This window comes from Gossypium arboreum, chromosome 11, assembly GCF_025698485.1.
Source record: "Gossypium arboreum isolate Shixiya-1 chromosome 11, ASM2569848v2, whole genome shotgun sequence".
Lineage (NCBI taxonomy): Eukaryota > Viridiplantae > Streptophyta > Magnoliopsida > Malvales > Malvaceae > Gossypium > Gossypium arboreum.
In genome coordinates, this window is record NC_069080.1 from 131,517,048 (window position 1) to 131,661,226 (window position 144,179).

General features: G+C 32.2%; 12 protein-coding genes and 2 long non-coding RNA genes across 17 annotated transcripts in view; 3 read left to right on the plus strand and 11 right to left on the minus strand.

Moving 5' to 3' along the window:
* Window positions 1-10,904: 10,904 nt before the first annotated feature.
* Window positions 10,905-12,856, plus strand: LOC108453159 (hypothetical protein At1g04090-like). The gene is made up of 2 exons (XM_017751103.2): window positions 10,905-11,063; window positions 11,184-12,856. The coding sequence occupies exons 1-2, from the start codon at window positions 10,928-10,930 to the stop codon at window positions 12,734-12,736; spliced, it is 1,689 nt and encodes a 562-aa protein (XP_017606592.2). The 5' UTR covers window positions 10,905-10,927; the 3' UTR covers window positions 12,737-12,856.
* Window positions 12,857-12,934: 78 nt separating this feature from the next.
* On the minus strand, window positions 12,935-15,415 carry LOC108453160 (nuclear transcription factor Y subunit C-2-like). 2 transcript variants are annotated; one of them, XM_017751106.2, is made up of 2 exons: window positions 15,239-15,415; window positions 12,935-14,077 (listed from the first exon to the last, which is right to left on the minus strand). In XM_017751106.2, exon 2 carries the CDS (start codon window positions 14,037-14,039, stop codon window positions 13,227-13,229), a length of 813 nt encoding a protein of 270 aa, XP_017606595.1. In that variant the 5' UTR covers window positions 14,040-14,077; window positions 15,239-15,415; the 3' UTR covers window positions 12,935-13,226. The 2 variants fall into 2 exon arrangements, with proteins under 2 accessions (XP_017606595.1, XP_017606593.1); XM_017751104.2 differs by having other exon boundaries at window positions 12,935-14,092.
* Window positions 15,416-28,678: 13,263 nt separating this feature from the next.
* LOC108453754 (glyceraldehyde-3-phosphate dehydrogenase GAPCP1, chloroplastic-like) lies at window positions 28,679-33,443 on the plus strand. Its single transcript, XM_017752041.2, has 14 exons — window positions 28,679-28,998; window positions 29,512-29,588; window positions 29,687-29,754; window positions 29,892-29,930; window positions 30,571-30,671; window positions 30,799-30,911; window positions 31,097-31,196; window positions 31,301-31,447; window positions 31,743-31,803; window positions 31,889-31,986; window positions 32,089-32,231; window positions 32,325-32,408; window positions 32,760-32,849; window positions 33,057-33,443. The coding sequence occupies exons 1-14, from the start codon at window positions 28,891-28,893 to the stop codon at window positions 33,112-33,114; spliced, it is 1,287 nt and encodes a 428-aa protein (XP_017607530.1). The 5' UTR covers window positions 28,679-28,890; the 3' UTR covers window positions 33,115-33,443.
* A 2,792-nt stretch (window positions 33,444-36,235) lies between these two features.
* LOC108451406 (dirigent protein 15-like) lies at window positions 36,236-36,808 on the minus strand. Its single transcript, XM_017749101.1, has one exon. It carries the CDS (start codon window positions 36,806-36,808, stop codon window positions 36,236-36,238), a length of 573 nt encoding a protein of 190 aa, XP_017604590.1.
* A 6,919-nt stretch (window positions 36,809-43,727) lies between these two features.
* Window positions 43,728-46,998, minus strand: LOC108451407 (receptor-like protein EIX2). The gene is made up of 2 exons (XM_053021492.1): window positions 44,318-46,998; window positions 43,728-44,245 (listed from the first exon to the last, which is right to left on the minus strand). The coding sequence occupies exons 1-2, from the start codon at window positions 46,872-46,874 to the stop codon at window positions 43,932-43,934; spliced, it is 2,871 nt and encodes a 956-aa protein (XP_052877452.1). The 5' UTR covers window positions 46,875-46,998; the 3' UTR covers window positions 43,728-43,931.
* Window positions 46,999-55,226: 8,228 nt separating this feature from the next.
* LOC108451408 (receptor-like protein EIX2) lies at window positions 55,227-60,762 on the minus strand. The gene is made up of 5 exons (XM_017749103.1): window positions 60,112-60,762; window positions 57,441-57,651; window positions 57,056-57,132; window positions 56,630-56,885; window positions 55,227-56,479 (listed from the first exon to the last, which is right to left on the minus strand). Exons 1-5 carry the CDS (start codon window positions 60,760-60,762, stop codon window positions 55,227-55,229), a joined length of 2,448 nt encoding a protein of 815 aa, XP_017604592.1.
* A 5,899-nt stretch (window positions 60,763-66,661) lies between these two features.
* On the minus strand, window positions 66,662-66,967 carry LOC128283977 (dirigent protein 15-like). The gene has a single exon (XM_053021413.1). It carries the CDS (start codon window positions 66,965-66,967, stop codon window positions 66,662-66,664), a length of 306 nt encoding a protein of 101 aa, XP_052877373.1.
* Window positions 66,968-82,657: 15,690 nt separating this feature from the next.
* LOC128284019 (uncharacterized) lies at window positions 82,658-84,229 on the plus strand. 2 transcript variants are annotated; one of them, XR_008274307.1, is made up of 3 exons: window positions 82,658-82,869; window positions 83,789-83,830; window positions 83,986-84,229. It is a non-coding gene; the product is annotated as an uncharacterized LOC128284019 (long non-coding RNA). The 2 variants fall into 2 exon arrangements; XR_008274308.1 differs by lacking the exon at window positions 82,658-82,869 and having other exon boundaries at window positions 83,712-83,830.
* A 7,891-nt stretch (window positions 84,230-92,120) lies between these two features.
* Window positions 92,121-95,591, minus strand: LOC108474867 (receptor-like protein EIX2). 2 transcript variants are annotated; one of them, XM_053021026.1, is made up of 3 exons: window positions 94,986-95,221; window positions 94,839-94,896; window positions 92,121-94,731 (listed from the first exon to the last, which is right to left on the minus strand). In XM_053021026.1, the coding sequence occupies exons 1-3, from the start codon at window positions 95,072-95,074 to the stop codon at window positions 92,509-92,511; spliced, it is 2,370 nt and encodes a 789-aa protein (XP_052876986.1). In that variant the 5' UTR covers window positions 95,075-95,221; the 3' UTR covers window positions 92,121-92,508. The 2 variants fall into 2 exon arrangements, with proteins under 2 accessions (XP_052876986.1, XP_052876985.1); XM_053021025.1 differs by having other exon boundaries at window positions 92,121-95,591.
* Window positions 95,592-105,300: 9,709 nt separating this feature from the next.
* On the minus strand, window positions 105,301-106,438 carry LOC128283519 (uncharacterized). Its single transcript, XR_008273880.1, has 2 exons — window positions 106,389-106,438; window positions 105,301-105,493 (listed from the first exon to the last, which is right to left on the minus strand). It is a non-coding gene; the product is annotated as an uncharacterized LOC128283519 (long non-coding RNA).
* A 14,180-nt stretch (window positions 106,439-120,618) lies between these two features.
* Window positions 120,619-125,275, minus strand: LOC108474858 (receptor-like protein EIX2). Its single transcript, XM_053021414.1, has 3 exons — window positions 124,516-125,275; window positions 124,230-124,404; window positions 120,619-121,165 (listed from the first exon to the last, which is right to left on the minus strand). Exons 1-3 carry the CDS (start codon window positions 125,273-125,275, stop codon window positions 120,619-120,621), a joined length of 1,482 nt encoding a protein of 493 aa, XP_052877374.1.
* A 6,030-nt stretch (window positions 125,276-131,305) lies between these two features.
* LOC128284333 (receptor-like protein EIX2) lies at window positions 131,306-132,352 on the minus strand. Its single transcript, XM_053022326.1, has one exon. The coding sequence runs from the start codon at window positions 132,343-132,345 to the stop codon at window positions 131,602-131,604; it is 744 nt and encodes a 247-aa protein (XP_052878286.1). The 5' UTR covers window positions 132,346-132,352; the 3' UTR covers window positions 131,306-131,601.
* Window positions 132,353-137,627: 5,275 nt separating this feature from the next.
* LOC128283978 (receptor-like protein EIX1) lies at window positions 137,628-140,196 on the minus strand. The gene is made up of 4 exons (XM_053021415.1): window positions 139,750-140,196; window positions 139,067-139,599; window positions 138,741-139,000; window positions 137,628-137,880 (listed from the first exon to the last, which is right to left on the minus strand). Exons 1-4 carry the CDS (start codon window positions 140,096-140,098, stop codon window positions 137,628-137,630), a joined length of 1,395 nt encoding a protein of 464 aa, XP_052877375.1. The 5' UTR covers window positions 140,099-140,196.
* A 3,267-nt stretch (window positions 140,197-143,463) lies between these two features.
* LOC108474840 (receptor-like protein EIX2) overlaps window positions 143,464-144,179 on the minus strand; it is a 2,942-nt gene continuing 2,226 nt past the window's right edge. Inside the window, exon 1 of the mRNA XM_017776868.2 lies at window positions 143,464-144,179. This exon is cut by the window's right edge and continues 2,226 nt beyond it. Within this exon, the coding sequence (XP_017632357.2) occupies window positions 143,539-144,179 (641 nt within the window). The 3' untranslated portion in view covers window positions 143,464-143,538.

The window sequence follows — 144,179 nt, forward strand, 5'->3', positions numbered from 1 at the left end:
AATTAAATTTTATAAATAATTAATATTTATTGCTTAAGAATATTTAAAATTGATATTTCATATATTAAAATATTAACAACAAGTTATATAATAAATTTTTCTATATTCTTACTAAAATATAATAATATTAACTAATTTACATATTATTTAAATGCATATTTGTTACTTGATAGTAACATGTCTAAAATGGACATTTTATTTCTCAAAAGTACCTTTTGACAGTAATGCTAAACACTTAAATTTTAAACCAAACTTTTCAAAAGCACTTCTCAAGAGTATTTTTCCACAACACTTTCCAAAAATAATTTTCAAAAGCATTGCAAAACTAGTCCTAACAACAAAGAAACTTCAATGTATCCATTATTTAAAAACAACGTCTCCCCTATAGCCCTGTAGCGACAAAAAAAAAATTCCTGGTTTCGATAATTGAGGTAACTTATTAGCAATTCAAAAACCGACTTTCGGTTTTATTAAAAAAAGGGAGTCGCCACAGATCTTTTTTCTAGGTGTGATCGGACACCTAATAAATCATCTTTTTTTAAAAGAAAATTTATTCTTGAACAAAAATGAAGGCCAAATTTGGGTCTACGTGAAAATCAGAGTAAAGTAGGGTTCGGGAGTCGGTTACACGCGAGGAAGGTATTAGCACCCTCGGGACGCCCAAAATTGGTATATTGTAAAATACACGTTGTCTTAATCCTCAAAAATACGAGTTCGATTTAAATTTTAACCGTAATCCGACTAAAACACGAGAATTTTTTATAATTTCGATCTCTTTTGAGAAGGACGTTCCTATTTAACACGAGCTGATGATATTCACCCAACATAGCGATGAATTCAATGACTTAATGTTAAATCGGCACGTTGCCTTATTTATTGAAATTAATAAAATGAATCAAATATTTTTAAAATAAATAAATAAAAAAATCATAAGAAAATAAATGGTACAAACGATGATATGATGAGTGACAAATGTTAACATATAATATAAGAATACTAGGATAAAGATAACAATAAAAAAATATTTACAATAAAAAATAAAAATAAAAATATAAATAATGATATGCTAATAATATAATAAGATAAGCAAACTAATATAGAATGGGTGTGACAGCCCTAATTTGGCCCTAGTCGGAAAGTGGTTTCGGGATCACAAAACCGAGTCCCAAAAATAATCAATGTTATATTATGTGTTTATTTCATGTGAAAGTGCATGTGTGAAAATCTCGTGCTTTGATTCTACCATTTGTGAGTGAAATTATGAAATAGGACCTATTTGAAAATTTTTGAAAATGATATAGGCTAATATGTAGTGGCCTAATAAATAGTAGTGCAAAATAGGAGGATTTGCATGTCAAACTCCCCATTTTATGTGTAGTGGCGGCCATGGTGTTAATGGTAGACAACATGTGCAAATTTTTTATTGAAGTTATGGCATAAGTATGGCACAAATAATATATGTTATTTTGTGTCATAAAATGTTTAATAATAGAATAACAAAAAGGAAGAAAAGGAAGATTTTTGTCCATTCTTGTTCATGAAAGCTGAAAATAGAAGAGAAAGGAGAGGAAAAGAGCTCTTGAATGTTAGGTCACTTGGGAAGAAAAATCCAAGGTAAGTTCATGGTAGTTTGCTTCTATCTTGATGTTCATGAGTTCTTCTTGATTCTACCCTAACTCATGAAGCATATTTTGATTTTTGGTTGTGTTGTGAGCATTCGGTCATGAATTAAAATGAAGGAAATGGTTGTTGTTTCATGTCCTTTTGATGAAAAATGGAAGATAGGTGAAGTTGAGCCAAGCAAATGAGCATGCATGTGCCTTAGATGCTAAGGGAAAAATCGGCTAACATGTTGTGCTTTAAAATGATGAAATGAAGATTATGCTTAAGTAAAATTATAGATATGTGATGATTGATTGGTGATATGCATGTTTAAATAACATGCATGCAAGGTATGTGTGAAAGAGTGATTTGGTAATAAATCTGTTTGGGACAGCAGCAGTAACGTGATTTTAGAAAATCACCATAAATTGTGGGAGATGATTTAGAAGCTGAATAAATTATATAATTAAATATTAATGAGTCTAGTTTCTTATAAAACAAACCGTGTAAGCAAAAGAATTTTCGATAATGAGATATTTGAAGTGATGTGGGATAGGGTCAGAATGACTTCTATATCCTCTGTTCTATCTTTATAAAATCATTATAAATTGTACAAAAATGTTCATAAGATGAAATTTATATTCTTAGACTCCTTAATGAGTCTAGTTTCAAATGAAATAAACGAGAAAATATTTTGAATTCTGTACAATGAGAAATTTGATTCGTAGTGAGGAGTGGTCAGATTAGTCAAACAGTGAAACAGGGGAAACTTTAAGAAAAATCTGGTATTGATTGCCCAAACCAAAAATTCTGAAAATTTTATGGGCGAAAGATATATGAGCCTATCTTCAGAGAAAATTAACTTCACTTGATTTGGAGTTTCGTAGCTCCAGTTATAAATGATTTAGTGACTGTTGCTCAGGAAGACAGCTTGCAGTGAAATTATGATTATGTGGTAAACATTGACAAAAATTTGTTAATGAGTTGCTTATTGATTTCTTATAAGCTTACTATGATCAGTAGGTGTGAAAGTCGAATATATATATGTATATATTATATTTTGAAAGTGATGCTCGAATAGTCGAATAATAACTAGTTTAAAATCTTTGAATTTAAGCTCAAGAGCTTAGAAGGGCAAAATTCGGATAAGGGAAAAGAGAAAGTAATCGAATAGCCGTTGTAATCGTTCGGCAACATTCAAGGTAAGTTCTTAAGTGTTTAAGCTTGATTCCTTTTTATATGCCCAAGAGTTAAATTAATATGGAAAAGGAATGCAAATTTTATTTAGTTAATGTGCGAATATGTAATGATTTAAGGCTATAAGCGATTATGGCTATTATGCTTAAGTTGAATTGGATTTGGAAATTTGATGCACTAAATGAGTGTTACAATGAATAAACATGCCGTATATGTGCTGGTGGAGATATCACGATTTGTGATTATTAAATACCTAAAGGAAACCATGATGTGTATAAAATTATTATTATTACTCCTTTGTGGTAGCCGAATATGGCTTGGCACTAAAGTGATTAAATGTGAACTTCGATGAGGTAAACTATTAAAAGTGTGGTGCTATAAGACTATGGGCTAATACGATATGTGGATTCGTTCCGTAAAGTAAATTATTAAGGTATGTGATATGTACTTATGCATGTTAAATCGATTGGAATTGAATCATGAATGTGAATTGTGAAGCATAGGTAAAAATGCCTATGACATATATGTGAGTAAGGGTAAAACCATCGTAAATTATCGATAATGATGGACTATGTGCGGAACCATCTTATAATTGCTAATTTGAAAGGTTATGTGTGAATCAGTGAGCAATATGTATATATTAGATGAATTGTGACCTTTTGGTTCTACTTGAATTAAGTTGTGCGATAAATAATTTATGTATATGACTTATAGTCGAATGGTCACTATGGGTTAAGTTTAAACGGTGAAATGGATATGTGATATTTATGAATGACTTTTGAACTGAAATGTAAACGATGGTGTTCATATGGAGCTTATACCCGAATGTTGCAAATGACTACGAATGTGATATGTTGAATGAGATGCATTAATATATGATTAAATATGCATGATATTTGATGTGTATTCGGGTTAAATCCCGCAGGCTTCGTGCTGGTATTATATCCGGGATAAATCCTGCGAGCCTAGTCTTGGTATTATATTAAGCCTTCGTGCCTAGCGAGCTTCGTGCGGTGATGTGTATTCGACCTTCGTGTCTAGCAGGCGTAATGCCGGTGAAATGATATGTTATGTGAATTCGGTGTTCCTTGTAAGATAAGGGTTTAGCCGAATGTTAAAGATGAAATGATAGTGTATTGTATCATGCTTATATGGCCTAATGGCAAGTATAACATGTTGGTAAAAATGCAATATGCTTTTATAATCGAATGATAAGTTTGAAATGAACGTGAGTGAAATGTTATGCATAAGCTATCAAATGCTAAGTGTGAAAATGAGATGAAAGAAAAGTGTTTGAGATGTATAATTATATACGTTCGAATGATGTTAGTACTTAATTGATATGAATATGTTATATGGAACTTCTTGACTTGATTATTCGGGCCTTTGAGCTTAGCAAACTATAATGCCGGTGAGATACTATTTGGGCCTTCGAGCCTAGCAGGCTATAATGCCGGTAAACTGATATCGGGCCTCGAGCCTAACAGGCAAAATGCCGGTGATTTGAGAAAAGTCCATGACTAAGGTACCTCGTGTTAGGTTGACAAATGAATACATTCAGTACGTTAAGTAGGCCAGGTACGCATTATGTACTCATATGTGAGTTTTATCTGCAATGAATCATAAGCGTGCATTGTGATACATATGTGAATAAATGTTATAACTATATCTATGATCATGATACACCGGGTCAGAGTGTGAAAGTATGTGAAAGTATTCGATTTAATTATGTTATACGAATTCAAATTAAGTGTGATAAGAATGCTGAACGTGCATTATGTGTTTGTGTGTATTCGGCCAGAGGGCAATATACCTAGAATATGGCCACTTAAGAAATTGAATAATCGAAGTATAATTGCGTTTATTTGTTTGCATTGCTTAAGACTTACTAAGCTTATGAAAGCTTACTCCGTTGTTACATTCCTCTGTTTTATAGATTGTTGACTTCGGTTACCTACTCGGGTTAGAGTTCGCCGGAGATATTATCACACTGTCGAGCTCACGCTATTGGTGTAAGTAAATCCTAGTATTTCTAGTCTATGGCATGTATAAGGTTTTAATGTTGAGTATGTGATATTATAATTTAGCCAAAGGTGTTGGCTAGTGATGTTTTGGGCCTCGTAAGCCCATATATGGGACAGATTGCATGTGAAAAGAAAAGTTTTAAATTGATTGAAATTTTTCGGTACTGTTTTTGTGTGATTGACTGAGTTTAAGTCGGGCAACACCTCGAACCCTGTTCCGGCGAGGGATACGGGCGAGGGGTGTTACAATGGGTAAGAACCGCATTGGAAATACATCGAAGCAAATATTAAACATGATAATAAAAATGACCATAATATAAAAAACAATAATAATGCATGCGATATCTTAAACGTAATAATAGCATCAAACACGAAATAAAAACAATGAATATCTATACATAATAATGATATTAAGAGTATATACGTAAAAAAAATATATATATATATATATATATATATAATAGTAATGGTGTTAGAAATATACTATATATAGTGTTTGAAGTATATACATAAAATAGTAAAAATATATAACTAGTAATGTTAAAATATATACATAATATTAATATATATATAAAAATAATATTGAAAAATGTGTGTATATAACATATATGAAAAATAAGTACTTAATAATATTAAAATAAAATAATAAGTGATAATAGTGAAAATAATAGGTATAATAATAAATATAATGATGTATGAAAATAATACTATATATAAAAGTATATGTATACTCATATAATAAAATGTATGTACTAGTATTAACAATAAATATAACAGGATAAAAATAGATATAATAATAATACGTACATAATATGGTATTAAAATTTATATTATATATATACATAACATAGTACTTGTATACGTACATAAGATGATATAAAAAAACATACATGGAATAGTATAAGAAGTATATGTAACTAATAACATTAAAACACATACATAATATATAAAATATATATAATATACATATTAGAAATGATAATAATATAAAAAAAATTATTCATAGGCTATATAAATACATACATAGATATAAAAATAATAACGATGTTAGAAATATACATAAAATAGTATAAAAGATGTATAACTAATAATATTAAAATATATACATTAATAATATATATAAAATACAATATTGAAAACATATATATATAATAAATACGAAAAATATATAGATATATATATAATATATTATTAAAATCTTTACATAATACATAAATATTAGGAATAAAAACAACTAGCAATAATGCTACATAAGTATATACATAAATATATTAAAACATATACATAAAAAATTTATATCTTGATATATAGCAGTCATGATAATAATGATATTAAAATATAAGAAGCAAGTATAATAAAGATGTTAAAATAACATAATAAAGTAACACCATATATAAACATGTATATACATATACGTACATAAAAAGTATACATTATTACATCATCATAATAATAATAATAACAACAATAATAGGAAATAGTAATATAAATAATAGCAAAAATAATAAAATTAACTACTTTAATAGCAAAATAGCTAAACAATTAAAAAAGGATTAAATCGAAATTGAAAAAGAAAGTATGGGGCGAATTTGAAAGAAATAAAAGGAAAAAGTACTAAATTGCACGCGCAAACAAATAAGAGGGACCAGATCGGACAATTAACCACTCCTCTAAAACGCGCAGCATCACGAGGGACTTGATTGGAATCCAAGCATAATCTTCGGGACAAAATTAAAACTAAAAAAGACTTAATTGTAAAATAACGAAAAAGAGGAAGGGCCAAAGGCGCAAATAGCCCTTCCGCACAAAAACACGCGGATCCTAGGCGGTTTCGGGTCGGATCTCGGGTAGGCCCTGATAAGAAACGGCGTCGTTTTATGTTAAAATGGGAAGGAACCAAAACGCACCGTTTTGGTCCCTATAAAAGTTAAAATTTTTTTAAAAAATTCATTTGAAATTGGGGAAAGAAAAAAAAAAGAGAGGGGGGAGAGAAAAGAGATTTCCGGCCATGGGCCGGTCACCGGTCCGACCATCGGACTGCCATCTGTCGCCGGCACTGGCCACCGTGCACGATGGCCGGAAAAGGTAAAAAAAATTTCTTCTTTTTTTATTTATTTATTTTTTTAGTTCTTTTTTTATTTTATATATTCTTTATTTTTTTTAAATATATATACGCGTATAATCAAAAATAAAAAATGAAATCTTTATGTATATACGTATGTATGGATGCGCATATGAAAAAGAAAAGATGTTGGCTACCTTAGATTGAATCTGCTCACTGCTTACTATTTTTCTCTATATTAGATCTGATCTGGTATTGATTTTTCTCTATATTAGATCTGATCTGGTATTGCTGGAGAAATTGCTAGTTTCTATAGTTTTTTGTATTAAAAATGCCGAACCCTTTACAAAGCTTTTTAAATCAGCTTTTATAGCCATTGTACAAGTCCTTGTCTATCATTACTTTCGCCATTTCTTTTTTCTGTTTTGCTTGTTTGCTTTGTTTTTGCAGGGTATGGCCGGTGGAGGTGACTGGTGGAGCAGGTGATGCCAGGGGTGGTTGCGGCTGTCAGTGCAAGTGGGGAGGCTAGGCAGAGGCTGAGTGGGGACTAGGGTTTCGGGATTGGGATTGGGCTTGGGTAGGTTTAGTTTGGGCTTGAAGATGGGTTAAATGGGTAATTGGGTCTTGTTTTGGGTTGGTGTGTTTAGGTGAAAGTGGGTTTTGTAAAATGGGGTTTGGGCTTCTGTTGGGTTAATTGAGTGTTGGTTATTTGGGTTATATTTTGGGGTATGGAAATGGGTTTAAACCCGGGCAAATTTTGGGCTATACAGCCCCATAAAATACTTCTTTCTTATAGCGCACCTAATAACCCAAATAATCGAATCCAAACTATCACTTGCAAAGTATTGAATAAAGACGTCCATGATTGAATTGTGAGATAATTTTCAAAAAACAGTTTGGTTCAATTATGATAAAAGGAAAATTTTGCCCAAATGCTATCCATGAACGTGAATGCATAAAATTTTCATTAGTTGTTGTTTGGTAATTGTCCCTTTCGCCCACATTTTGCTTATAAATCAAGAAAATTAATTTTAGGGATAAACTATTAAAATAGTCACTTTTATTTATCTCAGGTTATATTTTAGTCACTTATGTTTGAAATGTTACGTTTTAGTCACTTACATTACCGTAGTGTAACATTTTTGTCACTGAGCCGTTAGTTCTCATTAACAGTATAGCGGTAAACTGACGTGGCATGTTAAATCATCATTTCAAACAAAAAAATTAGGTTAAATTCTACAATTGGTCCCTTTATTTTTTCATTTTGAGCAATTTAATTTTTTTCTTTTGTGTTCTTTTAACTTTCTTTTTTTTTTTCCATTTTCTTCTGCTTCTCCATGGTTTCCTCCCTTCTCCATTTATTTTAATGTAGTTTTTCTATGTTTTCCATTTGTTAAAACTAGTCCACAAACTCGCCTCACTCGAAAAAATTAAATTGTTCAAAAATATAAAAGTATAGGGACTAGTTTTAACAAATAAAAAATATAAAAAGACAACATTAAAAGAAATAGAGAATGGAGGAAAACAGAGGGAAAAGTAGAAGAGAATGAAAAATAAAGGAAAGCTAAAAGAAAATAAAATAAAAAATAAATTGCACAAAACGAAAAAAATATGGAGACCGATTGTATAAATTAATCTAAAATTTTTATTTGAAATGATGATTTAACGTGCCATATCAGTTTACCGTTACACCGTTAACAGAAATTAACGACCCAGTGACTAAAATATTACAACGCAATAACGTAAGTGACTAAAACATAACATTTTCAAAATAAGTTACTAAAATGTAACATGAGGTAAACAAAAGTGACTATTCTTATACTTTGTCCTAATTTTATTTTGAGAGTTTTGCATTTCTATTTGGGTTAAACAAGAAAAAGGAAAGTATATTTTGGTATAATGTTTGAGCTAAACTTTCAAATACAAGCAAAATCTACCAAAGCAATCAAAATCAATAATTTAAACACCCATTTTACATTTTGTTAATTAAGTTTATTGTAATTATGTACTTAATAATTGTTATATGTAGTCGGTGGCGAAGCCGTTAAGAGACCCAAGGTGATGGCTCTTCTTAAAATGGTAAATTTTCAATTTAAGCATTTTATAATTTATAAAATTTTAATTTAGTAATGGTAAAATTATATTTAGACCTTAAAATGATTAAAAATTGATTTAACCATTTAAAAATTATAAAGACATAAACAATTAAAATGATTAAATTACATTTTACTATCATAAAATATTCAATTTAATTCCACCCAAAAATCACTTTTGTGGTATTTACAATTGTAAAAAGAACAACTTTTAGAATAGTTTGTTATTTTTATTTATGTCAAACATTATTCACGAAAATAAAATAAATATTTAATTAATAAAAATTGCAGTGAAAAAGAGCAAAATTATAAGGGAGGGGTTATCTAGGAATTCAATCTTAAGTTAGGGTTGGGAAAAAAATCGAGAAATTAAAAATAGGCTCAAATTAGGGTTTTAGACTGTTAATAAAACAAATTCAATCAAATTCTTCTTTTTATTGAATTTATAATTAAATTATTTTATAATGTAAAAATAAATATTTTATATTTAAAATAATAATAATAACTTAAAAATTGAATATAAAAATATTTTTCAGAAAATACAATATATGAGTTATTGCTTATTTTTAGAAACACGAAAAACAATTGAAACTTTATCAAATGAACCAAATTATAATAGATGGTTTTAAAAAATCTGATCAAACCGAACTGAACTCACCCTAATCCTAGATTGTTGTTTACTGAAAACTTGCATTAAATCCTTTTATCACTTCACTTGTGGTTTAGTCAGTCGCATTACAAACTAAATTTAAATTCAAAGAAAAAAAAAGGGATAAATCTCAAAATTACACATGAACTTTGGTCAAACGTGCAATGTTATACATATATTTTGATTTTGTGAAATTTAATATATAAATTTCTGATTTGATTCAATTTTCACAAATTACTAACACAATTACCAATTTAGCACCATTTTACATTTACATATTGCATAGACAAATTATATTATATTTATCAAATATAAAATAAATTGAAGAATTTATTTCTTCAATGCCTCGTTTGGTTACTAGTGTAATAATAACACAAGGAAAAAACTTATTTATTACATATGTATTACAATATATAGTTAGACATAATATAAAGAATAATTAGTACAAACTTAAGCTTGAAACTAGAAAGATGAGGAAAAACTCTTAGAAGAAATAAGACTTCTTCAAAATAAGTATAAAAAAAAACATTCTCTTTTCCCAAAACAAGTCACGTGAAATGACTAAAAATTACCAATTGAAATTAGTTTATTGCTACTCATATACTAAAACACGATGAATAAATAATACTCCTACCAAATGTAGCATAAATGTGTACAATTGAACTAAATCAAAGTTTCGTGTATATTATTTAATCATAATCAGAATTTCATGTGTATAATTGCTCCAAATCAAAGTTTATGATCAAATTGGACATTGAAAAGAAGTTCATATATAGTTTTGATATTTATCCCGAAAAACAAAAAGGGTAAATTACAGTAGAGGTCACCCATCTATGATTTTTTTCTTTTTTGGTCACCTAATTATGAAAAGTTACAAAATAGTCATTTGTCTATTCAATTTATTCTTTTGATCACCAGCTAGCTAACATAGAATTGGAAACACACAAAAATCTTAGATAGTTGAGTGATAAAAAAAAAGAAATTTATTAATCGTTAAGTGACCGTTTTGTGACTTTTCTTAATTGAGTGACTTTAAAAAAAAAACTATAATGGGGTGATTACTAATATAATTTACCCAAACAAAAAGTGGGGAAGTTGGCGTAGAAGAGAGGTTGAACAACATCTAAAAGCTTGTCAATTACAAATAGGGTTCCTTGCACGTCACATGCATTGGCTGCCCTATCCCTAAGTGTTATCATATATTCCTATAGTTTTTAATTTTTTCCCATAGATCATCAATATACTTAATTATATGTATATATAAATACCTTTATATATATATATATATATATATATATGTATGTATGTATGTGACCTTTTGATATTAAACATGGTAAGTATGGGGAATTGTCTTACTCTTCACCGCAAAAGAAAGAAAGCTTTGCCAATCGAAACAGTCTTCAAGCTTCCATCTCCATTACCAACATGGCCACCAGGTACGTACCTCTCTATTTTCATCTTTAACAACAACGTTACTAACCCGAAGATTTAAATCACGAGTTGCGTATTCTTATATAACTGTAGCATTGCATGGTAATTGCTATTTAAATTTGTAGGTGAAGGGTTTGCAAAGGGAATTATTGATCTTGGTGGACTACAAGTATGTCAAATATCGACTTTTACAAAAGTGTGGGTGACCTACCAAGGCGGACCAGATGATCTCGGTGCTACTTTTTTCGAACCGTCATTGATACCAGATGGATTTCACATGCTAGCTAGCTATGGGCAGTCGAACAACCGGTTGCTTTCAGGGTCAGTTCTTGTTGCAAAAGATGACACCGACAATCAAGATTTGCTAATACGACCAGTCGATTACAGCCTAATCTGGACCAGTGAATCGTTAGGTATGAAGCAAGACACCAATGGGTACATTTGGTTACCAATTGCTCCTGAAGGATATCATGCATTAGGTCACGTTGTTACCAACACTGAACACAAGCCACCTATTGATAAAATCCGTTGTGCTCGATCTGATTTCACCGACGAAATTGAGAATCAAACATGGATTTGGGGACTTGGGAAGGAAAGCAATGCAAATGAGCTTAACTATTTCACTATAATGCCGATGAATCGAGGACCTCAACAAATGGCTGTCTGTGTAGGCTCATTTATAGCTCAAAATCCTAATAATCCATCCCTTTCACATACCCCTTTAGCTTGCTTGAGAAACAAGAAACCTAATTATCTTTCTTCAATGCCTAACATACAACAAATTGAAACATTGTTTCAAGCTTATTCGCCATTGATTTACTTCCACCCTAAGGAAACCTATCTTCCATCATCAGTCAACTGGTTTTTCATCAATGGCGGATTACTATACACAAAAGGGGATGAGTCAAATCCAGTCCCGATCGAACCAACCGGTTCGAACCTTCCCCTAGGTGGTTCAAACGATGGAAACTATTGGCTAGATCTCCCCATCGACAAACCATCAAAAGAGAAAGTGAAAAAAGGAGATTTAAAGGAAACCCAAGTTTATTTACACGTAAAACCCATGTTGGGTGCAACATATACAGATATTCAGATATGGGTTTTTTACCCTTTCAACGGCGGAGCCAAAGCCAAAGCGGTATTCATCAACATACCGTTAGGAAAGATCGGAGAACATGTCGGCGATTGGGAACACCTAACTTTGAGAATCAGCAACTTCACCGGCGAATTACAAAGTGTGTATTTCTCAGCTCACAGTGGAGGCTCATGGGTGACCGTGTCAGAGCTGGAATTCAACGGCGTAAACAAGCCGTGCACGTATTCATCATTGCACGGGCATGCTATGTATTCGAAACCGGGGCTGGTTTTGCAAGGAAAAGGAACAATTGGGATCCGTAACGATACTGCTAAGAGCAAGATTTTAATGGATACCGGGGTGGGATTTGAGTTAGTTGCCGGGGAGTATTTGGGGAACAGTGTTGTTGAACCACCATGGTTGAATTATTGCAGGGAATGGGGGCCAAAGGTGAGCTATGATTTGGGTGATGAGATTAAGAAAGTGGGGAAATTGTTGCCTGGAATTGAGAAATTTATGAAAAGCTTGCCAAAGGAAGTTTTAGGGGAAGAAGGGCCCACTGGACCTAAGATGAAAAGGAGTTGGGATGGGGTTGAGGTTTAAGATAAAAAGTAAAGGGACTGAATTATTAAAAATAAAAGTACAGAAACTTATGTATTAGGAGTATGATATACATTTTCAATTTGCTTGCAAATGAAGATATTAACCTTTGATTTTCTATTATCCAAGTCAGTATTACTTCTACAACAAATTCAAGTATCTAACCCGTAATGTTATTTAATTCGAATTTAGATACTAATATTTAATACGAACAATAAACATATTTGAATTTAACAGAGAAATGTATTCAGCTTTAGTTGCAGAATCCACGATTAGCTCGGAATGAAGCTTTTCCAACTAATCGCTCCTCCATTAAAAACATAAACATAGCTACTTCGAGATCTCCTATCATTCATAAAAAGCCTAAACTCGGAGTCCAGATCCTCCATAAACCTACAACGTCAACCTAACTACAAACAAACCAGTGCTAAATTCAATTTCCAACCATTAGAAGTGTCAACATTACCATGTCTTGGGGCTCATCCCTTCTCAATCAAGAATCACTTTGCTGCTGCTCAGATTGCTGCGGCTGCGGTGGCTGTGGCTGACCATGGGGCCATGGAACGAAAGCCACAGGCGGTCGAGGCTGTTGGCCGGGATACAATGCAGCTTGATCAACTGGCTTTCCCATTGTCATCCCTGCGTGCCCCACCGGATGTTGTGGGACATAATAGTATGGCATATCGGTCGGCGAACCAACGAAAGGAATGGTGGCCTTGGTGACCCCGAGTCCCTCTTCTTTTAACTCGTCCCTCGGGATAATATCAACTAAGAAATCAAAGACATCTGTCCGTGAAATGGCAGCTGCGATGTCGTTCTTTTGTAACGTCCTCCTTTTGTTCTCTTCTGTATGGATCCAAGATCGTAAGGTCAGTTCCAAGACAAAGATTTCACAAGCTTTCGCGAAAATAACAGGAGCTTCCGCCGATATCATTCGCACATCTTCGTCTGCTTTCATTATCTTTTTGATCCGTGCGAGCGGGAGACTGTGGTTCTTGAAGTCCGATGCATGCTCAATTTCTTGCATTTGGTTGGCCCAAAACATTTGAAGCTGTTGGTGTTGTTGCTGTTGCTGTTGGTGGTGGAATTGTTGAGCTTGTTGGTAGGCAAGTTGGTGCGGAGAACCAGAGAAAGTAGCCGGAGGCTGAGTTGGTGAAGGGACTGCCGTTGCTGGAGTGCCGGAAGCAGCCACAGGAGCAGCTTGATAAGGACCAGTAGAATAACCCATTGGTCCAGTACCGGCTACAACTCCCATCACAGACTGTTGCTGCTGCTGCTGTTGTTCAGTTTGCTCAGATCGGTCCATGGTAATTTCCCAAAAGATCCCTTTGCCCTCGTTTTATCCTGAAATACCCCACGCTGTCACAAATCGAGAGAACAAAGTACACATCAAGCAGATACCATATAAGTGTAGCATTGCTAACATAAATATTCTTCAAACCACCATTTTCAAGATTCTATAACATACAACTCTGGTGAAAAACACCATAATTGCATCTCTTTTCCAGTTTCGCCACCATGACAAAGAAGTATTGCTTCTCAATGATACCAAAAGGTAAGCATCCCAAAGTCCAAAGATAAATCTTTACGTTAATAGATCCTAAAATACTCAGATTTATGACACATATTCGGACATGGGTATGGGTATAAAGTTATGATTATATATCTATGTGTGTACATAGTTATAAGAAATGAATTTACTCATATATGATACTCATCTGATTCTGTATAATGCAAAGGTTCATGCTTGAGCTTATGCAAGTATATCAAAAATGCCAAATTCAAAAGCAATTTCAATTTGAGAAACCAAAGAAAAACAGCAATTAAGATACAATTTTCAATTCAATGTAAAAAAAAAAAAATCATTTTCAGAAATGATTAAAATTGAAATTTAAAATAAATCATGTAACCAACTACTTGAAATTCACTAGTTTATTCCAACTTGCAGGCATAAATGATAATTAAATTAAATTAACAACAAATTATCCATCCAAACTCTTAAAATAACCCATGCAATGGACATGCATGAAGTAACCTAATTAAAACAAAGCAATTGCAAATTTAATTTATAAAAAGAAAAGGAAAGAAATTAAACTAACAAGAAAAACCCATTACTTTAATCCTTTTTTTAATGCTAAATAAGACATGATTTTAAGTAAAATTATGATCCATTTTAGCCAAATAATAAGCCTAATTACTCTGCTTGCTTCCTGATAATAACTAAGAACTGAATAAAAACACACACACACACACACACAGAATTTCCAGAATATTACTAATTACTGAAGTTCTCAATTTTTTTCTTTTATTTTTTTTAGCTTAAGTTAAGATTAGAGATCACAAACCCAAACCCAAAGCAAAACAAAAGAGAAAAATCCAATAGAGGGAAAAAAAAATTTCTTTTTCTATTTGATACTTTCCCACCAACCAAACAAGAAAGTACTAAGCCCAAAAACAGAAACATAAATTTTAAGGGGAAAAAACCCAAAAATATATATAATTTACCTGTAATTTATTTTCTATTTTTTTGCAGCTGAATCTTCTAAGAAACCAAAATTACAAACAAAGAGAGAAGAAGCAAGGAGGGAGGGTTTTTTTTTTTCTTTTAATGTGAAAAAATAAAGAAAAAAGAAAAGAAAGACTTTGAAATTTTGACAGGGGGAAGGACTAATCAAGGCATCTGGGGTATCTAAAGGGAAGACACGTGTTGAACAGTGAGAGTATTGAGTTGGGTCAAAAGTTTTTCTTTCCACGTGGCTGATATTTAGTGGACGAAAATGTTAGAGTAGCGCGCTCGGTTTGGTTGATATCGGTTTTGAAACTGAACTGGAATTAAATTAAATACTAAAAATAATTTAACTAATCTAAATCCAATTTTAAAACGGTTGAATTCATGAATTTTAAATTTTTTAAGACTTTTAATATTTTAAATTAAAAAATTTGTCGATATAAGTGGTCAATAATGAGGTGAGAATAGTGAAAAGAAGTATTGGTTTATCGGTCATAACCGGAGAGCTAAAAGTAAAAAAAGGGAGAAGAAAGCTAGGATTGTTGTGTAGGTTTTCAAGGTAGAAGGAGATGATCATTAGTCTCTCGTGCACTCATGTTTATATAAAGGGTTATCATTTGTCCTATAATGTCATGTAGTTGACAATACAGTATCTTATAATATTGTGTGTTGGTCATATGATAGGGTCATTACAGGTCAATTGTAACTATAGAGTGTATTGTGTGGTTTTACTCTGATATTCTCATCATTGGGGTTGTATGATGTTGTTATGCCTTAATGGTCCCAACGGGGTATGAAGTGGACTATTTTTAGGTTAACTAAATGGGGATTAATAGAGGGCCGCTTGCAGACCGCCTCATATGAATGGTTGATGCAGATGATTCTTTGCGACGGTTTATATGTAGACCACTCCTAACGAAGGGCCATTTGCAAGCTATCCAACAACTTGCCATGTGTCATGTTAGGGTGGGGGTATAACAATATAAAAACTTGTTGTATATTATGTAAAATTTACATTTAATTTAAAGGTTGGGATGGACATGGATAGTTCTATGTATTTTTATAATAAAAAAAAGATATTTAATTTAGTTTTTGTTGATACCAGATTAAGATTACGATGTTCATTATGGTTCATTCCATAGGTAGAGAGTCGTAGGTGATTAGAATTGGAGGGAGGAAGAAGGGCTTTTGTAAGTGAAGGTATGAATGAAGAAGATAGAGAGAAAAAATCCTTATTCATTGGTCTTGGAGGGTCTTGTAAAGAGCATACTCTATTCCTCACAAGGTGTCATGTATCGTTCCTTCGTTAGTTTCGTATTCCTTAAAGCTTAATTGACCTATTAACATTTATTCTTATTATGTATAGATTGTCACGTCAAAATAATGGATAAATGCAATATATAAATATTAGTTGATATTTTGTCTTTGTCATGAGTGCGGTGCCCACAGTATGAGTTTGCCTTACCAAAAATGTCTTGATTGACAAGGTATTGGTCTCATATGTCCTTAGCTCGCAAAGCATCATGTGAGGTTGGAGAATCATGAAGTGAACTGTAACAAATTTAATAATTATATCCTTTTATAAATTAATTTTTTATACAATATTGAGGTAAAGACGGGATAACTTAGTTTGAACTCGTATCAAATGGGTGTTTGACAAAAAAATTAATCATCACTCTGCATAAATCAAATCAAATACATTCAAATAATATTCAAAATTAGTTCATTCTATTTTCAATTCTCTCAGTTTTCTTTTTCTCAATCGCTACAAATGTAATGTTAGGGAGGGAGACTCTTCTGCGGAAAAGAGTAAAGTGAAAGGGTAATTTAAGATTTTATCAGAAAGCTACAGAGCACGTGAAAAGCCCATGGGCGATGGGCCTTTCATAAATATACGATACCCAGTCACGTGACGAAAAAGATAGTGAAAAGTGTCTTAGAAAATTCAAGATTGAGAAGCTGAGAACCAATCCAAGTATAATTTTTGAAGAATTGAATTTATTTAACTTACAATATAAATGTTATCTTAGTTTGTAATTATATATAAAATATTAATTATTTTAAAATTTGATTACTTAAAACAATAAAACATATAAAATTAAATATGCAATTGATGAATTTTATCTCTCGAAAATTGATAAGTTAATTTCTCAAATTTTAATTATCATATTTTACGAAAATTAATAAATTAATTTATTTTTATAATATTATTAAACATCGTCATTAGCTTGAGAATTAATAATTTAACAATTTATATATAAAAAGTAGTAAAAATGATAATTATATTTCCCGATAACAACATTAATCATTTTTTGTAAGTACAATTATATTAATTGATAATTACAAAATTCATATATATCTAATTTACTTCGTTCAAAAATCCAATTAAAACATTATAAAGCCCGCACAAAACTTACATAGGATTGGCCTACTAGCTGATCAAGATTAGGGAAGTTAGAATTTTTTGAATTAAATTTTATATTTTTATGATAATAAAAATATTTTTTATTATTTTAATAGTTTATATTTTATTATTTTGAAATGATTAAATAAATTATTTTATCATTTTTAGAGTAAAGTGTAATTTTATTATTATTAATTTAAAATTTTATAAATTATAAATAAATTTAAATAAAAAATTTCATTTTAAACTGGTCAAGCATCATTGTTATAACCACACTTACTTTTCAATTTTCATAAAATAAAAATACCAAATTATAACATATTGAAACAGATGAATTAATTTTAAATTTTAACAAAATTTAAAATTTGAAGTCAATAATATTAAAGAGTTTTATTTGAATATCATCTAGACTAAAGTAGGATTATACTTAAATTATAAAAGGGAAGAGGGTTTATATATATATATATATATATATATATTATATAAGGAGATCAATTTATTATTATTTTATAGTTAGGTTTGTATTGATTTTGTAAGAAAGCACTCACCCTTCATTTGGTGAAATTTCAAAGGTTGATTGGCAGGGGTAGGTACAAGCAAAGATGAAGTAGGGCAATCTAACCTCACCTACCCACCACTACATTATATATTGATTTTAAATTTTTATATGTTAATATTTTATATTATATAAAGTTTGTTGTTTTATATTATTAATTTTTTATTCAACGTATTGTTGTGATATTTTAAAATAAATAACATCTGATTTGACAGTTATATAATTGAAAAAATATTTGTAATTAATTTAAATTTAATAAAAATAATAATATTAATAATTTAATTTAAATTTTGAAATCTATAAAGTAAATGAACTAAATGTCTAGAAATACAAGTACAAAGACTAAATTACTATTTTTGAAAAGTTTGGGGATTATAGGCATATTTTAACCTTTTATACAGCATAAATATTTTGATGGTTAAAATATGCTCTAGGTCTCTTTATTCTTCGTACATTTGAAATTTAATCATTCTATTTTTATTTTTAAGAGTTCAATCTCTTAACTTTTCAAGTTTCAAAATTTAAGTCGAATTGTTAATACGCTTATTATCTTTTTGTTGCCAAAGACTAGTTTGGAGTACTGGATAAAGCTCATGCTCGACACATAGATGACACGAGTTAAAATCCCATCTTTCCTTTCTCTCTTTCCCAATATTGTAATCATCCAAAAGAAATTTTGCTATTAAATTCATCAGTGTTACATTTTGAACCAACGAAAAAAACTTAAAACCCTTGTAACAAAATAAATAATATTATAATAAATCAGAATTTAATAGAAAATTATTAACTGAGTTAAAAACCGAACTTATATTTTTTAATTAAAAATTAAAAGATTAAATTCTAAATGTAAGAAAAATACAGGGACATATAGTAGAATTTAACCTATTTTGATTAGTATTGAACGTTAACCTTTTAAAAATGAATAAAATAACAAAAATAATATAAAAGGGCAAAAGGCCAATGAGGAGGGGACGGTGTAGGACCGGTGAAATCTAAAAAGAGAAAAAAGCCGAGAGTCGGGGGGTCACATCGGTCCACCTCCCTCGGCATTTTCGAGAACTCCGCCTAGTTTAGTTTGTTGCTCTCCGCTACGCGACAACGTCACCAACGTGATTCACACAGTTCCCCACTTGTCTTCATCAATTACTGCTTCTTGGGAACAATACCTCGCCATTGCCACCTCTTCCATGCAACGCCGGATCCGACCCGACTTCATCTCTCCTCAACCTGTCTGGTTACTTATAAATGATTAAATTATCAAACAAAGCCCTTTTCTTTCAAAATTTCGTCAATAGGCCAATTTTTTAAAAATGACCAAAATGAATCGTTTTTGTTAAAACGCATCCACCAGCTGTTGTTATAAATAATAAAAAATTGATTTATTTCCATAATTTTGAAAAAATGGATTTATTTAATAATTTGGTTGTTATAAATAAATAAAAAATAAGAATTTAATTTTTTATTTTTATATCTTTCAATGTTTTAATGTGTTTTAGAGTATGAGATTAGTCTTGTTCGAGTCAAAGTGATATTCAAAGTAAAGTTCTCTTAACAAGAATCACTTGATTCGAACTTAATTCAAATGTTTGGGAAAAAATTTCACTTTAACTCTTTCTAAGTTCTAACCACTTGTTGGTGTTATTAACATTTTTGAAAAAAATCGAATTTAATTATCAACCTTTTAAAAATAGTCGAACTGCTTATACTAAATAAAACGTTAAAATTTTTAAACACGACATTCATGTACACTTCATGCTATTTTTAAAAAATTTTAAATTATTTATTGATGTGACAATAAGATCATATTGTCATGTTAGCACAGAGTATATACGGTGACATCTCCTTTAAAAAAATTATTCGACTTTCTTTGAAAATTTAATGGTCAATTTTAACTAAAAAAATATGGATCAAATTGACAAAAAATTGTAAACATTAAGAGCTAAACTTATCATTATGGCTATTACACATAGTATAACTTGAATTTGGATATTTAAGGACATACTATATTCGACTCAACCACTATTTTTAGGACTAAGTTATCTAATCAAATTAAGAATTAGTTACCGATTAATCTGCATATTAATTGAATAATTTTTAATAATATATTTAATTAAATTGATCAAATTAAAATTAATAATTTGACTAATTCGATAATAGTGCTCATTAGAATAATAAATAGTTTATTAATTATTCTAATAGTATATAGATTTTGTAATTTAGTACAAATAAAATATTTTTTACAAGCTACCTTATTTTGTAATTTTCATTGAAAGCCCCCAAATAATTTGTACGGTTAAGATTTGTCTTTGAGACTCACGTGTTCACGTAAAAGTCACGTGATACACGCACACGCTAGAAATTAGTAGTGAATTCCCTTCTTTTTCTTTTTTTTTTAAGATAATTAAAGAAAAAGTCAAATCTGTCAGAAGGGCGAGCGAAAGAGCTGCTATTTGGATTGTGGCTTTTCAGGTTCCTTAAGAAGCTTTGCTCTTTTAATATTTTTTTTCCATTTTAAATACTCCTACTGATCACCGTACAAACACCAAACAATAGGATATTAAAGTATAACATAAATAATTAATGTATTATTAAAGTTTAAAAGCAACATTTAATGTTACAAGATATATTAAAAAAAATAATTATATAAATAAATGTGACACTTGCTACATCCTTAATTTACTTATAAAATTTAAAATTAATATTTAGTACACTAATAATATATATTTTTATTTTACAAACCGTCTTAAAAATTACTTCATATATATATATATATATATTAAATTTATATAATTTGAAAGATTTTATTGTAATAATTAAATTTATATAACACAAATCATTAATATAGTGTATGTACGCTTTTTAATGAAAGGATAAATTATACCTAAGTCAACTAAATTATTATCGAGTTTATATTTTGATCATTTATTTTTAAAAATTACAAAATAATTCTTAAATTATTTGAATGTTATAACAAATCATAAAATTTGAATTAAATGTTTTAAAATGATCAAATAAATGTTAAATGAAGTTTAAACTTTTTCAGGAGTGTTTAAAGGATTCTCAAACATCGTAAATCAAGTTCATTCATATAATTTTGTGCTAAAATTTAGACGAAATGCATAAAACCCTTATTTAAGTATTTTTGTAATAATTTAACCCTTAAACTATTTTGAATGAAATGATGTGAACAACTCTTTAAATGTTTAGTCCCAATTTCAACATTTAGCCAATATCTTATTATTTCTTATAGTTGAATTTCCTCAATGAAGGATGAAATTATATAAATTCAAAAGATTTAAACCCATGATCTTAACAAATATCAGACTCTTTTCTTCTTGATTAAATTGGTTTAAAACACTATATTGCACTAAAAATAAATTTTAATAAGGGTAAAAACATCTATCCAATTCCTCTCGATTTTGAAATTAAGCAAATTTATCCCTCTAAATAAATTGGAGCAATTTAATCTCTACCAATTTCAGAAGTGAGCAATCAAAGATAATTAATCACGGCATTAATATCTTTATACATAATTTTAATTGGTATAACAACAAATTTAGCTCTTAATGTTTACATGTTTTGTCAATTTGGTCTAAATTCTAAAATAATCAACAAATTTAGCCTCAACATTTACACTAATGTTACAGCCTAAATTTGTTAAATCATTACCAAATTGATAGAAGATTTTAAACTTTGATAGTTAAATTTGTTACTATACCAATCAAAATTATGTGCAATTGACAGAAAGCATTAACATCGTGATTAATTGTCCTTAATTGCTCACTTTTAAAATTGATAGGAGTAAATTGCTCCAATTTTTTGGGAGGGACCGATTTGCCCAATTTTAAAATTAAGAGGGACTGAAGAGGTCTTTTTACCTTTAATAAGATACCAAAAAATATAGGCATAATTGTAAAAAAAGCCCTCAACCTTTGGGGGCTTTTGGATATATGCCCCTAACCTTTTTTTTTTTGAAATCAGCCCTTAACGTAACGGATTTTTCAGACATCAACCCAGTTGAAACGGTAAACGTCAACTGACCGTTAGTCAACAGCCAGTCAAAAAATTTGGTCTACGTGGTGTTGCTGTTGACCGATGACGTAGCTCACATTAAAATAAATAAGTTGATGTGGCAAAAAATTAAACAAATTTAATAATCATAAAATTTAAAAAAACCCTAAATCCCCAAACCCTCAAAATCATTTTCCCAAATTCTAAAATCCCCAAATCATGAAATTCCCTAAATCCCTAACCTCCGAAATATTTCATTGAATCCCTAACAATCTTCAAGTCCCTAAATCTTCAAATACCTAAATCGATAACATTCCGAAATCTTCTTGAAATCCCTAAAATTTTTACGAATCAAATCGTTGAATCCTTAAAACTATTAGGAACGAAATCGTGAAATCCCTTAGAACCAAATCGTAAAATCTTTAATTTTTCCAGAGATTTTTATTTTTCTTCCTTGTCGTCTGAAATCACGGATTCACATAGTTCGAATAGTCAGCTAAAGGTTGGGTAACGCATGGTTCGAAGAAAAAAATCCTCATATGCAAATGTTGTTACTTCATTGTGGAAGGAGTATGCCTACGATAGACCAGCAGTAAAATGTCACTGCAATAAGTTAGCTCCAAGAGACACTTCATGGAGCGATTTAAATCCGGGGAGGAGGTTTTATGGTTGTTCAGATTTTAGGGTAAGTAAAGAATTTTTATTTGCAAATTGAGTTTGAGCTCAATTTTGATGATTTCATAAATCTCAGTATTTGTTTTGTTTTCATTTTGGATTATTTCAATTTGGCTGAATTGGGATTTGTTTGTAGGACGGTGGTTGTGATTTCTTCAAGTGGTACGATGGGAAAATGTGTAACCGTGCGACTGAGTTATTGCGTCAATTGCGTGATAGTGAACGAAATATTTTGAAGGATAATTTAGCACTTAGAAAGAATGCTATGGATTTGGTTGCATTTGATGGTAACTATAATGGTGGCAGTAGTGCCGTTGACATTGAGGTTGAAGGAGGTAGATCAATTTGTGGTGTTGAAGGAGAAGTAGCATTAAGGAAGAAAGTGTTGACCATGAAGCAAAAAATTAAAGTTATCAAGAAAGAGAAGTCAATGTATAAGATGTTATTTTCTTGCTCTATGTTATGTATTGTATGCATCGCCATAGGTTTCTTTTTTGGCAGTACTTGTAAGAGGCATGTGCAACTAGCAGTTGCAAATGTTGATTGAAAAATATTGGTTGTTTTTTATGTAATTTAACATTATGCTTGGAAGTAATGAGCAATATTTGTTGTTTATGCCTAATTTAATTTAGCTTAATAAATAATGTAGTGACAATAAACATAAGACTAAAAGGATAAATTTGATCATTTAAGCATATGATTTGGATAAATGTACTTTACAATTTCGATAAATGTTCTTTATAAAAGTATATGATTAGTCTATACAACATTCACCCTATACACCATCAACGTTATCTATACATAAACCAAAATGAAAACCAACATATTGGTTTTTAATACAACAAAATAATATTCAACAATGGGAAATTCCAAAACCAGAATGTTGTAGGCTCAAAATGTAACTACCATATTCTGTTCCAAAGCCAAAATGTTGTAGGCAAAATACCTTACACAGTATTTTTTAGATCAAAAGCTATCACGAGATGGTCCTGTTAAATAGAAAACATATACAACACAATATCAAAAGCAAGTTATTATAGTGAATCACAAGACAAACAACAGAAGTCATTCAAAACAAAATAACGATGATTTACTCGTGTTTCCTACAACTGATTCTTGTGTTCCCAGGTGGTCGAGAGGAGCCTTTGGCTTGTTATTTCGCGACTTGGGTGTTGAAGAAGTTTGTCCAGTACCATCTTGGCATGAAGCTGTCATCATGCTCCTTGTGGTTCTATTAGACTACAAGAGCATTTTATATTAATATTAACATTGTATAAAATAACTCATATCAATAGTAAAAGGAAGAAACTTACTGCAAAAATGGAAGATTTTCCTTAGATTTATCTAAGGTAGTTGACCTTTTAATGGAAGATTTCCCTTCTTGTTTAGGTGGTTGGGCATCTTGCTGCAAAAAATTAAACATAATCATTGGTTAAACAAAATAAAAAAAAATTTAAAATAAAAAATGTACTCAATATTTATAACTAAAGAACAACACTGTACCTGTTTCGAATTTGTGCAAGACCGCTTGTTATGGCCATGTTGGCCACATTGAGTATATGTCATGAGTAGACCTTTCCTACTCAAATGACCACGCTTTAATTTTTTGGGTTCATCTTTGGCCATCCTCTTATTCTTTTTGGGCCTCCCAAGCATCTTCCTTTCAATAGGAGGTAGCACAGACTGAATACCAGTTTTTTCCCAATCATGTGGCCCATTTATGGGCTGCATTGGAAAAGAGTAAGCTTTCTTGTAGGTATCAATGTGATAATATTCATCCAGATATTCATCTGGTTGAAGCCCTAGGTGATACATGACAGCACATGCATGGGAACATGGAATCCCACTTATTTGCCAACTTCTACAACTACATATCCTTTGACTTAGGTCCACTGTATACTGATAACTTCCTTTTCTCAACTCACATCCATTTTCACCATTCCATATCAGTTGCTACTCTACACAGTCCTTCTTGTTGGCATCAAACTTAGCTTTCACCAATGGACCATAATTTTGCTTCCATCTATTACATAACTTCATTTTTTGTACTATCCTAGTCATCATCTTGGTCCTAATATCCTCAAGCATTCTGATAATGCTTTTGAACCTAGCTTCAACAATACTTGAATTGAATGCTTCACACAAATTGTTGTCAACTATATCTGATTTACAAGTAGTCCCCAAAAATGCCCTAGTCCACATATTTGGAGACTTTTTCATCAAATTATCGTAAACATCCTTATCCTTCTTCTCTAGTGCTGAACATAGATCCTCCCACTCCCTCTCAGTCGTGCACTTTGCAATTTGCCAGAAATCACACTCATAAGATTTCCTTAACTTCCTCCCTGACCAATTTGCAAACACGTGCCTCGCACAATTCCTATGCTCCACCATTGGTAGTATGTCATAAATTGCAATCTCAAGGCCCTAAGTCAAATTGATGAACGAGATAGATTGTTAGAAAATTTTAGTTAAATACAAATAACAGATTAAAAAAAATAATATCAAGCTTAAAATTGCATATTTACTAACCTTTTGTTAGTCAGTGATAATTGTGTACCCATACCCATCTTCCAAGCCCAAATCAGTTGATAGGAGACTGAGAAACCAACCTCATGAATCAGTGCACTCCACTTCAACCACAGCCCATGCAATAGGAAACATTTGGTTGTTTGCATCTCTTCCAACAGCTGTGAGAAATTCACTCTTAAATGGGCCTTTTAGGAAGCAACCATCTAATCCAATGAGTGGCCTACACCCTGCTTTCCAGCTTCTCTTTAGTGCATCAAAGCACACATAATACCTCTTAAAATGTGGAAGGGAGTCTGCTGTCACCCTTTGAACAGCCATTTTTATTGTGCTTTCTGGCATCTTTGACCTTAACTCATGAGCATAGTCCCAAAGCAAACCAAATTCATCCTTATGATTCCCAGCCATTTTCTCATTCACTATTTTCTTCGCTCTATAACAACAGTCAATGGTCACATTTACATGCATCTCAGAAGCACATCTTCTTTGAATTTCCTTCAGCTTTATCTTAGGATGATCATTGATAGTTGCTTCAAAATGTTGGGCAATCATAGCAGCAGTCACCATTTTGTTCTTAAAACTAACCGAACAATGATGCTTATCTTGAAACGTCTTTATTTGCAAGCATTTTGCAACAGGATTGTAGCTAGCCCTAATTCTCCATGGGCAGTTAGGGGAAGCAATGCACCTCACAACAACCCTTTTCGGTTCATTCTTAATAAACTTTAGTTATCTTCTACATTCTTTGGAGTACTTTAGAATTGCATTTTTAAACTATTTACCATCCTTAAATAACATTCCCAGACTAATCTTTAACTTATCATTGTATAAGGGAAACTTGCTCCTCTTTCTCTTACTATCTTCATGTTCTTCATCTTCATCCGACTCAACCAAGCTTCCATGTTCATCTGAGTCCCATACCTCAGTCTCATTTCCATCTTCCTCTTCTCCATTATGTGTAGCAGCAACATTATCCAGTCCATCTGATGTTGCAAAGTCACCAGCATATTCATCAGCAACATTATCCACTCTATCTGATGTTGCAAAATCACCAACATATTCATCAGCAACATTATCCACTCCATCTGATGTTGTAAAATCACTAGCATATTTATTACCAGCAACTTCACTATCATTATCCTTTCCAACAGTAGACCCTAAACTAATATGTCCACCACTTTTCATACTAATATCCTCATCTACCTCAATACCAATAGCAGGCACACCCTCCCCATCAGCTTGTACCTCTCATACATCACCCTCCTCACCAGGTTCTACCTTTTCTAGGTCACCTTCATCATCAGATTCTACCCCTTTATCATCACCCTCCCTATCAACTTCCACTTCTTCAATATCACCCTCCCCAGTAGTCAACAAAAAAATTTCATCTACAATTATTGGGTTATCAACCTCATGTTCAACATATAGCTCAATCTCCTTAAACTTGACCCAAAAGTCTAACATAGCTATGGTTGAAGTGTCATCATAAATCACCCTTAGATTATTTTGTAACCCTACTTTACCAGGCTCATGAAAATAGATTAACATGACAGTGTTAAACCCTAACCCAATTTTGAATATTTTACATAATTCAAAATAAGATATTTTGTCTGGGTCTTCTTTAAGCCTAATCACTTCTCCACTTACATATCTAACATATGGATCCTTTACAAAGTGCCTACCCACATGCAAAATAATATAATATTCATCATCTGATGACATCTACAAAAAACAGTAACATATTGTAAGCAAAAAACATTTTAAAAACAAACAAAGCAGTAACAGAAGTCTACCAGTTTAACATATTTTCTGAGCAAAAGCAATTTGCTTTGAATAAAAAAACATTTTTCTAAGCAGAAAACATTAAAAAATAATAAAACAGAACTCATTACCTACATCGGGACCACTTCTTTGAATACTATACAAAACAGTAACACATGTCTACAATTTTAACTTCTTTTGCTTGGGTAATAGAAATCAACATCATCGGGACCACTGTCACATCACAAATCGACAAAATAAACCCCACATTCTAGCACTGAAATTGCAATAATAAATCACAATTAACCATCTACAATTTTTACAACAGTTTTATCAACAACATTAGGACCACCATCGCATAAAAAATCGATAAAACAAACCCTACATTTTTGCACTCAAATTGCAATAGTAAATCACAAATAACCAACTAATCAAACCAAAAATGGAATTTATTTTCCCAACAAACCAAATAAGAAAGCACCTACCTTTCGATTTTGGGTTGCGGAAACTCTCACGATTGTTTATGTTTTTTCGTTCTCAACGATTTAATTCGTAAAAATTTTAGGGATTTCAAGAAGATTTCGGAATGCTATCGATTTAGGTATTTGAAGATTTAGGGACTTGAAGATTGTTAGGGATTCAATGAAAGATTTCGGAGGTTAGGGATTTAGGAAATTTCACGATTTGGGGATTTTAGAATTTGGGAAAACGGTTTCGGGGGTTTGGGGATTTAGGGTTTTTTTTTGGTTTTATGATTATTAAATTTGTTTAATTTTTTGCCACGTCAGCTTATTTATTTTAATGTGAGCCATGTCATCGGTCAACAGCAACGCCACGTAGACCAAATTTTTTGACCGGCTATTGACTAATGGTCAGCTGACGTTTACCGTTTCAACTGGGTTGATGTCTGAAAAATCCGTTACGTTAAGGGCTGATTTCAAAAAAAAAAGGTTAGGGGCATATATCCAAAAGCCCCCAAAGGTTGAGGGCTTTTTTTACAATTATGCCAAAAATATAATATAAAAAATTTTATTTAATAGAAGAAAACTAGTCCCTATACTTTTATTTTTTTAAACAATTTAATTTTTCGAGTAAGGCAAGTTTGTGGACTAGTTTTAACAAATAGAAAATATAAAAAAAAACTACGTTAAAAGAAATGGTGAGGGAGGAAAACAGAGAGAGAGAGAAACAGAAGTCAATGAAAAATAAAGAAAAAAAAGAAAGTTAAAAAAATATAAAAGAAAAAAATTAAATTGCTCAAAATGAAAAAAATATAGGGACCAATTGTAGAATTTAACTTAAAATTTTCGTTTGAAATGATGATTTAACATGCCATGTGAGCTTACCGTTACACTGTTAACGGTAGTTAACAGCTCAGTGATTACAATTTTACAACATGATAACGTAAGTGACTAAAATGTAATATTTTAAATATAAATGGCCAAAATGTAAACCGAGGTAAATAAATATGAGTATTTTGGTAGTTTATCCAAAACAAATATAAATATAAAAATTGTCGTGACTGTTTTGATTTGCCTTCGAAAAGCATAAACAATTTCATTTTCATATTTTCCATATTATATATTTCACAATTGTTCTCGTGCTTTGCTCTCTACAGCAAAAGCCAAAAGCTTCTCTTCTTCTTTTTTTTCCTTAAACAGTTTCCTTTAGGGTTTTTATTCATTTTTTATTCGTCTCTGAAGCTTTTAGCAATGGCTTTTTCTTCTCTCTTCAGATCCACCGCCGCCGCCTCCGCCTCTCTCATCGAGGCCGCCTCCGATCGGTCTGACCTATATCTCTCACCCTCTGATCGCCTCAAGGTCGCCTTCACTTTCCTCTGATCAACACCGTATTTAGCTTTTAAAAATAAGTGAAAACGATTGTTCTTTTTCCTTTTTCGTCTTTTTAAAGCAAACAAATATTTAGAGCTGAGCTGAGCTTCCACTTCAGCTGAACGACTGAAATTTGTGCAACATCAAATCATTCTATTTTGTCTTTATTATTGTTTTTCTAGGACGTTTTCTCTGCAACCAAACGGAGTCTTAAGGATTATAATACTTTTTTCATCCTTTTTTTATTATTTAGTTTTCGGGTGTAGATTGACTTAGTTACGTTTCGATTGTTTGATTGGTGAGTGAGCCTTACCTGTTAAGTGTTAAGTCGGTTTTTCGTTATTTTGATGAATTTATGAAATTTAAAAAACTTACATAAAATATATGTTTAAAATTTTAATTTTAATTATTTTTTAGTTTATATTTCATTGCTATTTTATTGTTAGTTGGCGATCTCAATGTACTTATTGACAATATCAATGTAAATGCTATATTGTTCAGGTTTCCAGCCTTGGTTTTGGTGGAAATTTCAACTCCTTTTTTGGTGCCTCTGTTTCAACTAGATCTTCTTCATTACAGTTGAGTTACACATATTGATTGTTCATTTTTCTTTTCTTTATTGTGCAAATATTTGTTTTTTTTTTCCTTTGATACTGAAGGTTTTTTTTAAATTTAGGAAATGCAACTCAAGGAGCATCCAGCCCATCAAAGCTACAGCTACTGAAATTCCTCCTACAGTTCCAAGTAAGAATTTGTTACCTTCTTTTTTATGCTTGGGAAGGGTGACAAGGACAGAAAAAAGGCTTATCTAATTCTTTTAACTTAGTTAACAAGTTGTATGCATTGATGTTCTGCTTTTTGCTTGTTTCCTATTTTTTTAGAGTCACGGAGCAGTGGCAAGACAAAGATTGGAATCAATGGTATGTTTTCTTAATTTGATTTAATGTTTTTCTCTGCTTTATTTGATGGTTATATGTATCTTTACCATGTTATTTCTTTAATCTCCGTAGAAATTGTTTCTATCCAGTTATCTTGCGTATTTAAGTCGTTGTGAGTATGCTTGCAAAATAGAAATTGACTAGCATCCCATGTTTAGCTCATGTGGTTACTGTGCATTGGGGTGTTGGTAGGGTAACGTAGGCATGTGCCATTTGGTACCCAACCTTTCCTGGGGGAGGAAAAGTTGTGAAGAACTGCCGTTCATACTTCATATATACTATTAGAGTTTATATGATTGAAAAGTTTCAGAAGCTATATGCGCTAAAATAGAACTTGGATTGATGCTTACACTGTCATTAGTGTTAAGTTAGCTTTTGACCTTTAGTTCAGTTGTTTGTCTATTCTGTATTTTGAGGTAGGTGGAGCTAAAAACATTTTTTAGATCTTGCTGGATGGGCCCGGTAAGCATGTGGGCTAACATGTGAGAGAATTAGAATCCTGTTAATGTCATTGTTTTAGGTCCTAAAGTGCTAAACCAAGTTGATTTACCTTAATTCAGTGTTGCTTTATGTAGCTTTATGTATCCTGCATCAACTCATTTTTTATAATGAACCTTTGCAGGTTTTGGTCGGATTGGAAGGTTGGTTTTACGAATAGCAACCTCAAGGGATGATATTGATGTAGTAGCTGTCAATGATCCTTTTATTGATGCCAAGTACATGGTAAGTCTGCCCATTTGCTCTTTAGATTTGGTCTATAGCCTTGTGTCACTATTAAAAATTTCCCTGCTTTATCAAAATTGTCAACAATTCTGAAGTATCTTTTTCTTTTACTTTAAATTTTGTCCAGGCTTATATGTTCAAATATGATTCAACTCATGGACCCTTTAAGGGAACTATCAGAGTTGTGGATGAGTCCACATTGGAAATTAACGGCAAGCAAATACAGGTTGTAAGCAAAAGGTATTGTTCTGGAGAGGTTTTTCATGAATATCGATTGGAATTTGAACTATATAGCTTCAGTGGGATATTTTATTCCCATGGCTTTAAATTTGCAAATTACAACACAAAATTCTGTTATTTGATTTCATTAAAAGTTGCTATTAAACTATCTTAGCTTGGGATAACATAGAAATAATATCCACCAGGGACCCTGCAGAGATCCCTTGGGGTGATTATGGGGCTGAGTTTGTTGTTGAGTCATCTGGTGTTTTCACCACATTAGCTAAGGCTTCAGCACATATGAAGGTTAGTTATCGTACTTTCCTGTCATCTCATAGCACAAGCACACCTGTGAGTGCATGCACTTCGGAGAATTCTCCAAAATGAACTTCCATGAACATGTTTTGTAGGGTGGTGCCAAAAAAGTTGTAATTTCAGCTCCTTCAGCAGATGCACCTATGTTTGTGGTGGGAGTAAATGAGAATACCTACAATCCGAGCATGGACATAGTTTCTAATGCTAGTTGCACTACCAATTGTCTAGCTCCACTTGCCAAGGTTTGACTGCATTTTCTGATTTTAAGCATATCAATCTCATCACCAAGAAGGGCATTTAAACTAAAATCTGTTCTTCCATTGTTTTTTATTGAGGTGTACTGGTCTCTTTGTAGGACTTTCACTTCTCAAAGATTTTGCTTTTGTATGTTTTGAGTTTGTAGCAGATGAAAATTTTATCTGCCTATTTTTACAGCATTATTTAATTTAACCTGGCCATTTTCCCTGTGAAGCATCTGGTTTGCTTTCCTTCTTCTTTGGCAGTTTTCCTCAGTTTTTGTGATATAAAATATCGCAGGTGGTCCATGAGGAATTCGGTATCATAGAGGGTTTAATGACAACTGTCCACGCAACTACAGGTATCCTGTCATTATCTGCCTGTAATTCTTTTTTGCTGCACATGATATTGCATTTTATGTTAATGCGGTAGTTTTTAACATACAGCAACTCAGAAGACTGTTGATGGCCCTTCAATGAAGGACTGGAGAGGAGGTAGAGGAGCTGGCCAAAATATTATCCCTAGTTCAACTGGTGCTGCAAAGGTATTAGAGAGAAATAGCCAAATATATTCCATCCCGGTTTTTCATTTTCGTAACTATTGTTGTAACTAAAATTAAATTATGATCTCTCTGCTTTCCTTATAGGCTGTTGGAAAAGTTCTTCCTGAACTTAATGGAAAGCTTACTGGAATGGCATTCCGTGTTCCTACACCCAACGTCTCTGTTGTGGATTTAACTTGTCGACTTCAGAAGAGTGCCTCCTATGAGGATGTCAAAGCAGTCATGAAGTGAGTTTTCTAACTTTTGGTTGTTTTTTTTCCTTATCATTACGTGAGTGTATTTAACATTCACTGTAATTCTACCTTAATTTTCAAATGAAGGTATGCTGCAGAGGGGCCACTTAAAGGCATTCTTGGATACACAGATGAAGATGTTGTCTCTAATGATTTTGTTGGTGATTCGAGGTATCCTCTCTCTCTCTATCTTTAATGACACATCCATTGGACATGCCTTCACTGTGATGCGGTCTGTTGTATACTTCATGTGTTTGTTGACCCTGTCCTACCTATAATGTCCATTTTTCAAGATTAGGTCATTTGGTTTTGAATCTTTAACCTGATGATTAAGTAATACTTGCTGGTATACTGTAATTTCCAGTTGGTTTTTTCTATTATTGCTGTATTTTTTATGGCATCCAAGTTTGCTTCATTTAGATTTGGCTATTCAGTGAACTATACATTTGAATTTTTGTTTCTCCCTCCAATTTATTGATTGATGGCATTTAAGTTTCTAAAGGACTTGTTCTTTCATCCCAGGTCAAGCATTTTTGATGCGAAAGCCGGAATAGGGTTAAGTAAATCTTTCATGAAGCTTGTTTCATGGTATGACAATGAATGGGGTTACAGGTGTGTTTTAAGCTCTCTCACTCTCTTTCTTGCTCGCGACACATCCACTCACACACAGGCACACACTGCGTGCATGCCCTGCTTCACGTCCAGACACAAAAGCAAACACCACAGTGAAGTACTTAATCAAGTACTTGACCGAGACACTGACTCCTTTGAAATACATAATATCTAATCTGATGGTTTTTTCTTGAAATTCCTTTACAGTAACCGAGTACTTGACCTAATCGAGCACATTGCACTAGTAGGAGCAACTCGCGACTGAATATTTTAGAGCTATGCTGTTCCAATTGAGTGACACCACAATTTTATCGTAGATGTTTGTTTCAATTAGGCATAAATTCGATTGTACCCCGAAGTGGTTTTTTCTTTCTTGTCGATTGCATATCCAGGGAAGAATCAGGTACCTGAGAATGCAATTCTAGAAATAATGATAATTGAAGCTTTGTATGAGCACATCGAGACTGCTTTTTTTCTTTTTTTCTTATTTATGGCCAAGAGTAGGGGAATTGTCTTTTGTGAGAAAACATTGTTGGGCAATATCTTGTATTTTAAAATCTATGTATCGTCTGGGTTTATGTTCATTTGTTATAATGATGTCTTGGGCAATATCCTATTATCCTATATATAAGCACGTCAATAAATTTTGATCTGAAATTTTTTATGTAGAGGGCTGATGGTGCTAATAGTTGGATTTAGAAATTTTAAAACAATAAAGTAAATTTTAGTTTTTTAGATATAAAAATTAAATTTCAAATTGAAGACGTTTGTAGACTTATTGCAAACTTATTTAGGGGTCAGGTCTGTTTGAAATTTAAGTATAAATATTAGGCACGAAAAATGAGTTTGAAAAAAAGATTTAGATGGATTTAAAATATAGGTTGAGTTTGAGTTTGAACATTTAAGGTTTAAGTCTAGTCTGATTTATTTTAAATTTATAATATTTTATTATGTTATTTTCATCTATTATATAATTTAGAATACATTAAGAAAAATAAATCTATATTAGATATATAATATTATTTTGATATAAATATTAAAATAATGGTAAGATTATGTAAAAATTTTAATAAATTTTTTAAATATTAAAATAAAATACTATCAATATTAAAAAAAAAATAAGGGCAGGGGTTTGGGTTAGATTTTTATAAATATAGATAGTTTGAATAAAATTTTAAAAATATAATTCGAGTAGGATTAAATTTCAGCAAGCATCAAATATGTTCATATTATATTTATGATCTAATCGGACTCATAAACATCTTTAAACACTAGTTTAGAATATTCTATATATAATGCATAATATCAATATCGTAAAGCATATGCTTATTGAGATAAACGAGGAGATGGCTCAAAATGGGTACTTTTGAACATTTCAAGCTAACATACTTTAGAAGGAAAATGATTTTTACTCAAAATGTTCATAATTAATTGAGCTTTGGATATTTAAAAGTCTCAAATTTACTCTATAAATATTTGAAATAAAAATTGAAAATATTTCTTGATAATTCTCTCTCATGTAAATATATTTATTATTAAATATAATAATTTATTTAATCTTTTAATTTTAAAAATATTTTAATTTTCCATTTAATTTATTTGGTCTCTCATGTAAATAATGTATTTCTAACCATAAGTTTTAATAATATATGAGTTAATATATCACATCATCAACCCATACTATGCTGATGTTAGTTGCATAAATGTTATAATAATAATAATAATAATAATAATAATTTATAATAAGGAAATACGCAGAATAAAAATAAAAGCAAATTAAATTGCACGCAATTGCAGGTGAATAAGTGTTTAGTTCAACATGTTTAATTTTAATATATGTTTAATATATTTGGACGGCAATATTTTTAATATTTCATTAATAAGAAGTAATTATATGTTTAGTTCAACATGTTTAAGTTGTTTTTAAATATATATTTACATACATGTTTAAGTTGTTTTTAAAAATATATTTATATATATATTTGTTAAACATGTTTATGTTGTGTTGTATATAAAAGGAAATTTATAAGATTAAAATAATAATTTATTCATACTAGTGAATTATTTTATTCTTTTACTTGTGTAAAAATAATATGATTTTATTATAAAAATTAAATTAAAAATGAAACAAAGTTGACGTGGCACTTTATGATTAATAGTATGATGACACGTGATAAAAATTTAAATAAAATTTCAACTTTTTATTCTTAGTTTTGCCATATTGTAAAAAGTGAGGCCGTTATGTGATATCATGTTATTCAAATGCTACGTCAATATATTTTAAAGGTGTAAGTTAAGTACCTAAAAAAAATACTAATTTAACTTATGGTTACCAAGTTAGTTCAGGTTTATTTAATGCTGAGAAATTTGGCATAGGTCTGATGTTAGAAATTTTATTATTTATATTTGAATAACATATTCTCATAAACTTAAAATATTAATTTTAAATATAAAATTAAAACTACACTATCACAAAGAAGTTACATAATGCGAATCCAAACAAATTTAGTGTTGGGCCCGATTTTTTAAGATTTCAAAAGGAAGGTGAGAAGGTTTGATTATATTACTTTTGCCTATGTCGGAAGATTGGCAAATAACTTAGCTAACAGGGGTGAAGCTAGAATAGTCTTTTAGGGGTAAAGCTAGAATAAAATTTTAAATTTTTATAGTTTATATTTTTATAATTTTAAAGAATTAAATTAAATTTTATAATTTTAGAGGGTTAAAGTATAATTTTAATTTTATTAATTTAATTTTTTTAAAATTTAAATATTTAAATAATAATTTTATATTTTAAGAGACAGCCCCTCTAGATTCGTCACTGACAGCTAATATTTTAGCAAGACGAGGGCTTTGGCCCTCGGAACCTAGATTTTGGATTGAGGAAGCTCCTGGGGAGGTTGAACTTGTAGCGAACCAAGATTGGCAGAAATGGGTTCCAGCGAATGCATTCTTTGAGTTTTGGAGAATATTCTTTGATGGGTTTGTGGTTGCAGGAGACGGTTTAGCTTCTGGTTTTCATCGTTAGGCTTCAGTTTGGGGACGAGGTCTCTACAGATTAGATGGGTGGTTACTTTTAATTTCTTTTGTTTTCTCATTTACTTTTTGTTGTGTTTTGGTTTGTTGTTTTGTTGGTCTATGTGCTCATTTATGACTGGAGAAAACGATTTAGTCCCGTTGCAGAGTGGTTGTCCCCCATTATATTTTCTAATGAATATCAACTATTATTCAAATAAAAAAAAATTACACTGTAAAGTGAAGGATAACACATGACCAAAATGATACCCATTTTTTAACAAATATTGTGGCATTCCTAATTGGTTTGGGAATTAGGAATATACTCTCTTATTGATCTTAATATGAAATTAAATATTCTGCAATTGAGTTTAGTAATGGTACAAGGTAACATTGACCTCGAGACTAGCATCTCCAGTCTTGGCGTTGGAAGAAGTGGCCCGTAATAGGGCAAACCCTTTGGCCATCTTAAACGCACCTCTTCCTCCCACTATCGCCATTTCACAAATTGTGTCGGGGCTAGGAACAAAATCAGTGGGGGGATATCGTGAGAACAAACTGAAGGAGCTTCCATTGAACCTGCCGGTGGTAAAAGCAAAATCCGCGTATAAAACTGCAGTGAACTTGTTAGGATCTCGACTTAATGCTATGTAGAGCCCTTGGGCATTTCCGATGGTGGTGGATGTTCGTTCAGGCCCTATAGTGAGGGGATCATCCATTGCATACAAGCTGCTGTATGGGGATGGGGAAAAGAAATCCTGGGTGATGTTGGCCTGAGCTAACAGGACTGTAGTAGGATTTTTGCCACTGGGAATATCGTGGTAGAAGAAGCGGAGTCGCGTCTTCTTTTCCACCCGACCACCTACCTTAATAGTTTTGGAGTAGTATTGGCCATAGACTGGTGGTATGGCGAGGCAAAATATCATTGCCCATGCAAGTACCATCTGTTTTTCCATCTATAAAATTGGGTTTTGGCACTTCAAAATAAAGGAAAAACAGTCGGTTTTGTGCTTTGTTGCACACCGTAAGGCTTTAAATAGAATTGTGCTGAATTTTAAAACTAGCTTCTTCTTTTTTTAATAAAATAGTTCAGTGAAAGCATGAATTTTCTGTCTTATTTTATTTTTATAAATCATATGTACCAGGAGGAACCGGAGTCAGAATTTTATTTTGGGAGGTTGAAATTAAATTATATGTTTTTACGATAATAGATGTACAATTCACTATTTTAATAGCTTATATGTTTATAATTTTAAAAAGATTAAATTAAATTATTATTATTTTTAAGAGGGCCAAAATATAATTTTACTATTATCAATGCAAGCCCCTCACTGATATAGATGAAAATGTAGACAAGGGTTTAATTGTGAATGGAGGACTGAAGTTTCTTTTTAATGACTTGGAAGTTAATTGGCCGGCACTACTCTTTAAATATTCATAAATATCTCAACACGAGGTTCTTATTTTTTTTGATTACTACTTAAGGTTCTTAAGACATTGGAGAATTTTGGCTTAGCTCTAAGGTTTGAAATTTTCTAATTTTTATATGTGAATAAAATATTTTTAAAATTAACATATTACTTTTAAAATTTCAACCTAAATATGTTTTTCTCAATCTCAAAAATTATTTTTCTTGTTGTAATCAGGGTATTCATCATTGATAGCAGTGATTAATTTTCTAACCGTGGATACTTACCAAAAAGTTAAATGAGTGACAATAAAATGTGTTCCATTTTTGTGAGCGGGATTAAAAATTATTTTTTTCGGTATCCATCATCAGTAATAGTGATTAATCTTCAAACTGTGGATGCTTTCCGAAAAGATAAATGATTGACAATAAAATGTATTCTATTTCCGTGAGGGGAGATTAAAAATTATTTTTTAATTACTTGAAAAGGTTGTTTTAGTTAGGGGAGAGGATTATTATTACCATCGGATTTAAAAACTAAATCATAAAGTGTCAATATAGAACTTCAATCTATAGTACTTGATGTTGTTTTGGTACCATGTACCGTTCTGATAGTAAATTGAAACAGCAAATTGTTTCATGTAGAGTTTTCTCAAGAAAGTTTAGTTACCAAAAGTTGTAAAATTATTTGTGTTTTAAAATAAAATCTGAAAAATTTTCTCTCATGTAAAGAAATATTTATGGCATAATGTCAAATTGAGCCCTTAACGTTTACATCTAGTATCAATTTGATTTCTATTCTTTTTTTGAGTTAAATTTGACCGTTAATTTTTCAAAAAGAATCAAAATACTTTAAAAAAAATTGTTGACTAAAAAAACAAATGTTTTAGCAATGTTGGCATGCTAGGACGTGTGACAGTCTACATACACTTCATGCTGACATGACACTATTTGTCTTATATGCCACGTTAATATAAATACATGTGGAATGTTTTACAACTTGAATGCTTTAGTCAATATTTCCGTTAAAAAAAATAATTAGACTCTTTTTAAAATGTTGTACGTCAAATTTAGCTCAAAAAAAGAATAAGGGCTAAATTGACAAAAATATAAATATTGAAAGTTAAATTTGATATTATACCAATATTTATTATGTCTTGCTTCCCAATGAACCTAACTCAACATCCATTCTCTATCTAAACTCACTTTATTAATTTTCACAAATTTCAATATAAATTTTAGACTTAATTCACAAATTGATACTTAAATTATATCATTTTTTCCTATTTTGGTACTTAAACTACATTTTTTTTCCAAGTTGGTACCTGTGTTTGTCTAACTGATAAATATATTTTTAAACAAGGCTTAGCTAATAAGTTCGTACACAAACTATGCATTTTATTTATTTTGGTACTTAAATATTTTTACACCAAAATGTTATACCCATTTAAAAAATTCCAGCTAATAATAATCTGTCATGTCATATAACTTAATTTTTTTAAAAATTTTTCCTTTTTCCTTTTATAATTTTCTCTCTCTTTTTATTTTTGACATTTTTTTATTTTTCTTCTTCTTTTATAATGTATGACAATACTAGTGATACTTGAAATTCGCTCTCTCAAAGTTGAGATGTTGACAATTGATTATATTTTCGAATTTCACCGCTTGCTTGTTCGACTTGACGAGATTGAAAAAGTTATTTCATTGACCAAATCCAATGTTTTCAAAATTGGACTGGATTGACCGGTTAGACTTGGAATTGATTGGGGTACTGGTTTAGAGATAGGGGTTGATCGATTGACTTGCAAAATTTTGATACCACTTGTGACAAAACAAAATTTTAAATACCAAGTTAATTTTTTTTTTAATTTAGATACCTATTTTTGAGTTAAGCCTAAATTTTATAATCGAATATCCTCTTGCTCTATCCTTTTCTTTTCCTTTCTATATAAATTCAAATTTATTTTTCTTTGTGAAAACATGTCATGAGATTTATAAAATCATTTGATATATTTGAAATTATTTTTCATTCAATAATTCCAAAAATATTTTTCCTAAACAAACATTAACATTTTAAAATGATGCAATTTGATTTTTTTTTTACTTTAAAAGTTTTCCATCTAAAACAACATAAAAGTCCAACATTTTCAATGAAAATAATTGAAAAATGTCATTTAATCTTAAATTATCACTATAAAATATTTGATTAATAGTAAAATGTATTTTAACAAAAACCTTTAAAATCAGCGATAAAAATTTTAAAATAAAATAATGTTGTTTTACATTGGCTTTATGAATATTGATTACATTCATTATTGCTCTACGTTACTCGACGTTCCTACGTTATAATTTTTACTAAAAATTTAATTTAATATTATATAGTATATCAATTTATTTATTAACATCATTTTAGTATGATATATAATATATATGATATTTATTTCTACATGATTTAGTTGAATCCAATCAAATGATTATAGAATTTTCAAAACATCAACATAATAACTAGTCAAAAGATTCTGTTGTATAAATTTGTCAACTTAAATATGACAAGTATGAGTGTCACTCATCTCAGAAGCACGCAACTTGCCTTGGCAAATAGTTTTAATTGAGAAAAATAATTTTTTAAGCAGTTGGTTTAAGAGAACTAATTAAATAAATTTAATTTGTTTTATAAAAATTTAAATGATATAATTAACTCTATATTAAAAATAAATAACTTTAACTTTTCTGCGCTTTTACCAATTGAGTGGTGTTACTTAACTTATGACACTAAACCTAATCAGACATGTTATTATAGTATAAATCATTATCTTGTGGCCATATACATATCTATATATGAAATAGTGATAATATACATACATATATACACACATGTAGAACTTAGTTTTAAATCTATCATTCATCCTTTCATTCTTTCTCTCTTATAATTATCTTTTTACATCATGTTTTAATAATATATAATGTGAAAATAAATTAAATACTTAATTGTAGGCTAAATTAGTCATATATGCCAAAATTTTTTATTAATTGACTAAATAGGCCATTTTTTTAAAATCAGAGAAATAAACCGTTTTTGGAGAGAGCATGTGAAAGCTCGTCAGCTAAGCGAGGTTTCTTACCACCTGTGTAGAAAGCGTGCCCAGCTGGTCGCACTTTCACACACTCTTTCCAAAAACAACCTATTTCCCTAAAATTTTAAAAATCGACCTATATGACCAATTAAATCAAATTTTTATCATTTTTTGAAGCACCAAAGTGCAAATTTACCATTACTAATTTAAAATATTATAAACTATAAACAGACCTAAATAAAAAAAAATTCATTTTAGGGAGGTGGGGCCATTGCCAACCCCTGGCACCGCTTGTAACACCCCATACCCGTACTCGAGACCGGTATAGGATATGAGGCATTATCGAAATTTTCAAAATAATTTCAATTAATTTATATCGTTTAGCATTCATTTTCGTGTTTCATGTAACATCCTTTTTATATTATAATTCTTGTATCATACCAAATATTCTATCCGTTGAATCATTGGAGTTCCGATGGATTTTTCAACAGTACACTCAAAGCATACATTTCCATATTCCATCAATTCATATTCAGAAATAACTTTAGGACGTTTAATCATCAAGCACTCTCTCGAGTCACATCTCATGTAACTGTAGTGAATCAGGATTACCTTTTCAGGTCAAATCCTATCCACCTTAGGTTACCCTAATGAATCATATATCATGTAACTGTAGCGAATCAGAATTACCTTTTCAGGTCAAATCCTATCTACCTTAAGTTACCATAGTGAATCAGGAATAAATCCTATTCACTTTTAATTACCATTGTGAATCAGGAACAAAACCTAACCACTTTGAGGTATTATAGTGAATCATGAACGAATCCTATCCACTTTATATTTTCGAGAAGGCTTTTTTCAGATTAACCGTCTGGGTTATCTATTTCTGCCACACATGCAGGAACTCTTGCATTTGGGAAATCACCTATATCCATCCGGAACCCAATATTCAAACAAATTTTATCCCTTTCAATAGTTTCAGAACATGTATTATTTCTTTCATTTCAACATCCATACATTTCATATATTCAATTCAAACATCATATAAAATACAATATAATATTTAAATTGACATATTTATATGCTCATTCAAGTTATACGAACCTACCTGACTAAATTGCAGAAATACTAAGATTTAGGGGTATTTTGGTAATTTATCATTTTCTCAATTTTCACCCGATCTTAACTTAATAATTTTATTCAATTTATTAATTTAGATAATAAAACAATTCATTCCCTTCAATTTGGCCATTTTTACATTTTTACAAAATTGCCCCCTAAAGTTTTACTTTTATTCAATTTAGTCCTTGAGCCTAAAACATGCAAATTAGCCATGCTAGCTGAATATTCATATATATTTTCCTCCTCCTCCTCTCCATTCCACATCCTTAAAGTATATAACACACTTGTAAGTAACATCATCTATAATTTTTGTTATTTACTTTTATGAATATTCAAGCTGTCCATCTGTGTCATAGTCACTAAATTATTTATATCTAGAGCTATAGAACTCCAAATTAATATCTGATAATTTTCCCTAAAACTAGACTCATATATATTTTTACCATAAAATTTTCAGAATTTTTGGTTTAGCCAATAAGTACAGTTTATTCTTTAAATTTACCCCCATTCTGCTGTCTGACAGTTCTGACCCTTGTTCACTAAAAATTACTTATCTCCTCGTACAGAATTCGAATGATATTTATGTTTGTTTATATTGAAAATAGACTCATTAAGAATTCTAAAAATATAAATTTAAACCTATAATTATTTTTATCCAATTTTTTATGATTTTCTAAAATCAAAACAGGGGAACCCGAATTCATTCTGACCTTGTCTCACAAAATTCATTATATCTCATGATTTACAAATCCATTGCTTGCACTGTTTCCTCTATGAGAAACTAGACTCAATAAAATTTAATTTCATATTTTGTTCATCTTCTAATTCGATTTCTAAAATTTATGGTGATTTTTCAAATTTAGACCACTGCTGTTGTCCAAAACTATTTTAGTGCTAAATATTATTTACCATGTTTATAACACCCTTATTTTCTTTCTCTACATTATTTCTCATCACTTTCTCTTGTTTTCTCTTCACTAACATATCAAGAACATAGGACCATATGTAAGGAAGCTCTACATTAACATTAATCCCATACTTTTTCAATAATATCAAACTTAAAAATATATTAAAACCTTGATGTACTTATCTTGTTCTATTGATTCCCATCTTTAATTTGATTTTCTCTCTCCTCCAGCTTCTATTCCTTGAATCCAATTTGATATTCTAACTCCCCATAGTCTCATTAACATTTTTCTCTCTTGGTAGCTATGGAAATTCTTTTGATTTCTAAGTGAAAATGGTAAATTTTTTATAGAAGGACCAAATTGTAAAGAAAAGAAAACTTTCTTTTCTTCTTCTTCTCTCACGTTGGTTTGCATAGGAAAGGAAAGATGATGATAATTCTTCATCTTTCCTTCCTTATATACTAGATAAATAATAATAAATAATAATAAATATCTCATAAAAATATTAATAAAATAATATTTATCTAATTAATTAATTTAAAATATCATCAACATAATCATTACATTCTAGAATTCTCTTTCTTACTAATTGACCATTTTGCCCTTCATGATCTTTTAGAATTCCATCTTTGAGGCATCACTTAATTTGGTAAAATTGTGATTTAGTCCCTCATAATTTTCACCTATTCAATTTGGTCCTAATTCATCAATTTTCCTTAGTTTCTAGATCATTCCACCCTTAAAATATTTGTACTATTGGTCCTTAAACTTCTTCATATTTACACTTTAACTCATCAAGTTTTAAGTATTTACTCTTGTACAACAAAACTTTTCTCACTTTTACAATTTAGTCCTTTCCTGAATCAAGATATCATAATTTACTTCCCTTTTTATCACTTATTTCCTTATTTTTCTATATCAAAGATAATATCTTACTATAGTAATTTTTAGAGTAATACATCGCCCCTGTTGCCATTTATCATAATTCAATTGGCTAATGTGCCACAATAACAACCCATTAATGGATTAACAGAATTTTGTACGACATTGACTAGTTCAAATAATAACATTAATTAGAGTGACTAAATTGAGAAAAAATTTAGCTAGAGCGACCAAAATAGGACAAACCTTATTTTAGAGTGACATTGGATGTAGTTCACACTTATACTTTTATACGTGTCTAAAATTACTATTTTTTTAGAGAAGAAATTCATTAATGAGAAAATAAAGAAACAAAAGTGAACACAAAGGGGAGACGGACTACTAAACCCGAGCCAACAGGCTCACCCCATACACCCAAACCTAACGTTCATAATCTGCATTCGTATCAACATAATACATAATTTCAACATTCTTCAAAAAAGATGCAAGGGAAAAAAAAATCCCATTCCACGTGGTTTGCATATAACAGAGCCTTCATGCCAACGAGTGGGCCACCTTATTAGCACACCAAGCGAGTGGAAAGACACAAAAACTAATCTTTTAGCATCAAACAATCATGTAGCAGCACACCTAGATCAGATGCATCAATTATATATGCTTTTTTCCTATCAAACTACATACCCATAGTAGCCCAAAACACATACATTTTACTACAGATATGGTCCAGCTTTCGATAATATGCAATCCTCCAAGACTTGATGAAAAATAAGGGAGCCACTAAACCCCAAAAACCCATTACAAAGCCAAGAGCTATGCTGACATAAAGCGAATTCACCTTACTTCCTTCACTGCTACTTCCATTGTTTGCAATGTCAGTTGGAATACCTTTTGAGGTGCAGTTCTTTGTGAGAGGAGGTCCGCAAAGATGATTGCCCACGTAAGACAAGTTGTCAAAGCTTTGAAGCTGAGTGCTTGTTGGGATTTGTCCTGTCAAGTTGTTGTAGGACACATTGAAGTGATTCAAGAAATTCAAATTGGAGAAACTTGGAGGGATTTTACCATTTAGTCGATTCATGGACAAATCAAGAGATTCCATTAACTCCATGTTGCCAATGCTTTCTGGTATATTTCCTATTAGGAGATTCCCTGAAAAATTTAAAGACAATAGTCCAACGAGACTACCAATTTCTTTGGGGATCTCTCCTGTGAGACTGTTTGCTGAAAGGTCCATGCTGGTAACAAGTCCTAGTGTGCTACCATATTCATCCTCTCGTCCTTTCAACACCAATAATGCTTTAAAAAAAAAAGAGTCATCAACTGCATACTTCGAAAAAACAGAATTAAAGATTTTGTTTGTTGTGGCCATTGCACTTAAATTATTAAAACATTTTGGAATAACTCCAGAAATGTTGTTGTAGGCAAGGTCCAAGTTTTGAAGAGATTGAAGATCACAAATTTTATGAGGAATATGACCATCAAAGTTATTTGATCGAAGGCTTAGAATCACAAGGTTTGAGAGCTTATCACCAATCCATACTGGTACACTTCCACTGAAATGATTTTCACTAAGATCAAACATAATCAAATTTGTAGAATTTTGCAATGTGGATGGCAATTCTCCAAACATTGTATTGTTTCGAAGGATTAGCATTGAAAGATTTATATGCCCTAAAGAAGGTGGGATTTTTCCGGTCAAATTGTTGCTTCCCAAATTTAGAATGTCCAAACGCTGCCAATGATTCCAACAATCTGGAATATCTCCTGAGATAAGATTTTTATCAATGTAAAGAACTCCCATAAGTTTCCCACTTGATGGATCACAAATTAATTGAGAAAGAGATCCTGAAAATGAATTATTTGACATATATAAAATTGTTACAGTTGAGAATACTCTTGGCAATGGACCTATGAATCGGTTTGATCTCACGTCAACAATGTCTGTCACATTCAAATATGAAATCTCTCCTGTAAGTTGATTAGAGGAAAGATTTAAATATTCAAATTGAGTGGGAAGGTTCAAAAACCAAGTGGGCATGACATCTGAAATTCCTGCATAGGAGATATCCAAATAAGACAATTTCTTTTGGAATTTTAGCCACTGGGGAAACTTTGGGCCAAGATGCCAGTGACCCAATTCGATCCTTTCACATTGAAATGGGGGAATCCAGCTTGAGTTTGGTTCAAATCTAAGCCGATTGTGTGATGCTGCTAGAGTTGTCAATCTCGTGAGATCAGAAAAATGGGTTTCTGATACAACTCCTTGTAATAGATTATACCCACAATCCAAAGTTTCCAAACTTTCTAGTCGTCCAAAAGATAGAGGAAAAGTACCATTTAATTGATTTTCTGAAACATCAAACAACTTCAAAGATGATAACTCCCCTATAGACAACGGAATTTGACCATTTAATTGATTTTCTGAAACATCAAAAAACTCCAAAGATGATAACTGCCCTATAGACAAGGGAATTTGGCCGTTTAACTGATTTTTTGAAACATCAAACAACTTCAGAGATGATAACTCCCCTATAGACAATGGAATCTGACCAGTTAATTGATTTTCTGAAAGATAAAGGTGAGTAACAGAGCTCAAGTTTCCAATGGCACTCGAGATTGTTCCTTGTAACTGGGTATCATTAAGACAAAGGAACTGAAGACGGTTTAAACTATACAAGGAATTGGGTATGGATGAATTGAGATGATTCCCACTAAGATCAAGAACTTCAAGAAACGAGATGTTCCCAAAGTAATCTGGAATTGAGCCTTCCAAAGAATTGTGACTAAGATCAATGGACACAAGACCATGAAGACTAAATATCCACTTAGGTACTGAAGAAAAGCGGTTCCAAGAAAGATCAAGAACAACCAGTGATTTTGTAGAACTAAGACTGGTCGGAGATGGATCATTGTCTAAACCACATTCTGACAAGTGCAACTCTAACAAAGAAGGAAGTTTGAATGTTACCTTTACCCAATCAGTTGCTTTATGAAGATCCGCATAGCTCAAATCAAGGTACTGCAAGGAAGAAAGTCCAGAAACCCATTGAAGACTTTTTGATTTGAGATCATTACCTCCAAGATCAAGATACTGCAACTTTGAGAGATTCCCAAGGTTATGAGGAATTGCTCCCTGAAATAGTGCATCAGAGAGGTTAAGATATGTTAAACTCTCCAGCAAACCGAAAATTTTCGGGATATGTATGCTGCTAAAATCGTTATTGCTCAAGTCCAGGGAACTGAGATGCTTTAACTCCAGCAGTGAAGGATTTATTTTGCCTCGTAGTTTTGACCGCACGTAAGCTTCCCATTCAGCTAGTGGTGCGTCAAAATCAGGCTGTGAAAGAGGAGCAGCCAAATGCAGTTGGTTGACGTAGCCTGTTGAGTTATGGCAGATGACACCAATCCATTTACAGCAATCCCCTCCTTCAACCCATGAAGATAACCTGTTTGAAGGATCAATAAGATGATTCTTGAATTTCAAAAGTGCTTCTCTCTCACTTTGAATGCAAAGTAGGTTGGAATTGGCATGACAAATGGAAAAACAGAGAGCGGAAATGAGAAGAAGAAAAGGGAATAAGGAGATAGGAAGAGGAGTAGTCATGGTTGCAATTGCCATGGCTCACAACTCCAAATATAGAGTAAGCTTTAGCTAAAACACAAAAATACATGAAGCGCAAGGAAGTTTCTTCCAACAAATTGCGTTAAATTGATAATAGCCTGTCGGAAATTTAATTTTCCATAAAATGTTATAAAGTTGAGTCAAACAAAAGTCGATGAAGAAAGCCCCACTCCCACATTCTTTAAGACTTTTTAGGTCTTAAAAGCTAAAGGAGAAAAAAGGGAAGAAAAAGAAAATGGAAAACGCGGAATTTGACTAAGAAAAGCAAAATGTTGAAAACGAAGACTACTTAAACTTTTATTGAAAATAAATCAATTTATCTTAATGTTCCTGTATGAACAAAACATAAAGTTTAGAAGCAGGTCAACTTAACCAAGTCTATGGACTAAGTCCCACTCCCACTGTTAATATTCTTATTTTTCCAAAAGGGAAAATTAATAGATTAAACTAGTGAATTTTTAGTGAAATTTAGATTAAAATTTTATTGTAACCAATATAACAGGTAAGATATCTTTTAATTAAATACAACTCATCCCATATTTAATATACCTCTATCATGTAATTCATGTAGATATTTGTTTTAAAATAAAATCTGATTTTTTTTCTCTCATGCAAAGAAATATTTATGGGATAATGTCAAATTGAGCTCTTAACGTTTACATCTATGGTCAATTTGACTTTTATTTTTTATTTTTGAACTAAAGTTGACCATGAATCTTTCAAAAATAGTCAAATTGCTCTTCTTCTTTTTTTTTTTTGAAAAAAACAGAATTATTAAGTAAAAAAACTAATTTTTTAGCGATGTTGACATGCCAAGACACGTGGTAGTCCATATATACTTTATGTTGACATGTCACTATTTGTCTTATATGCCACGTCAATATAGATACATGTGGATTGTTATGCAAGTTGCAATGTTTTAAACTTGAATGTTTTAGCCAGTATTTCCGTTATAAAATAATAATTAGACTCTTTTTAAAATGTTGTGGGTCAAATTTAGCTTAAAAAAAAGAATAAAGACTAAATTAACAAAAAATATAAATATTAAAGACTAAATTTAACATTATTCCAATATTTATTATGTCTTGCTTCCCAATGAACCTAACTTAACCTCCATTGCCAAACTTATTACTTTATTACTTTATTACTTTTCACAAATTTCAACATAATTTTTAGGTTTAACTCACAAATTGATAGTTAAAATATACCCTTTTTTTCCCTATATTGGTACCTAAATTTTCTTATATTGGTACATAATTTTTTTTGTTATAAGTGGTACTTAAACTATTTTCTTTTTCAAGTTGATACCTTTGTTAGTCTAACTGTTAAATCTATTTTTAAACAAGGCTTAACTTATAAGTTGGTACTTAAACTATGCATTTATTATTATTATTTTGGTACCTAAACAATTTTTACTCACAAGTGATACTTAAACTATTATTCTTTTATCCAGTTTACACAAACATGTTATATCCATTCAAAAAATTTCAACTAATAATAATTTGCCATGTCATATAACTTAACAATTTTTAATTATTTTGTTTTCCTTTTTCCTTTTACAGTTTTGTCTCTCTTTTTTTTTATTATTTTTCTTCTTTTATAACATACGACAATATTAGTAACGCTCAAAATTTGCTCTCCCAAAATTGAAATGCTGGTGATTAATTATATTTTTGAATTTCACCGCTTGCTTATTTGACTTGATGAGATCGAAAAAGTTATTTCATCGATCAAATCCAATATTTTCAAAATTGGACTAGATTAATCGATTGAACTGAGAATTGGTTGGGATACTAGTCCAGATATAGGGGTTGATTGATTGACCTACAAACCGATACAAACCTATTGGACCAAGTTAAAGAAATCATTTGAATTAGTTTTCTCTATTTTTAAAATATTTTATTTTTATAAAATTTTAATATCAAATCGGACGAACTGATCAAACCAATAATTAGTGGTTTGATTGGTTCAACCATTGGTCGCGGTTTAAAGAATATATATATATATTATATAATAGAAAATAATACTTTTTGTCTTTTTTGCCATATGTCAATTTTTATATTGGTTATTTTATTAAACAAAATAAACTTAACGACTTGATTGATGATTGAACTACAAGAGATACCAATTTGGGGAAAAAAATAGTTTAGGTACTACTTGTAACCTAACAAAACTTTAGGTACGAAATGGGGAAATGCATATTTTAGGTACCAATTTATGAGTCAACTTTTTTTTAAAAAAAATAGACTTAACGGTTTGACTAACAGAGGTACCAATTTGAAAGAAAAAGTTTAGGTACCACTTATGACAAAAAAAATTTGAAGTACCAAGATGGAAAAAATATTTTAATTTAGGTATAAATTTGTGGTTAAGCATAAATTTTGTAATTTTGAATATCCTGTTGCTCTATCCTTTTCTTTTCCTTCCTATATAAATATTTTTCTTGATATGGCAACATGTCACGGGATGTATAAAATCATTTGAAAATTTTAAATTTTTTTTCATTCAATAATTTTGAAATTTTTTCCCATATAAAATAGCTATAATCATTAACATTTTAAAACGATGCATTCTGGTTTTTTTTAATTTAAAATTTTTTCCATCTAAAACAATACGAGAGTCCAACATTTTCAATGAAATAATTGAAAAGAAGTCATTTAATCTTAAATTATCATTATAAAATATTTGATTAATAGTAAAAATGCATTTTAACAAAACCTTTAAATTCAGTGATAAAAAATTTAAAATAAAAGTATATCAATTTATTTATTAACATCATTTTAATATGTCTGTATGATATATAATATATATGATATTCATTTGTAAATGATTTAGTTGAATCCGACCAAATCTTCACTAGCCATAGATTGTCTTATATAGATAGGCTATATAATCTTTAAAATATCATCACAATAACTAGTTGTCGAAACCATTTTGAAATCGTCTGATATTTTGAAAACGAAAATGGGAGTCGCTACCAATCCTTTTTGATGAGGCGGGATCAGGTCACCTCGAAAAAGATTGTTTTTAATAAACTATTCGATTTATTAAAACAAAGATTTTGGTCCATGAAATTCAGAAAGACGGGTTCAGGAGTCGGTTACGTACGAGGAAGGATTAGCACCCTCGTACCGCCCAAAATGGGTACCTTGTTGATTAATTAATGTCTTAGTGCCGAAAATAAAAAATTTGAAGAGATTTTAAAACACGATCCTTTATAAAATATTATTTAATTGAAAATTTTGAGAAAAGGACAAATTTCACGTTAACCAAAAAAAAGAATTACGTCCCGTAAGTTAGGATACAATGTCTTAAATTCCCGATACGCGAATAAACACCGAAAAATCTATTTTAGAAGGTGTTCGACTATCTCTGTTTTAGAAAGAAAAATCGTATTCCGTGAGTTAGAATACGACCTTCTCTTAATTCCCGAGATTAAGACAATAATAAGAAAAAAAAAGCTCGCTTATTTAGATTTGTCGAGAAAATCAAAATTCCGTAAGTTAGAGTATGACTTTTCGAAATAAAAACGTGAAATATTGCTTATTTTAAAATAAAAAATTTAATGCTTCGGGTAAAGATTAATGTAACATGAATTGATAGTGAAATAAATTTCGACGTTAATATGCATAACATAATAACAATAAATGTATTAATAAAATTGACGATAATACGAGCAAAAATAAGATAAATGAACAAAAACAAGCTAATTATAAAATAAAAATAAGTAAACAAACAAGTAAAAATAATAAAAAGTTTAAATAAAAAATGAAAATAAGCAAATAAATAAAAGAAAAAATTAAATAAAACAAAATAAAAAATGGTAGTAAGTAAATAAATACAGTGTATATACATAGCTCAATTTAAATATTTTGAAAGTAAAGGAATGAAAAATCAAGTATAAACAAATATGAGATTTAAGTAAAATAATGATAAACATATTATAATAATAATAATAATAATAATAATAATAATAATAATAATAATAGTAATAATAATAATAATAATAAGTATTATGTAAAACAAAATAATGATACAAAATAATAAAGAATTCAAAGCTTGGAATTATATAAAGGTATAAATAAATAAATAATAAAATGACAAAATAAAATCAATGTATTATAAAAAAGAATAAATAAATACAAGAAAGAACTATAATAATAGTAGTAATAACACTAAATTAATTAATTTAATAATACAATAATAATAACAAGTAGTAAACATAAAAAGAAAATAATAATAACAGTAAATTAATAAAAATAACAAAAAGGTCTATATTGAACCTTAAAACAAAATTTTGGGGGAAAATAAGAAATAAATAAAAGAGAAAAGGACCAAATCAAGTGAGCGAATAACAAGGAGGGACTAAAGGGGAAAATATCCCCGCCCTCCAAAACGCAGCACCTTAGACAGGGCGAAAATGAAATCAAAGCAAAATTCTAGGGCAAAATTAGAAATCAAAGAAACTTAATTGAAAAACTATAAAAAAGCGGAAGGGCTAAAAGTGAAATTAGCCCTTCCGTTAAAATCATGCGGATCCTAGGCCTGGAGCGAGTCGGATCGCGGGTTAAGGCTCAAAACGACGCCGTTTTGAGAATTTCGACCAATCACCGCCTCACGCTGCCTTGGGCTCCGTCGTTGTCGACCACCGTGCACGGCGGCCGGAGCCCAAAAAGGTAATTTTTTCTTTTTTTTTCTTTGTTATACTATATTTTAATATATATATATTTATAGTTACAAAAAATCTTTATATATATATAATCAGTTTCGAAAAAAAATAAAGAGAAAAAAATAAAAAAATAAAAAGAACCTTTGCACGTGTGTCACTTCGTTTTTTTTCTTTGATCAATTTTGCTAATTTTGATTTTTTTTTAATGTATCCAAAGAAAAACACAAATACATAGATTCATATGGCTTTTTATAGCCATTTACAAATGATTTGCTACTGTTTATTGCGTGTTTGTCCCTCCTTTTGAGGTGACAGAACAGGCGCAGGTGATAGCAGGTGGAGCGGCGGTATGGTGGCTGACGTGGGGAGGTCAGACACCCTAAGTGCGGCGCACCTAGGGTTTGCAATCTTTGTTGTTTTTTTTTTTTTTAGAGGTTTGGGCTAGTTGGGCTAGGGTTTGTTTAGGCTATATTGGGTTTAGTTGGTTGGGTTTTAGGTTATTCTTTTATGGGCCTCAGGAAAAAGTTGGGTAGTACACTAGTCAAAAGATTTTGTTGCATAAAATTATCAACTCAAATATGACAATTATATTTACTGTCTTAACGGTAGTTTGTAACAGGCACTATTGAGTGCCACTCATCACAGAAGCATGCAACATGCCTCAACAAATAGTTTTAATTAAAAAAATGATTTTTCAAATAGTTAGTTTAAGAGTATTGAATAAATTTAATTTGTTTTATAAAATATTTAAATGATATAATTAACTCTATATTTTTTAAAAATAACTTTAATTTTTCTGTGCTTCTACCAATTGAGTTGGTTTCACTTGACTTATGACACTAAACTTAATCAGACATGTTATTATAAATATAAATAATTATCTTGTGACCATAGACATATCTATATATGAAATATTGATCATATACATATATATACACACACACACGAAGAACTTAATTTTAAATCTACCACTCATCCTTTCATTCTCTCTCTTATAATTTTCTTTTTACATCATGTTTTAATAATATATAATGTGATCATAAATTAAACCCTTAATTGTAGGGCTAAATTAGCCATATATGTCAAAAAAAATTGTTAATTGACTAAATAAGCTGTTTTTTTTTAATTTAGAGAAATAAACAGTTTTGGAGAGAGTGTGTGAAAGCTCGTCCGCCTGAAAGCGTTTTCTGAAAATTCAAAAAAAAAAACACATCCAGTTAGGCATGCTTTCCCTGACATGTCAATAGAATAACTCGCCCAGTTGGATGATCTTTCCAACCACCTATGCAGAAAGCGCGGTCACACTCTCTCCACAAACGATCTATTTCCGTAAATTTTTAAAAAAGAGACCTATATAACCAATTAACAAACTATTTCGGCATATATGATTAATTTAACCTAATTGTAATGATTAAGGTTCAATTTTTACCACTAAAGCCAATTAAAAAAGGAAGTTTAATAAGTTACATTTTTATTGGAAAATATTTTATATTAATTAATTATGAGAAAGCATGTTTATATATACACTATATGTCATACATTTTCTTTAAAATAAAAAATCGTTAAAATTACTAAAAAGTATGAGGATCAAAATTGAGATCATTTGTAAATTTTGAAGATTAATTTTTAAAATTTAACTAAATCGATATACTATGTAAAAATTGAGGGCTAAATCATTATTATTGAATTTTTATTCCTACATCATCCACCCTTAAGAGATTTAACGACATTTAATGGAAATAGACCAAAAAATCTTAATTAATTGAGTGATTAAATAAAAAAATGATAATTAAGTGATAAAAAGAAAAGAAACAATATACATAACTTATGGTGTAGTTTTCCCTATAAATAAATAAATAAATCTTGTACGTCTGCAGTCAAACTCTTTTAATATTGCAAAAATATCTCAAGACGAGGATGAAGCTTTTGCCCTTGCCCTATCCATGCCGTGGATCCTTTCTTATTTATATTTGTTCATTTTCTTTAATTATTTGTGGATGTATGGTGGGTTATCGTTGATAGTTGCCATACATCCATTGTTGAGAAAATGGTGGAGGACATGTAGCTTTGAAATGCCTGTTTTGGTTTCTCCATTTTGAGTTGCAAAGAGAAGAAAAGGGAAAAAAAAAGTATTCTGGATTAATTATAGAGTGGTTCTTAAGTTTTAGTTAAAAATCAAAAGAAAGTGCCACGAAGGGGCGAAGTAAGAAAATTTTTTTGTGGGGCCGGTATTAAATTGTATATTTTTACGATAGTAAAAATGCAAATTTACCATAATTTTAATAGTCTATATCTTTATAATTTTTAAAAGATTAACTCAATTTTTTTATTATTTTTGGAGGGGCCAAAGTGTAATTTTATCATTACTAATTTAAAATTTTATAAATTATAAAGGGGTTTAAATGGAAAATTTTTCATTTTAAGAGGGTCGGGCACCCACTAGCCCCCTGGCTTTGTCCCCCTAGTGCCACGTGTCATCTTTCAATTGGCTAATGTGCCACAACAACAATCCATTAGTGGATTAATAGAAATTTTAATAGTATTGACTAGTTTGAACAATAACATTAAATAGAGTGACTAAATTGAAAAAAATTAGCTAGAGTGACCAAAATAGGACAAACCCTATTTTAGAGTGACATCGGGTGTAGTTTACCCTTATAGTTTTATATGTGTCTAAAATTACTATTTTTTAGAGAAGAAATTCATTAATGAGAAAATAACAAAATAAAAGTGAACACAAAGAGGAGACGGACTACTAAACCTGAGCCAACAGGCTCACCCCATACACCCAAACCTACCGTCTGTAATTTGCATTTGTATCAACATAAGACATAATTTAAACATTCTTCAAAAAAGATGCAAGGGAAAAAACATCCCATTCCACATGGTTTGCATATAACAAAGCAGTTCATGCCAGCGAATGGGCCGCCTTATTAGCACACCAAGCGAGTGGAAAGACACAAAAACTAATCTTTTAGCATCAAATAATCATGTAGCAGCACACCTAGATCAGATGCATCAATTATACATGCTTTTTTCCTATCAAAGTACATACCCAAAGTAGCCCAAAACACATACAGTTTACCACAGATATGGTCCAGCTTTCGATAGTATGCAATCCTCCAAGACCTGATGAAAAACAAGGGAGCGACTACACCCCAAAATCCCATTACAAAGCCAAGAGCTATGCTAACATAAAGCGAATTAACTTTATTTCCTTCACTGCTACTTCCATTATTTGCAACGTCAGTTGGAATGCCTTTTGAGGCGCAGTTCTTAGTGAGAGGAGGTCCATAAAGATGATTGCCCACATAAGACAAGTTGTCAAAGCTTTGAAGCTGAGTGCTTGTTGGGATTTGTCCTGTTAAGTTGTTGTAGGACACATTGAAGTGATTCAAGAAATTCAAATCGGAGAAACTTGGAGGGATTTCACCATTTAGTCGATTCATGGACAAATCAAGAGATTCCATTAACTCCATGTTGCCAATGCTTTCTGGTATATTTCCTGTTAGGAGATTCCCTGAAAAATTTAAAGACAATAGTCCAACAAGACTACCAATTTCTTTGGGAATCTCTCCTGTGAGGCTGTTAGCTGAAAGATCCATGCTGGTAAGAAGTCCTAGTGTGCAACCATATTCATCCTCTCATCCTTTCAACACCAACAATGTGCTCAAAGAAAATCAGAAAAAAATTGGCCCCCCATAAGCTTTTTTATCGGTTTTGTTTGTTGTGGGCATTGCACTTAAATTATTAAAACATTTTGGAATAACTCCAGAAATGTTGTTGTGGGCAAGGTCCATGTTTTGAAGAAATTGAAGATCACAAATTTTGTGAGGAATATGACCACCAAAGTTATTTGATCGAAGGCTTAGAACCACAAGGGTCGAGTGCTTTTCACCAATCCATGCAGGTATATTTCCATTGAAATGATTTTCACTATGATCAAGCATAATCAATCCTGTAGAATTTTGCAATGTGGATGGCAATTCTCCAAACATGCTATTGTTTCGAAGGTTTAGCACTGAAAGATTTAAATGCCCTAAAGAAGGTGGGATTTTACCGGTCAATTTGTTGCTTCCCAAATTTAAAATTTTCAAATCCTGGTAATGACTCCAACAATCCGGAATATCTCTTGAGATAAGATTTTTATCAATGTAAAGAACTCTCATCCGTTTCCTACTTGATGAATTACAAAGTAATTCAAAAAGAGATCCCGAAAATGAATTATTTGATAAAATTAGAACTAGTAAAGCTGGGAGCACTCTTGGCAATGGGCCTGTGAATCGGTTTGAACTCAAGTCAACAATGTTTGCCACATTCAAATATGAAATCTCTCCTGTAAGTTGATTAGACGAAAGATTTAAATATTCAAATTGAGTGGGAAGGTTCAAAAACCAAGTGGGCATGACATCTGAAATTCCTGCATAGGAGATATCCAAATAAGACAATTTCTTTTGGAATTTTAGCCACTGGAGAAACTTTGGGCCAAGATGCCAATGACCCAATTCGATCCTTTCACACTGAAATGGGGGAATCCAGCTTGAGCTTAGTTCAAATCTAAGCCGATTGTGTGATGCTGCTAGAGTTGTCAATCTCATGAGATTTGAAAAATGGGTTTCTAATACAACTCTTTCTAATAGATTATACACAAAACCCAGATACTCCAAAGATGATAACTCCCCTGTAGACAATGGAAAAGTACCATTTAATTGATTTTCTAAAACATCAAACAACTTCAAAGATGATAACTCCCCTATCCACAATGGAATTTGACCATTTAATTGATTTTCTGAAACATCAAATAACTCCAAAGATGATAACTGCCCTATAGACAAGGGAATTTGGCCGTTTAACTGATTTTTTGAAACATCAAACAACTTCAAAGATGATAACTCTCCTATAGACAATGGAATTTGACCATTTAATTGATTTTCTGAAAGATAGAGATGAGTAACAGAGCTCAAGTTTCCAATGGCACTGGAGATTGTTCCTTGTAACTAGTTACCACTAAGACTAAGGAACTGAAGATGGTTTAAACTATACAAGGAATTGGGTATGGACGAATTGAAATGATTCCAACTACTGAGATCAAGAACTTTAAGAAACGAGATGTTCCCAAAGTAATCTGGAATTGGGCCTTCCAAAGAATTCTCACTAAGATCAATGGACACAAGACCATGAAGACTAAATATCCACTTAAGTACTGAAGATAAGATGTTACCAGAAAGATCAAGAACAACCAGTGATTTTGAAGAATTAACACTGATCGAAGATGGAACCTCTTCTAGATCACAACATGACAAGTGCAACTCTAACAAAGAAGGAAGTTTGAATGTTACCTGTAAGGCCCAAATTTTGCCCGGGGCCAATAAAACCAAACCCAAATTAAACCTAGCCTATTATCCAGTTATAAGCCCAAAACAGATTTAACCCTAAGCCCAATTAACAGGCCCAGACCTAAACAAACTTTCAGCTAGGCAAAAATCCTAGCTCATCCTTAGCGCCGCACCTCCGTAGCCCCATGTGCGCCGTACCCCTCTCCTGGCCATGCCTGCAGCACGCCACCATCCCATCGTTCTTCTGACACTTGTAAAACCAAAGCAGCAAGCAAAACAAAAGAGAACAAAGGCAGAAACAATATAAAGCAGAGAGAATAGTAGCAGAAAGGGGGATTCGGCTATATAGCCAAAGAACAGAAATGTAAAAAGAGGGGCATTTTTTTAAAAAAATTTTGTAACACAGAGAATCAATGAATCAAAAAGCAAAAAAGTTTGATCTTAAATCTCATCTTTCTTATCCTCTTTTCTTTCGGTTCTTTTTATATATTTATTTTTTTGCTGTTTAAATTTTTTTTTTACAAAATATAAACAAAAGGAGAAAGAAAGAAAACTTACCCAAATCCAGAGGGTCGCGTTGCCGGAGCTTCCTTTCCCGTCGACGGGATCGACGCAAGGGGAAGGTGGGGAGTTCTTTCTCTGTTTCCTTCGGCCTAGGAGGCCTCACCATCGATTCGCCCTTCAAAAGGGTCAAAAACCTGATTCCATGAGGCTTGGGACCACCGTTCACGGTGGAAGCCACGGCGGGTTCACGATGGCTTGGCGACGGCTCAAAAAGAAAGGGTATAAACCCTAGCAGAGTAAAAAAGGAAAATGGGGAGGTGTTCTCTGTGTTTTTCTTTAGAAAAAGAGGAAGCAAATAAAAAAATAATAAAAATGGCTTAAATAATAATACACAAAACGGTGCCGTTTCGCACCTGGTCTTCTCATGCCGAAACGGCGACGTTTGAAGCAGGAACTATGTGACCCAACCCGTGCCCATAGAGGATCCGCGCGTCTTGACCTAATGGTCTATTTGTGCGTTGGATCCCTTCATTTTCTTAGCGCGTTTCAATGTGGTCCCATGTCCTTTTTTATTCATTTATTTTTGGCCCTAGAATTTTAATTCTGTTCTAATTCGGTCCTCAGGCCATTTGAAGGAGCAGGTTTCGAAACGCTGCGTATGAGGGGTTGGGAATATTTCCCGATCAGTCCCTCCAGGTCTCAGCGCGTTTCAAGTGGGCTCGTAGCTTCATTTTTTTGTATTTTTTTCCTTTGAATTTTCCCTTTAATTTATTTCAGATTTTGATTTAGCCCTTTCTAATTACTCGCATTTATTTATTCCGAATTTGGACCCTAGGTTTTCATTTTATTTGTAATTCAACCCTTTTTCATAAATTTGGACCTCTTTTATGTGTGTTAAACTATCTCATTTATTTTAAATTTCATTATTAGACTACTTTAAATTGTAGACATATTATTTTAAACTATTTCCTATATTACACACTTTAAATTGTTTTGGACATTACTTTTTTAAAATTTGTTTTATTTTAGATTTTTTCTGCATGTTAGTTCACTTAAACTATTTTATGTATCATTTATTTAAAATTGGTTTATTGTATACACTTTAAATTGTTATTATATATATATTTTTAAAAAACAAAACTAGTTTTTTTAAAGGTTTTATTACACATTATTTTAATCTTTTGTTCTTTTTGTTTTTATAAATTGTTCATTTTACGTTTTTATATATGTTATGTATTTAAACTTTTGCATGTTATATTTTTAAATTCTTATTTACATTATAATATTCAAATTATTTTACATGTTATTTACTTTAAAATTTTTCATAATGTTTGTTTCAAATTATTCCGTTATTATTCACTTTAAATTTATATATAAATTTATTTATTTGAGACCTTTTATTTATTTGTTTTGAATCGTATTTGTACATTATTTATTTTAACCCTTTTTTCATAGGTCATTTTGGATTATTATATATATATATTAATCTCTTTACATTTGCTTTTATTTATCTACTTTTAACCCGCTTTTATATATTATTTTAAATTGCTTATTATTTTAAATTTATAGAATGTTTATTCTTAAACTTTCTTTTGTATGGATCATTTATTTTCAAATTTTCATATGTTTTATTTTAAACTCTTTATACATTTTTATATATATATTTATGTGAAGTTTTTCTATACTATATATATTATTTGTTGTAAATTTCTTTTTACGTATCATTTATTTTAGACTTTTCATTAATGATTTTAAATTATTCTTTATCATTCACTTCAAGTTGCTTTCATAAGTATTCATTTTATACCCTTTACATATGAGATTTATATTTAAGATTATCTTATTATTTGATCTAAGTTGTTTTATACTATGCTTCATTTCTATGTTTATTAAGCTTAATGTTAAATAATGTATGTTGTGAAATTATTGCTATTGCATGTACGTTAATCTGCTTACTTGTGTTCATATTATTGCCATGCGCTTGTGGAATATTTTATGCGTAAATTATTGTTTTATGTCACGCTATACTTCATTTCATATCATTGCCTCAAATTAGACACCAATACATTTATCCAACAAATCATTTGATTTTAACCTAAATAAGTAACACATGTTCCTTAAATATTGTATTCGCTACTATTCAAAAACGAACTTTTCCAAATAAGGCAATGTTATGCATTTTGAAATATCGAGGAATTGTGCCCTAACTTACGGGGTTTCAATTTTCTCATTGTTTCTAAATAGTTAAATATCCTTTTCGAGTTTTAAAACACATGAAATTCTCATTTAAATTAAAAGACGGCCTCGTGCTCGGGAATTCATGGTATTGTGTCCTAACTTACGGGATGTGATACTCCGATATCTCGAGATAAGGAAATCTTTAAACAAATCGATTCAAGCTAATTCAAGAATTTTAAAATTAATATTAATAAAAAAGGATTGTATTTCAAATCCCTTCTCGATTTTTAATTTTCGACATCAAGACATTAACTAATCAATTCGGTACCAATTTTTGGGCGTGTCGAGGGTGCTGATCCTTCCTCACACGTAACCGATTCTCTCAAGTTTCGTAGACCAAAGACACTGTTTTAGTAAACTAAAATTGATTTATTAAAACAAAGGTGATCCGATCACACTTAATCAAGATCGGTGGCGACTTCCGTTTTCGTTTTCATTTTCAAAATCAAGTCGATTCCCGTTTTCAAAAAAATGGTTTCGACATTACCTGTACCCAATCATTTGCTTTATGAAGATCAGCATAACTAAAATCAAGGTACTGCAAGGATGAAAGTCCAGAAACCCATTGAAGACTTTTTGATTTGAGATCACCTCCAAGATCAAGATACTGCAACTTTGAGAGATTCCCAAGGTTATGAGGAATTGCTCCCTGAAATTGTGCATAAGAGAGGTTAAGATAAGTTAAACTCTCCAGCAAACCGAAAATTTTCGGAAAATGTATGCTGCTAAAATTGTTACTGCTCAAGTCCAGGGAACTGAGATGCTTTAACTCCAGCAGTGAAGGATTTATTTTGCCTCGTAGTTTTGACCGCTCGTAAGCTTCCCATTCAGCTGGTGTTGCGTCAAAATCAGGCTCTGAAAGAGGAGGAGCAGCCAAGTGCAGTTGGTTGACGTAGCCTGTTGAGTTATGGCAGACGACTCCAATCCATTTACAGCAATCCCCTCCTTCAACCCATGAAGATAACCTGTTTGAAGGATCAATAAGATGATTCTTGAATTTCAAAAGAGCTTCTCTCTCACTTTGAATGCAAAGTAGGTTGGAATTGGCATGACAAATGGAAAAACAGATAGCGGGAATGAGAAGAAGAAAAGGGAAAAAGGAAATAGGAAGAGGAGTAGTCATGGTTGCAATTGCCATGGCTCACAACTCCAAATATATAGCGTAAGCTTTAGCTAAAACACAAAAATACATGAAGCGCAAGGAAGTTTCTTCCAACAAAATGCATTAAATTGGAAACTTATGTAACCACAAAATGTTATAAAGTTGAGTGAAACAAAAGTCGATGAAGAAAGCCCCATTCCCACATTCTTTAAGACTTTTTAGGTCTTAAAAGCTAAAGGAGAGAAAAAGGAGGAAAGGAAAATGGAAAAGACGGAATTCGAGTAAGAAATGCAAAATTTTGAAAACGAAGACTACTTCAACTTTTATTGAAAATAAATCAATTTATCTTTTATATTCCTGTATCAACAAAACATAAAGTTTAGAAGCAGCTCAACTTAACCAAGTCTACGGACTAAGATAATTTTCAGGGCAAATTGCACCAAGGTTCCACTAAAGTATGATTATTCCTATTTTGGTCACTCTAATTTTTTTTCTCAATTTAGTTATTATCGTAAAAATAATTATTCAAACTAGTCACTCTTGTTAAAATAATTTATTTTTTCTCAATTTAGTCACTCGTGTTAATTAATTTATCCTGTTAAAATATAAACAAAATTTTTAATCCACAATACAACAGAATTTATCTTGTTAAGAATAGAACATTCACCTTTAAATCCTCTCCATGAGAACTTGGGAAGTAAACACCCAATGTTTACAATTCAATTTACACTCTCACACCAAATAGTTCCTCAATGAATTAATACAAGAGCTCTCAATATGCTCTCATTCTTAACCTAGACAAGCCTCCATAGCATATGTTAATTTCGACTTGCAAACATAGAATCTAAATGAAAACAAAGCAACTCCTTGATAATTTGTTAACTTTCCTAATGTGGCATACTCGTGGATTGCCATATAGATGATATGTCAGATTTAATTAATGTTATAAAATTTAAAATTTTACTAAATTATTTTAAAATTAAAAATCATTAAAAAATATGAGGATCAAATTGAGACTATTTGTAAACTTTGAAAGTTAATTTATTAAAATTTATGACTAAATCGATATAATATGTAAAAATTAAGGGCTAAATTTGTTATTATCGTTTTTTAATTGCTAAGTTATCCTCTCGTTAGAGATTTAACAACACTTAAGGGAAATGGACTAAAAAAATCTTGATTAATTAGATGATCAAATTAAAAAAATTATTATTAAATGATGTAAAGAGAAAAAGGACAAGATACATATAGCCTGTGGTATAGTTTATCCTATAAATAAAGAAATAAATCGTGTAAAATCTTGTAGGTGTGCAGCCAAACTCTTTAAATATGGTAAAATATCTAAACATGAGGTTATTATTCAAATCTATTAGACGTTTAGAATTTTGGCTTAGCTCCCCAAAATTCGAATTGCCTGCATATAACGAATTATATATAAAGGTTGAAGCTTGCCTTATCCATGCCATACATCCATTCTTAATTATATATATATGTTCATTCCTCTTTAGTTATTTGTGGATGTATGGTTGGTTATCGTTGATAGTTGCCATAGATCCATTGTTGAGAAAATGGTGAAAGGCATGTAGCTTTGAGATGCCTGTTCTGGTTTCTCCCTTTTGAGTTAGAGAGAGAAGAGAAAGGGAAAAAAAGTGTGTTGGATTAATTATAGAGAAGTTCTTAAGTTTTTGTCAAAAGTAAAAAAAAAAAATGATATGTGTCATCATTTAATTGATTAATATGCTACATCAATAATCCGTTAGTAGATTAATGAAATTTTTAACATAATGACTAGTTCGAGTAATTATTTTAATTAGAATGATTAAATTGAAAAAAATTAGAGTGGATAAACTCTATTTTAGGGTTACTTTGAGTGTAGTTTACCCTTATACTTTTATGCTTGTCTAAAATTACTAATTTTTTTGAGAGAAAAGAAATTCATTAATGAGAAAGTCACAAAACACAAGCAAACACAAGGAGAAGACAAATTACTAAACCTGAGCCAATAGGCTCACCCCACCCCATAAATCTGAACCTACCATCCGTAATCCTCATTTATATCAACATATGGTATAATTGCAACATTCTTTGAAAAAGATGCAAGGGAAAAAACATCCTACTCCATGTGGTTTGTTTATAACAAAGCTGCTTACACAAGTAAGTGGGTTGTCTTGTTGTTACACCGACTAGTCCAAAAAAAGGACCGATGCTTAAACTAATCTTTCAGCACTAAACAGTCATGTAACAATACACCTATCTCAGATGCATCAATTATTGGCGGAGTCCAAGCAGTCATAACAGCCAAACAATTAGACCCAATGACTACATTGTCGAAGAGCAGAGCCTTTAGCCATGACAACGCCTCCCGAATGGCGTAAGCTGCATCAATACAAGGACTAAATCTGGCATACTCAAACCCCGAGAGACATAACAACATCCGCATTATTGACATACAATTAAACGCAATCATACATCAAAGCACACTTTCAATAAATTACACAAGCTTGAAATGCCCTTTATTCTTGTATGAGTACTAAAACTAAACTTGAAGTTTAGATCAATTGATTCAAGTAATCTCTTTTAAAAAGTGGATTTAATAGATCTAAGGTCTGAATCCTATATAATCAACTACAAACACAAACAACCATTTGTAACAATTAATTAATTTTAAAATTTAAAAATTCTAACAATTATTTTAAAATTAAAATTGAAATTATTAAAAAATATGAGGATCAAATTGAGACAATTGGTAAATTTTGAGGGTTAATTTTTTAAAGAATTTAACTAAATCCAAATAATATGTAAAAGTTGAGAGCTAAATTTGTTATTATCAATTTTTTAATTGCTACATCACCCTTCCTTCAGAGAGTTACTGACAATTGACGGAAATGGACTAAAAAAATATACTGATTAGTTGGGCGACCAAATTAAAGAAAATGATAGTTAGATAATACAAAAAGGGACAGTATAACCTGTGGTATAGTTTAGCTTGTATATAAATAAATCAATAAATAAATAAATCAATAAATGTTGTAAAATATTGTAGGTCTGCCGTCAAAGTCTTTAAATATTACAAAGATGAGGTTATTATTGAAATCTATTAGACGTTTAGAATTTTGGCTTAGCTCCCAAAAATTCGAATTGCCTGCATATAACGAGTAATAAAGGTTGAAGCTTTTGCCCTTGCCCTATCTATGCCATACATCCATTCTTATTTATATATGTTCATTTTTCTTTTAACTATTTGTGGATGTATGGTGGGTTATCATTGATAGTTGTCATAGATCCATTGTTGAGAAAATGGTGAAGGATATGTAGCTTTGAGATGCCTGTTTTGGTTTCTACATTTTGAGTTACAAAAAGAATAGAAAGGGAAAAAATGTTTTGGATTAATTATAAAGAGGTTTCTAAGTTTTTGTCAAAAGTCAAAAGAAAGTGTCACGTGTCATTATTCAATTGGCTAATTTGTTACAACAGCAATCCGTTAGTGGATTAATAGAATTTTTAAAAGCAGTGACTAGTTCGAACAATAATATTAAGAGTGAGTAAATTGAGAAAAAAAATTAGAGTGACCTTGGGTGTGGTTTACATTTATACTTTTATGTGTGTCTAAATTTACTAATTTTTTTGAGAGAAAAAAATTTTATTAATGAGAAAGTCACAAAATAATAGTGAATATGACAAATAGGGATGAGCAAAATTCAATTCGACTCGAAAAAATCAAAAAAAAATTTGAATTTTGAGTTAAACGAATCGAGTTATTCGAGTCAACTCGAATTTTTTTTTCGAATTTCGAATTTCAAGTTCGAATCGAGTTGAGTTTTCGAATTTGAATAACTAGAATAATTCGAATATCAAACTATAATATTTTATATTTTTACCCTAAACTCCTAAATCTTTTTACTTTTCCCTTAAAACTTTTACTCCTTCCCACTTTCCCCCCAAAACTTTTACTCCCCTTCCATCCCAACCCCCCAATCTACCCAAAATCTATTTCCCACCAAAATTTTACTCTCCCATTTACTTTTTCTCAAGATTTTACTCCCCAAAACCCTCAAAACTTTTTATTTTCCCCCATAATTTTTACTCCCTCCCACTTTCCCCTCAAAATTTTTACTTCCTTCCAATCCCACCTCCCATCTACCTCAAATCCACCCTCCAATTTTTTTTAATATTTTCCCTCCAAAATTTTAGTCCCCCTATTTACTTTCCTCTAACTTTTATCCCCAAAACTTTTATATTCCCCTAAATTTTACTTCTCACCCTTTACTCTCAAATAAAAATCAAACTTATCCAAAAAATCACTAAACATAAATAGTAATAATTTTATTTATATCTACTATTTATATTATTAATTAAATTTCACATTTTATATTATTTATATTATTGAATTGTTTAGTCATATTGAATACTTATATTAAAATTGAATTATTAATTATGCCATTAAATATTCATGTTAAAATTTTATATTGGTACCAATTTCACATTTTATCTTTAAAATAACTTTTATTAAAAATCACATTTTACATTTAATATATTTTTAATTCTAAAATACATAGTGACAAGAATTTGAAGATAATTGAAATAACTAAGCAAGCAAAGAAGTTAGCCCGTATATAAAAGATTAATAAATAAATTATGAGGTGATGAAAGTTAATAAAAATTTTGATTAAGGTGGACAAATTTTATTGCAATGGGTGACAGTGGTTACAAGGACCCAAAATTATTTTTTAAAATTTAACTCGAACAAATATATTTGATTCGATTCGATTTGAATTCCATCTCACTCGACTCGATTCGAGAAAATTTCAAATTAAATTAGGATGATAAAATATGATTTGTCAACTCGATTAACTCGAAATTTTTTCATTCGATTCGATTCGATTCGATCGAACGCTCACCCCTAATGGCAAATATATTAATTGTATTGAAAATATGAATAGATACATGGTAGTTGGTATAAATTATATGTTTTAATGTTGGTAGATGATATGCTAGAATTATATAAGTTTAGAATGGAAATGTGGCATGAATGATTAGTACCTTGTTGGTATAGGTATGTTTTGACCATGTTTAGAATAGTTATATAAGTGAAATGGTAATATGATAAGTAAAATGGTATGGTTTATTCTAATTTGTGCGTTATTGAGTTGGTTGTTTGGAATGATTATACAAATAAGAATGATTGAGAAAGTTACAAGTTAGAAATGATATGTATATAGGGCTAATATACATGTTATATTGGATGGAAATTTTGGATGGGTAACACTTATGTGGAAGTATGAATTTAAAGTTGAATTGCTAGATCATACATGTATTATTTGTATGGCAAATTTGGTGGTCTAGGACATGGCTAAAATGTTGGTATGAAATGTCTTGGTTAATGGTGCAAGGCTATGGATGGAAGTTGGAAATGACATAGTTTTATAAGTGGTTATGAATGATGGAAAGAGTGGTAGGTAAGCTATACTTATACTAAAATGTTTGAAGTATTTTGATGCCAAATTAAGGCACCTTGTGTTGAATGATTTTAGTATATGTTAAATGATGGATTAATGTGTATTGGAATATTTTTCCCAGGTTTTATTGAGTGCCTATAGACACCAAACTGGAGCTTTTTAAATATCAAATTAAAATTACACCCCAAAGTGAAGAATAACACATGAGTAAATGATCCCGATTTTTTAACAAATGTTGTGGCAATACTAATTGGTTTGCGGATTAGGAATATACTCTTTTATTGATCTTATTATGAATTTCAATATTCTGCAATTGGGTTTGGTAATGGTACAAAGTAGCATTGATCTCGAGACTCGCATCTCCAGTTTTGGCGCTATAAGAAGTGGCTCGTAATAGGGCAAACCCTTTGGCCATCCTAAACGCACCTCTCCCTCCGACTATCACCATTTCACAAATTGTGTCGGGGCTAGGAACAAAATCAGTGGGAGGATATCGTGAGAACAAACTGAAGGAGCTTCCATTGAACCTGCCAGTAGTAAAAAACTGCAGTGAACTTGTTAGGATCTCTACTTAATGCTATGTAGAACCCTTGAGCATTTCCGATGGTGGTGGATGTTCGTTCAGGCCCTATAGTGAGGGGATCATCCATTGCATACAAGCTGCTGTATGGGGATGGGGAAAAGAAATTCTGGGTGATGTTGGCCTCAGCTAACAGGACCGTAGTAGGATTTTTGCCACTGGGAATATCGTGGTAGAAGAAGCGGAGTCGCGTCTTCTTTTCCATCCGACCACCTAACTTACTAGTTTTGGAGTAGTAAGCAAAATATCATTGCCCATGCAAATACCATCTGTTTTTCCATCTATAATATTGGGTGTAATTGGCCCATTTCCGGGCTTGTTAGAGAAAAACCAAAAATAAAAATAAACAAAAACAAAAATAAATTAAGATAAATCATCAATGTCCTTTTACAAATTTTCAGGCCCAAATAAAGAACCTATACTAGCCCAGATACAATTCTAACCCAAATTCATAAAACCATTGTAGAAGCCCAAAATTTTCCCAGCCCAAGTACATTACAACTAACCTACCCTAACCCAAATTAAAATACCCAAATAACTAAAAATCTTAAGCCCACTAAGCCAGCCCAAAACCTTAATACACAAAACAAATCAGAAAACCCTAGCCCCTTAGACACTGCCTCTACCATGCCCCCGCCCTAGCCTTGTCAGCCACCTGCTCCACCTGCCACCACCAACTCTGCCACCGTTGACCTCATCCACCTGCAACAGAAGTGATAAAAAGATTAAAAAAACAACAACTTGTAAAAGGACGGCTATAAAAAGGCCATTCAAAAATCATGTAAAGGGGAGATTTTTAGAGGAAGCAATAAAACAATAAATCTCATTTTTAGCACATAATAGTCTCAAAACAACAAAGAAAATCCAGCAAGCATTGAAGAAAAAAAAAACAGATTCCAAAGGCTAAGGTCTCATCGCTTTTCCTTTTTATTTTCGGTATTCGATTATACATACATATATTTCTCCTTATTTTTTTTTTCAAAAAAGCAGTATATACATATTTATATATAAACATAATAAAATAATAAAATAATTAAAAAAATTACCTTTTTTAATTTCCGGCCACCGTGCGCGGTAGCCGGCGACGTTGCTGACGGTGGTGACTGGCCGGAGCCTTCACCGGCGTGGGGGGTCTCTGCAGAGGAAAATGAGAGGAGAAGAGAAATTTTTTTTAGAACAGAGGAAGAATGTTTTTTTTTTTAAAAGAAATCGGATTTAAATAGCCTCCAAAAACGACGTCGTTTTGGGGTTGGCCATTAAACCCCAAAACGACGTCGTTTTGCCTAACCCGACCCGATCCGACTCGCTCCAGCAATGATCCGCGTGTTTTTCATTGGAGGGGATAATTTCACTTTTAGCCCCTCTAGTTTTTTATGGTTTTGCAATTAAGTTTTTATAGATTTTCAATTTGGCCCTATAATTTATCGCGCCTTTCAATTTGACCCTAGATGATGCTGTGTGTTTTAAAAAGGGGGGTTATTGCACTTTAGGCCCTCCATTGTTCCACACGCATTCAAATAAGTCCTTTCTTTTTGTTTTTATTTCGAATTTGCCCCAAAACTTTGTTATTAGTTCAATTTTAGTCCTTTCTTATTTATTTTTGTTTCTTTATTAAATATTATTATTAATATTTCTAATATTATTATTATCTTTTTATATATTAGTGTATGTTTTCATTATATATATATATATATTTATATATGGTATTACCTTTAGTTACTTTAATTTCATGTTGTTATTATTAGTAGTATGCTATTATATTTATTATTAATATTAGTATATATTTTATTATGTATGTATATATATATTGTAGTATTTTTATTACTTCATTTTTATATTTTGTTATATTTGCTTTTTTGCATTACAATATTATTATATATATGAGTGTATATGGTTTTTATGTACGTACATGTATATATATTTATATAGCCTTATTTTTATTATTTTATTTTAATATTTTATTATACGTGCTTTTTTGTTACTATTATTAATATTATATAATAGTGTATACTTTTTATCATATATGTGTATATATATATTTGTACATAGTCTTATTTTCATTACTTTATTTCAATATTTTTGTTGTATTTGTTTTTCGTATTTCAATATTATTATTATATTTATTATATAGTAGTGTATATTTTATTATCTATGTGTATATATATTTATATATATAGTATGATTTTAATTACTTTATTATTTTTATTATATTTTATTATTCTTTTTTTGTATTTTAATATTATTACTATTATTATTATTATTATCATTGTTAATATAGTGAATATTTTTGTTATATGTATGTATATATATATATATGTATTTATATAATAGTATTTTCAGTTACCTTATTTTAACATTATTATTATATTATACACTTCCCTTTTCATGATTTATCTATTACTCTATTACTAATTAACTTAATTTATTGAATATTATTATTATTATTACTATTGTCATATTTAGTATTACTTTTACTTTCATTATAATTATTATTACTGATCTTCGTATTATTACAATTGTTTCTCATTTTTATTTTATATTATATTATTAGTTTTTTCTATTATTAGCATTAGTTTTAGTTTCAATTAATATTTTGACATGCATATATATTATGTGTATATTCTTTTAATAGATATTATGTATATATTTGCATATACCACTGTTAACTTTATATTATGTATATTTTAATATTCTTGTTTTATATGTAGTATGTACATATTTTCAATGCTATTATGTAAATACTTTTCATTCCTATTATTACGTATATACTTTAATATATATATATATATATATATATATATATATATAGTACTATTAGTATTTTTGATATTACGTTTACGCCACTCTACTCATTATTATATGTTTATATATATATGTTCGTTTCTATTTCGTGTTTAATAATATTATTATCATGTTTAATATCGCATATATTGTCATTGTTTTAATATTTTGTTATAGTTATTATTTGCTTCGATGTATTTTCAACTCTTTTATTTTTTGTTTCCCGCCCATTTTATATCATTTTGTTGTTCACTACTTTAAAGATTTTTGTAGCACCCCAAACCCGGCCCAGAAGTTATGGCCGGATCCGGCATGCCACATCGAAGCATTCAAAACATTTTATATTGTTAAACCAGAAAAACTTACTTAGTGTTTTAAAAGATAATTTCATTATAGGTTAAAGTGAATGGAAGTCATGCACCGTAGGAAATCGAAAAGAGGTGGTGAGTCCATCGATCGCTATACCAAGCTCCTTCGGATCCAATCCTAGACATGCATACCGCCATTGCCACACCTTAACGTCATGGATATTTCTAGGAAAGCGATTTGATTAAGTCATTTTAGGAAAAGTGATTAATTTTGGAAAATACTTTCATTGGAAGCTTTGCTTGTTGTCGTGTTATTTTGAAATCAATCGTTGTTTTTGAAAACGCCCTAAAGCTATCCAATTTCAACAGTTAAAATAAATATTATCTATCTTAATAAAACATATAAAACCATCAAAATAAATAAGCGGCCTTATTACATTTAAAAGCCCAAAACCTCAAACGTAATTAAAAGGATGTCCAGTTCACCGAAGAAAATCAAACTTTCGTAATAGGTGGCCACTCCAATTCCCTCACACTCCAAGCCCACTATGGTTGGGGATTTCTGCGTGGATGAAAATAAAAGGGTGAGTTTGGGAAACTCAGTGTGTAGGAAAACCCATTCAAAGCCCAAGTCACTCAAGCCTATTGGGCCTAAGCCCATTTAGGTAATAGTGGTATCGGGCCGAGCCCTTTTCAGACATAATAAACCGGGCCTTAGCCCCTTATTCAGATAATGATGATGGCCCATAGGCCCATTTCAAAATACATGCAACATCAAGAAACATATGCAAGCCCATTTGGGGAGACTACTCAACCCACCAACCACTACACTCCACCCGTACCAGCCATACACTCCATGTGGGAATAGCTCAACCCACCCAAATTTAACACTCCACAGCTTGCAATTTGTCGTCAGCTTATCAAAGAATTGAGGCAAAGCCTCCAAGACGTGGACAAGCCACTTTCAAGACTTCCTCCGTCAATATCCCAATCCCATGCATCGATAATAACAACATGGCATGCAAGAAAAACAACAATCAAACATGCATTTAGGTCAATTTAACCCTAGGGGTATTTTGGTAATTTATCTCCCAGGGGTAAAACTGTAAAATTTCCATTTTTAAAGGTATTTCAGTAATTTATCCATTTTAGGGTTTTCATGCATATTCCTACCTTTCACGTACTAACAGAATCACTACCGAGGGTTCTTACCGAATTGGGCCCGTTAGCCCATCATTCCAATTTTGGCCCATTAAGCCCAAAAATATCGAGGGCACAGAAATCATGCACTTTGCAGTCCAAACATTGCAGCTTACCAAAAACATTAATCGATTTACCTCACGAGCATTCGCACACTCGCAAATCTACAAAATACCGGTTTTCGGCATTTCGGCTTTTCGACTTTTGCCGATCTAGACTAAGAAAGAGGGTGTTAGTTACACACTGCTTATGCATTTATATGTCGATGAGATCCACACACGAACCGCCTACAATTGGATTACTAACACGTTAATCTAACTATTCAAATACAAACTATGTATTAACCCCTTACAATATTCGGCCAACCACACCTACAGATCATTGTAAGCTTATAAGAAAATAATAAGCAACTCATTAACAAATTTTGTCAATGTTTACCACATAATCATAATTTCACTGCAAGCTGTCTTCCTGAGCAACAGTCACTAAATCATTTATAAATGGAGCTACGAAACTCCAAATCAAGTTCCGTTAATTTTCCTTGAAAATAGACTCATATATCTTCTATCCATAAAATTTTCAGAATTTTGGTTTATCCAATCAATACCAGATTTTTCTCAAAGTTTCCCATGTTTCACTGTTTGACTAATCTGACCACTCTTCATTACGAATCAAATTTCTCATTGTACAGAATTCAAAATATGTTCTTGTTTATTTCATTAGAAACTAGACTCAATAAGCTTTAATCACATAATTTATTCAGCTTCTAATTCATCTCCCACAATTTATGGTGATTTTCCAAAGTCACGTTACTGCTGCTGTCCCAAGCAGATTTATTACCAAATCACTCTTTCATACACCTATCTTGCATGCATGTTATTTAAACATGTATATCACCAATCAATCATCACATATCTATGATTTTTACTTAAGCATAATCTCCATTTCATTATTTCAAAGCACAACATGTTAGCCGATTTTTCCCTTTAGCATCTAAGGCACATGCATGCTCATTTGTTTGGCTCAACTTCACATATCTTCCATTTTTCATCAAAAAAACATGAAACAACAACCATTTCCTTCATTTTAATTCATGACCAAATGCTCACAACACAACTAAAAATCAAAATATACTTCAAGAGTTAAGGTAGAATCAAGAAGAACTCATGAACCTCAAAATAGAAGCAAGGTACCAAGAACTTACCTTCAATTTTCCTCCTCCTAATGACCAAATACTCAAGAGCTTTCTCCTCTCCTTTCTCTTCTCTAACTTTCAGCTATGATGAACAAAGATGGACAAAACTTTGTTCTTTTCACCCCTTTTTCTTTTAATAAAACTTCATATTTCATCCATTTAATTCTTTAATACAAAAGACATGAAATTCTTATCATGAAACATTTACCTAACCCATTATCATGAAACATTTACCTAACCCATTGTCATGGAACATTTACCTAACCTATTATCATGGAACATTTACCTAACCTATTATCATGAAACATTTACCTAACCTATTATCAATTTGTATCAATTTGTACCATAAATTATGGATATCAAGTGTACATTTTGTCTACAACAACATGATGGCTGGCCACTTCATGTAAAATGGGAGGTTTGTCATGCAAATCCTCCTATTTTGCACTCCTATTTATTTGGTCACTTCAATTTAGCCTATAGCATTTTCAAACATTTTCACATAGGTCCTATTTCATAATTTCATCCCTTTTGTTATGGAACAAAATTAACTAAAATTGTCGGGTTCTATCTTAAGTTTGGGCTTTCTAGAGGCCCACTAACATAATTAAACCTATGCCAACATTCACAGATTCCCGAAAATTGGGGCGCTATAACTCTACCCTCCTTAAAGAAATTTCGTCCTCGAAATTTACCTAATCCAAACAGATGGGGTATTGTTGTTGCATCGCCTCTTCCGCTCCCAAACTCGAAGTTTCCTTCCTTAACTTGTTGAAAACGAGCGACCAAAGACTCATCGTTCAACCTGCTTTTCCTTAATCTGATTCACCTAGGTTGGCCTCACTTGCAACTCACCAACAGACTTCTATCATCATATGAGACTCAGACGAGCAAACATTGCTCTCGGATCGAGATCTGACTCTATTTGACTTAGAGCATCGGCTACCACATTAGCCTTGCTTGGGTGATACTCGATCGAATCAGTCATAATCCTTAAGCAACTTAATCCATCTCCTTTGCCTAAGGTTCAGCTCCTTCGAGTCAACAAATACTTAAGACTCTTATGGTCGGTGTATATAGTACACCTTTCTCCGTACAAGTAATGTCTCCAAATCTTAAGTGCAAATATCATCGCGCCAACTCTAAATCACGAGTCAAATAGTTTCCCTCATGAGGCTTAAGCTATCGTGATGCATATGCAACCACCTTACCCTCTTGCATTAACACGCAGCTCAAACCCACGTGTGATGCGCCATCGTACACAAGAAAATCATTCCTGACTCATTGAATTAACACAGTGTTTCAATGAACTTTCTTCAACTTCTCAAAAGCTTCTTGCTACTTCTTAGTCTATACAAATGGTACTCCTTTCCTTATGAGTTTTGTCAGAGGTGCTGCCATCACAGAAAAACATTCTACAAACCTTCTGTAGTATCCTGCCAGTCCTAGGAAACTCCGTATTTCTGACACTGACCTAGGCGGCTTCCATTCCAAAATCGCTTTAATTTTCCGAGGGTCCACTTTAATCCCCTCAGCAGAGACGACATGTCCTAAGAAAGTTACCTCCCTCAACCAAAATTCACACTTGCTGAACTTCACAAAGAGTTCCTTCTCCCTTAATACTTACAAAGACTATACTGGAGATGCTCATCATGTTTTGTTTTAGTTTCGAATATACCGTGATATCGTCAATAAAGACGACTACGAATTGATCTAAAATGGTTGGAACACATGATTCATCAAATCCATAAACGCTGCAGGAGCGTTCGTTAGTCCAAATGGCATAACCAAAAACTCGTAATGACCATACCGAGTCCCGAATGTCGCCTTTTGGATATCCGCCTCCTTGACCCTTAATCGATGATATCCGGATCGAAGGTCGATCTTGGAAAATACGAAGCTCCTCTAAGTCTGGTCGAATATATCGTCAATCCTTAACGAAGGATACTTATTCTTAATCGCCGCTTGTTCAACTGGCGATAATCAATGCACATCCGCATCGTACCATCCTTCTTTTTCACGAATAGCACCGGTGCTCCCCATGGAGACACGCTTGGCCTAATGAAGTCCCTGTCCAACAACTCTTGAATTTGAGCCTTTAACTCCACTAACTCCTTCGGTGCCATCCTATACGGTGCGATGGACACAGGCGCCATTCCAGGCAACAAGTCTATTCCAAACTCAACTTCTCGATTCGGAGGCAATCCTGGAAGCTCCTCCGGAAAAACATCTTGGAACTCCTTTACGGTCCTAACCTTATCCACTGTCAGTCCTTCCTCTTCTGACTGACTTACAAATGCCAAATAGACCTCACAACCTTTCCGAATCCACTTTTCGGCTCTTAATGCCGACATCACATTGGACAAATAATCCCTTCGCTCACCTATCACCATAACCTCCTCATCCTTTGTGGTCCTTAACTCCATTCATTTAGTAGCACAATCCAGAGTCGCTTTATACTTAACAAGCCAGTCCATTCCCAAAATGAGATCAAACTCTCCGAATGGTAACTCCATCAGATCTCCATGGAAAATCTTACCTTGAGTTTCTAAGGGTACATTCCTATATTGTTTGTCTACCCTAACCGAGTGACCCAAGGGACTTAGTACAGATACCCCACTCACAATCTCCTCAGAGCAGTCCAAGTCATCCATAATCTGTTCTGTGGCCTCCAACCAATTTTTCGCCACATTCGGGCTATACCGACACGCCTTAAAGATCTCTGTTCCGTTAGTCCCGAAGTCATTCAGAAATAGATCCCTGAATTTCGTTGTCTAAACTTGCTCAGGCAACCCTTTCCAGAACACGAAGCATTTCCTGTGATAGGGCATCATCCTCGGCACCGCGGTCATGAGACTCTACCTCTGTTGTCGGTGGTACCGGTGCATCCACCGCAGGCATTTGTCTCGAAGACGAAGATCTCGCTCGAGCACTTCCTCGGCTTCGTCCACGGCCTATTGTACTCATATCGTATTATCTTGATTACGAATTTTTATGCATTAATTAATATTCCAAAGGTTTATTATGTATGTTTTATGAATCGATAAAGAGTTCGAGTTTGTTTTCGCAGAATCGAAGTTTAGCTATAGTTTCAGTCTCTTATCAGATTTTCCTATGGTTTCAAAATAATCCTATCTAGAGTATCCTAGTAGGGTTTCAGTACAGACAGATAATTCAGAAAAATATTCAGAAGAGTTCAGAGTAATACTTACAGACTTGAGCCGGAGATTCGGAATGCCACCTTCTAAAGATCTAAATTTTGGAAATCGAGTTTTTTGCATTCTTTATAAAATTTTCGCTTTCAAAAATCTTTGTTTTTGTAAACCCATTCCACAGTCGAGTTGTTGCAACCTAGGCTCTGATACCACTAAATGTAGCACCCCAAACCCGGCCTAGAAGTTATGGCCGGATCCGGCATGCCAGATCGAAGCATTCAAAACATTTTATATTGTTGAACCAGAAAAAACTTACTTAGTGTTTTAAAAGATAATTTCATTATAGGTTAAAGTGAATGGAAGTCAGGCACCGTAGGAAATCGGAAAAGAGGTGGTGAGTCCATCGATCGCTATACCAAGCTCCTTCGGATCCAATCCTAGACATGCACACCGCCATTGCCACACCTTAACGTCATGGATATTTCTAGGAAACCGATTTGATTAAGTCATTTTAGGAAAAGTGATTAATTTTAATTTTGGAAAATACTTTCATTATGGAAGCTTTGCTTGTTGTCGTGTTATTTTGAAATCAACTGTTGTTTTTGAAAACGCGCCTAAAGCTATCCAATTTCAACAGCTTAAAATAAATATTATCTATCTTAATAAAACATATAAAAACCATCAAAAATAAATAAGCGGCCTTATTACATTTAAAAGCCTAAAACCTCAAACGTAATTAAAAGGATGTCCAGTTCACCGTAAGAAAATCAAACTTTCGAGCGGGTGGCCACTCAATTCCCTCACGACTCCAAGCCCACTATGGTTGGGGATTTCTGCGTGGATGAAAATAAAAGGGGTGAGTTTGGGAAACTCAGTGTAAGGAAAACCCATTCAAAGCCCAAGTCACTCAAGCCTATTGGGCCTAAGCCCATTCAGTAACAGTGGTATCGGGCGAGCCATTTTCAGATTATAATAAACCGGGCCTTAGCCCTTATTCAGATAATAAGATGGCCCATAGGCCCATTTCAAAATACATGCAACATCAAGAAACATATGCAAGCCCATTTGGGGAGACTACTCAACCCACCAACCACTACACTCCACCCGCACCAGCCATACACTCCATGTGGGAATAGCTCAACCCACCCAAATTTAACACTCCACATTTGCAAATTTGCTTGCTAAGTTATCAAAGAATTGAGGCAAAGCCTCCAAGACGTGGACAAGCCACTTTCAGATTTCCTCCATCAATATCCCATCCATGCATCGATAATAACAACATGGCATGCAAGAAATAACAACAATCAAACATGCATTTAGGTCAATTTAACCCTAGGGTATTTCGGTAATTTATCTCCCGGGGTAAACGTAAAATTTCCACTTTTAAAGGTATTTCAGAATTTATCCATTTTAGGGTTTTCATGCATATTCCTACCTTTCACGCACTAATGTAATCACTACCGAGGGTTCTTACCGAATTGGCCCGTTGGCCCATCATTCCAATTTTGGCCCATTAAGCCCAAAAATATCGAGGCACGTAAATCATGCACTTTGCAGTCAAACATTGCAGCTTACCAAAAACATTAATCGATTTACCTCACGAGCATTCGCACACTCGCAAATCTACAAAATACCGCTTTCAGCATTTCGCTTTTTGACTTTTGCCGATCTAGACTAAGAAAGAGGGTGTTAGTTACACACTGCTTATGCGACGATATCTTTGATTTAGATCCACACACGAACCGCCTACAATTGGATTACTAGCACGTTAATCTAACTATTCAAATACAAACTACGTATTAACCCCTTACAATATTCGGCCAACCACACCTACAGATCATTGTAAGCTTATAAGAAAACAATAAGCAATTCATTAACAAATTTTTGTCAATGTTTACCACATAATCATAATTTCACTGCAAGCTGTCTTCCTGAGCAACAGTCACTAAATCATTTATAAATGGAGGTACGAAACTCCAAATCAAGTTCCGTTAATTTTCCTTGAAAATAGACTCATATATCTTCTATCCATAAAATTTTCAGAATTTTTGGTTTAGCCAATCAATACCAAATTTTTCTCAAAGTTTCCCATGTTTCACTGTTTGACTAATCTGACCACTCTTCATTACGAATCAAATTTCTCTTTGTACAGAATTCAAAATATGTTCTTGTTTATTTCATTTGAAACTAGACTCAATAATCTTTAATCACATAATTTATTCAGCTTCTAATTCATCTCCCACAATTTATGGTGATTTTCCAAAGTCACGTTACTGCTGCTGTCCCAAGCAGATTTATTACCAAATCACTCTTTCATACACCTATCTTGCATGCATGTTATTTAAACATGTATATCACCAATCAATCATCACATATCTATGATTTTTACTTAAGCATAATCTCCATTTCATCATTTCAAAGCACAACATGTTAGCCGATTTTTTCCTTTAGCATCTAAGGCACATGCATGCTCATTTGTTTGGCTCAACTTCACATATCTTCCATTTTTCATCAAAAGAACATGAAACAACAACCATTTCCTTCATTTTAATTCATGACTAAATGCTCACAACACAACTAAAAATCAAAATATACTTCAAGAGTTAAGGTAGAATCAAGAAGAACTCATGAACCTCAAAATAGAAGCAAGGTACCAAGAACTTACCTTCAATTTTCCTCCTCCTAATGACCAAATACTCAAGAGCTTTCTCCTCTCTTTTCTCTTCTCTAACTTTCAGCTATGATGAACAAAGATGGACAAAACTTTGTTCTTTTCACCCCTTTTTCTTTTAATAAAACTTCATATTTCATCCATTTAATTCTTTAATACAAAAGACATGAAATTCTTATCATGAAACATTTACCTAACCCATTATCATGAAACATTTACCTAACCCATTATCATGGAACATTTACCTAACCTATTATCATGGAACATTTACCTAACCTATTATCATGAAACATTTACCTAACCTATTATCAATTTATATCAATTTGTACCATAAATTATGGATATCAAGTGTACATTTTGTCTACAACAACATGATGGCTGGCCACTTCATGTAAAATGGGAGGTTTGTCATGCAAATCCTCCTATTTTGCACTCCTATTTATTTGGTCACTTCAATTTAGCCTATAGCATTTTCAAACATTTTCACATAGGTCCTATTTCATAATTTCATCCCCTTTTTGTTATGGAACAAAAATTAACTAAAATTGTCGGGTTCTATCTTAAGTTTGGGCTTTCTAGAGGCCCACTAACATAATTAAACCTATGCCAACATTCACAGGATTCCCGAAAATTGGGGCGTTACAATTTTTGTTCATGTTTTTTACTAATTTCAATAAATAAGGCAATATGCCGATTTAATATCAAGTCATCGATTTCATCGCTATGTTGGGTGAAATTCATCGGCTCGCGTTAAAAACGGGACATCCTTCTAAAAAATCGAGAACTAAAAATTCTCATTTTTCAATCGGATCACGATTAAATGTCAAATTGAATTCGTATTTTTGAAAATCAAGACAACACATGTTTAATGAGATACCAATTTTGGGCGTCACGAGGGTGCTAATACCTTCCTCGTGTGTAACCGACTCCCGAACCCTATTTTTCTCTGAATTTTTGCGTAAACCCAAATTCGGCCTTCATTTTGTTCAAGAATAAATTTTCTTTTCTGAAAAGATGATTTATTAGGTGTCCGATCACACCTAGAAAAGATCGATGGCGACTCCCTCTTTTTTAAAAAAACTGAAATTCCATTTTCAAATTTTTTTAATCGCCTCAATTAGCGACCGGAAGCAAAATTTTATGTCGCTACAACTATATCTTAAACCTAGCCCAAATCCGGAACCCAAAAGGGGAATCTCAACAGCCGAGAGCACTAGAAGCTTCTGGAACGTGCCAAAACAGTGCCAGGGGGTCGGGCTCCCACGAACAGTTTCCTCGCACGGCCTCTTTCACGTGCACCTTTCCCCGCTCCTCCGTACGGCCGTTCCTTCAAAAAACACACGAGAAGAAAGAGATAACTAAATTCACAGCAAATGACAGCAATGAAAATTTTATTTTATTTTTACTTTATTCTGTGAATTCGTCTATAAAAAGCCGTTGAATGTACTCTAAGAGGACTTACGCACACTATATGTTTACGCATACACACAGAATAGAAAAGAAGAAATAAAAAATATTAAAGGTGATCTCGAGTTTTTTTTTCCTCTTTCTTTTTCGATTTATTTTCTTGGTGGGCTAGATTTCTTTTAGTATATGAATTGACACCGATGAAAACCCAAATATCTCTGAAATGAAGAGACTCAGGCGAGGGTCGAATGTATTCTTCAATTTTTATTTTTTTCTCTGTTTTGTTTGGTTTTTAAAGAAGCAAAATACGATTTGAAGTTTTTTTTTTAAAAAAAAGGGAAATGAGAAGGATTGGTTTACCAGATCTCCATGGTTGCGATTTTCACGGGCAAAGATCGGGTTGTTAATTGCACGTCGTTGGCCACTAATCAAAATATTGGCTCATTGGCTGTTAGCTAAATGAAACCCCAGCAATTGGGGGTTAATGGCTGCTGCTGTTTCTAAAAAAGTGATTAAAATTAGGTCATGTTTAAAGAAAAAAGGCTTAAAATCATCTATAAAGCGAAACAGCACCGTGTAAGGGAGGGGGAGGGTCCGCGTGTTAGTTCGTTCCAAGACCCGGATCCGCACCTTTGGGCTTCAAATGGGATATTCATGCGGATAGTCCTTTTCCTTTTGTGCCGCGTTTCAATTAGTCCCTGTTTGCGTCTCACCTGCTTTTTAAATTTCTCCTAAAATTTGCGCATTTTTGCAATTGGGTCTGCGCTGCAACACTACGTTTTGGGGCCTGGACTATTCTCAATTCTAGTCCCTATACATTCGTGCACATTGCACATTAATCCTATTTGTGATTACTTTTTTTGTAAATTGACCCTTTTGTTAATTTTGTTTTAATTAAGCTTTTTATCCTCTTTTTAGTCACTGCATATTTACTCTCTATTACATGCTGGATTACATGTTTTGATATTTTTAATGGTTTCAGCTCTTTCATTCTATCATTTTGATAATTTGCATATTATTTGCAATAAAGTTCATTTTAGTTTATGTATGCTATTAATTTTATGTTATTTTATAATTTCTTTTGAATTTATTTACATATTTTAATGTTTATATTTTTAGAAATTCATTTATTTTATGTGTCACTTAAGTTATCATTAAGCATATATTTAGTACTTATATTTAACTTACATACGTTATTAAAGCAATGTTATTTTTATACATATAGTTTTTAGCAAATTGGTATATAATTGTGTTTTTTAAAAAATTATTACATATATAATTTATGTTAATATTAAGTTAATCTTATCATCCATATTTTAATTCAATATTATTTTGACATACAATTATTTCTAAAATTTCTTCACATGTACATTACTCATATTAAATTATTTTTACTTTAGTCCACGTTATTAGTTTCATATTGCTTTATGTAAATATTTTTATGAATACTTTCCTATAACATTATTTATGTGTTTAAGGCATTTCTTTTAAGAAAATCGTACAATTTACTTATTGTATATACTTTCAAATTTTATTACTCTTATGTATATATTATTTACATATACCATCAATCCAAATCCATTTGTTACATGTAAAATTATGTTATATATTATTTGTTTCAAAATTCCTTTATAAATATAGTTTTATAAATATACATCACTAAATTTATGTATTTTGTAGATATAGTTTTTTTACCTTTTGTATATGACTAGGTTTTTAAAATTTGTTACATGTATAATTTATATATTTACTTATTTTTTTCATACATTATTAATTTCATGCTACTTTTTACAAATAATTATTCCCAAATTTATTTATATATACATGTTTTATGAATTTATTATCTACATTATGTTGTAGGCCAATTTTGGCCTATAAAATAACAAACCCCTTAACCCATTTTCAAACCCATACTCGGAGCCCAATAACCAAGCCCAAACAACAAAGACCCCAGCCCAATTAAACCTAACAACCCAAACCCTCACAGGCCCAATTTCTTGGCCCAACTAGCCTGATTTAGGGTTTCAAAAAATCAGGAAAAAAAACCCTTAAGCGCCGCCAACGTCCCATCGATCAGCACCATCCCCTGGCACCACCTGCCCCACAGTCACCTCCACCGTTCAACCACCACCTGCATAGCAAACAGGACACGCAACAGCAGCAAAAGATAGAAGTAGATAGTGTAACCAAAAATGGCTATAAAAAGCCAAGTGAAAGATTGTAAAAAGGTCAGCAAAGAAATATAATACATATACTATATTTTCGAACACAAAACAAGGGCTTCAGATCACCAAAGCAGAGAATAACATCAAAACAAAAGATAACCAAAAGCAAGAATAAAAATACAGAAACAATAGAAGGTGATTGGCATCATTTTCTTCTTTTTTTCTTCTTTCGAAATTTCTTTTTTCTTTCTTTTTCGTTTTTTTATTTAATTTTTTTCTCTCTTTTTATATACATATACATATATATTATTAAAAAAAAGTTACCTTTTGAAATGGTGGCAGGCGACGGTGGCCGATGACGGCGGCGTGTGGCGGAGACCCCATCGGTATCTGGCCGGATTCAAAGGGTGGGAGAGAGAATTTTTGAAGATTTTTTTTTGAGAGGCTGAAATGAAGAAAAAAGAAAGTTTTGGGGTTTAAATACCCAAGTAATACGATGCCGTTTTGACCTTGGGATCCAGGGCATAAAACGACATCGTTTTACCCTGGATCGGGTCGACCCGACCCCACCCACTCAGGATCTGTGCATTTTTCCTCTCAGGGGCTAATTGCGGGTGTAACGCCCCAATTTTCGGGAATCCTGTGAATGTTGGCATAGGTTTAATTATGTTAGTGGGCCTCTAGAAAGCCCAAACTTAAGATAGAACCTGACAATTTTAGTTAATTTTTGTTCCATAACAAAAAGGGGGTGAAATTATGAAATAGGACCTATGTGAAAATGTTTGAAAATGCTATAGGTTAAATTGAAGTGACCAAATAAATAGGAGTGCAAAATAGGAGGATTTGCATGACAAACCTCCCATTTTACATGAAGTGGCCAGCCATCATGTTGTTGTAGACAAAATGTACACTTGATATCCATAATTTATGGTACAAATTGATACAAAAAATTGATACAAATTGATAATAGGTTAGGTAAATGTTCCATGATAATGGGTTAGGTAAATGTTTCATGATAATGGGTTAGGTAAATGTTTCATGATAAGAATTTCATGTCTTTTGTATTAAAGAATTAAATGGATGAAATATGAAGTTTTATTAAAAGAAAAAGGGGTGAAAAGAACAAAGTTTTGTCCATCTTTGTTCATCATAGCTGAAAGTTAGAGAAGAGAAAGGAGAGGAGAAAGCTCTTGAGTGTTGGGTCACTTGGGGAAGAAAATTGAAGGTAAGTTCATGGTAGTTGGCTTCTATATTGATGTTCATGAGTTCTTCTTGATTCTACCTTAACTCTTGAAGTATATTTTGATTTTTAGTTGTGTTGTGAGCATTTAGTCATGAATTAAAATGAAGGAAATGGTTGTTGTTTTTTAATGTTATTTTGATGAAAAATGGAAGATAGGTGAAGTTGAGCCAAACAAATGAGCATGCATGTGCCTTAGATGCTAAGGGGAAAAATCGGCTAACATGTTGTGCTTTAAAATGATGAAATGGAGATTATACTTAAGTAAAATCATAGATATGTGATGATTGATTGGTGATATACATGTTTAAATAACAAGCATGCAAGTTAGGTGTGAAAGAGTGATTTGGTAATAAATCTGCTTGGGACAGCAGCAGTAACGTGACTTTGGAAAATCACCATAAATTGTGGGAGATGAGTTAGAATCTGCATAAATTATGTAATTAAATATTAATGAGTCTAGTTTCAAATGAAATAAACGAGAATATATTTTGAATTCTGTACAATGAGAAATTTGATTTGTAATGAAGAGTGGTCAGATTAGTCAAACAGTGAAACATGGGAAACTTTAAGAAAAATCTGGTATTGATTGGCCATACCAAAAATTCTGAACATTTTATGGATAGAAGATATATGAGTCTATTTTCAGGGAAAATTAACGACACTTGATTTGGAGTTTCGTAGCTCCAGTTATAAATAATTTAGTGACTGTTGCTCAAGAAGACAGCTTGCAGTGAAATGATGATTATGTGGTAAACATTGACAAAAATTTGTTAATGAGTTGCTTATTGTTTTCTTATAAGCTTACTATGATCTGTAGGTGTGGTTGGCCGAATATTGTAAGGGGTTAATACGTAGTTTGTATTTGAATAGTTAGATTAACGTGTTAGTAATCCAATTGTAGGCGGTTCGTGTGTGGATCTCGTCAGCATATCGTCGCAAACAGGTGTGTAACTAACACCCTCTTTCTTAGTCTAGATTGGCCCAGTATCACTGTTACCTGAATGGGCTTAGGCCCAATAGGCTTGAGCTGACTTGGACTTTGAATGGGTTTTCCTTACACACTGAGTTTCCCCAACCCTTTTATTTTCATCCACGCAGGAAATCCCCAACCATAGTGGGCTTGGAGTTGTGAGGGAATTCGGAGTGGCCACCCGTTCTGAAAGTTTGATTTTCTTCTGGTGAACTGGACATCCTTTTAATTACGTTTGAGGTTTTGGGCTTTTAAATGTAATAAGGCCGCTTAATTATTTTTGATGGTTTTAATATGTATTACTAAGATAGGTATTACTTATTTTAACTGTTGAAATTGGATAGCTTTAGGGCGCGTTTTCAAAAACAACAATTGATTTCAAAATAACACGACAACAAGCAAAGCTTCCGCAATGAAAGTATTTTCCAAAATTAATCACTTTTCCTAAAATGACTTAATCAAATCGGTTTCCTAGAAATATCCATGACGTTAAGGTGTGGCAATGGCGGTATGCATGTCTAGGATTGGATCCGAAGGAGCTTGGTATTAGCGATCCGATGGACTCACCACCTCTTTCCGGTTTCCTACCGGTGCACGGCTTCCATTCACTTTAACCCTTAATGAATTAATCTTTTGAACATCAAGTACGATTTTCTGGACCAACAATATAAAATGTTTTGAACGCTTCGATGTGGCATGTCGGATCCGGCCATAACTTCTGGGCCGGGTTTGGGGTGCTACAGCGCGCGCGGTCCTTCCGCATTTTTTTATGCTTTTACAATCAAGTTTGTTGTTATTTTCAATTTGGCCCAGCAGTTTACTTTGGTTTCTGATTTAGTGCCCTTGATACTGCGCGTTTTGGGGGCAAATGGGGTTATTGCATTTTAGGCCCTCCGTTGTTTCATGCGCGTTCAGATAAGCCCTTTTCTTTTTTTGTTATTTCAAATTTGGCCCTAAAACTTCGATTTTAATTCAATTTTAGTCCTTTTGATTTTATTTATTTATTTATTTATTTTATTTTCGTTTTTATTAAATATTGTTATTATCATTTCTAATATTATTAATATTATTATGTATATTATTATTGCTATTATTAATTTTCTAGTTATTAACATATTATTATTTTTAATGTATTATTATTACTAATTATTATTATTTCTAGTATTATTATTATATATAACATTAGTGCATATTGTATTATATGTATGTATATGTATTTTTTATATATGTTATGTATATATGTTTTCTTTTAATATTTTATATATTATTATGTACATATTTTAATATCATTAGTTATATATATATTTATATATTATGTATATTTCTAATACTATATTATATATTTCTAACACCATTATTATTTATGTACGTATTTATGTAATGTATGAATAGTTTTTTTATATATTATTATCATTTCTAAATATATGTATATATTGTATGTATTCTATTATTATATATATTTTTAAGGTTATTTGTTATATATTTCTTTTACTATTCCATGCATATATTTTTATATCATCTTATGTATAAATTCTTGAATACTATGTTATATATATACTTTTAATACTATTTTATGTATATATTATTATATCTATTTTATCCTATTATATTTATTATTAATATTAGTACATGTATTTCATTATATGGGCATATATAATTTTCATATATCGTTATATTTATTATTACCTACTATTTTCACTATTGTCACTTATTATTTTATTTTAATATTATTATGTGTTATTTGGTGTACATACATCTTTTATCATTATTATTATATAATTATTATTATTATTATTAGTATATGTTTATTATGTATTTATTTTAATATTACTATGTATACATATATCTTTTGTACATACTTATGCATACTTTAATACTCCTTGATCATCACCATTACCACTATTATTAGTATAATTATTATTCTTTTCATCATTATCAACATGTATATATATATATATATATATATATTTTATGTATATATTGTTATTTTCTATTATTATTATAAATACATTATTTTTCTTATTATATTAGTAGTACATTATTTTTATTTTCTTGTAAATATTGTTATTGTTGTTTTAATATTCTCGTTTTTAATATTTTTATTGTTAATGGCATCATTGTTTGTATTATTTACGAATTCTTATTCTAATAATGTTTTACACATACTTTTTAATTAATTTCAACAAATAAGGCAACGTACTGATTTAACATTAAGTCATCGATTTCATCGCTATGTTGGGTGAAATTCGTCGGCTCGTGTTAAAAACGGGACGCCCTTCTAAAAAAAAAAACCAAAAACTAAAACTTCTCATTTTTCAATCGGATCACGATTAAATGTCAAATTGAACTCGTATTTTTGAAAATTAAGACAACACATGTTTAACAAGATACCAATTTTGGGCGTCGCGAGGGTGCTAATAACTTCCTCGCGCTTAACCGACTCTTGAACCCTATTCTTTTTCTGGTTTTTAACATAGACTTAAACTCGGCCTTCTTTTTGTTAAAGAAAACAAACTTTCTTTTAAAAAAGAGGATTTATTAGGTGTCCGATCACACCTAGGAAAAAGGATCGGTGGCGACTCCCCTTTTTAATAAAATTGCAAGTCAATTTTCAAATTTTCAAATAATCGCCTCAACTAGTGACCAAAGCAAAATTTTTACGTTGCTACACATTATATCTTATCATGTGTTTTATTATTCTTTTATATTTATATGTTATTTAAGCTATCATGTATATTATTAATTTTAAATGAATTTGTGTTTAAAATATTTTGCATATTATTCAATTCAAATGTTTTATGCTATAATATTTATTTCAATAAGTATATATTTCTAATTTTTTAAATCCACTCATATAGCATGTATATTATGTGTTCATTAATTCGTTATTATTATACCACATCGTTTGCTAATTTCCGCTTTATTTTGTACATATTTTGTGAAATCACTTTATATTGTGCCATGTTAATTATTGTTGTATATTATTTTTTGTATTGATTGTTCACCATCCATGCTTAAAAATTTTGGTCACATTATACTTAGAATAATTGTACATAATTATTGGATTTATTAATTGAGGTTTATTGTACTATATGTGTGCATATTATTTCATGTTCATTAACCCTTTTTTATACAAATGTTTTGTTACAATGCATTAAATATTCCATCTATTTTAAAGCCAATAAACGTGTTTTAAGCTGATTTCCAATTCTTCTTATTAGTCAAAAATTTTGAACTAAGGCAATATTCAATATTTGGGGAATCCGGGAAATCGTGCCCTACCGTGCTGGGTATGATTTTTTCGGTGAACTAGATATTTGGATATCCTTTTATAAGTTTAACATACAAGTTTTTGAGGGTAAAAAATCAATCGTATTTTTTAAGGTTTAAGAGATCGTGTCTAATCATGCTGGATATGATGCCGCATATCTTTGAAACGAGAGAATTTTGACCACTAATTTGAAATAGTCAAACATTTAAAAAAAAGAATTATACTTCGAAAGATCATTTTTTTAGAAAAAAAAAAGCCTTTGATATAGGGATAGCATCGAATCAATTTGGTATCAATTTTTGGGCGCAATGAGGGTGCTCAACCTTCCTCATGCGTAACCGACTCCCGAACCCATTTTTAATTTTTATGTGAACCAAAATTGTCTTTAATGGAACAAAACGTTTTAGTAGGTGACCGAATCACACCTAAACTATGAGATTGGTGGCGACTCCACATTTTTGTTTTCAAAAGTCGATTCCCATTGTTTTCAAAATAAAAAGGGTTTTGAAATTGGGTTTTGACACTTCAAAATAAAGGAAAAACAGTTGGTTTTGTGCTTCTTGTTGCACACCGTAGGGCTTTAAATAGAATTGTGCTGAATTTTAAAACTAGCTTCTTCTTTTTTTTTTTAATAAAATAGTTAAGTGAAAGCATGAAATTCGTGTCTTATTTTATTTTTATAAATCATATGTATCATGGACAAAGTCAGAAAATATTTTTTAGAGATGGAATTAAATTATATATTTTTACTATAATAAAATATAATTAACTATTTTAATAGTCTATATCTTTATAATTTTTAAAAGATTAAATTAAATTTGTATTATTTTTAAGATATCCAAAACATAATTTTAATCAATGCGAGCCCCTCACTGATATGGAAGAAAATGTAGAGAAGGGTTTAATTGTGAATGGAGGACTGAAGTTTCATTTTAATGACTTGGAAGTAAATTGGCCGGCACTACTCTTTAAATATTGATAAATATCTCAACACGAGGTTCTTTTTTTTTTTTTATTACTACTTAAGATTCTTAAGACATTGGAGAATTTTGGCTTAGCTCCAATGTTTGAAATTTTCTAATTTCTATATGTGAATAAAATATTTTTAGAACTTAAAATATTACTTTTAAAAATTCAACTTAAATCTGTTTTTCTCAATATCAAAAGTTATTTTTCTTGCGGTAATCAGGGTATTCATCATTGATAGCAGTGGTTAATATTCTAACCGTGGATACTTTTCGAAAAGTTAAATAAGTGACAATAAAATGTATTCCATTTTTGTGAGCGGGATTAAAATTTTTTTTTCGGTATCCATCACCGGTAACGGTAATTAATCTTCTAACTGTGGATGCTTTCCGAAAAGATAAATGATTGACAATAAAATGTATTCCATTTTCATGAGTGGAGATTAAAAATTATTTTTTAATTATTTGAAAAGGTTGCTTTAGTTAGGAGAGAGGATTATTATTATTATTACCGGATTTAAAAACCAAATCATAAAGTGTCAATATAGAACTTCAATCTATAGTACTTGATACTGTTTTGGTACCACGTACTGATCGAAACATTCTGTTCTGATAGTAAATTGAAACAACAAATTGTTTCATGTTGAGTTTTCTCAAGAAAGTTTAGTTACCAAAAGTTGTAAAATTTCCTATTTATTTTGGCCAAAAGTTGTAAAATTATTTGTGTTTTAAAATAAAATCTGAAAAATTTTCTCTCATGTAAAGAAATATTTATGGCATAATGTCAAATTGAGCCCTTACCGTTTACATCTATTATCAATTTGATTTTTATTCTTTTTTTGAGTTAAATTTGACCATTAATTTTTCAAAAAGAATCAAATTGCTTTAAAAAAAATTTGTTGACTAAAAAAACTAATGTTTTAGCGATGTTGGCATGCTAGGAGTGTGACAGTCCACATATACTTGATGCTGACATGACACTATTTGTTTTATATACCGCGTTAATATAAATACATGTAGAATGTTTAAAAACTTGAATGCTTTAGTCAGTATTTCCATTAAAAAAATAATTAGACTCTTTTTAAAATATTGTACGTCAAATTCAGCTCAAAAAAGAATAAGGGCTAAATTGATAAAAATATAAATATTGAAAGTTAAATTTGATATTATACCAATATTTATTATGTCTTGCTTCCCAATTAACCTAGCTCAACATATCCATTCTCTATCTAAACTCACTTTATTAATTTTCACAAATTTCAATATAAATTTTAGACTTAATTCATAAATTGATACTTAAATTATATCCTTTTTCCTATTTTGGTACTTAAACTACATTTTTTTTCAAGTTGGTACTGTGTTTGTCTAATCGTTAAATATATTTTTAAACAAGGCTTAGCTTATAAGTTGGTACACAAACTATGCATTTTATTTATTTTGGTACTTGAACATTTTTTACACCAAAATGTTATACCCATTTAAAAAACTTCTAGCTAATAATAATCGCCATGTCATATGACTTAAAATTATTTTAATTTTTTTCTTTTTCCTTTTATAACTTTCTCTTTCTTTTATTTTTCTCATTCTTTTTTTATTTTTCTTCTTCTTTTATAATGTATGACAATACTAGCGTATGCTTGAAATTCGCTCTCTCAAAGTTGAGATGTTGACAATTGATTATATTTTCAAATTTCACCGCTTGCTTGTTCGACTTGACGAAATCGAAAAAGTTATTTCATCGACCAAATCCAATGTTTTCAAAACTGGACTGGATTGATCGGTTGGACTGGGAATTGATTGGGGTACTGGTTCAGAGATAGGGGTTGATCGATTGACTTACAAAATTTTGATGCCACTTGTGAAAAAATAAAATTTTAAATACCAAGTTAAAATTTTTTTAATTTAGATACCAATTTATGAGTTAAGCCTAAATTTTATAATCTCATTTTGAATATCCTCTTGCTCTATCCTTTTTCTTTTCCTTCCTATATAAATCCAAATTTATTTTTCTTTATGACGACATGTCATGAGATTTATAAAATCATTTGACAAATTTGAAATTATTTTTTCATTCAATAATTCCAAAAATATTTTTCCTAAACCAAATACCTATAAACATTAACATTTTAAAATGATGCAATTTGATTTTTTTAATTAAGAAAAATTCCATCTAAAACAACATAAAAGTCCAACATTTTCAATGAAAATAATAGAAAAAATGTCATTTAATCTTAAATTATCATTATAAAATATTTGATTAATAGTAAAATGTATTTTAACAAAAACCTTTAAAATTAGTGATAAAATTTTTAAAAATAAAATAATGTTGTTTTACATTGGCTTTATGAATATTGATTACATTCATTATTGCTCTACATTACTCGACGTTCCTACACTATAATTTTTACTAAAAAAAAATAATTTAATATTATATAGTATATCAATTTATTTATTAACATCATTTTAGTATATCTGTATGATATTCATTTTACATGATTTAGTTGAATCCAATCAAATGATTATATAATCTTCAAAACATCAGCACAATAACTAATTATCAAAAGATTCTGTTGCATATAAATTTGCCAACTCAAATATGACAAGTATTAGTGTCACTCATCTTAGAAGCACGCAACTTGCCTCAACAAATAGTTGGTTTAAGAGAACTGAATAAATTTAATTTGTTTTGTAAAAGATTTAAATGATATAATTAACTCTATATTAAAAAATAAATAACTTTTAACTTTTTCATGTTTTTACCAATTGAGTTGTTAGGATTTTAACCCGATTAAGCAACGAACAAGAAAATAGCAGAATAAATTGAGAAATTGAACACACAAATTTAACGTGGAAAAACCCCTCCAAAGAGGATAAAAAACCACGGGCAAAGATAATTTTATTATAATGGCAAAAGAACGAAGAGTAAAAAAGATGGAGATAAAACCTAAACCCCGAAAACCCGAAAATAAAGAACCCACAAAACTTAAACACAAAATTCTCTAAATGTGTTATGAGTTCTAATCTCTAATGGGTGTATTTTCTAAGGTTGTAAAAGAGCCTATTTATAGGCTAAATTCATAAGTCAAATAATAGTAAAATAATCTAAACTAATCAGTGTTTGATTGAAACAAGTAAACAGAGTTTAACTGAAAGACTATTTTTCAAATTTGACTGAATAAATTTAATTTGTTTTATAAAAGATTTAAATGATATAATTAACTCTATATTAAAAATAAATAACTTTTAACTTTTCCATGTTTTTACCAATTGAGTGGTGTCGCAACTTATGACACTAAACTTAATCAAACATGTTATTATAGTATAAATAATTATCTTGTGGCCATATACATATCTATATATGAAATAGTGATAATATACATATGTATATATACACACACGTAGAATATATAATAAGATCATAAATTAAATCCTTAATTGTAGGCTAAATTAGCCATATATGTCAAAAAAGTTTGTTAATTGACTAAATACACTTTTTTTTTAAAAAAAAATTTAGGGAATTAAACCGTTTTTTGGAGAGAGTGTGTGAAAGCTTGTCTAACTAAGCGAGCTTTCTTGCCACTTGTGCAGAAAGCGCACTCAACTAGTCACGCTTTCACACACTCTCTTCAAAAATGACTTATTTCCTTAAAATTTAAAAAATTGACCGATGTAACCAACCAAATCAAATTTTTATCATTTTTTGTGGTGTCAAAGTACAATTTGACCATTACTAATTTAAAATATTATAAACTATAAACGGGCCTAAATGAAAAAAAAAATTATTTTAGGGGAGATGGGGCCTTTGCTAGCCCCCTGGCACTGTCCCTGGTGTCATGTGTGATAATTCAATTGGCTAATGTGCTACAATAACAACCTATTAATGGATTAACAAAATTTTTAATGACATTGACTAGTTCAAATAATAACATTAATCAGAGTGACTAAATTAAGAAAAAAATTAGCTAGAGTGACCAAAATAGGACAAACCCTATTTTAGAGTGACATTGGGTGTAGTTCATCCTTATACTTTTATATGTGTCTAAAATTACTACTTTTTTAGAGAATAAATTCATTAATGAGAAAATAAAAAAATAAAAGTGAACACAAAGAGGAGACGGACTACTAAACCCAAGCCAACAGACTCACCCCATACACCCAAACTTATTGTCTGTAATCCGCATTCGTATCAACATAAGATATAATTTCAACAATCTTCAAAAAAGACGCAAGGAAAAAAACCACCCCATTCTATATGGTTTACATATGACAAAGCCGCTTATGCCAACGAGTGGGCCGCCTTGTTAGAACACCATGCGAGTAGACAGACACAAAAACTAATCTTTTAGCATCAAACAATCATGTAGCAGCACACCTAGATCAGATGCATCAATTATACATGCTTTTTTCCTATCAAACTACATACCCATAGTAGCCCAAAACACATACAGTTTACCACAGATATGGTCCAACTTTCGATAGTATGCAATACTCCAAGACCTGATGAAAAACAAGGGAGCCACTACACCCCAAAATCCCATTACAAAGCCAAGAGCTATGCTGACATAAAGCGAATTCACTTTACTTCCTTCACTGCTACTTCCATTATTTGCAACGTCAGTTGGAATACCTTTTGAGGTGCAGTTCTTAGTGAGAGGAGGTCCCCAAAGATGATTGCCCACGTAAGACAAGTTGTCAAAGCTTTGAAGCTGAGTGCTTGTTGGGATTTGTCCTCTCAAGTTGTTGTAGGATACATTGAAGTGATTCAAGAAATTCAAATTGGAGAAACTTGGAGGGATTTCACCATTTAGTCGATTCATGGACAAATCAAGAGACTCCATTAACTCCATGTTGCCAATGCTGTCTGGTATATTTCCTGTTAGGAGATTCCCTGAAAAGTTTAAAGACAATAGTCCAACGAGACTACCAATTTCTTTGGGGATCTCTCCTGTGAGAGTGTTAGCTGAAAGGTCCATGCTGGTAACAAGTCCTAGTGTGCTACCATATTCATCCTCTCGTCCTTTCAACATCAGAAATGCGTTCAAAAAAAATAAGTAAAAATCTACATCCTTCGCAAAAACAAAATTATTGGTTTTGTTTGTTGTGGCCATTGCACTTAAATTATTAAAACATTTTGGAATAACTCCAGAAATGTTGTTGTTGGCAAGGTCCAAGTTTTGAAGAAATTGAAGATCACAAATTTTATGAGGAATATGGCCATCAAAGTTATTTGATCGAAGGCTTAGAATCACAAGGTTTGAGAGCTTATCACCAATCCATGCTGGTACACTTCCACTGAAATGATTTTTACTAAGATCCAACATAATCAAGTATGGAGAATTTTGCAATGTGGATGGCAATTCTCCAAACATTGTATTGTTTCGAAGGTTTAGCATTGTAAGATTTAGACGCCATAAAGAAGGTGGGATTTCGCCGGTCAATTTGTTGCTTCCCAAATTTAAAATTTTCAAATCCTGGCGATGACTCCAACAATCTGGAATATCTCCTGAGATAAGATTTTTATCAATGTAAAGAACTTCCATCCGTTTTCTACTTGATGAATTACAAAGTAATTCAAAAAGAGATCCCGAAAATGAATTATTTGATAAAATTAGAAATTGTAAAGTTGGGAGTACTCTTGGCAATGGGCCAATGAATCGGTTTGAACTCAAATCAACAAAGTTGCTCACATTCAAATATGAAATCTCTCCTGGAAGTTGATTAGAGGAAAGATTTAAATATTCAAATTGAGTGGGAAGGTTCAAAAACCAAGTGGGCATGACATCTGAAATTCCTGCATTGGAGATATCCAAATAAGACAATTTCTTTTGGAATTTTAGCCACTGGGGAAACTTTGGGCCAAGATGCCAGTGACCCAATTCGATCCTTTCACATTGAAATGGGGGAATCCAGCTTGAGTTTGGTTCAAATCTAAGCCGATTTTGTGATGCTGCTAGAGTTGTCAATCTCGTGAGATTAGAAAAATGGGTTTCTAATACAACTCCTTCTAATAGATTATACCCAAAACCCAGATACTCCAAAGATGATAACTCCCCTATAGACAATGGAAAAGTACCATTTAATTGATTTTCTGAAACATCAAATAACTCCAAAGATGATAACTCCCCTATCGACAATGGAATTTGACCATTTAATTGATTTTCTGAAACATCAAACAACTCCAAAGATGATAACTGCCCTATAGACAAGGGAATTTGGCCGTTTAGTTGATTTTCTGAAAGATCAAGGTAGGTAGCAGAGCTCAAGTTTCCAATGGCACTTGAGATTGTTCCTTGTAACTGGTTACCACTAAGACTAAGGAACTGAAGACGGTTTAAACTATACAAGGAATTGGGTATGGACGAATTGAGATGATTCCAATTAGTGAAATCAAGAACTTCAAGAAACGAGATGTTCCCAAAGTAATCTGGAATTGGGCCTTCCAAAGAATTCTCACTAAGATCAATGGACACAAGACCATGAAGACTAAATATCGACTTAGGTACTGAAGAAAAGCGGTTCCAAGAAAGATCAAGAACAACCAGTGATTTTGTAGAATTGACACTGATGAAAGATGGGTCATCTTCTAACCTACAACCTGACAAGTGCAACTCTAACAAAGAAGGAAGTTTGAATGTCACCTGTACCCAATCAGTTGCGTTAGAAAGATCCGCACCACTCAAATCAAGGTACTGCAAGGAAGAAAGTCCAGAAACCCATTGAAGACTTTTTGATTTGAGATCATTACCTCCAAGATCAAGATACTGCAACTTTGAGAGATTCCCAAGGTTATGAGGAATTGCTCCCTGAAATTGGGCATAAGAGAGGTTAAGATAAGTTAAACTCTCCAGCAAACCGAAAATTTTCGGAATATGTATGCTGCTAAAATTGTTACTGCTCAAGTCCAGGGAACTGAGATGCTTTAACTCCAGCAGTGAAGGATTTATTTTGCCTCGTAGTTTTGACCGCTCGTAAGCTTCCCATTCAGTTGGTGTTGCGTCAAAATCAGGCTCTGAAAGAGGAGGAGCAGCCAAGTGCAGTTGGTTGACGTAGCCTGTTGAGTTATGGCAGACGATACCAATCCATTTACAGCAATCCCCTCCTTCAACCCATGAAGATAACCTGTTTGAAGGATCAATAAGATGATTCTTGAATTTCAAAAGAGCTTCTCTCTCACTTTGAATGCAAAGTAGGTTGGAATTGGCATGACAAATGGAAAAACAGAGAGCGGGAATGAGAAGAAGACAAGGGAATAAGGAGATTGGAAGAGGAGTAGTCATGGTTGCAATTGCCATGGCTCACAACTCCAAATATATAGAGTAAGCTTTAGCTAAAACACAAAAAATACATGAAGCGCAAGTAAGTTTCTTCAACAAAATGCATTAAATTGATAGAAATTTAAATTTCCATAAAATGTTATAAAGTTGAGTCAAACAAAAGTTGATGAAGAAAGCCCCACTCCCACATTCTTTAAGACTTTTTAGGTCTTAAAAGCTGAAGGAGAAAAAAAGAAAGAAAAGCTAAAGGAGATAAAAAGAAGGAAAAGAAAATGGAAAAGACGGAATTTGAGTCAGAAAAGCGAAATGTTGAAAATAAATCAATTTATGTTTACATTGCTGTATCAACAAAACATAAAGTTTAGAAGCAGCTCAACTTAACCAAGTCTATAAATAAAGTTTAAACATAAAGTTGAAAATAATACTTTTTGTCTTTTTTGTCATATGTCAATTTTTATATTAGTTATTTTATTAAACAAAATAAACTTAACGATTTGATTGATGATTGAACTATAAGAGATACCAATTTAGGGAAAAAAATAGTTTAGGTACTAATTATAACTTAACAAATCTTTAGGTCCCAAATGGGAAATGCATATTTTAGGTACCAATTTAGGAGTCAACCTTTTTTTTTTAAAATAGACTTAACGGTTTGACTGACTAACGGAGGTACCAATTTAAAAACAAAATGGTTTAGGTATCACTTATGACAAAAAAAAAATTAAGTACCAAGATGGAAAAAATATTTTAATTTAGGTACCAATTTGTGGTTAAGCATAAATTTTGTAATTTTGAATATCCTGTTGCTCTATCCTTTTCTTTTCCTTCCTATATAAATATTTTTCTTTATATGGCAACATGTCATGTGATGTATAAAATCACTTGAAAATTGACTTTTTTTTCATTCAATAATTTCGAATTTTTTTCCCATATAAAATTGCTATAATCATTAACATTTTAAAACGATGCATTCTGATTTTTTTAATTTAAAATTTTTCCATCTAAAACAACATGAGAGTCCAACATTTTCAATGAAAATAATTGAAAAAAAGTCATTTAATCTTAAATTATCAGTATACAATATTTGATTAATAGTAAACATGCATTTTAACAAAACCTTTAAATTCAGTTATTAAAAATTTAAAATAAAAGTATATCAATTTATTTATTAACATCATTTTAATATGTCTGTATGATATATAATATATATGATATTCATTTGTAAATGATTTAGTTGAATCCGACCAATCTTCACTAGCCACAGATTGTCTTATATAGATAGACTATATAATCTTTAAAATATCATCACAATAACTAGTTGTTGAAATCATTTTGAAATCGATTGATATTTTGAAAACGAAACTGGAAGTTGCCACTAATCCTTTTTGATGGGGGGATTAGGTCACCTCGAAAAATGATTGCTTTTAATAAACGGTTCGATTTATTAAAACAAAGATTTTGGTCCACGAAATTCAGAAAGATGGGTTCGGAATTCGGTTACGTACGAGTAAGGATTAGCGCTCTCGTAATGCCCAAAATTGGTACCTAGTTGATTAATTAATGTCTTAGTGCCGAAAATCGAAAATTTGAAGAGATTTTAAAATACGATCCTTTGTAAAATATTATTTAATTGAAAATTTTGAGAAAAGGGCATATTTCACGGTAATCGAAAAAAAGATTTACGTCCCGTAAGTTAGGATACAATGTCTTAAATTCCCGATAGCGAATAAACGCCAAAAAATTTATTTTAGAAGGTGTTCGACTATCTTGATTTTAGAAAGTAAAATCATATTCCGTAAGTTAAAACACGACCTTCTCTTAATTCCCAAGATTACAAAAATTATAAGAAAAAAATGCTCGCTTTTTTAGATTTGTCGAGAAAATCGAAACCCCGTAAGTTAGGGTACAACTTTTCGAAATAAAAACGTGGAATATTGCTTATTTTAAAATAAAAATTTTAATGCTTCGGGTAAAGATTAATGTAACACGAATTGATAGTGAAATAAATTTCGACATTAATATGCATACCGAATAACAATAAATGCATTAATAAAATTTACGATAATACGAGCAAAAATAATATAAATGAACAAAAACAAGCTAATTATAAAATAAAAATAAGTAAACAAACAAGTAAAAATAATAAAAGTTTAAATAAAAAATGAAAGTAAGCAAATAAATAAAAGAAAAAATTAAATAAAACAAAATAACAAAATGGTAGTAAGTAAATAAATACAGGTATATACATAGCTCAATTTAAATATTTTGAAAGTAAAGGAATGAAAAATAAAGTATAAACAAATATGAGATTTAAGTAAAATAATAATAATAATAATAATAATAATAATAATAATAATAATAATAATAATAATAATAATAATAATGTAACACCCCAAACCCTACCAGACGTTATGGCGGATCCGACATGCCACATCGAGCGTTCAAAACATTTTATGTTGTTGATCCGAAAAACCTACTTAGTGTTTTAAAAGATAATTTCATTATAGGTTAAAGTGAATGGAAGTCATGCACCGGTAGGAAACCTAAAAAGGTGGTGAGTCCATCTGACCGCTAAGTACCAAGCTCCTTCGGATCCAATCCTAGACATGCATGCCGCCATTGCCACACCTTAACGTCATGGATATTTCTAGGAAACTAATTTGATTAAATCATTTTTAAGAAAAGTGATTAATTTTGGAAAATACTTTCATTGCGGAAGCTTTGCTTATTGTCGTGTTATTTTGAAATCAATTGTTGTTTTTGAAAAACGCCTAAAGCTATCCAATTTCAACAGTTAAAATAAGTAATACCTATCTTAGTAATACATATTAAAACCATCAAAAATAATTAAGCGGCCTTATTACATTTAAAACCCAAAACTTCAAACGTAAATAAAAGGATGTCCAGTTCACCGAAGAAAATCAAACTTTCGAGCAATGGCCACTCAAATTCCCTCACGACTCCAAGCCCACTATGGTTGAGGATTTCTGCGTGGATGAAAATAAAAGGGTGAGTTTGGGGAAACTCGATGTGTAAGGAAAACCCATTCAAAGCCCAAGTCACTCAAGCCTATTGGGCCTAAGCCCATTCGTAATAATGTGGTAATGGACCGAGCCCTTTTCAGATTACAATAAAGCGGGCCTTAGCCCTTATTCAGATAATGATGGCCCATAGGCCCATTTCAAAATACATGCAACATCAATAACATATGCAAGCCCATTTGGGAGACTACTCAACCCACCAACCACTACACTCCACCGTACCAAATTTTACACTTCATGTGGGAATAGCTCAACCCACCCAAATTTAACACTCCACGATTCAACCTTCTTTGCTCGCTTATCAATAAATTGAGGCAAAGCCTCCAAGACGTGGACAAGCCACTTTCAGTACTTCCTCCGTCAATATCCCAATCCCATGCATCAGATAATAACAACATGGCATGCAGTAAATAACAACAGTCAAACATGCATTTAGGTCAATTTAACCCTAGGGGTATTTCGGTAATTTATCTACTAAGGGTAAAATTGTAAATTTTTCACTTTTAAAGGTATTTCAGTAATTTATCTATTTTAGGGTTTTTCATGCATATTCCTACTTTTCACGTACTAACAGAATCACGTACCGAGGGTTCTTACCGAATTGGGCCCGTTAGCACATCATTCTAATTTTGGCCCATTAAGCCCAAAAATATCGAGGGCACAGAAATCATGCACTTTGCAGTCCAAATTTTGCAACTTATCAAAAACATTAATCAATTTACCTCACGAGCATCGCACACTCACAAATCTAGAAAATACCGGTTTTCGGCATTTCGACTTTTCGACTTTTGCCGATCTAGACTAAGAAAGAGGGTGTTAGTTACACACCTGTTTGTGACGATATGCTGACGAGATCCACACACGAACCGCTTACAATTGGATTACTAACACGTTAATCTAACTATTCAAATACAAACTACGTATTAACCCCTTACAATATTCAGCCAACCACACCTGCAGATCATAGTAAGCTTATAAGAAATCAATAAGGAACTCATTAACAAATTTTTGTCAATGGTTACCACATAATCATAATTTCACCGCAAGTCGTCTTCCCGAGCAACAAAGGACTAAATCATTTATAACTGGAGCTACGAAACTCTAAATCAAGTTCCATTAATTTTCCTTGAAAAGAGACTCATATATCTTCTATCCATAAAATTTTTCAGAATTTTTGGTTTAGCCAATCAATACCAGATTTTTCTCAAAGTTCCCCATGTTTCACTGTTTGACTAATCTGACCACTCTTCATTACGAATCAAATTTCTCATTGTACAGAATTCAAAATGTGTTCTCGTTTATTCCATTTGAAACTAGACTCATTAAGCTTTAATTACATAATTTATGTAGCTTCTAACTTATCTCCCACAATTTATGGTGATTTTCCAAAGTCACGTTCTCTGCTTTGTCCCAAGCAGATTTATTACCAAATCACTCTTTCACACCTAACTTGCATGCTTGTTATTTAAACATGTATATCACCAATCAATCATCACATATCTATGATTTTACTTAAGTATAATCTCCATTTCATCATTTTAAAGCACAACATGCTAGCTGATTTTTCCCTTTAACATCTAAGGCACATGCATGCTCATTTGTTTGGCTCAACTTCACCTATCTTCCATTTTTCATCAAAAGAACATGAAACAACAACCATTTCCTTCATTTTAAATCATGACTAAATGCTCACAACACAACTAAAACCAAAATATGCTTCAAGAGTTAAGGTAGAATCAAGAAGAACTCATGAACATCAAGATAGAAGCAAACTACCATGAACTTACCTTCAATTTTCTTCCCCAAGTGACCGAACATTCAAGAGCTTTCTCCTCTCCTTTCTCTTCTCTAACTTTAGGCTATGATGAACAAAGATGGACAAAACTTTGTTCTTTTCACCCCTTTTTCTTTTAATAAAATTTCATATTTCATCCATTTAATTCTTTAATACAAAAGACATGAAATGCCCATCATGGAACATTTACCTAAACCATTATCATGGAACATTTACCTAACCCATTATCATGGAATATTTACCTAATCCATTATCATGGAACATTTACCTAATCCATTATCATGGAACATTTACCTAACCCATTATCATGGAATATTTACCTAATCTATTATCATGGAACATTTACCTAACCCATTATCAATTTGTACCATGAATTATGGATATCAAGTGCTCATATTGTCTACAACAACATGATGGCTAGCCACTTCATGTAAAATGGGAGGTTTGTCATGCAAATCCTTCTATTTTGCACTCCTATTTATTTGGCCACTTCAATTTAGCCTATAGCATTTTCAAACATTTTCACATAGGTCCTATTTCATAATTTCACCCCCTTTTTCTTATGGAACAAAATTAACTAAAATTGTCGGGTTCTATCTTAGCTTGGGCCTTCTAGAGGCCCACTAACATAATTAAACCTATGTCAACATTCACGAATTCACGAAAATTGGGCGTTACAACTCTACCCTCCTTAAAGAAATTTTGTCCTCGAAATTTACCTGATCCAACTAGTTGAGGGTATTGTTGACGCATAGTCTCTTCTGATTCCCAAGTAGCTTATTCCCTTCCATGATTACGCCAAAATACTTTCACTAACAGGATAGATTTCCTTCTTAGAACCTTAACATCTCGAGCCAATATTTGCACAGGCTCCTCCTCAAAGTTCAAATCAGTCTGAACTTCAATTTCTGCAACTGGCAGGACATGAGCAGGGTCAGCACGATAACGCCTTAACATGGAGACGTGAAAAACATCGTGAATCCTGTCTAACTCTGGAGGCAATTCCAATTGATAAGCCACTGGGCCTACTCGCTTCAAAACCCGATAAGGCCCAATGAACCGCGGACTCAACTTGCCCTTCTTATGAAACTTAATATCTTCTTCCAAGGAGAAACCTTTAAGAAGACCATATCACCTACTAAGTACTCAATCTCTTTACGCTTCAAATCTGCATCCGACTTTTGCCTATCAGATGCTTCTTTTAACCGGTCCCTAATTATTCTGACCTTATCCTCGTGATCGCCTACCAACTCGGTCCAAGAACTTGTCGCTCTCTAGTTCGGTCCAACAACTAGGTGTACGACACCTTCATCCATACAGTGCTTCATACGGTGCCATTCGAATACTCGCCTGGTAATTGTTATTGTACGTAAATTCTGCCAACACCAAGTAATCCTCCCAACTACCTCGAAAGTCAATCACGCATCCCCTCAACATGTCCTCCAGAATCTGAATAACCCTTTCCGATTGACCATCAGTCTGGGGATGGAAAGCCGTACTAAAATTCAATCGCGTCCCCAACGCCTCATGCAACCTTTGCCAAAATCGAGATGTAAATCTGGGATCCCGGTCAGAGACAATCGAAACTGGGACTCCATGAAGTCGTACAATCTCTGCCACATACAGCTTGGCTAACTTTTGAAGCGAAAAGTCAGTATGTACAGGTATGAAATGGGCTGATTTGGTCAACCTATCCACAATCACCCACACCGAGTCTTTCTTTGATGGTGTCAAAGGCAACCCACTCACAAAGTCCATGGTTACCCTCTCCCACTTCCAAAGTGGTATCTTCACTGGCTGTAACAGTTCAGAAGGTAATTGATGCTCAGCTTTCACTTGTTGGCATGTCAGACATTTTCCTACAAACTCCGTTATTTCTCGCTTAAGTCCAGGCCACCAGTACAATTTTCGCAAGTCGTGATACAACTTATTCCCTCCAGGATGCATGGCACATAGTCCCCCATGAGCTTCCTTCAATATTGTCTGCCTTAAATCAGAGTCCCTCGGAACACAAATTCTTCCTCGGAAACACAGAACTTCATCACCATTTAACCCAAACTCAGAAGTTTCCCCTTCCTTAACTTGTTGGAAACGAGCGACCAAAGACTCATCGTTCAATTGTTTTTCCTTAATCTGATCCACCTAGGTTGGCCTCACTTGCAACTCAGCCAACAGACTTGAGCAAACATTACTCTCAGATCAGATACAGCTCTACGACTTAGAGCATCGGCTACCACATTAGCCTTGCTTGGGTGATACTCGATCGAACAGTCATAATCCTTAAGTAACTCAATCCATCTCCTTTGCCTAAGGTTCAGCTCCTTTTGAGTCAACAAATACTTAAGACTCTTATGGTCAGTGTATATAATACACCTTTCTCCGTACAAGTAATATCTCCAAATCTTAAGTGCAAATATCACTGCTGCCAACTCTAAATCATGAGTCGCATAGTTCCCCTCATGAGGCTTAAGCTGTCGTGATGCATATGCAATCACCTTACCCTCTTGCATTAACACGCAACCCAAACCCACGTATGATGCGTCACTGTACACACTAAAATCCTTCCTAGACTCCGGCTGAATTAACACAGGTGCTTCAGTCAGAACTTTCTTTAACTTCTTAAAAGCTTCCTGATGCTTCTCAGTCCATACAAACGGTACCCCTTTCCTTATGAGTTTTGTCAGAGGTGCTGCCATAACAGAAAAACCTTCCACAAACCTTCTGTAGTATCCTGCCAGTCCTAGGAAACTCCGTATTTCCGACACTAACCTAGGCGACTTCCACTCTAAAATCACTTTAATTTTTCGAGGGTCGAGCTTAATCCCCTCAGCAGAGACCACATGTCCTAAAAAGGTTACATCCCTCAACCAAAGTTCAGACTTGCTGAAATTTACAAAGAGTTCCTTCTCCCTTAACACTTGCATCACTATACGGAGATGCTCATCATGTTTCGCTTTAGTTTCAGAATATACCAGGATATCGTTAATAAAGACGACTACGAACTGATCAAAAAATGGTTGGAACACACGATTCATCAGATCCATAAACGCTGCAGGAGCATTCGTTAGTCCAAATGGCATAACCAGAAACTTGTAATGACCATGTCGAGTCCTGAATGCTGTCTTATAGATATCTGCCTCCTTGACCCTTAACTGATGATATCCAGATCGGAGGTCGATCTTAGAAAATATAGAAGCCCCTCTAAGCTGGTCAAACAGATTGTCAATCCTTGGCAGTGGATACTTATTCTTAATTGTCAGTTTGTTCAACTGGCGATAATCAATGCACGTCCGTATTGTACCATTCTTCTTCTTCATGAATAGTACCGGTGCTCCCTATGGAGACATGCTTGGCCTAATGAAGCCCCTATCCAAAAACTCTTGAATTTGAGCCTTTAACTCTACTAACTCCTTCGGTGCCATCCTATACGGTGCGATGGACACAGGCACCATTCCAGGCAACAAATCTATTCCAAACTCAACTTCTCGGTTCGGAGGCAATCCAGGAAGCTCCTCCGGAAAAACATCTTGGAACTCCTTTACGGTCCTAACCTTATCCACTGTCGGTCCCTCCTCTTCTGACTGACTTACAAATGCCAAATAGGCCTCACAACCTTTCCAAATCCACTTTTCGGCTCTTAAAGCCGACACCACTTTGGACAAATAATCCCTTCGCTCACCTATCACCATAACCTCCTCATCCTTTGTGGTCCTTAACAGCATTCATTTAGCAGCACAGTCCAGGGTCGCCTTATGCTTAACAAGCCAGTCCATTCCCAAAATGAGATCAAACTCTCCGAACGGTAACTCCATCAGATCTCTAGGGAAAATCCTACCTTGAGTTTCTAAGGGTACATCCCTATACAGTTTGTCTACCCTAACCGAGTGACCCAAAGGACTTAGTACAGATACCCTACTCATAATCTCCTCAGAGCAGTCCAAGTTGTCCATAATCCGTTCTGTGGCCTCCAACCAATATTCCGCCACATTCGAGGCTATACCAGATACGCCCCTAAAGATCTCCGCTCCGTTAGCTCAAAATAGTTCAGAAATAGATCCCCGAACTCCATTGCCCGTACTTGCCCCGACAACCCTTTCCAGAACACGAAGCATTGCCTGTGACAAGGCATCATCCTCGACACCGCAGTCATGAGACTCTACCTCTGTTGCCGGTGGTACCAGTGCATCCACCGCCGACATATGTCCCGAAGACGAAGATCTCGCTCAAGCACTTCCTCGGCTTCGTCCACGACCTCTTGTACTCATATAGTATTATCTTGATTACGAATTTTTATGCATCAATTAATATTCCATGTTTATTACAGATATTTTATGAATCAGACAGTAGTTCAGAGTTTGTTTTCGCAAAATCGAAGTCTAGCTACTGATTTGATCTCTTATCGATTTTCCTATGGTTTCAGTATCATCCTATCTAGAATATCCTAGCAGGATTTCAGTACAGACAGATAAGTCAGAAAAATATTCAGAAGAGTTCAGAGTAATACTTACAGACTTGAGTCGGAGATTCGGAATGCCATCTTCTAAAGATCTAAATTTTGAAAATCGCATTTTTCGCAATCTTTGTAATTTTTTTTTGAAAATCTTTATTTTTGTAAACCCATTCCACAGCCGAGTTATTGCAACCTAGGCTCTGATACCAATAAATGTAACACCCCAAACCCGGCCCAGACGTTATGGCCGGATCCGACATGCCACATTGAAGCGTTCAAAACATTTTATATTGTTGATCCAGGAAAACCTACTTAGTGTTTTAAAAGATAATTTCATTATAGGTTAAAGTGAATGGAAGCTGTGCACCAGGTAGGAAACCGAAAAAGATGAGGTGAGTCTATCGGACTATTTAAGTACCAAGCTCCCTTCGGATCCAATCCTAGATATACACACCGCCATTGCCACACCTTAACGTCATGTATATTTCTAGGAAATCGATTTGATTAAGTCATTTTTAGGAAAAATGATAAATTTTGGAAAATACTTTCATTGCGGAAGCTTTGCTTGTTGTCGTGTTATTTTGAAATCAATTGTTGTTGTTTTTTTTAAAACGCGCCCTAAAGCTATCCAATTTCAACAGTTAAAATAAGTAATACCTATCTTAGTAATACATATTAAAACCATCAAAAATAATTAAGCGGCCTTAGTACATTTAAAAACCCAAAACTTCAAACGTAAATAAAAGGATGTCCAGTTCACCAGAAGAAAATCAAACTTTCAGAACTGGTGGCCACTCCGAATTCCCTCACAGCTCCAAGCCCACTATGGTTGGGAATTACCTGCGTGGATGAAAATAAAAAGGGTGAGTTTGGGGAAACTCAGTGTATAAGGAAAACCCATTCAAAGCCTAAGTCAGCTCAAGCTTATTGGCCTAAGCCTATTCAGGTAACAGTGGTACTGGACCAGAGCCCTTTTCAGATTACAATAAACTGGGCCTTAGCCCTTTATTCAGATAACAGTATGGCCCATATGCCCATTTCAAAATACATGCAACATTAATAACATATGCAAGCCCATTTGGGAGACTACTCAACCCACCAACCACTACACTCCACCCATACCATTACACACTCCATGTGGGAATAGCTCAACCCACCCAAAGACAACACTCCACAGCTCTGTACTTTGCTCGCTCGATTAACGATAAATTGAGGCAAAGCCTCTAAATACGTGGACAAGCCACTTTCAGTACTTCCTCGTCAATATCCCAATCCCATGCATCGATAATAACAACATGGCATGCAATAAATAACAACATCAAACATGCATTTAGGTCAATTTAACCCTAGGGGTATTTCGATAATTTATCTACTAGGGGTAAAACTGTAAATTTTCCACTTTTAAAGGTATTTCAGTAATTTATCTATTTTAAGGTTTTTCATGCATATTCCTACTTTTCACGTACTAACAGAATCACGTACCGAGGGTTCTTACCTAATTGGGCCCGTTGGCCCATCATTCCAATTTTGGCCCATTAAGCCCAAAAATATCGAGGGCACAGCAATCATGCACTTTGCAGTCCAAATTTTGCAGCTTACCAAAAACATTAATCGATTTACCTCACGAGCATTCGCACACTCGCAAATCTAAAAAATACTGGTTTTCGGCATTTCGGCTTTTCGACTTTTCGACTTTTGCCAATCTAGACTAAGAAAGAGGGTGTTAGTTACACACCTGTTTGCGACGATATGTTGACGAGATCCACACACGAACCGCCTACAATTGGATTACTAACACGTTAATCTAACTATTCAAATACAAACTACGTATTAACCCCTTACAATATTCGACCAACCACACCTACAGATCATAGTAAGCTTATAAGAAATCAATAAGCAACTCATTAACAAATTTTTGTCAATGTTTACCACATAATCATAATTTCACTGCAAGCTGTCTTCCTGAGCAACAGTCACTAAATCATTTATAGCTGGAGCTACGAAACTCCAAATCAAGTGCTGTTAATTTCCCTGAAAATAGACTCATATATCTTACATCCATAAAATTTTCAGAATTTTTGGTTTGGCCAATCAATACCAGATTTTTCTCAAAGTTTCGCATGTTTCACTGTTTGACTAATCTGGCCACTCTTCATTACGAATCAAATTTCTCATTGTACAGAATTCAAAATATGTTCTCATTTATTTCATTTGAAACTAGACTCAACAAGCTTTAATTACATAATTTATTTAGCTTCTAATTCATCTCCCACAGTTTATGGTGATTTTCCAAAGTCACATTACTGCTGCTGTCCCAAGCAGATTTATTACCAAATTCACTCTTTCACACATAACTTGCATGCATGTTATTTAAACATGTATATCACCAATCAATCATCACATATCTATGATTTTACTTAAGTATAATCTCCATTTCATCATTTTAAAGCACAACATGTTAGCCGATTTTTCCCTTTAGCATCTAAGGCACATGCATGTTCATTTGTTTGGCTCAACTTCACCTATCTTCCATTTTTCATCAAAAGAATATGAAACAACAACCATTTCCTTCATTTTAAATCATGACTAAATGCTCGCAACACAACTAAAAACCAAAATATGCTTCAAGAGTTAAGGTAGAATCAAGAAGAACTCATGAACATCAAGATAGAAGCAAACTACCATGAACTTACCTTCAATTTTCTTCCCCAAGTGACCGAACATTCAAGAGCTTTCTCCTCTCCTTTCTCTTCTCAACTTTAGGCTATGATGAACAAAGATGGACAAAACTTTGTTCTTTTCACCCCTTTTTCTTTTAATAAAATTTCATATTTCATCCATTTAATTCTTTAATACAAAAGACATGAAATGCCCATCATGGAACATTTACCTAAACCATTATCATGGAACATTTACCTAACCCATTATCATGGAATATTTACCTAATCCATTATCATGGAATATTTACCTAACCCATTATCATGGAATATTTACCTAATCCATTATCATGGAACATTTACCTAACCCATTATCAATTTGTACCATGAATTATGGATATCAAGTGCTCATATTGTCTACAACAACATGATGGCTAGCCACTTCATGTAAAATGGGAGGTTTGTCATGCAAATCCTCCTATTTTGCACTCCTATTTATTTGGCCACTTCAATTTAGCCTATAGCATTTTCAAACATTTTCACATAGGTCCTATTTCATAATTTCACCCCCTTTTTCTTATAGAACAAAAATTAACTAAAATTGCCGGGTTCTATCTTAAGCTTGGGCCTTCTAGAGGCCCACTAACATAATTAAACCTATGCCAACATTCACAGAATTCCCGAAAATTGGGGCGTTACAAAAACATTGTATTTTCACATGAATACTAGCAATAAAAAAAATACAAGGAAAGGTTGATTCCAATCCCGTTTTCGACTCATTCTTCATATTTTATTTTTACTTTCATTTTTCTTTTATTTTTTATTTATAAATCTATTTTAAACAAAATAAAAGAGAGTAAAAACTTATCGAGATCGCCTCGTGACCGCTTCGTCAGAGGGCTCGTCGTCGTTGTCACGTTCGAACCCAAAGAGGGGACACGAACCATTTATCTCGCGTTTTCGAAGGTTGAGGGTGTTGTAACCTTCAAACGGGCCTTGAAACGGGGCTTAATACCCACCCTCGCGCACCATTGGCCGTCGAATACGGCGATGGTGTGACGGACATAGATTTGGGTGTCCCCTTGGCCGAACACAGAGAGAAGAGGGAGAGAGTAAAGGGAAATATCAGGTTTTTTTAGGGAGGAGGCTGCAAAATGAATTTGTAAAAAAAAATGGGGTTAAATACAGCCTTGAAAACGGCGCCGTTTTGGTAATTAGGTTTCAGAGGCCAAAACGACGTCGTTTTGGACCTCTGACCCGCGCGACCCGATCCATACCAAGAGGATCCTCGCGTTTTCCCATTATTGGGAAATTTATGCGCGAGGTCCCTCCTCTTTTGCGAGGCCTTGCAATGTGGCCCTTGTCTGTTTCTTTTATTTTTTTTATTTCGCCGCGTGTTTTTGCTTTTGTGTCAGTGTGGTCCATTCCAAAACACAGCGCATGAGGGCTGGGGATATTTCCCAAATCAGTCCCTCATTTGTTTCAGCGTGTTTCATCTAGGCCCTTGACAACCTATTTTCTATTATTTATAATTTACACCCCAAATTTTAATTTTATTTCAACTTAATCCTTGTTCTATTTAATTGATTTATTTATTTCTTTTTAGATCATTATTATTATTCATTTCAAGTTCTTATATTATATACTTCAAATTATTATATCTTATTTATTTTGAAATTGCTTATATATTTCAAGCTGTTATATTTTATTTCCTTGAAATCATTTATATACTTTAAATTTTATATATATTATTTATTTTGGATTATTTATATACTTATTTATTTTATATTTTTATTTTATATATATTATTTATTTACTTATTTATTTTATACATATATACATGTTGTTCTTGTTATAACACTGTGACTATTCATTCTTAATATTTTCATGATATTTATTTATTTTATTACCATGCATTTCCTATTTTACTTTTATTATTATTATTATTATTATTATTATTATTATTATTATTATTATTATTATTATTATTTTTGTTGTTTGTTTTATTACTATTATTGTTATTATACTATTACTACTAGTATTATATTTATATTCATGATTATTTTATTTTTCTAACATTATTACCGTTACTCTAACTTTATTTATTTATTTATGTTTCTATTATATTTCCATTTACTATACTTCTATTTTTATTTATATATTAATGTTACTTTTATTTTTCATATATACATATTTTATTCTCACTGTAATCATTTTATTTATATTCTTTTACATATATTTTTTAAACTTCAGATTTTTATTTATATTTTTATCTACTCTTTTTAATAAATTTTATTTATTTTCATCGTTTCCTATTATTGTCACTTTACTATTTAATTATTTATTTTATATCTTTACATATATACTTTCTATATTAAATTACTATATATATATAATATATTCTTAGGCGTTATTTAGTTATACTAATCTAGGTATTAATCGTTTTAAATTCCTTTTATTGTTGTTCGTTTTGATTTTTCTATGTATTACTTATGTTAAAATATTATATATATATATATTTTATTTTAAAACTTTTATATACATGCATATATATATATATATATATATATATATATATATTTTCTATTGTTAAAATTATTCATATGAATCCTTTTAAATTTGCTTGGTGTAATATAGGTCTTAAAATTCTTTTACATTATTTATTTTAAACTCGCTTTATGTATTATTCTTTTAAAAAATGTTTTATTATTTGCTTTAAAATTTTTATATATTAATTTCAAATTGTTATATCCATTTTTATATATATAGTAATCATCTCTTTGATTATCTTGTATGTTACCTATTTTAAAATTTCTTTTACATATACTCTATTTTTAAATTGTTTCGCACATTGTTGATATTAAATTTCTTTTTCACATTATTTATCTTAAATTTATCCGTCATCATACTAGATTACTGCCTATGGTTCGTTTACTTGTATTTCCACATTATTGTCATTCACTCATGTAATATTTTTATTCATGTGTCATCTCTCTATGTCACACTACATTTTTATTTCATATTATCGTCCCATGAATCAAGTCTCGTTACATTCATCCAATAAATCGTTTTTTTTTCAATCCAAATGAATAACGTACTTTATTAAACATTATACTCGCTATATTTCAAAAAAGAAAGTATTCTAAATAAGGCAATGTTTTGCGTTTTGGAACATCGAGGAATTGTGCCCTAACTTACGGGGTTTCGATTTTCTCGTTGGTTCTAGATAGCCAAATATCCTTTTGAGTTTTAAAATACACGAGATTCCAATTAAAATTAAAGACGACTTTATGCTCGGGAGTTCATGGTATCGTGTTCTAACTTACGGGATGCGATACTCCGATATCTCGAGGTAAGGAAGTCCTTAGCGATCATTTTGAGCTAATTCAAGCATTTTTTTAATCGACGATCAATAAAAGGGATCGTATTTTAAATCTATTCTCGATTTTCGACTTTCGACTCTAGGACAATAATTAATTAATTTGGTACCAATTTTGGGCGTGACGAGAGTGCTAATCCTTCCTCGCACGTAACCGATTCCCGAACCTATTCTCTCGAGTTTTGAAGACCAAAAACACTGTTTTCATAAACTAAACGTTTTATTAAAACAAAGGTGTCCGATCACACCTAATAAAGATCGGTGGCGACTCCCAATTTAATTTTCATTTTCAAATAAAGTCGATTCTCTTTTTTTTTTCAAAAAAATGGTTTCGACAACTTCAAAGATGATAACTCCCCTATGGACAAAATGAAAAAAAGTTAATTTTCCACAAAATGTTATAAAGTTGAGTCAAACAGAAGTCTATGAAGAAAGCCCCACTCCCACTTTCTTTAAGACTTTTTAGGTCTTAAAAGCTAAAGGAGAAAAAAAGAAGGAAAAGCTAATGGAAAACACGGAATTTGAGTAAGAACAGCAAAATTTTGATATTTTATTGAAATACTACTTCAACTTTTATTGAAAATTATAAATCAATTTATCTTTTATTCTACTTTATTTAACTCATTAACTTTTATATATAAGTTTCTAAGCTTCAGATTAGTTGATTATTTGTTTATATCAAATTATTAAGTGAAATTCTAAAGATTAAAATAAGCCATACACTTTGTAGGTTTGAATTTTAGTTTCATAATTTTAATTTCAAAATATAATTTCTATATTTTAATAGTATGATACTTAAAATTAAAAACAAAATATTCACTTTATATTCCTGTATCAACAAAGCATAAAGTTTAGAAGCAGGTCAACTTAACCAAGTCCATGGAGTAAGTCCCATTCCCACGCAAAATATATTGAAAAAAAAAAAACCATTGTTAATATACAGCAAACAGAAGGAAAAAAAAAACCACTATTAATATTCTTATTTTTCCAAAAGGGAAAATTAATAGCTTCAACTAGTGAATTTTTACTGAAATTTAGATTAAATTTTTTGTAACCAATATAACATGTAAGATATTTTTTAGGTAAATTACACCCAATGTCACACTAAAGTGTGGTTTGTCCTATTTTAGTCATTTTAATTTTATTTTTCTCAATTTAGTCACTCTCATTAATCAATTTGTCCTGTTAAATATATAATCGGAAATTTTAATTCGTAATACAACAATTAAATCACACTCTATCACTCCTCAAGTATAGAAAGCTCACCATTGTACTAAAAGACTAGAACATTCACATCTAAATTCTCCTCTTGAGAACTTAGGAAGTAAACACCCAAAGTTTACAATTCGATTTGCACTCACACACCAAACAATTCCTCAATGAATGAATACAAGTGCTCTCAATATGCTCTCATTCATAACCCAAACAAGCCTCCATAGCATATGTCAATTTTGACTTGCAAACATAGAATCTAAATGAAAACAAAGCAACTCCTTGATAATAACAATTACAATCAAACTAATAAATGCATAATTTGATAATATGGCCATCCAAAATTAGTATTACAATCCCAACAAATTCTCTTCAAAATAAGGGTTGTCTTGATTCAATTGAATCCGATCAAATCTTCACTGGCCACAGATTGGTTTCCATAGATGGACTACAGAATCTTTAAAATATCAGCACAATAACTAGTCAAAAAGTTTTGTTGCATAATATTGTCAACTCACATATGAAAAATATCTTCATTACCTAAATGACAGTTTGCAATAGTTACTATCAAGTGCCACTAATCACAAAAGCACAAAACTTGCCTCAACGAATAGTTTTAATTGAAAAAATGATTTAGTGATGTAACGACCCACTTTCCAATGATATCGGAGATTACAGTTTCGAAATACCATTTTTGTAAACCTTGTAAGTAAATATTAAATATTAATATTTACGACGCTCCATTCAAAAAAAATATTTACGATGCTAGTATAGAAATATATTAAAGTTTCGTCTAGTAATTTTGTTTAATTGATAATTAATTAATGTATAAGTGTAATGATCCTAATGTAAGTGGTGTTGAAAATGCGATTTCGGGATCCTATTTCCATAAATTGAGTCCATGAATATTATCATTTAATATTTACAAGATTAACATAAAGGTTCATTAAATCTTGGTCCTTTAATTTTTTCGAACAAATAGTTAATTAAGGTACAAAGATAAAATTATAAAAATGATAAAATTAATCGTTATAGATTTTAATTGTTAAAGAGATTATTTAGTAATTAAATCAATGTTTAAAATGACAATTAGCCCATTTGGAAGTGGTGGACGGTTTGGTGTAGCTTTTGTATGTTAATTATATTAAAATTTAGTTAATTAAAAACATAAAAATATGTATATCAAATTAAATTAAAACAAAAGCAACCCATTATCCATTTCCATTCATATTTTCTTTGGCCGAATGTTGGAGAAGGAAGAAAGCTTGAGCTCCAGTCTTTTCATCCTTGCATGGTAGGTTATTTGAAGCCCATTTTTCGTAAATTTTATGTTTTTGAGATTGTGGTAGTTCAATTTAGTTAACCCATGTTTTAATTTGCAAAACTATTAGAGTTTCAAAATGTTGCCATTTCTGAATACTTGAAGTTTTTATGTTAAAATGTTAATTTTAAGCTTATATATGAAAAAAAAGACTAATATATAACGTGAAAATTGTTAATTTCGAACATAAGGACTAAAGTGTAAATATTTTAAAATTGATTTGAATATTTCAAAGATGGAAATGACATAGTTTTATAACTGGTTATGAATGATGGAAAGAGTGGTAGGTAAGCTATACTTATACTAAAATGTTTGAAGTATTTTTGTAACAGCCTAATTTTCATTGGTGTCGGAATAGTGATTCGAGATCACTAAATCCGAAAAATGAGTAGGAAATATTATTAATTTCAGTGAGTATAAATTAAATGTGAAGTTAGGAAAAATTTTGAAATAGTGAATAGTGTACTAAAATAAATATTAAAATAATTAGAATAAAAAACGAGGTATCGAGACCTCGGGAATTTTAAATCGAGCCATAAATATTTTTATAAATATTTATGGAGTGTTAATATGTTAGTATTAAAGTTTCGTCCAAGAAATTTTAAAGTTCTGATAGTTAATTGAACAAAAGAACTAAATTGTATCAAATGCAAAATTGTGGGAAATGATTAAATAGCTTAATTGATAAAAGAAAGAGGGTTTAAAAGGAAAATAGACCCAAGGTCTATTTGGGCTGGACGGCAAGGGCATGAAATCAGCAAGAAAATAAGGAGAATTAAGGGAAAATTGGAAAATTACAAAATTTACTTAATAAAGCTAGGACTAAAGTGGAATTATCTAGATTTCTCTTTATTTTTCCGCATTCTCATCAGAAAAACGCCATGGAGGAATTATATTAAGCTGTTTTTTCATATTTTTACTCCAAGTAAGTTCAATTCTTGATTATTTCTTGAAATTTTTGTGTTTTTGTGACTTTTACAACTAGGTCCACTTGTTGAATTCATTAGTTTTTGATTCTATGAAAGAAATTGAAAGTTTCTATACATATGTGCTGGAAGTATATGATGATTTGGCATGGAATTAGAGCTTTAAATTGTTTATATGTTGATTTTATTGTAAGAATTGAATAGAAAGTGAATGTTTGGGACCTAATTGTAAAAGAGTTTAAAGTTAGAGTTTTATGTGGAAATTATGAATTTCAATAGTTATGAAATAACTTATAATGTTTATGAAAAGTATTAATTGAGAAAATTATCTTAATTGAGGGGTTAATTGAGCAAGGACTGAATTGTATGAATTGTGAAATTTGGGGCAAAATGGAAATCAACATTTTGCACTAAAACTGTTTTGGACAGCAGTAGTCTAAATTTGAAAAATCACCAAAAATTTTAGAAATAGAATTAGAGGATGAATAAAGAATGAAATTAAAGCTTATTGAGTCTAGTTTTTTATAGAAGAAATAATGTAAGCAATGGAATTGTAAATCATGAGATATGATAAATTTTGTGAGACAAGGTCAGAATGATTTCTGGTTCCCCTGTTCTGAATTTGTAAAATCATCAAAAATTGGATAAAAATAATTATGGGGTTAAATTATATGTTTAGAATCCTGAATGAGTCTATTTTCAAGAGAAATAAACGAGAAAATTATTCGAATCCTATACGAGGAGATAATTAATTTTTAGTGAAGAAGGGTCGGAATTATCAGACAGCAGAACAGGGGAGACTTCAATGAATAAAATGTATTAATTTTCCCAACCAAAAATTATGAAAATTTTATGGTAACAAGATATATGAATCTAGTTTTAGGGAAAATTAGCAGATCTTAATTTGGAGTTTCATAGCTTCAGATATAAATAATTTAGTGACTATGACACGGGTGGATAGCTTGAATATTCACATAAGTAATTAGTGAAAATTATGGATAAGGTTACTTACAAGTGTGTTATTTATACCAAGGATGTGGATGGAGAGGAGGAGGAGGAAAAATATATGAATGACTCGTGTATGAATTGGTCACATGCCCGATTATAATCGATAAGTGTTGAATTAGAAACGATATAATGTTTTATTTGGAATATTTATTATGAAATTATGATTATCGCTATAATACAAAAATCAAACTTGTGAGTTTATATAACTAAGTTTAGTGACCATTTGTTACTATTATTAAATTTTAATATTATTTTATGAATGGTGATTAATATTTATGTATGTTAATTGTTGAAAATAAGTAAATTATGTACAAAAGTTATGAAATTGAATTGAGAATTTTGGAGGAACGGAACGCAGGAAATAAGTACAATCTTTCAGTGAAAAAGATGAATTGACGGTAAATTACCCAAGTAAACCGAGATTCAGCATTTGTTGCAAATTCTCGTGTTTGCTTTCTGTTTAGCTCTTACGAGCTTGTAATATCCCGAATTAGGGCCTAATCGGAATAGTGATTTTGTGACTACAAATCCGAGATAGAAATAATTATTTTATAATTATTTTGAGGTTTATGATATGATTGAATGATTGTGTGAAAATTTCGTGATGAAATTCTATGCATAAAGTGCTTAAGTTGAGATTAGGGACTAAATCGAATAATTTGCAAAACTTGCATTCTAGAAGTTTTTAGTATGAAATTGCTTTAGAATATTAATGAGGAGGTCTTAAATAGCAATTTGACCAATTTCTAAGTCTATGGAAAAAAATTGGACATGGATGGAATTTTGGAAAGTTTAGTAGTAAGGGTATTTTGGTCATTTGGATATTAAATGAAATTATGTAGTATAGGAAGTTGTAGATAAAACGGAATAAAAACGAGGTATCGAGACCTCAAATTCATAAACCGAGCCATAAATATTTTTAGAAATATTTATGGAGTGTAAATAAGTTAGTATTAAAGTTTTGTCAAGAAATTTTAAGATTTCGGTAGTTAATTAGGTGAAAAGGACTAAATTGAACTAAGTGCAAAATTGTGAGATGTGATTAAATAGCTTAAGTATTTAAAAAGATGGATTTAAAGAGCAATTAGACCCAAAGGTTAATGGCTGGACGGTTTGGGTATGAAATAAGCAAGAAAACAATGTGAACAAGGGACAAAATAAGAATTAGGATAAAAGTTAATAGTTAAAAAAATGATGTAATTGAAAATCTAGACATTTCTTCATCTTTCTCAGCCAAAAACACCGTAGCAGGTCTCCTATGCTGGTTTTTCATATTTTTGCACCATGTAAGTTCAATTTTTACTATTTCTTAGTAATTTTTATGTTTTTGTGACTTTTACAATTAGGTCCAATCATCTAATTCATTAGTTTTTGATTTGGTGGGTGAAATTGGAAGTTACCCTAGCTGAGTACGGGCATTATATGATGAATTATTATGAAATTGAAGTTCTAATTTCATATTAAGGTTGTTTTATTAAGTCATTTTGATAGAAAATGGTATTTAGGACCTAATTGTGAAAAAAGTTGTGAATTAGATGCTGGTGTTGAAATTGAGAATATCAAGGGTTGTGAAATAATTTATAATGATAAAATAAAGTGTTAATTGAGAAAAAAAATAGTTCAATTGATGGGTGAATTGAGCAGGGACTAAATTGTAAAAACTGTAAAATTTAGGGTAAAAGTGTAATTTCGAAATTTGAACAGCATAAATTGTGAAGTGAAATAGAAATCAAATAAATGCTAATGAGTAGAAATAATTTATATTATAGATCAAGAGAAACGAGATTCAAGTCGTGATCGAGGAAAAAAAATAAAGTTTACGAGGAATAGGCTCGATTGCTAATATTTTATATCGAGGTAAGTTCATATGATTTTTAATAATGAAATGTGTAATTTAATGTTTTGAAATGAAAATTTCATGAATGATATAGTATATTATTGCATATAAAATGTCATTAAATTGTGATAATTGTAAAATGATATTTGAATAAAAGTATAAATTAAATGTAACAACGGACTTGAGTACTTTCATTCAAAGGCTAAGACGAATTGATGGAAAAGACCATGGTTGGACCATGGCAGCATGTGAAATGTGATTTCATATAAGACCATAGCTGGGCTATGGCTTCAGAGAAATGTGATATGTGCTTCCGTATAAGACCATATCCGGGATATGGCATCGGTGTGATATGTGCTACTGTATAAGACCATTTATGGGATATGGCATCAGTGTGATATGTGATCCGTGTAAGACCATGGCTGGGCTATGGCCTCGGTATGTGATATGTGACTATGTGCAAGACCATAGTTTTACTATGGCATTGTGATAATGAGGTACTCAATTCCGTAATCGTTCCCTAATTTGATTATGAACGAAAATGTAAAATGGCCCGAAAAGATTAAGAATTGGTGAATACTATGAAAATGACACGATTTGGAATAAGTTCTTGATACTTGATGACATTGAGATTATGGATCTATGCTTATGAAGCATAATTATGTGTTCCTACCATGATGGATGAAATGATATTGTATGGATTTAGTGAATAATAGTGGTGAATGAATAAATATGGCCTTGGCAGTTTTGGGTTACTGCAGTAGTGTAACTTTTTAAATTCACCATAAATTGTGGAAATTGAGTTAAGGTCTGAATAAAATATGAGATTAAAGCCTGATGAGTCTAGTTTCATATAGAGGAAACAGTACATGCAATTGGACTTTATGTTATGAGATATTTAAATTGTTGTGAGACAGAGTCTGAATGACTTTGAGATCCCCTGTTCTGATTTTAGAAAATCATTAGAAATTGTAAAAAAATAATTATGAGTTTTAATTTATATATTTAAAATCCTTATCGAGTCTATTTTCAATATGGATAGACAGGAACATCATCCAAGTCCCGAATTATGAGATAAATAATTTTTAGTGAAGAGAGGTCAGAACTGTTGGACAGCGAAACAGGGGAAACTTTAATGAATAAACTGTACTAAATGGATAAACCAAAAATTATTGAAATTTTATGGGAGAAAGGTATATGAATCTAGTTTCAAGAAAAATTAACGGAACTTAATTTAGAGTTTCGTAGCTCCATAAATAAATTATTTAGTAAATGTATCTCGATAAAATAGTTTAAGCTGAGTATGTATAATTGTACAATTGTGGTGTTTTATCTTAAAAGCATGTTGGTAGTTGCTTATTAATTTCATATGGACTTACTAAGCATTTATGCTTACTCCCTCTTTTTCATTCCTTGTAGTTTTGACAAGCCAGCTCAGAAATCAGGAACGGTCGGAGGCCCACTCACACTATCCGTATACCATCTTGGCATAATGGCTTGTATGTTTTGAGTATGGCATGTATAGCATTATAATCATTTTGTATATATGGTCTTATGATATGGATATTGAGTGGTATGGAAATGCTTGGTAATGATTAGCCATTGGAATGGCTAATCATGATCATATTTGGTGTTATGTATGTTAAATTGCTAGCTAATCCATGGAAACCATGAAATAGGCAAAATTTACCATAAAATAGATTCAGACAGCAGCAGTGACGTGAGTTTGAAAAATCATTAAAAATAGTAGAGATATAATTAGTTGATGAATAAAATATTTAATTGAAGAATTATGAGTCTATTTTCATATGGATGGAACAAAACAGGTATATGAGTTATATTTTATGAGAAGTTAAATTTTTTGTGAAACAGGGCCAGAGCGATTTCTGGATCCCCTGTTCTGATTTTGGAAATTCACCATAAATTGTACAAAGATAATTAGAAGTCATGCTTTATATTTACAGATTCCTTATTAAGTCTAGTTTTATTAGAAACAAACGTCATAGTCATTGAAACTCTGTACAGGGAGATATCTGATTCATAATACACAGAGGTCAGAGCAGTCGAACCCTAAAACAGGGGAGACTTTAACTAATAAACTGTACTAATTGGCCCAACCAAAAATTCTAAAAAAACATTTAGTAGATAGATATATGAGTCTAGTTTAAGATAAAATTTACAAAATTTGATTTCGAGTTTCGGAACTCGAGATATGAATTTTTAAGCAACTATGACGCAGTTGGACAGCTTGTCCGAATTTGTTTAAGTGCTCAAATAAGTTTAGTAATGCCTCGTGCTCGACTCCGACGACGGTCTCGGGTAAGGGGGCGTTATTGAGCTTCCGTTAACTCATATGAGTTTTAGCTAACCCTTTTGGGGTTTCAATTCAGCTCTGGTGAGCTTCAGTTAGCCTTCGGGCTTCCGTTTAGCACTTATATGCTTCAGTTAGGCTTCGGGCTTCCGTTTAGCACTTATGTGCTTCAGTTAGACTTCGGGCTTCAGATCACGATGTACTCAAATCCGTAAGCTGTTCCTTGAATGGACAAGTTGGTAAGTCGTAAATGTAACATGTGGAAAAAGAAATGTAAGTAATGTTATCATTATTATTATTGAGCTTAATTATGTGATTTTGTCATTCAGAGATTGTGTTTGACAGGATATGTTAGTAAATTATGAGTATGTGAATCAAAGTGACAGAATTCAATCACCTAATGAGGTTGAGCTCATTTACACGAATTTTTCATTTGAAATTGTGATTGACAGGAAGAAACAATGAATTGCATGCTTATCAATGGTACACATAATTATATAAAAAACAAGAAAAGTGACGGATATTGATATGTGGAAATGTGAGACATTGATATATGAATGTGGAATATGTTTGATAAATGTGTTGATTCTTAATTATGGAATTATGTACCTCATGTGTGCTATTTGCATAAAGATGATATTTCAAATACTTTGGTGAGTAAAGCTTAAATATGAAATAGTATGAAATCGAGACAAGTTGTTATGAAAATATATTTAAATTATTTGTAAGTGTTTTTGTACTACTCGGTAATGCCTCGTACTCTATTCCGGCGACGGATACAGGTAGGGGGTGTTACAATTTTGATGCCAAATTAAGGCAAGTTGTGTTGAATGATTTTAGTAATGTTAAATGATGGATTAATGTGTATTGAAATATTTTTTCCAGGTTTCATTGAGTGCCTATAGACACCAAACTGGAGCCGCCACGTGTTACATTGCTAATGGAATGCTACATTAGTGTATTTCAACGGTGTTAGTCAAGTACCTGAAAAAAATACTAAGTTATCTTATGGTTTTCAAATTTAGGTACTAAGTAGGTACAAGTTATAAGTTCAGGTACTTCCGTATATACCAATCCTATTGCGAAATATCTCAACATGATAATATTATTCAAATTTATTTGACGTTGAGAAATTTGGCTTAACTTCGATGTTAAAAAAATTATTATTTATATTTGAATAATATATTCTTATAAACTTAAAATATTACTTTTTAAATATCAAATTAAAATTACACCCCAAAGTGAAGAATAACACATGACTAAATGATACCCAGTTTTTAACAAATGTTGTGGCAATACTAATTGGTTTGCTGATTAGGAATATACTCTTTTATTGATCTTATTATGAATTTCAATATTCTGCAATTGGGTTTGGTAATGGTACAAATTAGCATTGATCTCGAGATTAGCATCTACAGTCTTGGCGCTAGAACAAGTGGCTCGTAATAGGGCAAACCCTTTGGCCATCCTAAACGCACCTCTCCCTCCCACTATCGCCATTTCACAATTTGTGTTGGGGCTAGGAACAAAATCAGTGGGGGGATATCGTGAGAACAAACTGAAGGAGCTTCCATTGAACCTGCCGGTGGTAAAAGCAAAATCCGCGTATAAAACTGCAGTGAACTTGTTAGGATCTCCACTTAATGCTATGTAGAGCCCTTGGGCATTTCCGATGGTGGTGGATGTTCGTTCAGGCCCTATAGTGAGGGGATCATCCATACATACAAGCTGCTGTATGGGGATGGGGAAAAGAAATCCTGGGTGATGTTGGCCTGAGCTAACAGGACTGTAGTAGGATTTTTGCCACTGGGAATATCGTGGTAGAAGAAGCGGAGTCGCGCCTTCTTTTCCACCCGACCACCTAGATTAATAGTTTTGGAGTAGTATTGGCCATAGACTGGTGCTATGGCCAGGCAAAATATCATTGCCCATGCAAATACCATCTGTTTTTCCATCTATAATATTGGGTTTTGACACTTCAAAATAAAGGAAAAACAGTTGGTTTTGTGCTTCTTGTTGCACATCGTAGGGCTTTAAATAGAATTGTGCTGAATTTTAAAACTAGCTTCTTCTTTTTTTAATAAAATAGTTAAGTAAAAGCAAGAAATTCCTGTCTTATTTTATTTTTATAAATCATATGTATCAGGGGGGATGGAGTCAGAATTTCTTTTTGGGAGGCCGGAATTAAATTATATATTTTTACGATATTAAAAATATAATTCACTATTTTAATAGTCTATATCTTTATAATTTTTAAAGGATTAAATTAAATTTTTATTATTTTTAAGAGTGCCAAAATAAATTTTACCATTATCAATGCAGAGCCCCTCACTGATATGGATGAAAATGTAGAGAAGTGTTTAATTGTGATTGGAGGACTGAAGTTTCTTTTTAATGACTTAGAAGTTAGTTGGCCGGCACTACTCTTTGAATATTGACAAATATCTCAACACGAGGTTCTTAATTTTTTGATTACTACTTAATGTTCTTAAGACATTGGAGAAATTTGGCTTAGCTCCAATGCTAGAAATTTTCTAATTTCTATATGTGAATAAAATGTTTTTTCAAACTTAAAATATTACTTTTAAAAATTCAACTTAATGTTTTTCTCATTCTCAAAAATTATTTTTCTTGCGATAATCAGGGTATTCATCATTGATAGCAGTGATTAATTTTCTAACCGTGGATACTTTCTGAAAAGTTAAATGAATGACAATAAAATGTGTTCCATTTTCGTGAGCAGGATTAAAAATTATTTTTCTTGTCGGTATCCATCATCGGTAGCAGTGATTAATCTTCTAATTGTGGATGCTTTCTGAAAAGTTAAATGGTTGACAATAAAATGTATTCCATTTTCATGAGCGGGAGTTAAAAATTATTTTTAAATTATTCGAAAAGGTTGTTTTAGTTAGGAGAGAAGATTATTATTATTATCGGATTTAAAAACTAAATCATAAAGTGTCAATATAGAACTTCAATCTATAGTACTTGATACTGTTTTGGTACCACGTACCGATCGAAACATTCCATTCTGATAGTAAATTGAAACAACAAATTGTTTCATGTTGAGTTTTCTCAAGAAAGTTTTAGTTACCAAAAGTTTTAAAATTTCCTATTTATTTTGGCCAAAAGTTGTAAAATTATTTGTGTTTTAAAATAAAATCTGAAAAAATTTCTCTCATGTAAAGAAATATTTATGGCATAATGTCAAATTGAGCCCTTAACGTTTATATCTATTGTCAATTTAACTTTTATTCTTTTTTTTGAGTTAACCTTGACCATTAATTTTTCAAAAAGAATCAAGTTGCTTTACAAAAAAAAAAAGAATTGTTGACTAAAAAAACTAATATTTTAGCGATGTTGGCATGCTAGGACGCATGGCAGTCCATATATATTTTATGCTGACATAAAATTATTTGTCTTATATGCCACGTCAATATAAATATATGTGTGGACTGTCATGTAAGTTACAATGTTTAAAATTGAATGTTTTAGTCAAGATTTTCATTAAAAACAATAATGTGACTCATTTTAAAATATTGTGGGTCAAATTGAGCTAAAAAAGAATAAGAACTAAATTGATAAAAAATATAAATATTGAAAGCTAAATTTAATATTATACCAATATTTATTATGTCTTGCTTCCCAATGAACCTAACTCAACATCCATTCTCTATCTAAACTCACTTTATTACTTTTCACAAATTTCAATATATATTTTAGGCTTAATTCACATATTGATACTTAAATTATATCCTTTTTTCCTATCTTGATACCTAAACTACTTTTTTTTTTTTCAAATTGGTACCTCTGTTAGTCTAACTATTAAATCTATGTTTAAACAAGGCTTAACTTATAAGTTGGTACACAAACTATGCATTTTATTTATTTTGGTACCTAAACATTTTTCTGCTCTTAAGTGGTACTTAAACTATTCTTCTCTTACCCATTTTACATCAAAATGTTATACCCATTCAATAAAATTCCAGCTAATAATAATATGCCATGTCATATAACTTAAAAAATATTTTTTTAAAGTTGAGAAGCTGGCAATTGATTATATTTTCGAATTTCACCGCTTGCTTGTTCGACTTGACGAGATCAAAAAAGTTATTTCATCGACCAAATCCAATGCTTTCAAAACTGGACTAGATTTACCAGTTCGACTGGGAATTGATTGGGGTACTGACAATTTTTTACTAAAAAATTTAATTTAATATATCAATTTATTTATTAACATCATTTTAGTATATCTGTATCATTTTAGAGGGGTTGGCAAGGGCACTGCACCTGGTGCCATGTGTCATAATTCAATTGACTAATGTGCCACAATAACAACCCTTTAATGGATTAACAAAATTTTTAACGACATTGACTAGTTCAAATAATAACATTAAATAGAGTGACTAAATTGAGAAAAAAATTAGCTAGAGTGACCAAAATAGTACAAACCCTATTTTAGAGAGAAGAAATTTCTACTTTTTTGAGAGAAAAAATTCATTAATGATAAAATAACAAAACAAAAGTGAACACAAAGAGGAGACAGACTACTAAACCCGAGCCAATAGACTCAACCCATACACCCGAACCTACTGTCCACAATCCTTATTTGTATCAACATAAGACATAATTTCAACATTCTTCAAAAAAGATGCAAGGGAAAAAAACACCCCATTCCATATGGTTTGCATATAACAAAGCTGCTTATGCCAACGAGTGGGCCACCTTGCTAGCACACTAAGCGAGTGGACAGACACAAAAACTAATCTTTTAGCATTAAACAATCATGTAGCAGCAGACCTAGATCAAATGCATCCATTTTACATGCTTTTTTCTTGTCAAACTACATACCTATAGTAGCCCAAAACACATATTGTTTACCACAGATATGGTCCAGTTTTCGATAGTATGCAATCCTCCAAGACCTGATGAAAAACAAGGGAGCCACTACACCCCAAAATCCCATTACAAAGCCAAGAACTATGCTTACATAAAGCCAATTCACTTTACTTCCTTCACTATTACTTCCATTATTTGCAATGTTTGGAATACCTTTTGAGGTGCAATTCATAGTGAGAGGAGGTCCGCAAAGATGATTGCCTACGTAAGACAAGTTTTCAAAGCTTTAAAGCTGAGTGCTTGTTGGGATTTGTCCTGTCAAGTTGTTGTAGGACACACTGAAGTGATTCAAGAAATTCAAATTGGAGAAACTTGGAGGGATTTCACCAATTAGCCCATTCATGGATAAATCAAGAGATTCCATTAACTCCATGTTGCCAATGTTGTCTGGTATATTTCCTGTTAGGAGATTCCCTGAAAAATTTAAAGACAATAGTCCAACGAGACTACCAATTTCTTTGGGGATCTCTCCTGTGAGACTGTTAATTGAAAGGTCCATGCTGATAACAAGTCCAAGTGTGCTACCATATTTATCCTCTCGTCCTTTCAACACCAATATTGCACTCAAAGAATATGAGTAAGTATATAGACTCAACGGAAGCGGATGAACTTCTTTATTGGTTTTGTTTGTTGCGGCCATTGCTCTTAAATTATTAAAACATTTTAGAATAACTCCAAAAATGTTGTTGTGGGCAAGGTCCAAGCTTTGAAGAAATTGAAGATCACAAATTTTGTGAGGAATATGACCATTAAAGTTATTTGATCGAAGGCTTAGAATCTTAAGGTTTGAGAGCTTATCACCAATCCATGCTGGAATACTTCCACTGAAATGATTTTCACTAAGATCCAACATAACCAAACATCTAGAATTTTGCAATATGGATGGCAATTCTCCAAACATTCTGTTGTTTTGAAGGTTTAGCATTGTAAGATTTAGATGCCATAAAGAATGTGGGATTTTTCCGGTCAAATTGTTGCTTCCCAAATTTAAAAGGTACAAATCCTGGCAATGATTCCAACAATTTGGAATATCTCCTGAGATAAGATTTTTATCAATGTAAAGAACTTCCATCTGTTTCCTACTTGATGCATCACAAATTAATTGAGAAAGAGATCCTGAAAATGAATTATTTGACAAAAATAACAATGTTAAAGTTGAGAGTACTCTTGGCAATGGACCTGTAAAGCGGTTTGAACTCAAGTCAATAGTGGTTGTTACATTTAAATATGAAATATCTCCTCTAAGTTGATTTGAGGAAAGATTTAAATATTCAAATTGAGTGGGAAGGTTCAAAAACCAAGTGGGCATGACATCTGAAATTCCTACATAGGAGATATCCAAATAAGACAATTTCTTTTGGAATTTTAGCCACTGGGGAAACTTTGGGCCAAGATGCCAGTGACCCAATTCGATCCATTCACATTGAAATGGGGGAATCCAGCTTGAGTTTGGTTCAAATCTAAGTCGATTGTGTGATGCTGCTAGAGTTGTCAATCTCGTGAGATTAGAAAAATAGGTTTCTAATACAACTCCCTCTAATAGATTATACCCAAAATCCAGATACTTCAAAGATGATAACTCCCCTATAGACAATGGAAAAGTACTATTTAATTGATTTTCTGAAACATCAAATAACTCCAAAGATGATAACTCCCCTATCGACAATGGAATTTGACCATTTAATTGATTTTCTGAAATATCAAACAACTCCAAAGATGATAACTGCCCTACAGACAAGGGAATTTGGTCGTTTACTTGATTTTCTGAAAAATCAAGGTGAGTAGCAGAGCTCAAGTTTCCAATGGCACTCGAGATTATTCCTTGTAACTGGTTATTGTTGAAAAGTCAATTAAAGGGTGAGTTGAAAAGTCAAAAATGGGAGGTGCAAATGGCACCGAAAGAAAAAGTGGTAGGCAAGTTGTTTAAAGTTGAATGGGATAATTCTAATTTTGGTCCCTAATTTTTTAGGCCGTTTGCAAGTTAGTCCCTGAACCTCAACTATAAATAGGCCTAACCATTTCTCATTTCAACCATCCCAACCAATCTTTCTCTCTTAGTTTTCTCTCTTCTCCCATTTGAGAATTCTTAAGGAATTCTATTTGTTTGTAATATTTTGGAGATAGTAAAGTTATCATCTGGTGTTAGTGCCCGAGGACGTAGGTATAATTTACCGAACCTCGTTAAAACTCTTGTGTTCTTTTTTGTCTTATTTTTCTTTCAATATTTGAGGGTATAATAGTAGTATTTAATTGTGCTATTAAATTACTATAGAAGGGATATTCTGACTAAGGAAAGACTTGGTATTTAATAGATCCTTGTGATCCACTTTTCTTCCCTGGGAATTGAACTTTGTGTGATTTTTTAGTACAATAATTTACACGCTTCCGACCCTATTAGAACAACAAGTGGTATCAGAGCTGAAGGTTAATCGTAGTATGCTCTGTGGTTGTAGTTTAAACTGATCTTCCACACCAGAAAAGATTTCCTTAGGTATATTGAAAGATTATGGAGAAAACGGTCGGTGTAGGAGCTTCAACATCGTCCATGTGGACAAGACCGACAATTGCAAATGCAAGATTGGCCGTGGAGATCTTTGATGGCACGGGCCATTTTGGTATGTGGCAAAGTGAGGTTCTAGATGCCCTTTTTTAGCAGGGTCTAGACATTGCCATTGATAAAGAGAAACCAGATGATGTACAGGAGAAAGATTGGAAGGCAATCAATCGGTTGGCATGTGGCATAATTCGATCATGCCTTTCTCGAGAGCAGAGGTATGCTTTTTCAAATGAGACTTCTGCAAATAAGTTGTGGGTGGCACTTGAAGAAAATTTTTTAAAGAAAAACAGTCAAAATAAGCTCCACTTGAAGAAAAGAATGTTTCGCTTCACTTACGTCCCAAGTACCACAATGAATGATCACATCACCAAATTTAATCAGTTAGTCACTGATTTGCTAAATATGGATGAGACATTCAAAGATGAAGATTTGGCTTTGATGCTGTTGGGGTCACTTCCTGAGGAGTTTGAGTTCCTAGAAACTACTCTACTTCATGGCAGAGTGATATATCTCGAGCGAAGTCTCATGCGCCTTATACGCTTATGAACAGAGAAAGAAGGACAAATAGAAAAACTCAATCGAGATCTGAAGCTTTAGTAGTCCGAGGTCGTTCATACACTCGTAAGAAAACTCGAAGGGAGATCAAAGTCAAAGTCCGACTCGAGAAAGATGAATGTGCCTTTTGTCATGAGAAAGGCACGGAAGAAAAATTGTCCAAAGTCAAGAATAAGGGAAAAGTCAGTAGATGCTTGTGTTGTAAAGCATGATACCGTGACTCGAACTATCACTGGTTGCATCATCATCGTTATTCCATTCAGATGAATGGATATTGGATTTGGGTTGTACCTATCATATGTCCCCTAACCGGGAGTGGTTCTCTGATTTAGTTGAGCTAAATAGAGGAGTTGTTTATATGGGCAATGACAATGCCTGTAAAACTGTTGGGATAGGTTCAATCCAATTAAAGAATCAAGATGGATCAACTAGAGTTCTGATTGATGTTCGATACGTGCCCAGTTTGAAGAAAAATCTCATCTCATTTGGAGCCTTGGAATCCAATGGTTCAGTCGTTACTATGAGTGATGGGGTTTTGAAAGTGACATCTGGCGCACTTGTGATATTGAAGGGCATCAAGAAAAATAACTTGTATTACTACCAAGGTAGTACAGTTATTGGAGCAACGATCAGCCTTCCTAGAACAAAGAATTGGACTCAATGCGGTTGTGGCATATGAAGTTGGGACATGCAAATGAAAAATCCTTGCAAATTCGCAAAGCAAGGATTGTTGAAAGGTGCAAAGGCTTGCAAATTAAAATTTTGCGAGCATTGTGTTCGGAAAGCAAAAGAGAGTGAAATTGACCTTCGCTATCCATAATACAAAAGGTATTTTGGAATATATTCACTCAGATGTGTGGGGGCCTTCCAAGGTACCTTCATTGGGAGGAAAACACTACTTTATTACTTTTGTTGATGACTTTTCCAGAAGAGTTTGAGTGTATACCATGAGAACTAAGGATGAAGTGCTTGGAGTTTTTCTTAAATGGAAAACTATGATCGAAAACCAGACTGGCAAGAAAATCAAGCGGCTTAGGATGGACAATGGAGGGGAATATAAAAGTGATCCGTTCTTCGATGTGTGCTAAGAGTATGGTATTGTTTGACACTTCACAGTTAAGGATACACCACAGCAGAATGGAGTGGCAGAGCATATGAATCGAACATTGCTGGAGAAAGTTCGATGTATGTTGTCTAATGCTGGGTTGGGCAAGCAATTTTGGGCTGTGGCTGTGACATACGCTGGCCATCTTGTTAATCGTTTGCCGTCATCTGCATTAGAAAGAAAAACTCCTATGGAGGTATGGTCTGGAAAACCGGCTACAGATTATGATTCCTTACATGTGTTTGGATCCATTACATATTACTATGTGAAGGAGTCAAAGTTAGATCCGAGGGCAAAGAAAGCTCTCTTTATGGGAATCATTTCTGTAGTGAAGGGATTTCATCTTTGGTGCTTAAGCACAAAGAAAATGATCTGTAGCAGAGATGTTACCTTTGATGAATCTGCCACATTGAAAAAGGTAGCAGATGAAGATATTCAGACAAGTGATACTCCACAGCAGGTGGAGTGTACTCCAAAACAGGTGGAGTTTGAGCAGATGGGGATTTGCCCAATTAATAAGTCTAATTCTCCAGCCACAATGGAGGAATTAGAGGTTGAAGAGGTTCTGACCCAAGAACCATTAAGTACACCAGAACCAGTTGTAGTTGCAAGGCCACGGAGAGAAATTCGTAAACCTGCTCGATTTACTGATATGGTGGCCTACGCCTTTCCCGTTGTTGATGATGATATTCCTGTCACTTATCAAGAAGCAATGCAAAGCTTAGAAAGTGACAAATGGAAATGCGCCATGGATGAAGAAATGCAGTCTCTCCTGAAGAACAATACTTGGGAGTTGGCGCAATTACCGAAAGGTAAAAGGGCAATCGGATGCAAGTGGGTATTCGCAAAGAAAGATGGATCTCTTAGCAAGAAAGATGTTCGCTACAAGGCAAGATTGGTAGCTAAAGGCTATGCTCAGAAGGAGGGAATTGACTACAATGATGTATTTTCCCCTGTTGTGAAGCATTCCTCCATTAGAATTTTGTTGGCCTTGGTAGCACAGTTGAATTTGGAGCTAGCTCAACTTGATGTTAAGACGGATTTCTTGCATGGTGAGTTAAAGAGGAGATCTATATGATTCACACCAAGCATACACAGATGTTTGGTGGTAGAAATTGGGTTTGTAAGTGAACAAATTGCTATATGGATTGAAGCAATCCCGAGGCGATGGTACAAGCGATTTGATAGCTTTATGAAAAGCCAGAAGTACACAAGAAGCAAATATGACAATTGTGTGTATTTGCAGAAGCTGTATGACGGATCTTTCATTTATCTACTCTTGTATGTTGATGATATGTTAATCGCTTCGAAGAGCCAAAAGGAGATAGATAAGCTGAAGGCTCAGTTGAATCAAGAGTTCGAGATGAAAGATCTAGGTGAGGCCAAAAAGATTCTCGGCATGAAGATAAGTAGAGATAGACAGAGAGGCAAGCTTTGCTTGAATCAGAAGCAATATCTGAAAAAGGTATTACAATGTTTTAGTGTAAATGAAAACACAAAACATGTAAATACCCCACTTGCTTCTTATTTGAAACTTAGTGCTCAATTATCTCCGAAAAATAAAGAAGAAAGAGAATATATGGCAAAAGTCCCATATGCAAATGCAGTTGGGAGTTTGATGTATGCGATGGTGTGTACGCGGCCTGACATTTCACAAGCTGTTGGAGTTGTGAGCAGGTGTATGCATGATCTTGGAAAAGGACATTGGCAAGCCGTGAAATGGATTCTACGGTATCTTCGAAAAACTGTAGATGTTGGTTTAATTTTTGAACAGGATGAATCACTTGGTCAGTTTGTAGTTGGATATGTTGATTCCGATTTTGCTGGTGATTTAGATAAACGTCGTTCAATTACGGGGTATCTGTTTAGTCTTGCGAAAGCCCTAGTGAGTTGGAAGTCCACCTTACAGTCTGCAGTAGCTGTGTCTACTACAGAGGCAGAATATATGGCAGTTACAGAAGCTGTTAAGGAGGCTATTTGGCTTAATGGATTGTTGAAAGACTTGGGAGTTGTTCAAAGTCACATTAGTCTATATTGTGACAGTCAGAGCATTATTCATTTAGCGAAAAATCAAGTCTATCATTCAAGAACCAAACATATCGATGTAAGATATAACTTTGTGCGAGAAGTCTTTGAAAAAGGAAAAATTCTACTTCAGAAGATTCCGACCGCAGATAATCCCGCAGATATGATGACCAAGGTGGTAACAACAATCAAGTTTAATCATTGTTTGAACTTGATTAACATCCTGAGAATTTGAGCACCTTCAAGTGTATGGCGCTCGAGAGCGCATTTGGAGGCACTAGAAAAGATAGCTTTATCGAATTTGGGGAGTTGAAGGAAGTATGTGAAGATGTGATTATCCTAATCAAATCTTCAAGGTGGAGATTGTTGAAAAGTCAATTAAAGGGTGAGTTGAAAAGTAAAAAATGGGAGGTGCAAGTGGCACCGAAAGAAAAAGTGGTAGGCAAGTTGTTTAAAGTTGAATGGGATAATTTTAATTTTGGTCCCTAATTTTTTAGGCCATTTGCAAGTTAGTCCCTGAACCTCAACTATAAATAGGCCTAACCATTTCTCATTTCAACCATCCCAACCAATCTTTCTCTCTTAGTTTTCTCTCTTCTCCCATTTGAGAATTCTTAAGGAATTCTATTTGTTTGTAATATTTTGGAGATAGTAAAGTTATCATCTGGTGTTAGTGCCCGAGGACGTAGGTATAATTTACCGAACCTCGTTAAAACTCTTGTGTTCTTTTTTGTCCTATTTTTCTTTCAATATTTGAGGGTATAATAGTAGTATTTAATTGTGCTATTAAATTACTATAGAAGGGATATTCTGACTAAGGAAAGACTTGGTATTTAAGAGATCCTTGTGATCCACCTCTCTTCCCTGGGAATTGAACTTTGTGTGATTTTTTAGTACAATAATTTACATGCTTCCGACCCTATTGGAACAACAGTTATCACTAAGACTAAAGAACTGAAGACGGTTTAAACTGTACAAGAAGTTGGGTATGGATGAATTGAGTGAGTTCCCAGTAAGATCAAGAACTTCAAGAATCGAGATGTTCCCAAAGTAACTGAATTGGGCCTTCCAAAGAACTATCACTAAGATCAATTGACACAAGACCATGAAGACTAAATACCCACTTAGGTAATCAAGATAAGTCGTTCCCGAAAGATCAAGAACAACCAAGTGATTTTGAAGAATTAACACCGATCGAAGATGGAACATCTTCTAAACCACAATCTGACAAGTACAACTCTAACAAAGAAGGAAGTTTGAATGTTACATGTACCCTATCATTTGCTTTATAAAGATCCGCAGAACTCAAATCAAGGTACTGCAAGGGAGCAAGTCCAGAAACCCATTGAAGACTTTTTGATTTGAGATCATTACCTCCAAGATCAAGATACTGCAACTTTGAAAGATTCCCAAGGTTATGAGGAATTGCTCCCTGAAATTTTGCATCAGAGAGGTTAAGATATGTTAAACCCTCTAGCAAACCGAAAAATTTCGGGATATGTATGCTGCTAAAATTATTATTGCTCAAGTCCAGGGAACTGAGATGCTTCAACTCCAGCAGTGAGGGATTTATTTTGCCTCCTAGCAGGGAATTGTAGTAAGCTTCCCATTCAGCATATGGTGCAAAGCCATCAGGCTCTGAAAGAGGAGCCAAGTGCAGTTCGTTGACGTGGCCTATTGAGTTATGGCAGACGACACCAATCCATTTACAGCAATCCCCTCCTTTAACCCATGAAGATAACCTGTTTGAAGGATCAATAAGATGATTCTTGAAATTCAAAAGAGCTTCTCTCTCACTTTGAATGTAAAGTAGGTTGGAATTGGCATGACAAAAGGACAAACAGATAGCGGGAATAAGAAGAAGAAAAGGGAATAAGGAGATTGGAAGAGGAGTAGTCATGGTTGCAATTGCCATGGCTCACAACTCCAAATATATAGACTAAGCTTTAGCTAAAACACAAAAATACATGAAGCGCAAGGAAGTTTCTTCCAACAAAATGCATTAAATTGGAAATTTAATTATCCACAAAATGTTATAAAATTGAGTCAAACAAAAGTCTATGAAGAAAGCCCCACTCCCACTTTCTTTAAACTTTTTAGGTCTTAAAAACCAAAGGAGATGAAAAGAAAGAAAAGCTAAAGGATAAAGCAAAATGTTGAAAATGAAGACTACTTCAACTTTTATTGAAAATAAATCAATTTATCTTAATATTCCTGTATCAACAAAACATAAAGTTTAGAAGCAGGTCAACTTAACCAAGTCTATGGAGTAAGATATTTTTCAAGATAAATTACACCAAGGTCACACTAAAATGCTGTTTGTCCTATTTTGGTCTAATTTTTTTCTCAATTTAGTTATTTTCGTTAAAATAATTATTCAAACTAGTCACTTTTGTTAAAATAATTTATTTTTCTCAGTTTAGTCACTCGCGTTTATCAATTTGTCTTGTTAAAATATAAACCAATTTTTTAATTCACAATACAACAAGTGAATCACATTCTATCACTCACCAAGTAGAAATCCCACCATTGTACCTAAAGACTAGCATATTCACCTCTAAATCCTCTCCATGAGAACTTGGGAAGTAAACACCCAATGTTTACAATTCAATTTGCACTCTCACACGAAGCAGTTCCTCAATGAATGAATACAAGTGGTCTCAATATGCTCTCATTCATAATCTAGACAAGCCTCCATAGCATATGTCAATTTCGACTTGCAAATATAGAATCTAAATGAAAATAAAGCAACTCATTGATAATAGCAATTACAATCAAACCAATAGAAGCAACTCCTTGATAATTTGTTAACTTTGCTAATGTGGCATACTGGTGGATTGCCATATAGATGACATGTCAGCATTTAATTAATTTTATAAAATTTAAAATTTTATAAATTAATTTTCAAATTAAAAATCATTAAAAAAATGATGATCAAATTGAGACCATTTGTAAACTTTGAGGGTTAATTTATTTTAAATTTAAGACTAAATCGATATAATATGTAAATATTAAGGACTAAATTTGTTATTATTGATTTTTTTAATTGCTACGTTATCCTGTCGTAAGAGATTTAACAACACTTGATGGAAATGGACCAAAAAAATTCTTGATTAGTTGGATGACCAAATTAAAAAATTGTTAGTTAAATGATCAAAAGAGAAAAAGTACAAGATACATATAGCCGGTGGTATACTTTATCCTATAAATAAGTAAATAAATCGTGTAAAATCTTGTAGGTGTGCAGCCAAACTCTTTAATATAGCAAAATATCTCAACATGAGGTTATTATTCAAATCTATTAGACGTTTAGAATTTTGGCTTAGCTCCCCAAAATTCGATTTGCCTGCATATAACGAATTATAAAGGTTGAAGCTTGCCTTATCCATGCCATACATCCATTCTTATTCATATATGTTCATTCTTCTTTAGTTATTTGTGGATGTATGGTTGGTTACCGTTGATAGTTGCCATAGATCCATTGTTGAGAAAATGGTGAAAGGCATGTAGCTTTGAGATGCCTATTCTGGTTTCTCCTTTTTGAGTTAGAGAGAGAAGATAAAGGGAAAAAAAATGTGTTGGATTAATTATAGAGAAGTCCTTAAGTTTTTGTCAAAAGTAAAAAAAAAAATGCTATGTGTCATCATTTAATTGGTTAATATGCCACATCAATAATCCGTTAGTGGATTAATGAAATTTTTAACACAATGACTAATTCGAGTAATTATCTTAATTAGAGTGATTAAATTGAAAAAAATTTAGAGTGGACAAACTCTATTTTAGAGTGACCTTCAGTATAGTTTACCCTTATACTTTTATGCGTGTCTAAAATTACTATTTTTTTTGAGAGAAAAGAAATTTATTAATGAGAAAGTCACAAAACAAAAGAAACACAAGGAGGAGACAAATTACTAGACTTGAACCAATAGGCTCACCTCATAAACCCGAACCTACCGTCCGTAATCCTCATTTATAATTGCAACATTTTTTGAAAAAGATGCAAGGGAAAAAACATCCCATTCCATGTGGTTTACATATAAGAAAGCTGCTCACACAAGTAAGTGGGTTGTCTTGTTGGCACACTGACTAGTCCAAAAAAAGGACAAATGCTTAAACGTAACTAATCTTTCAGCACTAAACAGTCATGTAACAATACACCTATCTCAGATGCATCAATTATTGGTGGAGTCCAAGCAGTCATAACAGCCAAACAATTAGACCCAATGACGAAATTGTCGAAGAGCAGAGCCTTTAGCCATGACAACACCTCCCGAATGGCGTAAGCTACACCAATACAAGGACTAAATCTGGCGTACTCAACCCGGAGAGACAAAACAACATCCGCATTATTGACATACAATTAAACGCAATCATACATCAAAGCACACTTTCAATAAATTACACAAGCTTGAAATGCCCTTTATTCTTGTATGAGTACTAAAACTAAATTTGAAGTTTAGATCAATTGATTCAAGTAATCTCTTTTAAAAAGTGGCATTTAATAGATCTAAGATCCGAATCCTATATAATCAACCACAAACACAAACAAACCATTTTAACAATTAATTAATTTTAAAATTTAAAAATTTTAACAATTATTTTTAAACTTAAAATCGAAATTATTAAAAAATATGAGGATCAAATTGAGGCCATTTGTAAATTTTGAGGGTTAATTTTTAAAAATTTAACTAAATCAATATAATATATAAAAGTTGAGAGCTAATTAGTTATTATCAATTTTTAATTGCTACATCACCCTTCCTTCAAAGAGTTAATGACACTTAACGGAAATGAACTAAAAATATATCTTGATTAGTTAGGTGACCAAATTAAAAAAATGATAGTTAGATATTAAAAAGTGACAGTATAGTTTAGCTTGTAAATAAATAAATCAATAAATCAACAAATGTTGTAAAATCTTGTAGGTCTGCCCTCAAACTCTTTAAATATTACAAAGATGAGGTTATTATTGAAATCTATTAGAGGTTTAGATTGCCTGCATATAACGAATAATAAAGGTTGAAGCTTTTGCCCTTGCCCTATCTATGCCATATATCCATTCTTATTTATATATGTTCATTTTTCTTTTAACTATTTGTGGATGTATGGTGGGTTATCATTGATAGTTGTCATAGATCCATTGTTGAGAAAATGGTGAAGGACATGTAGCTCTGAGATGCCTGTTTTGGTTTCTACATTTTGCGTTACAAAGAGAACAGAAAGGGAAAAGATGTTTTGGATTAATTATAGAGAGGTCTCTAAGCTTTTGCCAAAAGTCAAAAGAAAGTGTCACGTGTCATCATTCAATTGGCTAATTTGTTACAATAGCAATCCGTTAGTGGATTAATGACATTTTGAAAAATAATGACTAGTTCGAACAATAATATTAATTAGAGTGAGTAAATTGATAAAAAAAAATTAGAGTAACCTTGGGTGTGATTTACACTTATACTTTAATGTGTGTCTAAATTAACTAATTTTTTTGAGAGAAAAAATTTTATTAATGAGAAAGCCACAAAATAATAGCGAACATAAAGAGGAGACAGACTACAAAACCCAAGCCAACAGGCTCACCAGTCACCCCAAACACCTAAACCTATCGTCTGCAATCCTCATTTGTATCAATATAAGACATAATTTCAACATTCTTCAAAGAAAGATGAAAGGGGAAAAAATCCCATTCCTTGTGGTTTGCATGTAACAAAGCCGCTCATGCAAGAGAGTGAGCCACCTTGTTGGTACACCCATGAGTCCCAAAAAAGGACAAATGCTAAAACTAATCTTTCAGCACCCAACAATCTAGCTCAGGTGCATCAATTATACATCTTTTTTCCTATCAAACTACATATCCATAGTAGCCCAAAATACATACAATTTACCATAGATCTGGTCCAACTTTCAATAGTATGCAGTCCTCCAAGACCTAATGAGAAACAAGGGAGCCACTACACCCCAAAATCCCATTACAAAGCCAAGAACTATGCTTACATAAAGCCAATTCACTTTACTTCCTTCACTATTACTTCCATTATTTGCAACATCAGTTGGAATACCTTTTGAGGTGCAGTTCTTAGTGAGAGGAGGTCCGCAAAGATGACTGCCCATATAAGACAAGTTTTCAAAGCTTTGAAGCTGAGTGCTTACTGGGATTTGTCTTGTCAAGTTGTTATAGGACATGTTGAAGTGATTCAAGAAATTCAAATTGGAGAAACTTGGAGGGATTTCACCATTTAGTCGATTCATGGACAAATCAAGAGATTCCATTAACTCTATGTTGCCAATGTTGTCTGGAATATTTCCTGTTAGGAGATTCATTAAAAAATTTAAAGACAATAGTCCAACGAGACTACCAATTTCTTTGGGGATTTCTCTTGCGAGATTGTTGACTGAAAGGTCCATGCTGGTAAGAAGTCCTAGTGTTCTACCATATTTATCCTCTCGTCCTTTCAACAGCAATAAAGCTTTCAAAAAAAAATGAGTCACCACTAGGGCAAAAAAAGTTAAAAAAATTTTCTGTTTTTTGTGGCCATTGCACTTAAATTATTAAAACATTGTGGAATAACTCTTGAAATGTTATTGTGGGCAAGGTCCAAGTTTTGAAGAAATTGAAGTTCAGAAATTTTGTGAGGAATATGACCATCAAAGTTATCTGATCCAAGGCTAAGACCCACAAGGTTCGAGAGCTCATAACCAATCCATGCCGGTACAGTTCCATTGAAATGAATTTCAATAAGATCAAGCATTAAATTCCAAGAATTTCGCAATATGGAGGGCAATTCCCCAAACATGCTATTGTTTCAAAGGTTTAACATACAAGGATTTCAATAACCCAAAGTAGATGGGATTTTCCCTGTCAAATTGTCGTTTCCTAAATTTAAATAAGCTAAAATTTTCCAATGATTCCAACAATCTGGAATTTCTCCGATGAGTAGATTTGTATCAATGTAAAGAGCTACCATCCCCTTTAATGATGGATTACAAATTAATTCAGAAAGGGATCCTGAAAGTGAATTATTTGACAAAAAATAAATATCTTAAACTTGAGTCAACTCTTGGCAATGGACCTGTAAAGCGGTTTGAACTCAAGTCAATAAAATTTGTTACATTTAAAAATGAAATCCCTCCAGTACGTTAATTATAGGAAAGATTTAATTATTTAAATTGAGTGGGAAGGTTCAAAAATCAAAGGGGTATGACATCTGAAATCCCTGCATAGGAGATATCTAAATGATGCAACTTCTTTTGGAACTTTAACCATGGGGGAAACACTGGGCCAAGATGCCAATGACCCAATTCAATAATTCGACATTGAAATGGGGGAATCCAGCTTGAGTTTGGTTCAAATGTAAGCCTATTGTGTGATGCATTCGGAGTTGTCAGTCTCGTGAGATTAGAAAAATGGGTTTCTAATACAGCTCCGTCCAATAGATTATACCTAAAATCCAGAGTTTCCAAAGTTTCCAGTTGTCCAAAACAAAGAGGAAACGTACCATTTAATTGATTTTCTGAAACATCAAAGAACTTCAAAGATGATAACTCCCCTGTGGACAATGGTGTTGGAAATTGCCATCCATGCTGCTGTTATGTTTTTGTTGAGTGCATACGGCTTGTATGCATGCTGCATGCTGCAGCAACATGTTGTCTGTTGTAATTGCAATTTAGTTTAGTTTGGTTAAAAATGAACTAGTTGTTGATGTTTTTGATAGGTTTAGGTGATGATTGAGCTGATAATTCAGCTTATTAATGTGTACAAGTAATACTTAGCAAGTCCCTAGGCTACTAAGTGGGAGTAGGTAGTATTTGGTAATGTGTTTTCTCTATAAATGTATTGTTTCTTTATTGAATGAGCAAGCATATCTGTAAGCAAATCAGTTTTCTTAGCTGAAGCCGATTGCTTCCTTGCTTCACATTTGTGAGCAAGTAATTTGTTCTTTGTTTCTTGCATTTGTTTCACTGTTCTTTGTTCTCTGTTTCCTTTTTTGGTTGCTGATTTTTCCTTCAACTTTAGCTCAAGTTTGTGCTCATTTTTGCTCTTGGTTTCACTTGATCTTCTTGAGCAAATTTGTTGTTTATTTTGTGTTTTGCTGCTGCCAATGTTCCAACAAATGGAATGGGACCAGAAATATTGTTTCCAGCAAGCGACAAAGTGAGCTAGGTTTTTAAAGTGCCCAAGTTGATCAATTAAATGGCCAAAAAGATGGTTATGTGCCATATCCAATGACTCTAAGCAATCCAAACAACATCTAGACAGACTCTGTAGGATTTCTGATATTCCATCTTCAATTTTATTATATGAAAAATCCATACAGATATTCAAGAGAGGTTGGTAATCTTCCTTCTAACATAAGATTAGATGAAAGATCAAGGTGAGTAACAGAGCTCAAGTTTCCAATGGCACTATAGAATTTTCCTTGTAAGTGGTTATCACTAAGACTAAGGAACTGAAGACGGTTTAAACTGTACAGGGAGTTGGGTATGGATGAATTGAGATTATTAATACTGAGATCAAGAACTTCAAGAAAGGAGATGTTCCCAAAGTAATCTGGAATTGGGCCTCACAAAGAATTGCCACTAAGATCAATGGACACAAGACCATGAAGACAAAATATCGACTTAGGTACTGAAGTTAAGCGGTTCCAAAAAAGATCAAGAGCAAGCAGTGATTTTGAAGAATTAACACTGATCGAAGTTGGATCATCTTCTAAACCACAAGATTTCAAGTGCAACTCTAACAAAGAAGAAAGTATGAATGTTACCTGTACCGGCCAGTCATTTGCTTTAGAAAGATTCGCAGAACTCAAATCAAGGTACTGCAAGGAAGAAAGTCCAGAAACCCATTGAAGACTTTCTGATTTGAGATCATTACCTCCAAGATCAAGAAACTGCAACTTTGAAAGATTCCCCAGGTTATGAGGAATTTCTCCCTGGAATCGTGCTCGAGAGAGGTTAAGATATGTTAAACTCTCCAGAAAACCGAAAAACTTCGGGATCTGTATGCTACTAAAATTGTTATTGCTCAAGTCCAGGGAACTGAGATGCTTCAACTCTAGCAGTGAAGGATTTATTTTGCCTACTAGCAGGGAATTGTAGTAAGCTTCCCATTCATAATCAGTAGGGGCGAAACCAGGGGGGCAGGCATGGGCCCCGGCCCCCCCTAAAATGGGAAATTTTCATTTAGGCCCTTTAGATTTTTTTAAAATTTTAAATTAGTAAAGATAAAATTACACTTTGGCCCCCCCTAAAATTATAAAAATTTAATTTAATCCTTTAAAAATTATAAATATATAGACTATAAAAAATTAAAATTTCCTTCGGCCCCCTAAAAATTTTTTTCTGGCTTCGCCCATGATGATCAGCATACGGTGCAAAGTCATCAGGCTCTGAAAGAGGAGCCAAGTGCAGTTGGTTGACGTGGCCTGTTGAGTTATGGCAGACAACACCAATCCATTCACAGCGACCCCACCTTCAACCCATGACGATAGCCTGTTTGAAGGATCAATAATATGATTCTTGAATTTCAAAAGAGCTCTCTCACTTTGAATGCAAAGCATGTCGGAATTGGCATGACAAATGGTAAAACAGAAAGCGGGAATGAGAAGAAGAAAAGGGAATAAGGAAATAGGAAGAGGAGTTGTCATGGTTGCAATTGCCATGGCTCACAACCCCAAATACATAGACTAAGCTTAGCTAAAACACAAAAATACATGAAGCGCAAGGAAGTTTCTTCCAACAAAATGCATAGGAAATTTGGTATGAAGGGAAATTTCCACAAAATGTAATATGAATTTGGATTATTAAATTAAAGAAATGCAATAAAGTTCAGTCAAACAAAATGGATGCTACCAAGGAAGTTTTTTACAATACCCTAAAAGCGAAAGGATAAAAAAGAAAGAAAAGAAAACATGGAATTTTTCTATTTGGCTATTACTATGCAAAATTTTGAAAACTGATACTACTTCAAATTTGCATAATGATTTTTCTGGTCTTTAAACATTTGTCGAAAATAAATCAATTTATCTTCTATTCTGCTTTATTTAACTCAAACTTTTTTTTTAAGAGAAGCCTAATGTAAATTTTTGAAAGTTAAAATATATTCTAAGTTATTATACACTTTATACATTTGGGATTCAGTGTCGTACTTTCATTTTTAAGTGTATAGTCTATATTTTAAATGTGTGACATTTGAAGTTAAAAAAAATACTTTTTACTTTAATTTTTTTTCTTAATTTAATCACTGTTGTTAAAAGAATTTTTCAAACTAATCACTCCTCTTAAAATAATTTTTTTCACTAATGGATTGTTGAGCCTATTCCCTGTGTCTTTGTTTCTATTGTATTCTATCTCATCATATCATATTATGTTCTGCGATATTTGAGAATCACCATCAATACCTCGTTGTAGGTGTCCGGGGTAATCCTTTGTTCCATAGTCCTGGGGTTTTTTAAAACCAACCAATTAAGAGTTCTCAAATGTACTAGTACTAGCAAACGCCTCAAAGATACAGTCATCGATTCTCCCAAGAGGCCACAATTACCGCTAGAAAACATATTAATTTAATGATAAGAGCACATTTTTTCTATGCTACTAATACTTGTACTTGCTCTGCTATTCCGCCCAAGCCTAGTTGAGGAAGAATTACGGGGTGTAAAACAAAAAAAAATGTTTATTTTATTTTGTTTTGGCTGGTAATACTATATATAAATATAAAATAGAAAAGTAAATATACGATAAGTAATAAATAAAAGGCCACTCCATTTCGGCAAAAGACCCATGCCCAAGTTCCATAGCTTTGGGTCCACTATCCCGATCATGATTTTCATACCCTAGAGGGAAAGGTCCTTTACTTTTGGGTTGGTTGTGGGCGAGGAGGGATTCAAACCCCCGACATCGTGGTTCGTAGACACGTGCTCTAATCCTCTGAGCTATAGGCCCATCTCGTCTCCACTAGATCTGTTCCAATGAGTACCTTAAAAAAAAGGAACATAACATTTCCTCTCCCCAACTATTTCGGGTTAAGAAGATATGAAAGTTCCTTTCTCTCTATAAGAATGATCCGTTCCGAGGTGTGAAGTGGGAGAGGGGATTTCTTGGGGTTTTGACGTTGCACATTCATGACACTTTTTTTCCTGTCTTTTGATTAAAGTTTAGAGATGTCTCTATAATTAATCCAAAAATACTTTATTTAAAAAAAAACTAGATTAGAAGAAAAAATTTAAATATCAACGGAATGTTTTATTGAATCTATACATAAAACCGCGCCAACTTCGACTTCAATGTCACTTCCACCATAAGGAACCACCCCAACATCCAAAGACGACGATGATACCTACAAAAACAAATAATGAAGGATTCAAGCTTTAATTATGGAAGAACCAACTCAACCAAGCAGCTGCTGTTGCTTGCTTACATTGTGGCTAAAACAGTACACTAAAACAGATCAATACCAATATGTATCAAAATCAATAAAAAATGATATATCCATTGATATAGTATTGACTCTCTTACTTCAACCATTTAATCATTTTAAGTTATCGAGTAAATATTATGATATTAGATTAAAACAATAACAAGTCAACTTACGCAATCTTATTTCTAAATTGAGTAAAATCAATGTGGAAATGCAGGCAAATTTATTGATTTAGAATAAGAGATTCGCATCATCTTCTTTTGGGAAAGAAAGGCCGGCATCGTCCATAGAATCAGTCAATTTTAATTAATTAATTAATTAAAATTTTCGTATATAAATATCAAATTATTTTCGCATATAACACTATTTTTACTGTGACTGAGCAACTAAGGTCAGTTCTTTATTGAGTCTGAGTTCTAAAATACACTTTCCACCACAAAGATAATAAAGAAGGTTTGATTTTTATAAATTATAAAAGAGTCTAAATGAAAAAAATTTCATTGTAGGGGGTAAGCCCATGTCAGCCCCTTAACTACACCCATGTATGTTATAAATTATAAATTTTAGGTCTCGTTCCAATGCAAATTTCAATTGATATTAATCGTATCGATGTGTAGTGGTAATTTAACTTGTACGAATTATAATATGATGTACTATGTTCATTTTATTTGTTTTAGTTATTTTAAATTGTGTATGTTATATCTTAATCCATTCCATGTTTAGTTTAACTTTATCATGTAACTCATGTTTATGTTTTCCTAAAACATATAATTTTTATACGTTAAAAAATAATAGTAAATCCCCTTTTAATTCTAGTAATAGATGAAAGACCAGGTTATTGACCCAAATTTTCAATTAATTATGATTTCCTTCTCCATGACATCATTCACTGTAATTTTCAATTTCTTTTTATCAGTTTCCCAAATTTCCTATTTATTTACTCTTGACAGTCACTGACGATAAATTATATCATGTTCAGTTTTCGCAATTAAGTTTTTGTTACGAAAGTTGCAAAATTTCCTATTTATAAAACATTTTTTATTAACTTAACATAAAATCTAATATAGTAGATGTTAATTATGCAAATACAAAAGATTTTCTTTTATCATATTGTTGGGTATGATACTATTTGATAGAATAGAACCAGACATAAGCATCAATGATAGCTCACGAGTTATTTAATTTGAGACATTCAAATCTTTAAAATATAGTTAAGTGGACATTTTCTCATATTAACATCACCTCAATATAACATAAAAAAAAGTTAGATTGTATTAGTATGTTGCATACTTTATAACTTTATTCGTAAGCGGAAATGAGATGATTCATATTTTGAACAGTATATGAAAAAGAAGATCTTGATAATTTTAATAATATAAATTCATGTTCAGATAATGATAAGGAGTATATATAGATGTTAAAAAAGGAATAACTAAATAAGTATGCAATGTTAAAACAATTAGATAAAATTGCATATAATTTTTATTACTCTTTGTTATTTTTATTAAAACATTCCATTCCACATGGTTTGCATATAATAAAGCCGTTCATGCCAGCGAGTGAGCCGCCTTGTTAGCACACCAAGCGAGTGGAAAGACACAAAAACTAATCTTTTAGCATCAAACAATCATGTAGCAGCAAACCTAGATCAGATGCATCAATTATACATGCTGTTTTCCTATCAAACTACATACCCATAGTAGCCCAAAACACACATAGTTTACCATAGATATGGTCCAGCTTTCGATAGTATGCAATCCTCCAAGACCTGATGAAAAACAAGGGAGCCACTACACCCCAAAATCCCATTACAAAGCCAAGAGCTATGCTGACATACAGCGAATTCACTTTACTTCCTTCACTGCTACTTCCATTATTTGCAATGTCAGTTGGAATACCTTTTGCTGTGCAGTTCTTAGTGAGAGGAGGTCCGCAAAGATGATTGCCCATGTAAGACAAGTTGTCAAAGCTTTGCAGCTGAGTGCTTGTTGGGATTTGTCCTGTCAAGTTGTTGTAGGACACATTGAAGTGATTCAAGAAATTCAAATTGGAGAAACTAGGAGGGATTTCACCATTTAGTCGATTCATGGACAAATCAAGAGATTCCATTAACTCCATGTTGCCAATGTTGTCTGGTATATTTCCTATTAGGAGATTCCCTGAAAAATTTAAAGACAATAGTCCAACGAGACTACCAATTTCTTTGGGGATCTCTCCTGTGAGACTGTTAGCTGAAAGGTCCATGCTGGTAACAAGTCCTAGTGTGCTACCATATTCATCCTCTCGTCCTTTCAACACCAATAATGCATTCAAAAAAAAAAAGTCAG

Excerpts from the sequence above, each read along its gene's own strand:
- LOC128283978 (XM_053021415.1), bottom strand. The coding sequence starts at position 140,098 with ATGGCAATTGCAACCATGACAACTCCTCTTCCTATTTCCTTATTCCCT. Across the intron at positions 139,600-139,749 it reads TTTAGGGGGCCGAAGGAAAT|GGGGGGCCGGGGCCCATGCC; the intron begins TTTAATTTTTTA and ends TTCCCATTTTAG. Across the intron at positions 139,001-139,066 it reads TTTGGAACCGCTTAACTTCA|GGCCCAATTCCAGATTACTT; the intron begins GTACCTAAGTCG and ends AATTCTTTGTGA.
- LOC108474858 (XM_053021414.1), bottom strand. The coding sequence starts at position 125,275 with ATGGAAGTTCTTTACATTGATAAAAATCTTATCTCAGGAGATATTCCA. Across the intron at positions 124,405-124,515 it reads AATTGGTGAAATCCCTCCAA|GCAATCATCTTTGCGGACCT; the intron begins GTTTCTCCAATT and ends TGTCTTACGTAG. Across the intron at positions 121,166-124,229 it reads GCTCCCTTGTTTTTCATCAG|GTGGTCGGGTGGAAAAGAAG; the intron begins GTCTTGGAGGAT and ends CTATTAATCTAG.
- LOC108451407 (XM_053021492.1), bottom strand. The coding sequence starts at position 46,874 with ATGGCAATTGCAACCATGACTACTCCTCTTCCTATCTCCTTATTCCCT. Across the intron at positions 44,246-44,317 it reads GTCCATGAATCGACTAAATG|GACAAATCCCAACAAGCACT; the intron begins GTAAAATCCCTC and ends ACAACTTGACAG.
- LOC128283977 (XM_053021413.1), bottom strand. The coding sequence starts at position 66,967 with ATGGAAAAGAAGACGCGACTCCGCTTCTTCTACCACGATATTCCCAGT.
- LOC108451408 (XM_017749103.1), bottom strand. The coding sequence starts at position 60,762 with ATGGCAATTGCAACCATGACTACTCCTCTTCCTATTTCCTTTTTCCCT. Across the intron at positions 57,652-60,111 it reads AAGCAAATGATTGGGTACAG|CCGTCGCCAAGCCATCGTGA; the intron begins GTAATGTCGAAA and ends TTTCTTTTTGAG. Across the intron at positions 56,480-56,629 it reads TCTTAAAGTTCTTGATCTCA|AAAATCAATTAAATGGTCAA; the intron begins GTAGTTGGAATC and ends TCTATCTTTCAG.
- LOC128284333 (XM_053022326.1), bottom strand. The coding sequence starts at position 132,345 with ATGACTACTCCTCTTCCAATCTCCTTATTCCCTTTTCTTCTTCTTATT.
- LOC108453160 (XM_017751106.2), bottom strand. The coding sequence starts at position 14,039 with ATGGACCGATCTGAGCAAACTGAACAACAGCAGCAGCAGCAACAGTCT.
- LOC108451406 (XM_017749101.1), bottom strand. The coding sequence starts at position 36,808 with ATGGTACTTGCATGGGCAATGATATTTTGCCTCGCCATACCACCAGTC.
- LOC108474867 (XM_053021025.1), bottom strand. The coding sequence starts at position 95,385 with ATGGCAATTGCAACCATGACTACTCCTCTTCCAATCTCCTTATTCCCT.
- LOC108453754 (XM_017752041.2), top strand. The coding sequence starts at position 28,891 with ATGGCTTTTTCTTCTCTCTTCAGATCCACCGCCGCCGCCTCCGCCTCT. Across the intron at positions 30,672-30,798 it reads TTATTGATGCCAAGTACATG|GCTTATATGTTCAAATATGA; the intron begins GTAAGTCTGCCC and ends AATTTTGTCCAG. Across the intron at positions 32,409-32,759 it reads GATTTTGTTGGTGATTCGAG|GTCAAGCATTTTTGATGCGA; the intron begins GTATCCTCTCTC and ends CTTTCATCCCAG.
- LOC108453159 (XM_017751103.2), top strand. The coding sequence starts at position 10,928 with ATGTATGTATGTGACCTTTTGATATTAAACATGGTAAGTATGGGGAAT. Across the intron at positions 11,064-11,183 it reads ATTACCAACATGGCCACCAG|GTGAAGGGTTTGCAAAGGGA; the intron begins GTACGTACCTCT and ends TTAAATTTGTAG.